Source organism: Hippoglossus stenolepis, chromosome 7 (assembly GCF_022539355.2).
Source record: "Hippoglossus stenolepis isolate QCI-W04-F060 chromosome 7, HSTE1.2, whole genome shotgun sequence".
In the NCBI taxonomy this organism is placed as follows: domain Eukaryota; kingdom Metazoa; phylum Chordata; class Actinopteri; order Pleuronectiformes; family Pleuronectidae; genus Hippoglossus; species Hippoglossus stenolepis.
This window is the reverse complement of record NC_061489.1, coordinates 16,583,508-16,725,137: the sequence shown is the minus strand read 5'-3', so window position 1 is coordinate 16,725,137 and position 141,630 is coordinate 16,583,508. Positions and strand designations below refer to the sequence as shown.

The 141,630-nt window shown below is 43.2% G+C and overlaps 11 protein-coding genes across 19 annotated transcripts in view; 7 read left to right on the top strand and 4 right to left on the bottom strand.

Moving 5' to 3' along the window:
* Positions 1-2,342, bottom strand: part of slc25a51b (solute carrier family 25 member 51b) — a 4,744-nt gene extending 2,402 nt beyond the window's left edge. Inside the window, exons 1-2 of the mRNA XM_035160796.2 lie at positions 2,202-2,342; positions 1-180 (exon numbers count right to left, since the gene is read on the bottom strand). The exon at positions 1-180 is cut by the window's left edge and continues 2,402 nt beyond it. Of these exons, the coding sequence (XP_035016687.1) occupies positions 1-110 (110 nt within the window). The 5' untranslated portion in view covers positions 111-180; positions 2,202-2,342. The remainder of the gene's footprint in view (positions 181-2,201) is intronic.
* Positions 2,343-2,368: 26 nt separating this feature from the next.
* On the top strand, positions 2,369-12,088 carry ints10 (integrator complex subunit 10). Of its 3 annotated transcripts, none has more exons than XM_035160793.2 (18): positions 2,369-3,100; positions 3,230-3,297; positions 3,378-3,481; positions 4,240-4,379; positions 4,476-4,557; positions 4,648-4,788; positions 4,914-5,088; positions 7,186-7,355; positions 7,481-7,620; positions 7,762-7,915; positions 8,309-8,391; positions 8,577-8,732; positions 9,518-9,626; positions 9,975-10,054; positions 10,183-10,345; positions 10,467-10,560; positions 10,853-10,921; positions 11,457-12,088. In XM_035160793.2, exons 1-18 carry the CDS (start codon positions 2,972-2,974, stop codon positions 11,611-11,613), a joined length of 2,214 nt encoding a protein of 737 aa, XP_035016684.1. In that variant the 5' UTR covers positions 2,369-2,971; the 3' UTR covers positions 11,614-12,088. The 3 variants fall into 3 exon arrangements, with proteins under 3 accessions (XP_035016684.1, XP_035016683.1, XP_035016685.1); XM_035160792.2 differs by having other exon boundaries at positions 10,853-11,021; XM_035160794.2 differs by lacking the exon at positions 10,853-10,921.
* Positions 11,984-16,257, bottom strand: tlr1 (toll-like receptor 1). Of its 2 annotated transcripts, none has more exons than XM_035160790.2 (2): positions 16,138-16,257; positions 11,984-14,727 (listed from the first exon to the last, which is right to left on the bottom strand). In XM_035160790.2, the coding sequence occupies exon 2, from the start codon at positions 14,718-14,720 to the stop codon at positions 12,306-12,308; it is 2,415 nt and encodes an 804-aa protein (XP_035016681.2). In that variant the 5' UTR covers positions 14,721-14,727; positions 16,138-16,257; the 3' UTR covers positions 11,984-12,305. The 2 variants fall into 2 exon arrangements, with proteins under 2 accessions (XP_035016681.2, XP_035016682.2); XM_035160791.2 differs by lacking the exon at positions 16,138-16,257 and adding an exon at positions 15,960-16,130.
* Positions 16,258-17,162: 905 nt separating this feature from the next.
* Positions 17,163-23,731, top strand: klb (klotho beta). Its single transcript, XM_035160659.1, has 6 exons — positions 17,163-18,754; positions 19,680-20,193; positions 20,293-20,561; positions 20,648-20,904; positions 21,069-22,003; positions 22,754-23,731. Exons 1-6 carry the CDS (start codon positions 17,993-17,995, stop codon positions 23,185-23,187), a joined length of 3,171 nt encoding a protein of 1,056 aa, XP_035016550.1. The 5' UTR covers positions 17,163-17,992; the 3' UTR covers positions 23,188-23,731.
* Positions 23,732-24,925: 1,194 nt separating this feature from the next.
* ube2ka (ubiquitin-conjugating enzyme E2Ka (UBC1 homolog, yeast)) lies at positions 24,926-32,147 on the top strand. The gene is made up of 7 exons (XM_035161594.2): positions 24,926-25,293; positions 25,919-26,012; positions 26,229-26,287; positions 26,405-26,487; positions 27,021-27,120; positions 30,465-30,593; positions 30,703-32,147. Exons 1-7 carry the CDS (start codon positions 25,231-25,233, stop codon positions 30,775-30,777), a joined length of 603 nt encoding a protein of 200 aa, XP_035017485.1. The 5' UTR covers positions 24,926-25,230; the 3' UTR covers positions 30,778-32,147.
* Positions 32,148-49,322: 17,175 nt separating this feature from the next.
* Positions 49,323-54,712, top strand: LOC118112416 (neuronal acetylcholine receptor subunit alpha-9-II). The gene is made up of 6 exons (XM_035161705.2): positions 49,323-49,568; positions 50,663-50,808; positions 51,661-51,815; positions 52,098-52,278; positions 52,589-52,940; positions 53,949-54,712. Exons 1-6 carry the CDS (start codon positions 49,448-49,450, stop codon positions 54,710-54,712), a joined length of 1,719 nt encoding a protein of 572 aa, XP_035017596.1. The 5' UTR covers positions 49,323-49,447.
* A 3,397-nt stretch (positions 54,713-58,109) lies between these two features.
* On the top strand, positions 58,110-83,927 carry LOC118112442 (putative methyltransferase NSUN7). The gene is made up of 13 exons (XM_035161759.2): positions 58,110-58,415; positions 59,127-59,508; positions 70,459-70,517; positions 73,688-73,815; positions 73,947-74,099; positions 74,845-75,028; positions 75,963-76,200; positions 76,649-76,792; positions 76,877-76,978; positions 78,362-78,497; positions 79,154-79,277; positions 82,422-82,689; positions 83,262-83,927. The coding sequence occupies exons 2-13, from the start codon at positions 59,157-59,159 to the stop codon at positions 83,672-83,674; spliced, it is 2,301 nt and encodes a 766-aa protein (XP_035017650.2). The 5' UTR covers positions 58,110-58,415; positions 59,127-59,156; the 3' UTR covers positions 83,675-83,927.
* LOC124852088 (stress response protein NST1-like) lies at positions 67,365-68,144 on the top strand. Its single transcript, XM_047340594.1, has 2 exons — positions 67,365-67,752; positions 67,872-68,144. The coding sequence occupies exons 1-2, from the start codon at positions 67,375-67,377 to the stop codon at positions 68,067-68,069; spliced, it is 576 nt and encodes a 191-aa protein (XP_047196550.1). The 5' UTR covers positions 67,365-67,374; the 3' UTR covers positions 68,070-68,144.
* Positions 83,928-83,940: 13 nt separating the features above from the next.
* Positions 83,941-117,412, bottom strand: LOC118112441 (amyloid beta precursor protein binding family B member 2). 6 transcript variants are annotated; one of them, XM_035161754.2, is made up of 16 exons: positions 117,165-117,412; positions 116,686-116,732; positions 112,781-114,024; positions 111,569-111,774; positions 110,767-110,910; positions 110,266-110,351; positions 110,064-110,124; positions 107,422-107,568; positions 106,927-107,054; positions 92,892-92,897; positions 90,553-90,667; positions 88,778-88,853; positions 86,905-86,985; positions 86,701-86,816; positions 86,409-86,591; positions 83,941-85,805 (listed from the first exon to the last, which is right to left on the bottom strand). In XM_035161754.2, exons 3-16 carry the CDS (start codon positions 113,991-113,993, stop codon positions 85,635-85,637), a joined length of 2,733 nt encoding a protein of 910 aa, XP_035017645.1. In that variant the 5' UTR covers positions 113,994-114,024; positions 116,686-116,732; positions 117,165-117,412; the 3' UTR covers positions 83,941-85,634. The 6 variants fall into 6 exon arrangements, with proteins under 6 accessions (XP_035017645.1, XP_035017643.1, XP_035017646.1 ...); XM_035161752.2 differs by having other exon boundaries at positions 111,569-111,777; positions 117,165-117,410; XM_035161755.2 differs by lacking the exon at positions 92,892-92,897 and having other exon boundaries at positions 111,569-111,777; positions 117,165-117,411.
* A 2,140-nt stretch (positions 117,413-119,552) lies between these two features.
* On the bottom strand, positions 119,553-126,034 carry dele1 (DAP3 binding cell death enhancer 1). Its single transcript, XM_035162105.2, has 12 exons — positions 125,843-126,034; positions 124,189-124,306; positions 123,663-123,765; positions 122,203-122,347; positions 121,815-122,042; positions 121,629-121,717; positions 121,402-121,495; positions 121,076-121,218; positions 120,821-120,979; positions 120,548-120,640; positions 120,249-120,408; positions 119,553-120,111 (listed from the first exon to the last, which is right to left on the bottom strand). The coding sequence occupies exons 1-12, from the start codon at positions 125,871-125,873 to the stop codon at positions 119,855-119,857; spliced, it is 1,620 nt and encodes a 539-aa protein (XP_035017996.2). The 5' UTR covers positions 125,874-126,034; the 3' UTR covers positions 119,553-119,854.
* A 2,719-nt stretch (positions 126,035-128,753) lies between these two features.
* On the top strand, positions 128,754-139,586 carry bicc2 (bicaudal C homolog 2). Its single transcript, XM_035161696.1, has 19 exons — positions 128,754-129,053; positions 130,144-130,190; positions 130,600-130,669; positions 130,812-130,891; positions 131,047-131,208; positions 131,313-131,366; positions 131,574-131,789; positions 131,880-132,128; positions 132,251-132,382; positions 132,640-132,829; positions 133,483-133,616; positions 133,718-133,923; positions 134,543-134,648; positions 135,096-135,135; positions 136,968-137,137; positions 137,954-138,173; positions 138,273-138,442; positions 138,988-139,087; positions 139,206-139,586. Exons 1-19 carry the CDS (start codon positions 128,780-128,782, stop codon positions 139,334-139,336), a joined length of 2,751 nt encoding a protein of 916 aa, XP_035017587.1. The 5' UTR covers positions 128,754-128,779; the 3' UTR covers positions 139,337-139,586.
* The last annotated feature ends 2,044 nt before the right edge of the window (positions 139,587-141,630 follow it).

Below are 141,630 nucleotides of genomic sequence, written 5' to 3'. Positions count from 1 at the left end.
AGCGTAGCACTCAGAGCCCCAGTAGGCAGCAGGGAGCGGCCTCCTTTAGAAAGGGCCGTCTGGGGCTGAGGTGTCCGGGCTGACTCCGAGTCCATGGTGCTAACAGCCATGGGAGGCTCAGTCCACCACAGCCTGATTCTCCAGCATCACGTCAACAGCACACTCTGTAAAATGTGCACCCTGTGTGTGTGAGAGAGAGAAAATATCAGATACATACACTCATTTCCATTGTTTTTTAAAAAATGTATTTTACCTCCACCAAGGTGGTTATGTTTTCATCTGTGTTTGATTTTCAGCAGAATTATGCAAAAACTGCAGGACGGATTACCACCAAGCTTGGTGAAAGGATGCATTATGGGTCAGGAAAGAACACATTCAATTTTGGTGCAGATCTGAACTTTCTTTAACAATGTGATTTTCAACATTTTCATAGGATTCTCAGAGAATAATTAATGGTTCTTCATAGAAAAAATCTGAAATGTTAAGGGGACGATATTATAGAGCAAAGAGCATCAATGGTTAGAAGCTTTACATTTTGAAAAAGACCTGCCTGATTTGTTTTCCTTTTCACCTAAATCGTACACACTGAACCTTTAACTTCACTGGACAATTACATTATATCTGTCAATATTTGTGCTGATATGATTAATTTGTGAAAATACTTATACTTATATATATAATATGCAATATATTGGATTCAGTCCAGATTAAATATATTGCACAAGCAGATTGAACCGTTTAACTTCCTGCCTTATACTTGTACAACCAGACTGCCCCCACTGGCAACAGATAAGAGCTGTTACACAACTCAATGTGTTGACAAGTGTCAGCCATGTCATGGTGTGGTAGAGCACAGCTACAAGTGACGGGAGACACCAGCTTTAACCATTTAATGTACATCACTAAACAATGCAAATTGAGTTGATGGTGTTTTATGAAAATGTTCTTTTTGAGGTAACAAAAAACCTAGTAGCAAAGACTGATGCATACAACAGCAATAATTAATCTTTGCTCAGATTAAAGCAAGACTATTCCGAAATCAAACACAAGTGTGTAAATAACCCAAGTAAATAAAGCAAGTTCTCGAGCAGTTGTCTTAATATAGAGCGAGGAGGAGACAGTGGGGTCAAATCTGTGAGGTTATTAAAAGGTTGCAGGACGTCAACCAAAATATCTCTTCAAGAATTCTTACACAAAGTTTCAAGTGAGTACCACCAAACCTGAATGAATGACTTCTGATGTGTAGGAGCCTGTTGTGGAATTTACAAGTGGCAACGTTTAAATAATAAGGTACTTTGGAGGTACTGGTATTTTAGTTACATGTTGTCAGACTCGAGTGAGGAAATTGCTTAACCACACTACATTTGCCAGATTACATTCACAGTTACTTTGCAGAAGAAGTGTTTTAAGAGAACATACAAGTCAATAAAACATTACTGAACTGGTACAACTCCTCAGTACACAAGTAATCTGATGATCACTTGCATAATTGAAACTTACAAGTTAATACAAACGTTGTATGTATACTACAGTTGTTCCTTTAGATAGTAGAGTCTGGATAAGGATTTCACCACAGTTTGAATGAAATCAAGTTTTCCCATCGTGGAAAATGGGCACATTATGATACTGACACCTTAAATAACTGGTTAGATCAGAAAACAGCTTCCTGATTATGAAATTCGATCATTTCAAATAAATACTTGACAGAACACGCCCTCTGTGTGAAGCTTCCTGGTCTCTCGGTATTTGGCGTGTCACACATTCTGTCAGTGGGTTCATACACAGAAAAGCCCTGATCTCACTTACAACAAGGACACGAAGACACACAAAAAGTCATTGAATGTACGAGTAGTTAAAGATCCAACCTGGCACCTCGGGCTAGCATGTTTAGCTCACTAGCGACACACAAGAATGCTGGGTTAGTTAGCCAACATAGCTAGCTCGACAGTGCTGGGGCCTGCTAGGTTGTGATAGCACCACTCGAGTCAGATGTGTGTTTAGGTGAATGAAAGAGGTGCTGACGTGAGACGTAATGCCAACATGCTAGAGAGAAAGAACACATTAGCATGCTAAGTGGCTAACATTCGAAACGGGACCAGCCCTGGTTGCTGATTGATGGTCGAAGACGACTCTGAAAGCAAAACAGCGTCTCGCGGTGTCTTTTGGTCAAACAAGCGACAGACCCGTAAAGTGGTGTTTACCTGCCGTGTGTACCAGTCGCTGTCCCGGCCCCGGGAGTGTGTTATTGTGTGGGAATCGAACCACAACTGTCTGTAGGTCGTGTCTGTGGATCCAACGACAGGTGACCGCAGCGGTTAAGCGTTGGCGCATGCGCAGATCTCACGGTACATGGACGAGGGTGGTAGCCGGATTCATCTGAGGTCGTTTCACATGTAAATACTCAGTCAGCTGTAATTTACGAGGCGAGCAGTGGACGGTGTGAGCTGCTAAATCGCATCAGAAGTTGTAGACGCACGATGTGGATCAAGTGAAACGGCCAGAAACGAGCAGTTCCGCGTTGTTTTGATGCTACCAGCTAAACACTAGCCGTAAAGCAGGACGTGGTATATTTTACGACTCCGGTGTGACATTATCACAGCGCTAGGAAATGTGTCGGTAAATGAAGATGTTTGTGTGAATACGCACATCGTCAGGTCGGTTAGCCTCTCTGGTTTGTTCTATATTTTTGTTATACGCGAATAAGATAATTGTGTAAAAGATTGAGAGCGCGGGTTGGTTGAACGTTTTTAGCAAAGATGTCAACAGACACAGACTTATGCAGAGCTAACTAGCTAGCCTCTGCTAGTTAGCCGTATTGTTGCACTTTTGGCACAGAGACGCTGTGCAAGCGCAACGAAAAACACGTCCACCCTGGTTTAAGTACACAGCCGTATGTATTAAACTACAGCCTGAGCTGCGTGTGTGAGGTTCGTCTGACGTCTCTGGCTGTGAAGGCTCGATTCATGTAAACATGTCAGCGCAAAAAGACTGCGACTTTCTGGTGAGAAGAGCCCGGGAGCTGGTGTCTGATGATCCCTGTGCGGCCAAAGCCTGGCTCATCACAGCCAGGACCCTGTACCCTGCAGACTTCAACATACAGGTAACACTGAGCTTCTGCTTTATTCCTTACTGATCATACTACCAGCTCAGCTGCACGTATTCCTCTGGGTGTCTCCTGTCACATGTTCAAATTATGAGGATCCTCTGTTTGGTTGACGTGTTTTCACAGTATGAAATGTACAACATTGAACGCAATGCAGAGAGGACCGCCTCTGCAGGGAGACTCCTGTATGACATGTGAGTTCCGGTGTGATTTCTCTATGTAAGTGTCCCTTCCATGCCTGTGCTCAGTGGCCAATGTCCTCTCCATCCTTCAGGTTTATCAACTTTCCAGATCAACCCACTGTGTGGCGGGAGATCAGTGTCATCACAGCTGCCCTACGCGGTGACTCTCAGGACAAGCATGCACAGTTTCTCCGAGGTGAGTGGAGTTCAACTCCGTCAGACCACATGAATACATTGTATATCCTCACTGTGAGGGGTCTGATAATGACCCCGTTCACTCCGGGTATTAACATCCGTCCTGAGTGATTGGATCACAAGTGGCCGGCGCCAAGTACAGGTCTGAATGCCCCCAAATGAGTCCTGAGCACACCCTGAGATCTGATCACTCAAATCACATTCGGAGGTGGTCTGTGACGTATGTGGCCACATTCTTTTCACTGTGTGACCATAAATGCTACCTGAGCCAAATATGAAGGTGAACTAACTCAGCTGACAGCCTCTGACCTGCTACAGTTTCAATGAATGAAATGTTTTGTCATGCTTCTCAGTGTCCACAAGTTGATTTGTTTATGGCCACCATCTCAGAATCAACACAGATCACCACATTGATCAATACCTTTGTTAAATTGGTATAGTTTGTCTTCATGGTAGAGTTGCACAAGATTCATTCAGCCCCTCCTGTCTCTTCACTCTCTCCATCTTGCACGCTGGCGCCAACGCAAAAATGACATTGGACACATCTGTAAACACATGTATACATGTTTATTTGCATATAGAACGGGGAAGTGAGAGCCAATCACAGGAGTAGTCACAAGAGACACGTTCAGAAAGCATTTTGACCAGGTGTGAACAGGGTCAGTCAAGTGTGGGAGGCCGTGTCGGGTGGAGCAGTGTTTGCTTTGAAAATCACAAGATCGTCCATTTTTATCTCTATTCGTGTGTGTGTTGTCCCAGGACTTTTTGAGACACTTCCTGGCCGTGTGCAGTGTGAAATGCTTCTGAAAGCCACCGAGCAGTGTTTCAACACTTTGGAGAAGGCAGAAATGCTGCTGCTTCTTCTGAAGCGCTTTCCTGAGTCTGTGGTCCAACACGGGGTAGATATAAATATGGAAACTCTTCAATTTTGACGTTTGAACTGAGATTAAATCAACATTGAACAGTCAATACTAACTATCTGCTGTATTTTTTAGGTCAATTTAGGAGAGACGCTACTGGAGGCGGAGGTGTCAGAGAATGTGGAGACTCCCGTCAACTGCTTCAGAAAACTGTTTGGTCAGTGAAACACATGTTTAAAACCGGTTGTTTCTGATTCATTTGAAAATGAAAATACTCATGCTATATGCATTTGTTTTACTATTACAGTGTGTGATGTCCTTCCTTTGGTCATTAACAACATGGACATGCGCTTGCCGGCCAGCCTGATGCAGAAATACATGCTGAAAGCAGCTGAATTCTATATTGGTTATGTTACCCGTGGGCCCTCACCTGATGTACAGATACAGGGTAAGGCTGCGCTTAGACATTTTCTTTGTGATAACCCAGTGTGATCATTTTGAACATCAAGATTCATGCTTGAAAGTTTTGTAAAATTTTTGTTCATTCTTCCGTTCTCTGTTCTTTCTTTTCAGGCTCTCAAGAAGCTGGATCGCTGAAGTCACCCAACATGTCCCGTGGCTCCCAGCGCTATGTGATTGACGGCCTGTCTGAAAAGTCTTCAGTGGTAGCAGAGCCTTGGGAGCGGCTGTTGGATATCCTCGCTGTGGTTGGAGCTCGCTGCGAGTGGCAGGGAGACAAGGGACAGAGGTGCTTTTTCACTCTGTCAGTCACTCACTTCTGTACTTTAGGGTTGTTTAGCCAACATGAATGCAGCCTAATACAGCAGCTCTGGAATTCATTCTATATTCACTACTGGTATAATAATCAGTTTTTGTTTTAAAGAGGTGTTGATTTTCGAGGCTTTAGTCTGTGGTCCTGTTGAACTCTATTGTGTATATGTGGATAAATCATTTAACCAGTCCATTATTGAGAAGCAGAGCACCCCAGAATATATAATTAGGAAATATATTTAAAAGGCAGTGCATATGTTTCAGTATAGTAGTATAATCGATAGTAGTGTAGGAATATAGAAAATGTCCAAATAGTAATAAATCCAATTAAAACTAGGGCTACGTTGTAGCTCAGAACGGGCCCGAGCACACGCAACTCGGGACCTGTTGTGGTTGGTGGAGAGAGCGATCGGCAACCGGGCACACGGCTCTGCGTTGCATGCGCTTTGCGCACTGCGGGAAGGATAAACGCTTCACTTCCTGCGTCTGTAATGCGACGTCGATCCTTGCCTGCTAATTGCTCATTACGGTCCACGCAATCAATTGCAGATCACACGGTGAAAATGTTATGTAAATTGAATGATAGTTGTAAAACAAAGCTTACCTCCTGTTGCCAATAGGTGGCGCCATCACTATTATTACATACAGACTAATAGATCCGTTCAAGTAGGGGCTCTGATGTAGCGTGAGCAATTTTGTGTCAATTGGACAATGTTACAACAACTTAATTTTCACACTGATCAGTAGGTGGCGCTATGACCCTGAGGAAATATTGACACATAGAGCTGTTCAGGCTTGGACCCTGATCATGTGACAGAAGTTTCGTGGTGATAGGACAATGCACAGTGGCGTTATGACAACATCGTCTCCTTTGGCGAAGGATGAACCTTCGCCGCACCTCAATGTTTACACGGTTTGAGGAAATGTCACAATTCTGACCATGGTCCTATGACTTGACTCAGCTCACTTGAGCTGTATGTTGTAAAGCAACCAGGAGCAGTGCATCAAAGTATGAAACATGTCACTTCCTGTCGCCAGCAGGGGGGGGTTTGATGATGAGTCAATATGGACACATGGATCTGATCAGGGTGGGACTGAATGTGTGAATGAGGTTTGAGGCTGATAGAACAATGCACAGAGGAGTGTGGTCAGACCGTGTAACGTACACTTAAAAAATTCTCTTTTTACTCTTAATCATGAACTAAAGTTGTCTCAACATTAATTGACACATCAGTAAGTTTAATTTAGTTTCCAACATATTAACAATTTGAAAATCTGTGTGAACAAATTCTTCAGCCCTGGGGAAGAAGATTTGTGCCTTGGGCAAACCATGGTCTTACACTGCCCTCTAGTGACCAATATTGCAGGTGCAGCTCAATCATCTTGATTTGACTCATCAAACGTTAATGCCACGCCACGGTCAGACTGTGTGATGAAATCATATATACACCTCTGTCCCAGTTTTAGTGAAGATCGGTGAAAGCTAACTGAGGGGCTTTTCCTTAGATGGCGCTGTTGAGCCATTTTGCCACGCCCATTTCAAATTACTCCAGAATACAATTACTTTTTAGGGTTTTGAATTTCCTGCAAACTTTGGTGAGAATTTGATACATGTCTAGGCCCTGAAAAAGCCCCAAAAGGGAAATACAAATCCTTCGAAATACAATAGGGCCTCCCACCGGAGGTGCTTGGGCCCTAATAAACATTTATAACGTTGATGTTATGAAAAAAAAAACTAGAGACCATCTTGTAATGGGTAGTAGTTCATGGGTCGGTTCACACATCTTTCAACTCAAGCCTTCATTTTGATCTTAATTACACATATAAAGTTTATCTTCACTATATCTTGTATGTGATGCTGTCATGATGACAGAATCTGTCCACAGACACACACAAGCACACACACTTAGTAGAAGAACTTCAAACTGCCTCCACAGTAGCTGTCTCCAGGACGACATTTTGCCTTGATCACACACACCAACCTTCATGGTAAAAATAACACTAGTATGCTATGGCGGCAAATAATTACAGTATTTGTTGTATCTTTGTTTTTGCGTGTATGTGTGCGTACTAGGACTTATGTGGACATGCTGCTGAGGGTGAAGGAGTTGTGTCGCTACCTCCCTGGTCTGGAAGGAGAGACTCGGTCCCGCTGCTGCAGCCAAGTGGTCATCTGTGCGGCACTCGTCCTCTTCCGCAGCGCCTTTCTCTATGTCTCATCTGTTCAGCCTGCACTGTTCCAGGGTCAGCTTCTGCAAGCACACACATTTCCCTGTGTGTTCATTTCACTCTAGTTCCTCTGGTTATGCCCCTCTGTTATGTTTTCAATCAAAGGTTCAATAATCAAATGATGTGCTTATGTTTGGCAGCCGTGAATGCGCTGAGTTCGGGGCCATGGATCCTTGTAGAGGATTTGAGTTCGGTGTATAATGATCTGGAGCTGGAGAGGGGAGCTGTGAAACATGCACACAAGAAACGCAAACTGGCTGATGGGAGAGAGAAGACTATGGTGAGATTAGATCAGAGATCATTTAGATGTATTTTTGTGAAAAGCCAAAGATGGATCACTTTCACAAAGAGGTTATAGTATGTATCTATTTTCATGTCATTTACATTTTGTTACTATGCATATGTCTGTGTGTCATATTAGAGCTCCGATGACGAGGAAGGGTTGGGAAAAGGCCGTGGTCGACACATCATCGTAAACAAGACTGAGATGCCCAGCTGGTCAGAGACTCTGGAGAGCTTCCGCACGGCGAGGGAGAGCTGGGATCTGCTTCACTCCCATGACGGCCTGGAAACTGGTAAACACCTCTAATGTGTGTTTTTTGTTTGTGTTTACACATCCATGCAGGGTCCAGTCAACCTGTCACAGTGTCATAAGGTGGCAACCACAACAAATTCATCAACAGATGCAGACGTTTTCTCTTTGTCTTTAGATGTTTACTACTGTTACAACTTTTTTTTTTTTATAATTCTCTGATATATTCTCTCTCAGCAATTCTCTCTCTAAAATTTCTCTTTACATAACGGCCCCTTTTTAAAATACAAAAACCAGGAAAACACACACAAAACAGCACAAAATGCAAATGCTCTGCAGTGTTGTAATTAAATATCATAAAATGAAGCGCACCAGAACATTCATGACTACATGACAACAAAATGAATAATTTAACTGTTTTGTGTAATTTTGACAGAGTTCAAGAAGATCTGTGCCTCTTGGAAGACAGACAGCTGGTTATGGTTCAGAATATTCCTCACTGACATGATCATATATCAGGCAAGAAAATCATACTCTTTTTTCTGTTTGGGACAAAACTACATCTACTTTATCTGTAATATATTTTTTATCATTTTACATTGATCACCTTATTGATCACCTTATTTATCACTGCGTGGAAAAGCAGCAACATATTTTTGCAATCATTTAGTCTAAAAATGATTTCCCTCTCCCTCCCTCTTCAGGGACAGTACCGTAAGGCCCTCTCCAGCCTGCACCAGATGGCTGCAGTGCTGCAGCCTCAGCCAGGGCAGCAGAGCCCCTCAGGTCAGGTCAGTCTGGAGCAACACAGGGCCCTCATACAGCAGGCCTCCTGCCACTACGCACTGGGAGAGTACAGGGTAAAAACAAACACACACAAACACACACACACACACACACACACACACACACACACACACACACACACACACACGGTTGGAAGGATTCCATTTTTATTTCTTTTTTCATTTTATATCTATTAAATGCACAGGTTACCCAAAATACATTATATTACTCTTAAAATTGCACAGAAATTCTGATAATATAGCATCTCAATGAAAATGATTTAAATTCACTTCATCACTTTCATCCACTTCATCACTGAGCTGTTGTTCTTATAATGTTTATACTGTTTCTCATACTGTATTGTTATGTGTATATTTGGGAACATATTTTAGGTTCAGTATTTTCTAACATCTGCTGAATATAGCACAAAAACCTGATGCTCTTTGGACCATGCCTGAAAAATGGATGCATAACACTAACTGGCCTGCAGGTGGCCTTATAGTCACGATATTTACAATGAACTTGTCATTGTAAACATTGTGACTAACTGATATTTCATTAATCTAGTGTTTTACCAGATTTGTAACATAGGTGCAACTATGAAGTCTTTAAAAATGTTATTATAAATTTTACCTGAAATGTGCACATACCTGGTCATCCATGATTTCCAGAGAAGTTTTTGGTCCAGTAAAGTGATACCATAACACACGGACAATACATATAACGTGCTTACAACGGGATTTAAGATTAAATATGACAAAATAATAGCAGACAGTTTAGATTGAATATGAAGGTTTATGTGATATTCCTGCCCTGTTTACAGTTGAGATGTAGATTTTGTACCATATCTGTTGATCAGATGGCCTGTGAGAAGCTGCTCGATGTTGTAAGTGGGCTGAATCCCCCAAACCAAGAACCATCAAAGACCCCAGAAGATCAGGGAAGAGTCAAGGCCAAAATGAGGAAAGGTAAACACTTACTGGTTTTGTAAAGCAATGGTCATGTGACAATTCTAACTTATGAACAGCTTTTAAAAACTGATGTCTAATTAAGTTTTTGTTTTGAGTGCAAAATGGATACATATTTTCATTTTTTGTATTTTACATTTGTATGATAATACATTTTTGTGATTCAATACTACTATAAAACAATGCTTCAGTTGAACTGTGTGTTCTTGGCGGCAATCTGCATATTCGTAGTAACCACCTTTAATCCCTCAATGATTCAAGATACAGAAGTCAAAATAGTGACACTGATTATCGAGTGACACAATTATGTGTTGTCAGATAATTATATTATTTTTTTCTCTTAACTAGGCAATGACCTGCGATTGCTGCCCTGCACCAGCAAAGCTGTGTTACCTTTCTGTCTCCAGCTCATGCTCGCCTGCTTCAAGGTACCTACTCTACATCTGTGCAGTCTATGATTTCTATAGTTTTACTGTGATAACATATGCACTATTTTTGCTTGTGAATTTTTCGATACTATGTACATTTAAATCTTTGTCTCTTTTTGGCCAATCAGCTCCGTGCCTTCACAGACAATCGTGACGACCTGTCCCTCGGTCATGTGGTGGTGCTTCTGCAGCACGACTGGCCACACGGGGAGATGCTGTTTTTAAAGGCGGTGGATAAAATCTGTCAGCAAGGCGGTTTGCAGTACGAGAATTTCTTCAACTATGTCACCAGTATCCTTTAATTGTAACTACTCTACAACGACTAGAATGGATTTATAAATACTACATATAGACTAATAATATGTGGTCTCATCTTGGATGTTAGTTTCCATGAGCTCATGACTCTTGCCAGATATTGACATGCTGGAGGAGTTTGCATATCTGCGTACTCCAGAGGGAGGTCGAATTCAGCTGGAGCTGCTGCCCAATCAGGGAATGCTGATCAAGTAAGCGCCTCGCAGACACATTCCAGCTGGCATCGTGACTCTGCACACTCCCGTTCTGTTGTGTTTTTATACAAAACAGTGCTATTGACTGATGATCTAAGTAGACATGGCCTGTGGGGAAATTTTTTACTTTGAAATGAAACTGTTGGTAACGGAGCGGGCATTTTTAACAAGGAGGGGTTAACAGTTAAATAAAGCTTCTTTCAAACTCCTTCATTCAATGCTGTAGAAAGTTAAGACTCTTGAATGCACCCTCACTGACTGAGAGTTGTTGAATGTTGCTCTCCCTCAGGAACCCTAGTCCCGCCTTGGGGGTGGAGTTAAACACCCTACTACTACAAGGGGTGCAGGCGATGGACAGGTACCCCAGGCCCCTCCTCCCAGAGTCCCTCATTCTTCCCCCACACCAGTCACCCTTCCTTCATTTCCCAACCTCAAGGCTTGTCATCCCCCCAGTTTTGGTTTGGGCCTGTCATTTTACATCAAGAGTTAGACGTTCTTTGATTTCCTGTCGGCGTTTGTTTATTTGAGCCATTGCTCGTCTTTCTGTGGTCATTACTGTTGTCGATGTTGTTATAGTTGTTATTCGAGGATTATGTTGGTCTTGTTGTACAGCTGATTTAGTTTTTTTTGCTTTTCATGACACTTGATAACATTTCATTTGTGGACATGTTTTATGTGGTTTTTATTTATGACTATGAAAGTTTTGTTGTATAATAATCTTGACTGGTTGATGAGCGTGAAAGAAAAAATGTAGCATTTTGTCTTCATGACTTTGTCTTTACTGCATAGGTCACATTTCTGTGTCTTTGACAAATCAGCTCATAAGAATACATTTCTGACCATGTGTATGATTGTGTTCATCTTTTTTCTTTTCATCATTTTCACTTTTACAGACACCACACGGTGACGCGGGGAATCACCAAAGGAGTGAAAGAGGATTTCCGTCTGGCCATGGAGAGGCAGGTGTCGCGTTGTGGGGAGAACCTCCTGAGCGTGCTTCACCGTTTCTGCATCAATGAAAAAATCATCATCATCCAGTCTCTTCCTTGACACCAGGACTGTGACATTTGAATCTGTTCGTAACAGATATTCAAGACACAGATTTAACGCAGCTGGACTGACCTCATGACCTTAACAGCTGCGGTTGCTGTCTCAACAAAAGGACACATCACTTTTAGCTCTCGTCTCTTTTTCCTCTTTAATTGTACTCGAAAAGTTGTCTTGCCTTTAAAAGTGGATCTATCTTTTCAAAAAGTTGGAGAAAAGACTGGTTTTGCAAACATACAATGCTCTTGCAGTTTTCGCAGAATGTGCATCGTTTTCCTTTTTACCACAATATGTGCTTTTAACCACATTTGAAGTGGTTTAATCATATTGTGATATTTTGTGGAAGTCAGTGTTGATAAAAGAATCAAGTGCGTTTTTGATATTCTCTGGTAATGTTTATTGTTTTTGTTACAAACCTGATCAACTTGTTAGTTTATGTAAATGTCAACATTAAATGTCATTTGAATTGTTTCAAGAAGTTAGCATGTGATGTGATTTAAATAGTACAAACTTAAAACAACTCGCAGCACAAGAAAGCAGACTCATGTTAAAGGAATACAAAAAAAAGCGATACACTCAAGTGTCCCCTGTGCTCCTACGATTTTACTCCTATGTTCCCTTTTGCAAACTTCCTCTGCCACTTTCCTACTTCGTCTTCCAACTTCCTTTTCCTCTTTTAAGCCTGCCCTGTGCAGTCACTCTATCTCTGTGACCGGTGCGTTGGGCAGGTCTGCCTGTAGAGCAGCTCTGAGGTTCACCCAGAACAGCCTGTGCTTGGCCATGTCCTGTGGCCACTCCAAGTAGGTGTGCCGGCCCATCATGGCCTTCAGCTGATAGTACTTGGATGGGATCGTGTATTGAGGCAGAGGCTCTAGCAGAACCAGCACGATGCTGTCGGAGCCCCGGGAAAGGCGCTGGTGGCTGGCGAAGTACAGCTCGTAGTGACACCAGTCGCTCTTGACAAAGTGAGCCGAGAGCACAAACAGGGAGCGCCTGCTTTTCTCCACGCAGCCGATGATGTTCTCTACAACTGTCTTTCCCGGCACAAAGTGTTTCTCATGAAGGCAGATTCGGAGGCCTCCTGCAGGACCTTCAAGGTTGGGAAGGAGGGAGTCGTGCACCCAGTCGGTGTCGTGCTGGCTGTAAGACACAAAAGCATGAAACTCGACACCGATCAGGTCCTCAGGTCGGACTTGTCTTGTTCTGGCACGATGTTTGGCTCTGGTCCACTTCCAGATCATCCCCATGTACCAGGGAATGTCTAAACGGTGGCACAGGGTCACAACTGCCAAAATCACTACCACTGCTGGGCACAAGATGGTGGCTGCCAGGATGCCAACATTGCAGGTGACCTCTGGAATCCAGATGTCTTTCAAGATGGTGTCTCGAGCGTCCTCTGGGTAGGTGCAGTAATACTCCACTGGCCAGCTCAATAATTCAATTCCTGTGTGACTGTTGTTCCTTTCAGATTCGATGCCAAGTCGTATGAAACCCCTCAGAGCGCAGGTGCAGGTGAAGGGGTTGTAGCTGACGTCCAGGGTTCTCAGCTCGGGGCAGGTATCCAGCCTCCTCACAGATGGGGCGTGGAGGGAATTTGACCTGAGCAGAAGCTCGTTCAGTTTAGGGAAACCGTGACACACAGGCAGGTCCCGCAGCCTGTTGGCGATCAGATTCAGAGATTTCAGGTTTTCCATTTTAAAGATGGATGACGACACCACAGAAACCTGGTTGTTCTGGAGGTCCAGCGTCTCTGTTCCTTCTGGTAGACATTTAAAAACGGAGTCCGTGAGACGGTTGGAGGACAGAGTCATATTGGTGATGTTTGGTGGCCACACACACTCATCTGTACCCTCGTAATAGAGGGAGTTGAGGCTGAGGTCAAGATGCTGCAGTGATTTCATGTGTTGCATGCGTTGGCTCAGCAACTGGAGACTCTTGAGATTGTTGCTGACCAGAATCAGTTTTCTCACGTTACTGAGAGTCTGACACTCAACAGTTTGCTGTTTCTCCACCATGGAGAAGATGGTGTCCGATAAAGCACAGTAGGAGAAATCCAGCTGGAGCATTGGACTCAGTGACTTTGGGCAGGTCATGTGTATGATTGGAGTCTCTGTGACTGAGAAACTCTTCACAGGTATATTGATGAAGAAGTTGTATACGGCCTCCTGTGAGAAAAAGAAAGACTTCACCACAATCCTTCTACTCGAAAAGGATTTCATTCTAGACTTCTGGGTCACCTTAGTGTCTACATAAGGCAAATCATACAGGGCCACATCAGAGCTGCTCAAATGGGTGATAGATGTTTGCAGAATCACATTGACAAAGTGAGTTAAGTCGTGCCATTTGACTGATATGTTGGTGAGATGAAGATGAGAAGTGCGGATTTCTACCCTCTGGCTAAGCTGCTCACTAAGTTCCCTGTAGCCACCTGTCAAATTCATCAACTCCACTTCGTCAAAGAATGACAGAGCATCAGAATACAGGCCACGGTCCACAATCTTACTACTGGTGGAGGCTATCTGAAGCCTTTGAGCGTGAATGTCCTTCAGGCTGCCAGCCTCATAACCCAACTCATCCCCCAGACAAAGTGTCAGCGTTTGCAGTTTCTTTTCAGCGATGCTCTTGAAATCACCCACACTGATGTTTTCTGCCGCAAGTGCCAATCTCTCCAGTTTCGCCAGGGAACTGAAAGAATCCCCCAGTGTCATTGTGACGAACGAGTTCCAGGTCAGATTCAACGACAGGAGATTTCCTGTGTGCAGGAGGTACTGCTGACCCGCCAGGTTCCTCAGCCTGTTGTGGGACAGGTCCAGATCCTCCAGGAGTGGAGTGTCGAGGAACGTCCCTGGATCTATCCCCTCCAAACTGTTGCACGACACATTCAGGCGCCTCAGGAGGGTGGTGTTTTTAAAGTCTCCTTGGTGAAGTTGCTGTATGTGGTTGTGTGACAGATCTAAAAACTCAACCCCCTGAGGCAGGTCTCTGGGGACTGAGGAGAGGTTCTGGGACGAGAGGTCCACGCTGCTGTCAGGTGATGAGGCGAGTGAGGTGAGCTGCTGGAGTCCCGCCAACATGAGTGCCGCCCAGAGGGCCTCAGTCGTCGGCCTCATTTTTTTCCTGGACAACAGTAAGGAGATAAATCAGTGTTATCATTGTTCATCTCACAGACTTTATGTAAAGTTATTATAATTTTTTCTTCCCTCATGTGACCTGCGGCGTCTTCTGCTTGGACATAACAGGAAGTGTTTTCTTTGAGAATAAACTGTCAGAGATAAATTTAGTATTATGCATCCCCCCGTTAAACACATATCACAAATGTAAGTATCCCTTGTAGGCTATGGGTTTCATTTTATATAGATTCATATGGTCAGTAGGTGGATGAAGGGGGATTCCAATCCCTATAAACCAAAATGATCAATAATTCATCCCCTTTGAAAACCTGTCTATTCAGCCATGTCCTCCCAGACAGACATTCAGCCTGGATCACAGGTCTTTCACTTAGGGACCATCAATAAATTCCTGTTTGAATTGGGGGGGATCAGCATTGGTTTTGATAACGGACTCCAACTTATATTTATATCATATATATATATTTCATAATATATTTGGATATTATTGCTATCCTCATATTGATAATTCAAAAAAAACTGACATTTCTATCAATAGCTTCCATGTCATGTGACCCAATGACTCCAAACTAATGCAAAATTGTATTGCTACCCTAGACAAACAGGACACACCTATTTTTCTTTTTAGATTTTATTGCTTCTGATATGTGAACCACTAACTGCAAACTAATACTGGATTATATTATTACCCTGGACAAAGAGGACACACCTCTCTATATTGGATTAAAGTGCTTCTGATATAATTTTTTAAATTTTGATCTACTTAGGTGATATGGAAACGTAGTAAGTTATGTCACCCCACCTTCGTTACACAGTTTCTGTTGGAAAACTACCAATAACTATCTCTCGTGCGACATTTGGTGTAAAAGTATGTTATTTTTACTATGGCTCTGTTCTGTCAAAGGAAGAATTGTTGCTGTTTTTAAATATGACCAACAGGGAGCAGCACTGCGTTTATTACTATTTTTGGCCCCTTGCTCACTTGGTTTCAAACTTTTCAAACAAGTCACAGTTTGAACCATTATGATTTAAAAACCTCACCTGTCGTCTGCATGTTGGGTTTTTAATACTCTGCTATATATGACAAGATGACATGTCAGTTGTAAGAGACTATATGCTGGTAAAATGAAAATGTATTTATCGATTATTATTATTAATAAAGAATAATAAAAACTATATTTTCAACAGTTTAATACAGAGACAAACCAAAAGGGCACTAACCTGTACTGAGGTCAGATGGATTTTCCGGCAGTGTTTATAGTTTGTTGAGAGTTTAATTAGTTGCTATAGTTTCAGCAGGTGCAAATCTGTGCTCATGTTTTCAAGTCCAGAGAAATGTCAGTTGCAGAGGTTTGAAATCTCAGAGGGTGGAAAATGAAAACTGAGTAAAAAAACTTACTGCAGTCGGAGGATGTGCCTCTGCTCGTCTCTTCTCTTCGCTCTCTGCTGCCGTTACAGTGCATATCAACGCTGAGGGGAACAGACACAGACACGAAAGCTATTCTCAGACCAATCACACATTTCTCTCTTCTACATCCTCTATTTACTTCCCTAAATCTGCCCTCAGGGAGAGGATTTACTGTTCTCGTGATGAGATACATGTTGAACGAGATTATATCATCACGTGCAGAAAGTGAGACGAAGTTTTAAGAATTAATGTAATTAAATCTGAATAACTTGACAAACAGGGCAATCGTACTTTACTGCAAAACACCGGTTTGTCTCCTTTGTACTTTTTCTTTTATGTCTTTTATGAAACAATGTATATATACTGATGCAAACATACTGTTATCCAGTCACAATGCTGCTCAGTATATCTGGATCATAATCTCTGAACCACAGTGACCACACTGAGGTCAGTCTGGGTGGGAAATGACTATGTCCTAACACAACAGATTTATCCTACTGATGCCTCGTCGCAGAGCGTAACCTGGGTAACTACGCTGTTTACTCTGGACAGCTGCACACACTGCCCTGATGAACGAGCACAGGGACAGGAGCTTTTTGATGCAGTTTTCTAGTGACCGGGAGGCTTAATCACAGAGTGTGTACAGACAGATGTACACGCACACTTCCCATCAATGTTTTTAGTCTGGTCCCTCTGCTTTTCGCTTGGTCCAGTTACTCACATAAGTGGAGCTAAATTGAATAAGGTCATATGAGCTGGTGTGACTGTTCTCACCTGGCGAGGTTTGATCAAATCTTGGAAGAAGCGTGTGGACATGCTTCACTGCTCCAGGCCATAAGACAACAAGATAATAGCCTTTGTGCGCATCTGTATTTTTTTATCAGGCTGCTCTTGTTTATATTGTCATCCCCATCAAGGAGGTTGTGTTCTCATCTGGGTTTGACTGTCTGTTAGTCAGCAGGATTACACAAAAACTACAGGGTGGAGTGGTGGACAGATGTGTTATAAGTCAGGAAATCTGTTTTTCAACATTCAATTATTGGTTGATTTCTCCTCACAGAATAATTCATCATTCATTTCTTGATGGAAAGAAACACACATATTTAGGAGACTGATATTTACCAGTGTGTGCAATTTGGTGCAGATCCACATTAAAATGAAATAAAAAAGGATCTAGTGAATTTAAATGTGGTTTCATATGGGGACTGTATGTCGGTATGCACCTAATACATCTGGAGTGTGAACTTGTAGTGGAAAAAATGTAATCCCTTGAATGAAATGTGAGCAGAAAAAAAATCTGTATGTGTTTGTGGGACCGAAATGTGAACTCTGTTATCGGGCTAAGATCAGAGTACAAGGTAATTATTGACTGAAGAGCCTTCTTTACAGCAATGTTTACAGTGTGTGTGTCTGTGTGTGTGTCTTCACAAGTGTCATTCCTCTCCTTAAACATTCTTTTTGATTTGATGATATAACCGAGGGATGCCTGCGTTTTTTGTTTTGAATTACAGGTGAAAATAATTCACCTGAAACCCACCCAGAAGTGTAGTAATAAGAGCTTGTGTGTGTGTGATGTAAGTCAGCCGCTGTATGTGTGGACATGATGTGGTCGGGAGGGGCTGAGGGAGCGATAAGGAAGTGTGACCAGGTTGTCAGATGGATACTGCAGCACCTTTAGAGCCTCACTTGTCCCTCTCTCCTGGCTGTGATCATTCCTCTCCCTTCCTTCAACACCATTATGGATCTTCTGTCAATCACAGGAGGGGTTTTGAACAGAGCAGCTGCTCTGACTGACACCAGTTATCTCCTTCAAGTGGAACTCTGAAACAAGGTGGACTCCCTCAGCATGCTGAACCATCCTCCTCCTCACACACTTCAGTGGCTCTCGCTGTGCACCCTGCTGTCGGTGTGTTGCTGGAACAAGGCCGCCTGTTCTCCTGGGGAGGGCAGGGAGATTTGGCAGCAGCCCAAGCCAGACCCCATCAAAGCCCAGTCTTTCCTTCATGACACCTTCCCCTCAGGATTCCTCTGGGGCTCAGGGACGTCTGCCTTCCAGACAGAAGGAGCCTGGGACCAGGAGGGGAAGGGAGCCTCCATTTGGGACCATTTCACCCACTCATCTGTCAGTGGTGATTTGGCAACCGAGGCTCCCAATGTGGCCAGTGATGGCTACACTCACTGGGAAGAAGATGTCAAGGCTCTGGAGTTGCTGGGTGTGAGATCATACTCCTTCTCTCTCTCATGGCCCAGGTTGTTTCCTGATGGGAACGCCAGGAGCCAGCCCAACAGGGCCGCTGTGGAGCATTACAGCCGCCTCATAGAGAGGCTTCTGGAGAAGAAAATCGAGCCCATCGTCACTCTGCATCACTGGGACCTGCCACAGGCCCTGCAGGAGCGATATGGAGGCTGGAAGAATGACACACTGGTGGGACTGTTCGAGGAGTATGCTGCCTTTTGTTTCCACACATTTGGGAGTCGTGTAAGATACTGGCTCACGATGCATAACCCCTACCTGGTGGCTGTGCAGGGGTACGGGACAGGTGTGCACGCCCCTGGAGAGACAGGGGGTCCCTCTGCTTCTCTTATCGTGGCCCACAACCTGATCAGGGTAAGTTAGACTGGAGCCTGTTCTGCTGCTGGGCTGTATAAGAAAATGTATCTCATAGTGCAGGCCGTCTGTAAACTTTGAACTTGTGCAACTTTTATCAGTTTATGACATTGAATATTTGCATCGTCCAATTGATTTTGAGGTCATAAGACAGTGATTCTAACACAGACGAGACCCTTGCTCTCATATTTTGTTCAAGCAATCAAGTTAAATCAATGACACGTTTTATTGCATTGTAACATACACTGATGCAAAGCTTACCTCTAATACAACTTTTAAAAGATCAGCTTGTCATATTTCGTTTCAACAGGTTTGTGATCGGTAAACAGGAAAGATTAATTGGTGTCAAAGTCCACCACATCAGCACTTCTGTGCTGGAGAGAAGCAGCATGTGACAGGAAGTCATGGAGATATGCTTCATTAATAATCACTTATGATTGTGCAGTCGAGTGTTGAGCACAGAAGAAAGCACAAGCAAAAAACAATTCTATGAGTCTAATAGATTTGTTTTCATAATGACTCCACCGAGGAAGTCATGACTCTGGTCCCACTTGTTGGTTTGCATGACATCTAAAGAATGAGGGTAGAAAGTTAGGTCAGTTTATGGAGGAGGAATAAATCATTTGCAGAGCTACAATGATTCTGGGCTGGATCCAAATGTTTGTTTTTTCTAATTTATTCAATATAGAAGATTGAAGATTGTGCAGCCTTTGATACAAGAATGCACTTTTTAAAAAAAAATTAAAATTCCTGTCCTGTCAATAAATGCAAAATGCCCCTAAAAACATCTTTAAGAAACAGATCTACACCTGTGCTTTTTTACTGCTACATGCAATGTTGTCAAAGAAAATCTACTATTATATAATGGTGATTTTGCTTTAGATCACTGTGCAGTGCATCATAATATGTCTTCTATGATTTTCAGGCACATGCCAAAGCATGGCACACCTACAACACCCACTTTCGCCCAACTCAGAGGGGTAAAGTATCCATTGTTCTGGGATCCCACTGGATCGAACCTCAGAGCGGCCAGGCCACAGCTGCCAACGTTGAGCTGTGCCAGGAGTCAATAGAGGCTGTGCTCGGCTGGTTTTCCAACCCCATCTTTGGAGACGGGGACTATCCGGTGTCTTTCAGATCCAAGCATGGGGCCCTCCTGCCCACGTTCACCCCTGAGGAGAAGCTCTGGGTGCAGAAAACAGCCGACTTTTTCGCTCTCTCCTTCGGGCCTTACAACCTCCGTCTGGGTCGGACCCTGATCCAGTATGGGCAGACTGTGACCCCAGACCTGAGGCGCATGTTGAGCTGGATAAAGCTGGAGTATGGGGACCTGAGTGTGCTGGTGGCTGAGGGAGGCTGGTTCTCTGAAGCAGGGGTGGGAAGGGAGGACACAGTGTCCATTTATCTGATGAAGAGTTTTATCAACCAGGTCCTGCAAGGTAATCGAAGAACTGGAAAGATCAAAATAATGTAATGAAATCATAACATAAATATGTTAAATCCGTTTGTCTCTATTATTGCTGTCTTTTCTGTTACAGCGATTAAGTTCGATGGTGTGCAGGTGTTTGGCTACGTCGCCTGGTCTTTGGTGGATGGATTTGAGTGGAATTATGGCTACACTGTCAGAAGAGGCCTTTTCTACATTGACTTCAGCCAATCAAACCCAACCAGGACCCCCAAGACGTCTGCTCTGTACTACAAACGTGTTGTCGCTGACAACGGCTTCCTCAAAGGTGAAACCTCCAGTGAGGTCAAGGGTCGTTTCCCGTGTGACTTTCACTGGGGTATTGCTGACTCCACTTTACAGGTGAGAGGACAAGAGGGGGATTTTGCTGAAGAAAATGCTTAATAATGGTTCCTACCACTTTGACTTTGTCTTTTATGTTGTGGCAGGTCCACTTCAACCCTTTCTCACCACAGTTTACTGACCCACATCTGTACAGCTGGAACCTGACGGGAGACGGATCATTGCGTCCCGTCCCAGGGGTGAAGCTCCGCATTAGACCAGCCCAGTGCACTGACTATTTGGCGATTCGTGGTCACCTTCGCTTGTTCGCATCCACTGGGGCATCTCACTACCGCTTCGCCCTAAACTGGTCTCTGATTTTACCCCATGGTGACCTCTCTCAGGTGAACTCCGAGGCTTTGAGGTAAATAATAAATACATGCACGTCAACATGATCTGTCACAGTTTCAGTCATCCCAACATCCAGCGCCAATTTGGATTTAAAGATGAGCCCCACTGTCTTTATCTGAGTCAGTCTTTAATTCATAATTCTAAATTTTGTTTCCCCTTTGTTATTACATCTGAAAGGTACTACCGCTGTGTCCTGACCGAGCTCAAGAAGCTAAACCTGGAGGCAGTCGTGATCCTCTACTACCCCACACACAGAGCTCCAAATCTGGGTTTGCCAGTTCAAATCCATGCCTCTGGGGGTTGGCTCAACCACAGCACAGTAGAAGCTTTTCAGGAATATGCAGCTCTGTGCTACGAGCAGCTGGGGCCCTGGGTTGGATACTGGATCACCATCAATGAGCCGAACAGACTCGTAGATGTTTATTCTGATGGGAAAGAAAAGCATCAAGCAGCTCACAATCTTCTTCTGGCTCATGCGAAAGCGTGGAGGTCATATGAGAAGGGACAATACAGAGAGCAGAGAGGAATGGTATCACTCGCACTACATGCGGACTGGGCTGAGCCGGCCAACCCCTTCCTGGACTCGCATACGGCAGCAGCACAGAGATTCCTCTTGTTTGAACTCGGTCGCTTTTTAGACCCGTTACTGGGAACAAGATATGAGGAGAAGCATAGCGAGGGGGGGTACCCACAAGAAATGAAGGCTTACCTGGAGGCGAGAGCTCGAGTGATGGGCCTCCCTGAATCTCCTCTACCTAGTTTTACTGACACGGAGAAGGAGGAGCTGAGAGGGGCTTTGAATTTTATAGCACTGAACCATTTTACCACCCGGTTGGTGTCTCCTTATCCTCACACACAGGCTGGTTCTCAGCAGAAGAAACAACCCCCTGATCACGACTGTCTGACCCTCTCTGATCCCACCTGGCCTTCATCCAGCCTGGGGCAGGCTATCGTACCCTGGGGCCTGAGGAGTATCCTGAACTGGGTGAGCCACAGATATGGAGACGCTCTACCCATCATTGTGACAGCCAGCGGGGTCGATGATCAGGCTCCCGGAGAGGACAAACTCAGGCAACACTACCTCAGGAGTTACCTGCAAGAGTCTCTGAAAGGTGGGACATGGATTTCACATATATCATGTTGTTGTTGTCTGATCCAAAATGTGTAGAGAAATCATGTTTCAGTAGGAACTAATATGGCTGTCAGCAGAGCACATACCTCCGCCAAAGCCCAACAGTTTCCTTTAAATTCAGTCAAGCTGCACCAAAGTACACATCCTCATAGATATCAGTTCCCTGAATGTACGAATTATTCTCTGACAAAATGGTGAACATTTAAAAAAACGCTCCATTTTGCAATGTTAAAGAAAGTGAAAAAAACTAATCTGGATCTGCACCAAAATGTAACCAAATGTTATTCTCTGACCCTATCCACATCCTTTCACCAATTTTCATGGTAATCCGTTCAGTAATCCATTCAAACTAACAAACACAGGGATAGAAATAAAAACATAACCTCCTTGGTGCAGGGAACAAAATGGAGATCTGCAGCATTCAGGAGGTTGAGACATAGATACAGCTCCACGGCCATTAGGGATTTTATGGCCACATTGCTTTATACTATAAAACTTAATGAGGAACCATAAATATCATAAAAACATAGAAGGCGGAGAAACACTGTACAGCAGCAATGCATATCAGTGTTGACTTCATACTTTGCCCTTTATGGCTCTCTTGCACATATGTGTCTTTTTCTCAGAGGTTAACCATTGTGTATCTGATTCAAAACAACATTTAGGTTATTCATTGAAAAGGAGGAGAAAGTAGAGGAATGATTCTAATCCTGATTGTCTTTCTTTGCAGCTCGACAGTTAGATGGGGTCAACCTGCAGGGCTTCTACATGTGGAAACTGCAAGATCGACACGTCCCCCAGTTCGGCCTTTTCACTTCGACCCATCACCAGTCCAAAGCCAAGGCCTCTGTCGCCGTCTACAGAGAAATCATCACTCACAGCGGTTTCCCAGAGGACGACACTGCTCTGACCTGCAGGTTCAGCGAGCTGCACGAACGCTGCTCTGTGTGTGCATGGATGCTCAAGAACAAAACCATGTTGTTTTTCGGAGGCTGCCTCCTGATAACAGCTGTGATGTTGGCAGCGCTCGTCATCTCTGTCATCGTCGCCAAGAGAAACCAAGCGAGGGGTGGAGGGAGGAGGACGGACAGGATGCACAGGAGGAGGAGAAGGGAAGGAGTTCCTGTATTCTTATGTCCGCCTGTCGTTAAGTGCAAACGGTAGAAAAGGTCGACTCTGTACAAACTGTGTGCAACTCACTGGATCTGTTATTGTGCCTGCTCCATTAATACTTGGGTGATCAGTTTACCCACAATCACAATCATTTATTTTGCTGTAATAACAAGTTATTTAATGGAGGGCAATGACTTAGGGGGATTTTAAAAGCTAATATATCTGTATATTAAAAGACCCTGGGATGGTAACATTCATATGTTAAACTTATTCAAAACTTGATTATGTGAGCTCTGTAGTTCACAGTAAAGAAATTAACTTTTCATAAATATTGACCCTATTTTTGACCTTCACTGGGTGGAGAAAATATGCCAATGTCAATGATTCTAATATTGTAAAAAAGTTAGTCAGAGAAGACTGTATTGTATATATCAGACTAAATGTGACTTTAATATTGTATTTTACATCATATAATATAAGTTTAGCTCAGATTGTATTAATTTTGTAAGAAAGACGACATGGTGTCCACTTCATTCAAACAGGAGGAGTGATGTGGGCCCCAGTAAACACAGTAAACAGTGTCTATTTCCATGGTTCCATTGTACTTTCTTGATTCTTGTTGTTCTGGGTTTGTACCCTCATGGTTGAATGCACTTATTGTAAGTCGCTTTGGATAAAAGCCGTCAGCTAAATGAAATGTAATGTAATGTAATGATGGTAAAATGATGCCCCCTAGTGTTGCTTTTTTTCAGCCTTTTCACTGTAAAATGCAGGTCTGTCCTTTCTTAACAGAGGTAGAAGAATACCAAAAGTGCATGAAATGCTCTTGTTTCCAGAGAGGAAGCATCATGGCTACAGAAGTTGGGGATCCATTTGCGTTTTGAAAGATGTCATGATTGTGGCTTTTTAAAGTTTGTGTGGCAAAACATATGGATGCATCACTTGAATAATATAATATTCACTTGAATAATAAGTCTTTTTAATTGCTCTTCAGAAGTGCAATGTGCTTCACTGAGGATTTTCTGCTCACTGAAAATATTTGCTTTTAAATTAATCGGTTTCTATATCTGTCTTAAAACATATATTCCATTTTATATTTGTATGAGAGACAGACACACTGATTTAATTCCAATTATTAGACAAAATGGCTGCATACTGATTTTAAAACCAACTCACCATGCTTGCACAATGCATAAGAAATATATATATATATGAATTAATATACTTCAATATTTCATTTATAACATTAATAAAGAATGCTGCAGATGATAACAAAAACTTTTGCATTGTCATTTATTTAATGGATGGCTGAGCCTCTTTCTAACCCATTTTAGCTGTTTTGTTATCTATCTCTTTATTGATTACTTCTATATTTTATCATAATTTAGCATATCAAAATTATATTGACATAACACAATCCATTGTAAAAAATAAAATAGAGTAGAAAGTGCAGATATTAACTGATATATGAAGTGCTGGAAGAGTGAAAAGTACCTGGAAATAAATCTGATTAAATCAAGTACAGGTACATGAAAAATGGGTAACTGCAGTAAATGTACTCAGTTACATCCCACTACTGTGAATAGTGATGTAGAATCTTTGTTTTTCTGTGGCATCCTTATGGACATCACATGGTTTTAAATATTTAATTATTAATATTACTGGGATAATAATGAAGATGATTATCATTATCATCATTATAATAACACAGTCCATTATTCCTCACGAACACAGCAGCCAATGGCAGGAGGCGCTCAGGATGGCAATACAGATCACATGACCCCCTCTCATCCAGACTGCATGCAGTTTGGTATTAAAATGTTTCCAGTACCACGAACCATTGTGTTGTTACACATTTGAGATGACAGATCCGCGCTGAGCTGCTCGAACCGGCCGGAACCTCCCGTCGATCACCTGGACTGACGCCACAGACCGCTGACGACCTCACAGCTGTTATTGTCCAGGTTGTGTGTCCCCCCCCCCTCCTCCTCAAAAAAAAAGTGCAGCGCTCCGGTGGGCTAGAGACGCCAGCTAACGTTTCAGGCAGGTCGGACGGCGGCGAGGCCCCAACCGGGACGGGAGCGCGGGGGAACCATGGCCAACATCGCGGTTCAGAGGATAAAACGGGAATTCAAAGAGGTCCTCAAAAGCGAAGAGGTTAGAAGAAGTCGCCGCTTCTGTTTTTCTGCTTTTCTCTCCGCGACTGCGAGCTGAACGCGAGTGACGCGTCGCTGGCTCAGCTGTCAGCTTGCTAAGCACCGAGCCGCGGCTAGCCTTAGCTAACTGTGTCCGACACGGCTACACAAACGGCGAGCTAACGGTGCCTCTGCGGCGGTGCTACAGACACACGCACAAGCCGCCGCTGCTCGAAAGCACTGGGGCAGATGTTGAAATTCAACCGAGCCTCGAGTTGATGTTGCTAAGTCTGTGGCTAGCTCACCATGCCTTCATTGTATGCTCGCCGAGCTAGCTGTGTTAGCCCCTAGCTAAGATAGTTTGGTGTGGTCCGCCTGTAGCGCTGAAGGTGTGCAGCTTCACGTGTGTCCTCCTCCGGGTGTGGACAACCTCCATCAACACAACCGCGACGTGTTAAAGTCCTAAGATGTGTGCAACAAGTTGAGGTCGACTTTGGCTAATGTTGGGTAGAGGGGGGTGTGTGTGTGTGTGTGTGGGGGGGTCAACTTGTGCTTGCATGGGCAGGTTCGAAGTTCTGATACGGAGCTAAGCTAACTACCTGTCCGCTGAAGTGTAACGTGTTTCCCCCCCTTTTCACCCACTCCAGACGAGCAAAAACCAGATAAAGGTGGATCTGGTGGATGAGAACTTCACAGAACTCAAAGGGGAAATAGCAGGACCACCTGACACACCATATGAAGGTGAGGGGCTCATTCACACTGCCGGCTCACCTGGATGCATGCTTGCACAATGCTATACTGACAACCTGTCTGTTTTTGAGGGCCTCACCGACTATGTCAAGAGGTTTTTCCATAGTAATGTGATCTAGAATAGTATTAACTTCCCTGTTCATTGCATGCTTCAAACAGCCTTAACGTGACTCCCTAAACAATGGTGATACCTGTCATTTCTTCCAGGGGGTAGATATCAACTAGAAATTAAAATTCCAGAGACGTATCCATTCAATCCACCCAAGGTAGGGATTCTTTGCTGCTGTTGTTGCTGATTGTAATCACTTTCTTTGTGTACGATGGCTTCGGAAATGTGCTGTTAGTAATGGTTTTCTCCGTCTCGCTCTTATGTCATCTCTCAGGTGCGGTTTATCACAAAGATCTGGCATCCAAACATCAGCTCAGTCACCGGTGCAATATGTCTGGACATTCTCAAAGACCAGTGGTGAGTGAGTGTGTGCTGGCATTCTTTAAATTCTTCATCCACCATGCATCCTCACAAAATACTTTTCTAGTCATGTGAGACAGTATTTCTCCATGTCAGACAGTATATCTCCTACCAAAATCCATAAGTCATATCCAAGTTACTTTTAATTCAGTGCCCTGTAACGGCTGGATAACACAAGCCTTTTGTCAATAATTACAGCTTGAGAATGATGCAGCTCCAATATGCATTGAACCAAGCTCCCACTTCTTCTAATAAATAATAGGGGCACAGCAGAGTTTAAAAAGGTGAGTGAGCCTAATGTGCCTGAAGTTTAATCTTTGGTGTTCTAAGTATTCAGGTACACAGATCAAATCAAAAACTAGTTTGTCAACAATCTTCAGTATTGAAAATCTTCATGATCTACTCTCATACAATTCCAGGAACTCTTGGGGAACCAAGTCACAAGTCAGAGGCTGTGAGCAGAGATCACTCTTGTATTGTTGTTGCACTAAACAGTGACATGTACTGTATTGTACTTTATGTCCTTTCAGGGCGGCAGCTATGACTCTGAGGACAGTTCTCTTGTCACTACAAGCCTTATTGGCAGCTGCAGAACCAGATGACCCACAGGACGCAGTAGTAGCCAATCAGGTGGGTGTGCATGTATTTAGGATTTGACTTTTGTATGCAATATTATACTATTGCATGACATAATAAAACATTATATTTATTATTGTATTATCCTTAATGCAGTAGCGTGTATAAACGGAATGCTCATCAGTTTTGTGGTTGTAAAGGCTTGGAATTGGATGAATTACATTTCTGAACCAGTTATGAAGAGGGAGTAACAAAGTCTCATCACTGGATTAAAGGAGAGTTGATCGACAAGGTTGACGAGGATTAGGTGTTAAAAGATGGTAAAAACGTTATGGCTGTTTTAAAGGTCCACTGGCTCACCAAGAGACGGGTGAACGTTTCAGAGAGAGAAGCATTGAGTTAGTGACTGTGGTGCAGAGCGCTATACTCTCTACAATGAAACAGCAGCGTAAACATTTTAAAGATCTTTAATGTGATTTATGAGAAGTGGGCCACCATAGTCTGGGTAATTAAACACTGCACACAACTTCAAGAGCAGCAGAAGATTAAAGCTTCCTGCAGCCAAGTCTAACGCACTCTTTTCTTGTGAAATGTTCGATGTAATCCGTTACTCCGGTGTTGTCATGAGTTTATTACCCAGTGAGAAAATTACCACACTGCAGCATCCCTCTTACTGATAATCTTGGGAATCTGTATATTGGACCGTTATAGCTGAGTAAAATGCACAATCAATTCCTCCACCTGCTTAAACATCATCCCCACTATTACTAATATTGATTTTTACTCAGAAGGGATGAAACTGTAAATACATTCTGTGAGCAGCACCACTCACAGCCAAGAAACTGTCACATCATTGGAACTATTTGTCAGAAACATTGTGATATTTATTTACGTCGGTGTAATTAAAACCTACTGTTGCACCTGCCAAGGCAGAGAACTTTGTCTTTCTGGGTAGTGGATGGGGATTTGTTGATGAATTGCTGTAGAGATGCAAACAATCAGTCCATCAATAGATTCGTTCATTGACAAGAAATAAGAGACAAATTATTTAAATAATTTCAAACGTTCTCGGCACCAAAACATTTTCCTGGTTTTACATTTAAGTAAATCGAATATTTTTGGATTTCAACTGTAGCACAGACAAAAAGACATTTAATTAGATCATTTCAAATATCAAATTATTATGATTATGAAAAGTAGCTGGATATTTAAAGCCAATTCCAAGGGACAACTATTATTTTTATTTCTTTGCGGATCCTATCATCTATTTGACACTCCGTTACATATTCTAAACCTTTTTAATATTAAAGCCTTAACTATGAATATAAATATGATGTCCCTGGGAACATTAGCTCAGTGAAAGATGAAATGGCTCTTAAATCTATCATATTTAATAGTTACACCTTCAGGCCCTTTCTTCTTTACATATTATCACTGGAGAGAGGGGACAGGTAGTGTCACATAATATTATTCTGTTAACAAGATACATTTTCGACACCTCCAAGTTTTGCTCTAGAGGAATGCACCTCTGAAAATATCTTTTATGTCAAGTTCATTTGTTTGATTCAGATATTTGTCAGTTCGACAGCCCTGGATTGTTTCCTTTAATGCTTTTACACAGTGTGAATTGATGCTTTATTCATCATTTTTGCACTGCACAAATATCACATATAGGCAGTGACATGTTTGCCCATAATCTGCTCTTCTTATTGAAAAGATTTCTACTAAAACCATAACACCTACATACAATCACCAATCCAGTGTAGAGCAACAGACATCTGTCAATTACCAGCCCTTATCCCAATGAAACGTGCACACAGGAATTAAATAAGATATAGCGTTGTATAGGATTTGTTTTTGTTAAGTTACATTAATGTTTTTAAACCCAAATTCTATTACTGAATGTTAGACATTTGGACAGAGGTCCAGTATGGAGTAGAAACCTGAAGCTGGGCTCATACTACAGGAATTTGGGGCTGATTTAACCCTGATTCAAAGAGCCATAGTTTAACCTCTCAAACTACCTGCAGAGTCATCGCCCGGATAATTATCAAACGTGTTTGAGATTTAGGATTTAAAATTGGGATGATTACATCAATACTTTACCAGTGGAACCAATGAGAGAGACAAGTTGAGTGTTTGAAAAAGCTTCTTCGAAACCAGCTACTGTACGAGTGCGGTGGACATTTGAGTTGGAGTAAAAAGATAACTGCATATAAGTGTTGACACAATACACTGACAATTAAAAAATAGAAGGGCCTTGTTGACTGCGTCTCCTCAACCGTCTTCTCAACTAGAGTCATATCTTCTGCTTTCGTTTTATTACACTGCAAATCATTACTACAAATGGAGCCAGTTGTGGCACTATGCCAGTCTTCATTGTGTTGGTTTTGTTTGCACCTTCTTCCTCACGAGATCATGTAAAAGAGGTGACGTGAGGTGATGTATCGCTGCCTGTGGAGTGATAATCTTAATAATAACCTGCAGTGTGTGATGTGCCATTATTTTCAAATCTCACTGTGTGCAAGCATGTTTGAGATTAGAGAGAAGAATATCTGCAAAGACTCTCCTCGAGTGGGTGATGCAACCTGATTTCAGAATCGGTCCGGATGTTAAAGTAGTCTGAGCTTAATGCTGTTCAGGTGGTTTAGAATATCTTCAGTGAAAATGCTGCTTGAACGTTTGACATTAATAATATTTAGTAAGTCATTACTGTATTAGATAATGGGCTTTTAAAATAAAGTGTGTCGAGTCTGAATATGAAGCTGTAAATCATTTGTTTTATGTAGATAGTCTAATGACTAATATTTTATGATGATGGGAAATCTACACCTGCATTACATGCCAACTATACAAACACAGCGTGAAAACATAAAGCGGAAATGATTGCAGCGCTGCCAGTTCTTCTGGCTCTGACCCGGTGAGCAGCTTTAAAATCTTGCAGAGAATTATGTTATTGGCAACCTGCTGTTGAGCCCAATATACACAATCGTATGGATGGACCATAATTGCACCACTCTTCTCGTATATACTGAGGGATATTCAAAGCAGTAGCTTTATATATATATATATTTCATATGTTGTATAGTCTTAGAACTTTGTATAACTGCAGATTAGAGCTGCAGCTGAAGAGTATTTTCATTCTTTATTAATCTAATTTCTTGGTGAACTGATCAGCCATTTGTCTTATTACCAAGCCAACATATTGCAAAAATGCAATATCCAAAATGTTTATTGAAAATGAATTGATCAAAATAAGCGGTTAAACGGTTAAAGATGAACATTCCTGGTGAAAGCCATTCTCTCCAACTTGATCTAAACTGCGTAGAAAAGTAGAAAGCGTTGACTGTGGTATGTTGCCACAACCCCACTAATGTTTTTCACATTTGTTCACGCAGTACAAGCAGAACCCGGAGATGTTCAAACAGACAGCGAGGCTCTGGTCTCATGTCTATGCAGGAGCTCCCGTCTCTAGTGCAGAGTACACACGCAAAATAGACAAACTCTGTGCCATGGGCTTTGAAAGAGTAAGTATCTATGAATTTTTTTTCACTCCACTATGTTGCATTGCACGGCTGAATCATGCTGCAGAATCAGACCATGGTGCTGACTATTTTTTTTTGTCTTTCTCCCTAGAATGCAGTAATAGTGGCGTTGTCGTCGAAATCCTGGGATGTGGGGACAGCAACAGAGCTACTGCTCAGTAACTGAATCTCACACCCCCTCCATCTTCCTCTTGATCCCTCTCTTCCCCACTTCACACATACACACCCTCTTCTCCTCCAAATCCCAGCTGTCTGAAGGCCCGTCTCTTCCACCTCTGTTTCACAGTGGAATCCTCACCTTCACACACCCCCCCCTCTCCTCCATCCCTCTCTCTCTCTCTCCCCCCTCTGTGTGGCATCCCTCCTCCCTCCTCGTCACCTCTGCTGTAACTCACACACTCCAGTCGGTCGCTCTGTGAGCTCTTATCTCTGGTTTCTTTAAGTCCATTCAACATTCCACTCAGCACTACAATCAAAAGTCCAACCACATCTCCACCCCCTTTGAATTAAATGCCAGACTTAAGACCCCACCCACACCTGTTAGTCTCCCGGCTTTTCTGGCTGTGTCCAAGAAGCGGCTGTCAGCAGCTTATCTTTGCCTATGCAGTGCATTTTATTTTCATTTGTGGGAACCTTTTGTAGGAGAAAGTCAAGCCATTCAGGGAGGCTCTTCTGGACCTGGACCTGATTTTTACACACTTTGGTCTTGCTTTCTAAACAGGGGATTAGCCGAGTCCTAGACTTTTAAACTGGTACCAGAGCTACCATCACTCACACATTAATAACCACGCACTTTGGGCTACTCTATGGTGGCATAGGGTTCTCTAAACTTAGTAGTAAGTTTAAATTTTACCATCATTGGTTTTTTTTGCGGCACGGTGGTGCAGTGGTTCACTCTGTCGCCTCACAGCATGAAGGTTCGTGAATGAGTGTAAATGGTTGTTGTTCTCCAGGGTTTACCTGCCTCTCACCCAATGTCCGCTGGGATTGGAATAGATGAGTTTTTGAGGGCAGTATAACAATATTTTTCTCATAACATTTGGACATTAAACAAAAAAATGGTGTTAAAGTAAATCTAGCGCACCTAGTAGCAAATATGAAATATGATTTTATGACAGAGTCGGACGAAGCTTGTTCCCTGTTCTGTAAACCAGATCATAAAGTGGTACTGAGGTGTAGACATACTCATTTTCATGCCACGTTTTCCCCACTTCAGCCGTCTGATGAACCCAAAGCCCCCCCACTCCCTCCACCTGTACCTTTCCCCACAATTTTTTTTAAAGGAAATGATTTGGTTTTGGTCGCCTCCCACAGGAATTCATTTGGATTCTTGTTTTTAAACCAAGAGAAAACTAAACAAACAGAGAAAAATAATCATGTTCAGCAGCAACACAACCCTACACAACCTGTCTGGATGGGAATCGTTCCAAACGAGTTTGAAAAATATTGCATCATCTAAACTACGGCAACAGATAAATATGTCAAAAATGATTCATCTGTAAATAAAGATATTAAAGTCTGTGTAAATTAAATCCACACGCTGTCCTGTCTGTGTTGCCGCTTCAAGACACATCTCTGTTGTGTGATAGTTGACAGATGGAATATCCAACCCCACCTCAAGGAAATGCAACAAATCTACACATCATGTAAAAACTACCTAGAAACAACCTTCAGTTCAGTCAGTATTTGATCGTCAATCTCAGTTTCATTTCAGCCACATCATGATCTATCGAGGGACCTTGAGTGCGTGATGCTGTTTGGAATCCGGCATGTGTTTATGAGCTTGTTTGGCTGTGCATACATTTGAATAAAAAGTAGTGCAAGGCGCTAAATTTCCAAGACCATCGGAAATTCAACCTACAGGGAATTAGATCGCTAGTGAAAATGGAGCAAGGAAGCCAATTTAGATGAAGAATGAGCTTGCAGAAGAACTGGAGAATGGATTATGCATATTGGAATTTGGACTTTGGACTTTTACAGTAGTGCACTGCTGTGTCCTTAAGTTCCTGGTTGTGGAAAGTGAATTTAAATCCTCAACAAGAAAGCGATTGCCCGGCTGCTTCTCATAATGTTCGGATAACCTTGCTGAGGTAAACAGGATGAGTACAGTAACAGATGGCCTGCCTGGTAACATGTTGTGTTATGCTGAATCTCTCCAGGACAGCCTGGCAGAATACTGAACGTTGGTTTTCAGCATGCATGCTTGCGCCTCACAGGAGAGAAGCTGCCACATGGATGTGTGTGCGTCTGCTAATCAACAGCCGGTGTCGTGTCGATCTGTGAGTGTGCCGCGCTGCACCTGCTACACAACCAATCCAGCCTCAGGTTTACCAAAGTCCCCTAATGACAAACTCTCATTTTCTATCCTTTGGCATATGTCTCTCGTGTATCTGACATATCTGGAACTCCTCCAAGCATCCCAGAGCAGAGGGCTGTACAACAGAGAGCTGAATATGAGATTTGGGGGGAGAAAAAAAGAGCAAAATAACAGCCCTGAGATAATCACTGTGCTATTAAAATGCACTCAAAATAAATTAACTTGTTGCATTATTACAGTGTTGAAGCCTCCATAGGACTGATGTCCCCTCAGCGCACCTCGTTGGCTACAGTTTGTTCCCGCCATGCTATAATAAATGAGGCACAGTAACTAAGTTTCTTCAAGGAATTTCACTTTTGTGTAGATTAACATTTATATAGCTTTGTTTAACGGCTTATTATTTGTAGTGTAAAACAATAATGTCTGTGTTCCGCTGTTTATTTCATAAAGCTTTCCTGCCAGCCTCTGTTTGACCTTCACATTTCTGCAAAAAGGATTTTACTGAGGTGGTTATGTTTGAGTTCACAGGCAGAAAAACCTTGTGTGAGGGATGTGGTGGGGGGGGTCATGTATAATGTATACAACTTCTCTGCGGAGCCCAATGAGCTCTTAGCATTTTTGTTACTAGTAACATTTTACATGGCCATGGTCACAGTGGCGAATTCTAACTCATCCTGAAGAATGGCACTGGGGTGTAAACCTTCGCCGAGGTCAAACGGTCCTCCACATGATTGTCTGTAGTTTTTTGCTACACTATGCAACTTTTATAAATCTTAAAATAGCAGCATCAAAATTAGTTTGATGTTTGACTGACTTGGAATAGGGAGAACGGTTCGTCTTTCATTCCCACTCTTCACCCTGAACGTCTGATCTTTCTCTTTGTAATTTTGGACGCAGCTTGGACCAAGCCCTGCATGTTCAAGAGCAATGCCGAACTGTAGATGAGTAAAAAAAAATTAGAAGTCATTAATAATCAGCATTTGTCCCTAATATTCAGCAAGGAAACTTGCTTGAAACAGAGATCTGTGTATTTATTACAGTAGTAGTTCTTTGGGTTCAGGAAGCTGGGGATCATGGGAAATATCCAGAGTCCAGTTGTGTTTCACTTCAGTGAGTGAGACTACGTAGTTGTAGATTGAAAGGCTTGTTTTGTATGTCAAAACCATTTGATCACTGGGACGTGGAGCCCAACAGAATAAATCACTAGGTGTGCCTGCAGAGGGCGCTGTTGCTCAGTAAACGTCACATTGTGTTGCTTTCAAGAAAGTGAAAAAGAAATCCTGCATCTGCCCTTAAATATAAAATGTAATGGTTTCCTCTCTGTTCCAGGCCCCATCCCTCCACCAAGTTTGGTGTAAATAGATTTTGTAGTTTTTACATAATCCAACAATACACCAACAATTAAACCAAAAAACTGACACGAGTGAACACATAATCTTCTGATAATGGTTTATGTAAGATTTTAAGATTAATATAAGATATAAAATACCAAAAAATAAAGTGTCTGTCACAAGTTAAAAAGCTAATTATCGCTGATCAATATTTAAAATTTCTAAGGTGCAGGCATTTTCATGTTTTATTCTGAATTAATGTCACTTTACTGTTGATTATTGATGAATAACTTGTTTTCTGTGCCTGGCCCTAATGGACCCTTACTGTCTTTGATTCATGAGTATATTGAACAAAAACAAGATCCTCAGACTTTTATTTGCAACTTTGATACTTTCAACATGCTAAGTGGTTTCAAGTTGGCTGAAGTTGAACTCCAACTATAGCACTAGGGCTACGTTGTAGATTCAAGATTCAAGATTCAAGAGTTTATTGTCAAATACACAACAATTACATTAAGCAATCGCTGGCAATGAAATGCAATAGTGCAAATATGCTAAGGTGCTGGTTTAGTGGAGTTATTGCAGATTGGAGGAGTTTAAAAGTCTACCTTCCTTCTTCCCCACTTATTGTCAAAAAGGTTGCCGACCCCTGGTCTACACAGTTCAGTAAAGATCTCTTTAAAGCAACACTATGTAACTGTTACTGAAGAACAGTGCCCCCTGCAGCCACATGTGATGATTAACTCTTTTTGACATGTTCACACTCAAACATCACTCACAATCATGCTGCTGCTTTAAGGTAAAGAAAATTGCATAATGTTGCTTTAACAGATGAGAAATCACTCTCCCTGGTCTCAAGCCCCTTTTCCACTGGTTAGACTGTTTTTTAAAACCCACCAACATAATGACAACAGCAGCGAAACAATGTCCTCATGTCGGTAAAAGCTAATTTGCAGCAGACAATAAGTTCTCGACTGATTTATTGGTTGATAAGAATTGGCAGATATCAGCCATTCACTGACGTGTTGCATCAGTGTTTATTTGCTGATCCACACAGAAAAAAAACATTTATTTTAAAGAATAAGCAGAACATATTCATTCATGTTCTATATATTTGGCTGCATTTGTGTTTTATTTTCATTTATAGCTGTTTATGATAAAGTTTCTGGTTAAACGCCCCAATTACATTTCTTTTTCATCAGGGTTTGATGTGATTATTGCAAAAGATAATTGATAGATAAAATCAAAAGCTGCAGCGCCACCATGTGGCCGATGTAGACTTGCAGGTGGGAGAAAAGTATTCCCACTGACACAAAGGTTTAAATGTACAACAGAAGAGTTTCCTGCCACAATAAAACACAAACCTTCTTGTCTTCACTTGAAAGCCGGAGTCATCGGTCAGAACAGAGACGTCATGTGGAGGAAAAATCCAGCAGCTGCAGAGCTTCACTGTGCAAAGACCAGCTGACAACTGCAGACATGAGTAACTGGCTGATGAGACACTGGTGGGACCAAAAGAAAACAAGCTCCCACACAGACAGGAAGTCAAACTGAGGACACTTAAGGTGAGGGATTTCAAAATAAAACAGGACATATCTACAGAGTCCAGGTGGGATTTCACAGTTTAATAAAGACAAAAGAAAGAACACATTCAATTATGTATTTGAATTATAATCTGTTACAGTTCATCACATTTCAAAACAAAAAGCTAAACTGTCTGCAGACGAGTGTATTCATCAAACAGAGAATTACGAGCCATGGAAATAATCACACATAACCACAGACTGTATATGGAACATAACACACAGCCAGACGATGTCCTTTCTGACATCGTCCTCCATTGAGTCATTGGTGAATAATAACAAAGACATATATATACGTACGAATGGAAAACATCACAGGTTGAATTCAAACTTTTGTTGCATGACCGGCAAAAATATACAGAACAAGCTTTTTTGAGAGGCCAGTAGATATCAGGGTAAAAAACTTCCTCATATATATAAAATTAGCCAATAATGCTGAAGTAAAACAATATTTTAAAGGAAATAAAGATAAATTGAAAAAACCTAAATATGACAGAAGATATATGAAACTTGAATTAAGACAAAAAATGTTCAATGTAAAATGTAATGTAATGCCACATTGTTTATCTGTAAAATAAACCTTTTCATATGCAGTGTATCTTAAAGGCCCAAATCAATAATTGAAATATTGAACGTAAACACAAGAAAGCAAAATATCACAGCATTTCTTTTTCATTTTATAAAAATTCAATCGGAATCATGTCATTCTTTCATTAAACTTATTTACAAACTGGTGAGTCTAATGTGAAGGTGTTTAAGGATGAATGTTGATTTTCATATTATTTCTTTCTTGTTTTCTGAAATTTTTCTCATTCATAGTGGTCTGAAACAAGTGACAATAACTACAAATTTCTGAAATACACATAATGTACTTCAACCCTACAACATGATCAGACAGTTCATGATTTTCAAAGTTGTTGAGACCACCAATTGAACTGTTTTTACATACTTATCATTGCAAGAACTTATTTAATAATGATGAGATTTCAGTTGAGAGTTGCTTTCAAATACATGAGCAGTAGCTTAACAGCCAGTTGTTAATATTTGTACCTGAGAAGCTGAATGTGGATTTTCATTAACATGAGTCAGACCTCTCACTCACCTGGATCCCTCAGGTTCCTGTAAAGATCAGACGAAAACTGACGAGAAGGTTGAGAACCTGCTGTTTTATTAATTTAGTTGATTTCGTTGCCACTCTATTATCTCTATCACAACCAGCACATCACCAGCTTCCAGGTGCTCCCCTGCGTGTTCCAAATACCTGATGAACGTGCGACATTCCGAAGCATTATATGGTGAGCTGCAACTAGTGATCCTGGTTCAGTTTGATCTGGGTCTGACTACATTCAGTGCATTGGTCTGGAGCTGGTCTGGCTTTGCTGCCTGTAGCTCTGCTGGGCTCAGCTGAAAGTCCAAATGTCTGTCTTTGGGACCATGTGACTAAAACGAGATGTTTGGGGAAACCCGTGTGTGTATTGATGTCATGACATCGTGTTGTAGACATTTCTGTACTCATCTGCCGTCCACCACCTGAAATCAGAGAGGTTTTCATTTAGGACTTCTCTGCAGGAGGGATGATGTTTATGCAATTGCACCTTCCTCCGTGTTTCCTCGGATTGATTCATAGATATGAGATTTGGCTCACTTTCGAGTCAGCAAAAATCAGGTGTATGAAATGTAATTGAAACTTTGTTAGGTTTATTTACTTAAAAGCAACAACTTAGAAATAGCTGTGAAGGCATTCAGTACGAGAAGGAAGGCTGGCCGTGGAGAAGAGGCAGTACACTTGCGGTTGGTTTTCATCGTGGTGGACAGTTGGGTCTGAGCTCTGATTGGTTCTCAGAGACTGGCTGAGCCTGAAACAGTCAAACTAATCAGAAGTGAATGAAAGAGAAAAAGTAAAAGTATTGCTTTTTTTATTTGAAGATGAAACAAAGGGAGTGGAACAACCTGTCAAAATACAGATCTGTGAAAAAGACAATAATGATCGTTACATGATTTTATTTTTCCAACCTCTGCTCCATGACTATCGTGACAATAGTTAGAATAAGTTTGATTTAAATGAAATGAACAGGCAATCTCACTCTTAAGTTATATTTTCCAACACAACAATGGCAGCGGGAGAAGAGAATCAGTGTGATGCCACCAGCCAGCCCAATGACCAGCGGCTTTGCAGGGAGGCGTGCAGGGGGTGCTGCAGGATTAACGGATCAGGCGAGGAGCAGTGAGAGCAGAGGTAACTGAATCCATAATGCGTGGAAAAATATGGGAGCAAAACTTCAGCAGACATTTTGACAATGAAACAAAATTATGTTTGTATGTGCAAAAAAGGTTTGTAGTTGTAGAAGTACTTTGTGTGTAAGGTTTCAGTGTGTAAAAGCGAGAACGTTTTTATAAGTGTATTGACCAGTGAGCCTGGTGTTTAGAAGCGTCTCAGTTGAAAATACTGAGTAGAAAGTTTTTGATCCTTCTCCAGCCTGGAGACTCCTTTTCTACTCATATTGATCGCTCACATTTGCTGACATCCCAACTCTCGGTGAGAAGACTCCTGAATGTTCACACCCAGCAAGAAACCTTCATCGGCTTTATTTAGCTAAGTTTCCAGGGTTTCCCTCTAAGAGCATCCCTTACATGAGAGTTCACCATTTTTGTGAAGGAGGAAGTTGGAATAGAGGTTTTCTCTGAACCATAAGCAGCTGAGAGTATGGACTGACTCCCTCAGTCACAGGACAGACAGCAGAGCTCTTCAGGATAACAGGACACTCGAACTGTAAACAGTTAAAAATCATCAACAATGTGAACAACTTAGTAATTCAGCTCGTATCATATAAACCAGCATAAGTCTAATGTTAGATATTGAAGGTAAGAGTCATTCAATGCCTTTGTCAAATTCTGCTCTCACGTGGGCTGTACGTTGTGTGCCTTTGGAAAAACATCTCGTTTAAATACACAGCCCTGGCTTCAAGAGCAGAACATCTGGAAGGCTCAGCTTGGGGGTGCAGGTTGAGTGTGATTGCGGGGTTTTGAGTGAAGAGAGCATCACGCAAAAATCTGAGTGTGACATCAATACGTCCTGCTCTCAAACCGTGGTTGAAATAGTTTGATTTAAGTAAATGAACGACGACTCTCACTCTTTGAATTCCTGCCAACAACAGTAGCAGCGAGAGGAAGAGAATCAGTGTGATACCTGTATTGTGACCAGCGTTTGGGGAGGCGACTGGGGAGGGAGTGCTGCAGGTCTGGGATCAGGCGAGGCAGTGAGGAGCAAGGCAGATCCATGGCGTGGAAAAACATGACAAAACTTCAGCAGACATTTTGGCCGTGAAAAAAAAAATAACTGAATAAGTTTTGTACTTGAAGAAATATTTTTAATATGTGCAAAAAAGTTTCCCAGCTGTAAAAATATGTGGAGAAGAAGTTTTATAAGTGTATTGACCAAGTGGACCTGGTGTTGAAGCCGTCTCAGTGAAAATCTACTGCACATGGTGAAAAGTTTTAATCTGCTTCCCTCTGCAACCTAGGAGACTCGCTTGCACTACACCGTATTGATCACTCATTTTGACATCCAACTCTCTGAGGTGAAGTATCCTGAATGTTACTTGTTAGAAACCATATCAGCTTTGACTGGCCAAGTTTACCAGTTCCCTCTGACATCACTTGGAGGAGTTCACCATTTTGTAGAAAGAGCCTGGAATAGGGTTTCTTCCCAACCATGAGCAGTTGAGAGGTAGCGGACTTTTGTCCCCTCCCAGTCACAGGATGGGCAGAGCTCTTCAGGATAACAGGACCTTGAACTTTGTAAACAGTTAAACCATCAACAATGTGAACAACCTGATAATTCAGCTCACTATAAACAGCATAAGTCTAAATGTTAGATGTTAAGGGGAACCACTTTGTCAAATTCTGCTCCTCACGTCCATGGGCTATGCGTTGTGGCTGGAAAAACATCTGGTTAAATACAGCCAGATGTTGAGTGCCAGGTCTCAAATTTGAGTGAAATCACAAAATCTGGAATGTGACATAATAGGTCTGCTCTCAAACCGAAAAGACCACCTCTTGGTAAAGAGAAGCAACCTGGATGGCGCTGCAGGCTGTGGCGTCACACAGATACGTGATGTCTGCTTGTTTAACGGCAGACGGACACACCTCTCGCAGCTGATTCTGGTCGTTGAGCGTGTGGTTGTGTAAATAAAGAGGGTGAATTTCATCAGGGAGATCATGTTTGAAGTGTGATCTTTGCACCTTGGTAAGTAAGGGGGTGCAGCTCCTGGAAGGGAGCAGTAGAGAGAACAGTGTTCCCAATTTCAGTTACTCTACCTTTAAATCACATTTATGGAATGTTGAAACATGCGCAGTGTGAATAAGATTCAATAAAAATTTAAACCTGGTATTATGTGACTCGTTGCACGAGCTCTGAGTCGAATTCACACCAGACAACTCAGAGAGAGGAAGATCCTCCATGGACCATGTGGACTGGCAGGATTGTCTCCTGAGAGGCGCACTTTCTGACAATGTTACTTCGTCTCTAGTAAACATCCACAATCTCAGTTATTTACAAGGTTTCCCTGCATGAGTCCAGATGGATCTTGTCACGTTTTGAAGTGCTGCACTCTGTCTGGAGTCACTGTGACAGACACGCTTGTAGTAAGTTAAGCATTGCTGAAATATTTTATTGCCTTTGTGAGCATTAAGCGTTAAGCCATCAGCAGAGACTTCATCTCAGTCACAGTCTTGTTTTGGGAATAAGGTCATATTCTGAAAGAATACATTTGTAATGTTTCAGATTAAAGAGAGTGTCATTTGTCGTCATTTTACGAAGCGCCGGGAGAAGGAAGACGACATCGTTTGTTATTTATCGCAGTGACTTCGGTCAGTCTATGGATGCACTTGCAAAAATAATTTCATGTGACAGCATTGGAGTTTGGGGAATGATTCTCTGATCAATATCATAACTTAGATTATCCTCTCTAACCTAACCACATTTTATCTTGACCTTTGACCTATCCTCTGGGTTGTCCTGGAGAGGAACAGCCAGTAATGTTCCAGTAGCACTTTGACCGACTGAAGCGATAACATCCTGCCTTCAGGAACAAGCACCTCAGACCAGACCCACTCTGGCTCCTGTAGTCAGTGGCTCACACGGGGTCTCCTCTCTTCAGCTCGACAGCCGCTTAACCTGCACACGACTTAGATGCAGCCTTGGATGAAAGCGAGGAGGAGTTTGTTCAGTCCCTCGTTGCTTCCTGGGAGCAGCTCGCAACGGTACTCGTCAGAATGTCCATAGACTCTGCCTCTATACTTGCAGCAGATATGACTGTGGACATCACAGGGGCTTGAAGCGAACCTAATCAGGTAAACTCTGACACCAGTAGAACCTCCATCCTGCACCACAGGATGTGGAACCCCCTGGAGGTGAAGTCACTGAGCTCAGGGAGTCAGTCGCAGCGGAGATACAGTGGCGACAGGTATTGGTGCAGCCGCCTGAGCTTTGGTGTCGTCCAGAGCCTGGGCAACGTCTTCATGTTTTGTCTGGGAATATTTCATTTTGGAACTCAATGCAATTTCTGGATGCTACACATTCAGCCATCAGCATGACGCACTTTAAGTGAAGCCAAATTACTTAACAATCGCCCCTGGTATGTACTGCGGTATATGTCAACCATGGTTCTTTTTCATTTGATTTTGTTCACGCGTGTTCATGTTTCACGATCAGTTTGGTTTTAATTGGTTATTTGATGCTATAGAAACGGTGAAACGTCACCCAGTTGGCAGGCGCTGACTCCCGGCTCGCGATTGGTCAAATTGCAGCCTTATCCCGGCCCGAGGACACCGATACCAGCTCCACGCACCTCCATCGCGGTTTCTGTGACTCGGCTCTGGAAATGACGAGCGTGAAAATGCAAGATATGGCTGAGTATCCGGGATATTTTGGCTTCTCTTTTGTACATATGCATTTAACAGATAAGCATACCTTAATATTTTAAACTTGCAAACACCTGTATTTTTAATATAGAGTGGAAACTTTGGAAAAACTATCTTAAATTTGTAGACAAGTCCAACGTGAAGAACTCTCCATCTGTTGAATTCTGCATTTTTTAGCAGACCCCTGACACAGTAACTGCTGCTGCTCAAATGTGACCCCAGACTTAATCCTAGTCATATTTGTTGGGAGGTGTATGTGAGCTAGTTTGCTGTCCATTCTGCTCCCACTCAGAGTCTCTCCTGGATCTACACTAAGTGTGACGGTTTCTCCACGCTGTATCTGTTCGGCCAGTTGGTTTGAAAGAGTCATAGCAACTCTGTTGTGGACTATTCGTATTCACCAATAAGAATAGAATAACAACTTGCTATCAGCAGCATCAACCTTTACGTGGCCTCTCAACACACAGCCCGTCAGATAAGATAGTTTTTCACTTTTCCTGGTGAGAATTTCATGAATACTGGCTGAGTTACTGTGCTCTGTGTAGTAAACTGGATCTCCTCTTCCTCCTTTGCACCAGTAGTCCTTCACGGTGAACTGCTTGCTGTCCATTTGACTTGAAATCCTCGGCCTCGTCAGGGCTCAGGAGTTTTCTCACCTCTGCCCACCAGCCAACAGTTCTGCCCAGGTGATGATGTTGCAGACAAGTCAGAACACCTCTTTTGGAAGGCTCTGTGTGTGGTCAGCACTCGGGTTAGCCGCTGAATGCTTTCTGTTAATATTAAAGCTGCTTTAGCACATTTAGTCCATTTCATAGCGGGTTGGGTAATTAGGTAGAGACATGTATCTCTTTGGTCTTCTGCAGTCGTAAAGAAGCTAAACAGCAGTAAAGAAAGCAAAAGTATAAATGTTTGGCCAGTGCCTTACCTGTTTGCCATATTGGAGCCACAAAGTTATACACAGCAGTACCGTACACATTAACCAATTTTTAGCAGAACCACTGGCCCAGATGATTTTCTAATTCTATTTGGACCACATTCTGCATGGACCCTTTGGGTCCACATCCAGATCTGCCCACTTGCCTAGGCTTTGCATGTTTTTACCATAAAGACCCAGGTTTGTTTTGGGATAGTTGGGCCACTTTAGCTCTTTAACAAGTGAGGCCAGGTTTGTTTGGATCCATTCTGTCACAGGAAGCTAGGAGCCCATCACTGCCTGAAGGTAGCCACATCAATCTGGTCTAAAGGTGCTGAGCATGAACACGCCTCCTCAAGATAGACTGACATCACAGCATCCCTAAGTGATTGCCCCCCTGGTGTGTAGCTGCAATGTAGATCAAATTATCTCTGAAAAGAAAGTTATATTACCTCTGATGTACTGTATGTTCAAGTTTTGGGTTGAATTGAATTAGTTTTTAAAATAATAAAAACAGGAGTGAAGCATCATGACCCCATTAACTGAGCAGCTCGATTGGTATGTATCGGCGGGTGTAGTCCCAGATCGTTTTACCTCCGGGATATTTTGACCAGTTCAGGCTTGGCGCTTAATTGTTTCGTAGATGAGAATAACATCTAAGCAATAAGGTGAAACGTCAACACCCGCCATGTCGGCTGTTAGTACGCAAGATAAATATCGGTAAGATGTTCAAGCTTTTGAATCGGTGCATCCCTGGTGCTGCCTTTTTGTTAACAAACTGTCGGCGCATATGAGGTATAAATTTTGAAAGAGACATTTACCAAGTTTCTCAGCTGTTCTTTCTCACCAGAAACTGTTAATGTGGCGACATCGCTCCATCGATTTGTGAAATTCAAGTTCTTCTTATCTTTAATGACACCTGCTTGCTTCCACTGTCGGATAAGGGTAAAAATTTGACAAATACCTTCATTAATAATGTTGGAACCGTAGTCAGGTGGGTTGAGTCATTCATACCCTCAGTGGCCATCACGAGGACACACCGGACAGTGATCATCACCGCTGAATATCAAAATTGAGCGTTTGCCCAGGGCCACAGAGACGCCTTGTGGGAAGCTGATCACAAATGAAACAGAGAACTTGAAAGTAGAATGGCATGTACTCAATTACAAACTCTTTCTCACCCAAACACCACAGATACAGTGCCTCATAAAATGCTTTCATCAGGAAAATAACAAAAGGAATCACACAATCTTAAAAACTTAAGACATTACCACAACTTTTGCCTTAAAACAGCAGCTTCCAAAGTTAATGCGTGATTCTCTGCACGCTAATAGGAAAAGTTTCTTATCTTCACTCTGAAGCAATCTTGACTCATATTGGCAGGTAGGTTCCATCTCACAGCAGGAAGAGCGGCTGAGTCACAGCTAACTGTATGCAGATAAGCTGCAGTTGAAGAGTGAAGGCTGATTTAAAGATCCAGTTAAAAGACTCTAGAAGATTCCATTCAAAAATAACAGTGGCACAGAGGAAACTCTTGTCTAAGTATTCTAAAAATTACACAAATAATATTAAAGAAAGTCCAGGATGTTTAGTTCCTATTCCCATTGGTTCTATTACCTAGTTGTGGAAATCCATCTCTGTAGTTTTAAAAATAATCCTGCTGACCAACAAATAAGAAAAGAAATGTACAGGACAAAAATATAACCTCCACAGCGGGTAGCTAATGTTTTAGTTTCTCAAAGCTTCAAGCTCCCACCTCTGTTCTCTGTTGTGACTAGGTTGCTGTCCTCTGTGTGAAAAGATGTATCCCCCTCTCCTTCCTCTGCAGTTGTGGTAGTGCCTTCCTCCCAGGATGCTGATTTCATCATCTGTTTCATTATCTTATGATCCCAAGGCTTCCACACATAAGGAAGCTGAGGTTCTTCTCTCTGAACCAGTCATGTCTCCTCAGCGCGTTATCCCCAGAGCGACAGATCAATTCCCGCTATCTGTGCATAGTTTGTGTTATATCTGACGTCAGCCTGTAGGCCTGGGTTTATTGGCTTTCCAAAAAAAAGTGTGATGAGGAAAATGAAAGACAAATTAAATGGGAAAAAAATTAAGTACATGGGAATTTCCTCAGTAGGGCAAGTTGATAGTAAAACTGTATAAAGACGAAAAAAGGTCCTATATATACAATGAATCTCAAAATGCTAAAGTTCATTAGTCCCATGAAAACTAAATACTTTTGGCCCAGATGGCAACACCACTGTCACACTGTCATCCAGCCACCACCTCTCATGGGTGATGGCACTTAGGCAGTCCATGCTGTTGCAGGCCGGGCTGAATGGCCATGTGTGTAGCCAGTTTGTCACCAAGAGACTAAGTGGCCCTATTTATTATGTGTGAGGCCATGTTCACCATTCATGGATATAGAGGTCTGTCCAGATCACACTTTGCTGGCATGATGTGCCAAACTGAAGACAGGTTTGTTTTAGGAGTATTTGGGCTTACATTTGCTGTTTACCCCATGTGGATGGAACTTCAATTCCACCCCAGATGCTATCTGAAGTTCTGGGCACAGTGGTTTTGTGTAGTTTTTACGTAATCCCACAGAAAACAAATGAAGAGGTGAAAATAGCGTCCTCGGTGGAGGCGTGAAAGATGATTGGACTTACGTGTTACTCTCTGACTGGGCGTCACTCCACTCTGAGGAATACAAGTCGCTCTGTGCCCACCCAGTACTCTCCACTGCTGGAAAACAGAGGCAGTGCCGAGCCTGTATTCATTGTGTGTGGGAGCTACAATATTTATGCAATGACACAATTGGTGGGAACATTTGTCCCTCCATTCATATTCCCGCAGGTGTCTCTCCTCTGGATCACATATGACAGAATCTTCTCACACTGAATATCTAGTCAGTTGTGTTACAGCATGAAATAAACTACCTGGCGTAGTGCTAGACATTCAAACACAAATATACAGCAACAGAGAGAACTGAACAAGCTCCACATGCTGATTGGTTCTGTTTTCATCATGTAGCCAGTCATGAAAGCATACTGCTCACAGGTTTGTTTTTATATTATACTGTAACAAACATAAACTACTTCCAAGTGAGTGAATGATCTGATTGACTTTCTGTCAGTGTGAAGGTCGTGAGAACTGAGATCAGGTATTTCAGCTGACTGTGGGGAACTGAAGCGACTAGCATTTTATTTAGGAAAAGTGGTTATCATGACTGTCGACATGATGTGGAAAATAAGCTTCATGTTTCTACTGTCCATTTGTATGAACTGCTTTACTTAGTCAGCTCAGCATCTTGCCCCCTTTAAACAGAACATAGTAGTTAGGTAAATACCAACCCAAGTTTGTTCTATAGGATTTGCAGTTCATTCAGCATACTCATAATCTCTTAGTAACAACATACACAAGAAAATGGGATGAAATATACATATTAATAAAGATAGATCAATAAAGAAAAGTTGACTCTCACATTCAGTGTGTGTCCACACAGGAGAGAATAATATTCAACACTGAAAGAAACATTGGTATCTCATCAGACATTATTGAAACTGTTAATAATCAAACAGTACGAACTCTGGTAATAAGTCTATTAGTAGGTACTGTTGTTATATTGTAAGCAGTATGAGCAGTAGTATTAAAACTATATACTAAAAATTGACCTGCCCAAAGTATATGAAATGGCTTAAAGAGATCAATAACTCAATGAATACAAGAAGTTAAATATCGGTAATCTAGTGTCTTTGATCCATTTTTATTGGAATTCATGTGTGGACCTAGTGATTGTTTCTCTGATAATCCTTCGGGACAATATTCACAGCACCTGTAACTTTAAAGTCTATAATTCCCATTCGACATACAATGTTTGATTGTTCTAAATCAACTTTTCTTATATATTCTTTAATAAATAAATCAATGAATCAGGTACAAAATTGGTCTTTTTCGTGTAGCCGGTCGTCAAATAATAATTTAAAAGAAAATATAATTTCCATTTCAACGGTTCTCCAGCAATCACAATTTAGTCTCAAATAAAATTGTTAGTCATGCTGGCTCAAGATACATACGGCAATTTGATTGCTTTGCAAATAGATAAAAACGCATTCTCAGTTTCCAGCAGCATGGCTTCTGTTGCTGTGGTTGGACAAACATCTAATAACCACTTTGAATTGTGAGAATGAAGTTACTTTGAGTGTACTCACAGAACGACCTTTGCAAGAAGCAGAGAGGTGCCCCCAGCGGTCACATCCCTTTGGCACTCACTCAGGAAAGCACACTTCAGGACAGGTAAGGGAGTCAGTGAGACTCATCAATGTGAAGGAGAAGAGTGTTAGGTACTTCTGTTTTCTGAGTCAGTTTCCTTCTTCACAGGAACACACCCCAACTCTGAGGTTGCTTGTGCCTTATCTAGTTAGCTGTCGAGCCACCATGATAGAAATCACCACACGTCCCTGCACGAGACAGAACTGTCGTCCTTATAGTTACTGAACATTTTTAATTATATGATATCTGAAATAATGGGGATAGCAATGATGGAAATTTAATACAGTAAAAAAGAAAATGTAGTATTCCCTCAAATATGTCTTCAGTGTAAAATATCTTTGTAGATTATGATAATTTCATGTTGTGGAAGATGTCTTTGACTTTTTGATGACAGGAAACAATGTTGCCTGACGGGAAACATGCAATCAGTTGTTAAAACTACAGCACGCAACATGTTTCCTTTAATTAGGGCCCGAGCACCTCCGGTGGGAGGCCCTATTGTATTTCGAAGGATTTGTATTTGTAAAAGTACAAAAGTAACTAAAAAGTAACTAAAAGTACAAAAGTAACTAAAAGTACAAAAGTAACTAAAAAGTAACTAAAAGTACAAAAGTAACTAAAAAGTAACTAAAAGTACGAAAGTAACTAAAAAGTAAGAAAAAATATTAAAGTAACTAAAAAGTAACTTAAGTACGAAAGTAACTAAAAAGCAACTAAAAGTACGAAAGTAACTAAAAAGTACGAAAGTAACGAAAAGTAACAAAGTAACGAAAAGTAACAAAAAGTTACAAAGTAACGAAAAGTAACGAAAAGTAACGAAAAGTAACTAAAGTAACTAAAAGTAAGTAAAAGTAATGCAAAGTTACGTAAAATAACGTAAAGTAACGTAACGTAACGTAGGTGGCGCTATGACCCTGAACTAATATTAATATATGGATGTGTTCAGGTCAGGATTGTGATCATAGGTCAGTAGTTCGGAGCTGGTTGGATAATGCAGAGTGGATTTACAAAGTACTTCCTCAAAAGTCAAAATGGCGGGCTTCCTGTTTGGTCTAGCATATCTATCCAAGAGACTTATTTGTTTGTTATGAGAAGACACATGTCCCTAATGGTTTTTTGTACATGTCCGCAACTCGTGGTTGCCCTTTAGGGGGCGCTAGTCAGTTATTTTGCCACGCCCATTCCTTAAAACCATATGAATGTCTGCAGGGGGGGGGGGGCTGTTGCTACACAAATGTAGTTTGAGGGAGATAGACCCATGAACACGGAAGTTACAGCAATTTCGTGTGTCACAGCGAGTCAATGACGCCACGCCATTAATATGGCGTTTGACGAAAAGTCACAGTAATCTTATGCCTACATTATCAATGTCTTGAGACCCTTTTGACATGGCTTGGTTTGACATGGCTGCGGCCAGTAGATGAGGAGGAATACTTCCAAGTGTAAGACATGCAAAAAACAAGACATTTCCTGTTGCCACCAGGGGGCGCTTTGTTTTTAAGTCATGATTTCTGTGTAGATGTCATCAGGCCGGGACTTTTGTCTTACATGTCTAGTTTGGACTCGATTCGACCAAATATGTCCGAGATACAGAACCTCGTGTTTTGATGGCGTGTAATCAATCTTTGACGCCACGGTCACACCGTGTGATGAAAATTCGATCTTTGAGGTAGTTTTCATCTCCATCTTGTTGTGATGACACGCATCTCCATATGAAGTTGATCTGATGAAAGCCCTGGGACAAGTACATCAAAGTAAAAATGTGGAAAATGGCCAATATGGCCACTACAGTCAAAATGGCGGGCTTCCTGTTGCTTTTTTCCCATTGCACCTCTGACCTTTTTTGTTTGTCTTGTCATGATACACCTGGGCTATGATTTTTGTGAAGATCGGTGAAAGCTAACTGAGGGGCTTTTCCTTAGATGGCCCTGTTGAGCCATTTTTCCACGCCCATTTCAAATTACTCCAGAATACAATTACTTTTTGGGGTTTTGAATTCCCTGCAAACTTTGGTAACAATTTGAGCATGTCTAGGCCCTGAAAAAGCCCCAAAAGGGAAATACAAATCCTTCGAAATACAATAGGGCCTTCCACCGGAGGTGCTCGGGCCCTAATAATCCTTACAATTTCAATAGGGCCTCCCACCGTCGGTGCTCGGGCCCTAATTAGTATTTGATTAAGTGAGTAACTGATCATGAAGTTCCCATCTTCTCTCCTATCCCCTCCTGTTATTGGCCTTACTTGCAGACCACCTGGCAGCCGGCCTTTGACTGACGGGTGAATAGCCCAGTGTGTGGTGAGACGGTGATTAGTGGGCATCCTGTTACTCCAGGTCTGCTGCTGCTACTTGATAGCCAGAGTTTTATTCCATGTCTCAGTCGGCAGACATGCTTCCTCCCCTGCCAAGCAGCAGGAGCTGGCCCACGTTCACGTCCAGAGGAAACAGTGCCCTGCTATCTGCTACTGAGTTCAATTGGGGTTGAACGGGCATCATGTAGGTGTGTGAGGGGATGAGATCCAGAGCAGGACCGTTGGATTTCTGGTCCCAGTCACTTCTTGTTTCTCCTCTGAGGTGTTCAGAAATGCTCAGGATGATCCCAATAATGTGGCTGGCGATGCTGCTTCCTGAAGGTGAGTCAGACTCCAGGTGAAAAGATTGTGGTGTTTTAATTTTAATACACGTCTCATCCAAGGTTTATGATTGTTAAATGCATTGTTGTGGGTTTAATTACGCACAAACCACGTGTGTGTGTTTCCTGTATGTGTGTGTGAATTTGTGTATATATGTATGTATATATTTATATTCACACATTCAAACCTAATGTAAAGCTTATTTTAAAAACATACTTATGGCTTTTAGATGGTCCCACAACAAGATCATTCTAATAGCTTCCAAATAAAATATATATATATTTAAGTATAACTTTACATTATTATATAACATTCAGGGTTTAAAAAGTTGCATTTATAGAGTAACTAAGAAACTAGAATGGCACTCAGTGGAAAGCGTACATACTTTATGAAACCACATTTAAATTCACTAGATCCAGACTGGTATTCAGATCTGCACCAACTTGTACACCCTCGTGTATGAATGACAGGCAGACCTCCTACTGTACAGGCCGGGCCTGCTGTCACTTGGCCGTCTTAGGTTTCCGATCAGGTGTCAGCAGCAGCATGGATTGTGTGGTCAAAGAGAGAAAATCAGCTTTTCCAGTGAATGTATCATCTCTGGTGGACCAGGTCATCTGTTGTCCGTCTGTCTGTCTCCTAAATATACATGTTTTTTGTATCGTTTTTTAAAATCAAGCTCCATGAATTATTTTCTGAGAAATCAGTGAAAATGTTGATAAACACAGAATCTCACAATGTTGAAGAAAGTGAAAAAAAGTTTTTATCCTGGATCTGCGCCACAAGTTTATGTGCTCTTCTTCAGGTCATCTACCACCCTTCCACAACAAACAAACACATGTACATGAAAACATAACCTCCTTGGTAGAGATACAAAATACGACCCATAATATGATAACACAACATTTTGTTTAATCTTAGTTTTCCTTTTATATATATGATTTGAGAGGCACAATTAAAGTTCTGAACAGGAAAATACAGTTCACACTGTGTGAGCTTCATGTTTGTGTCACTGCACGTCAACAGAAGGATCATAGAAGTGATGGCACAAACCTGAAAATGACTGATGACCACCACCATGTTTCTCTCTGCAGTGGTTCACTCAGCTCAGGGTCACTACGCCCACAAGCTTCTGAATGACCTGATGGAGAATTATTCCAGCGCCCTGCGGCCGGTGGAGGACACGGACAGAGCCCTCAACGTCACCTTACAGATCACCCTGTCTCAGATCAAAGACATGGTGAGGTTTCACTTATCAACATGATATTTCTTGATAAAAGACTATCCACAACTAAAAAAAAGAAATCTAGTTCCTCTGCAGATGAATCCGTCAAGTTTACAAAGTTGTTATAAAGGACCATGGTGCATTTGTGAATATTTGATTTGTGATTAATTTGGCAGAGAGCCTGCAAACGAGAGATGAAATGAAAGATGAAATTAAATCTCTGTATTAAATTTAAACTGGGTTTCTGTCATTGCGAAAATGGGATAGATTTGTGGATGGTGATACTATAAGTGTATGAATGACAGGCAGACCTCCTACTGTACGGGCCGGGCCTACTGTTACTTGGCCGTCTCGGGTTTCCGATCAGGTTCAGTGCTGTGTCAGCAGCAGCATGGAGAGAAAAAACAGCTTTCCCACTGGATGCATCATCTGTGGGGGACCAGGTCATCTGTTGTTGCCGGCCTGTCATGTTTGAGATGACAGCGGCGAGGGGCCAGGTGGGAAAACTGATGTGTGTGTATGTTTGTGTGCGTTTGTTGCGGTGTCCTATTACCCAAAGCAGTTATGTTTACTTCAGTTCGCTGCCTCAGTGAAGCTCTGGCAGCGATACCAAGGGCTCCTCCGCCATTCACCCCCGTCCTGCAGTCGCTCTGCTCATCCATTTGATATGGATGGACAGGTCTGGATTTCAGCTGTTGCGATAATCTGAGGCGTATCTGTGCACCTCATGCTCATAGAGAGTTAATGAGCAACAGAGAAATGAGAAGGATCTCTCTCTCTTCAAGCTTCTTTTAGTATGCATCCATTGTCTGTAGGTAGGTGTGTGTATTTTCTCATTTGTGTGACTGTGTGTGTGTGTGTGTGAAGGATGAGAGGAACCAGGTGCTGATCGCCTACCTGTGGATTAGGCAGACGTGGTATGATGCTTATCTGCGATGGAACAAAGAGGACTACGATGGACTGGAAGTCATCCACATCCCCAGCAGCCTGGTGTGGAGGCCCGACCTCGTCCTCTATAACAAGTACGCCCGTACGTCACACACATGCACACATGCACAAATTCTTGCCAAACCCTTTATTGTATTGCAACTGTCTTTGCTTTAAAAGACTAATTCCAGCAAAAGGCAGAATATGACACATATTTGTGGTTTGTTTTTTGTTGTTTACGTGAATCTAATACTTTACAACATACAGCATAGGGTGACACAAAGCAAAAGCCGCTTTTTAGCCAAAAAAACACACTTGCCAAGACACGACCAGCTCTTTTGATCGTGTGTCTCTAACTGAAGTCTCTTCTCCTCCAGAGCTGACGATGACTTCTCAGGGCCGATGGACACCAACGTGAGGCTGCGCTACAATGGAGAGATAACCTGGGATGCTCCCGCCATCACCAAGAGCTCCTGTGTGGTGGACGTCTCCTACTTCCCCTTCGACAGCCAGGAATGTAACCTGACTTTCGGTTCCTGGACGTACAACGGTAACCAGGTATGGAGAAAGTCACTCACTCACAACCACGGGATGTTGCAGAGGACAAACCCACCTGAGTTTATTTGCCTTTTCAGGTCAGTTGACTTATTTAAACAACACAAGACTCACTCAGGTCTGTGTGGTGAGGCCATGACCTCTGTGATAGACCAGGCTAGATAAAGACATCAGCCACACACCTACCTTGAGACTCCTTCCATACGGCATTGCATGCATTTGCTGAATTTGTGTTTTCTTGGAAAATGTCAGTGGGTTGAGCTGCTTGTTTTGCCTCCTGAACGCCCCCACTCAGCCCTTATGCTAATTCCAGGTAGACATCATTATGGGCATGGACAGCGGGGACCTGTCGGACTTTGTGGAAAACGTGGAATGGGAGTGCCACGGGATGCCGGCCACCAAGAGTGTCATCATGTACGGCTGCTGCTCCGACCCATATCCGGACATCACGTACACCGTGCTCCTGCAGCGCCGCTCCTCCTTCTACATCTTCAACCTCCTCCTCCCCTGCTTCCTCATCTCCTTCTTGGCTCCTCTGGGGTTCTACCTGCCCGCCGACTCTGGGGAGAAGGTCTCCCTCGGAGTGACGGTTCTCTTGGCTCTCACTGTGTTTCAGCTGATGGTGGCTGAGAGCATGCCTCCATCAGAGAGTGTGCCGCTTATCGGTAAGAACGTGTTTGTCGAAACCACTGTCTTGATTTCTATGTAACTGTAACGTCTTTATAACTGTCTTAGTGTCTTTTTATCCATGCTAGATACTTAGCAGTCAGTTGGTTGGTCGGTGTCTTACTTCGGTCCAGGCTGAAATCTCGCAGTGAATGAATACACAGACTTGACATTCATTCAGGGGATGTACTCAAATGATCTCCTGACATTTCCTCCATCACCATCATCTTTGGTTATTATTAGCTTTCCATATATCATCATAATCAGGTCAAATTGATAATTTGTTGAGCACTTGTGTCCAAATCCATCCATTATCTATACCGCTTATCATTTTGAGGGTTGCGTGGGGAGCTGGAGCCAATCCCAGCTGACACTGGGCGAGAGGCAGGGTACACCTTGGACAAGAGGCCTGCGTATCGCAGTGCCAACAGACAAAGACAAACAATCATTCATTCCCTAACACAATTTAGTGTCCCCAATTAACCTAACCAAATTCAGTAGAGTGCATTCCTCTGTCAAGGCCCAATAGTCCTCTTAAATTTAATCAATCTGCACTAAATTGCAAAATCTAATAGATAACAGTTCCCTAAACATGTCCGTTTTTTTTTTTATCAAGCTCCATGAATTATTTCCTGGGAAACTGTGAAAATGTCAAATAACGTGATAAACCCCCTGACCCAGTTCCACACCATAATCGAATGTGCTCTTCCTTGGGTCAGGCCCCACCCCTTGTTCATGCAAGTTGTTTCAGGAGTTTTTGTGTAATCTCTAAACCAACAAACAAACAAAGGGACGGGGGTAATAACACAACCTTTTTGATTCAGATAATCATTCCCATCAGCCTCTGTATATCTGTGTTACATTTTAATTAGCGAATGTTTAACTTAGTAAACGTTAGACGTGCTGAACATCGGCATTGTCATTATGATCTTAGTTTGGCTTTATATTGAAATCTCAGTTGTTCAGTGAAGTTCTAACAGAAACCCCCCCTCCTGTCTGTTACACAGGGAAGTACTATATTGCCACAATGACCATGGTCACAGCCTCCACAGCTCTCACCATCTTCATCATGAACATACACTTCTGTGGTGCAGAGGCCAAACCAGTCCCCCACTGGGCAAAAGTCCTTATCATTGACTACATGTCCAAGATTTTCTGTGTTTACGAGGTGGGTGAGAACTGTGCCTCCGCCTCCACCTCCTCTTCCTCTTCGTCTTTTCACTCGCCGCAGGAGGACATCCGTCACCAGCACCTCAGCTCCCACGCTCATGCAAACGGAAAACCGGGGAGCCACAATCACAGAGAGGACCGACAGAATCAGAAATACCCGAGGCCCCAGACCCCGAAACCACAGCACCACCCCAGAGTGAAAGCTCAGCACCACATCACTAGAGACGAGAGGAGCAAACTCTCTGGATTTGCACCTGGGAAGTACGATGGCTCCAATGGTAAAATCCCCACAGGAGACTGCTGCAAAGACGACCAGACTGTGCCCTGCTGCCCCGAGGACAAAAAGCCTCTGCCTCAAGGCCCCACTGTAACTTTCGGCCCCTGCGTGTTCTGCAGCCATGGCAGTGGCATCCCTGGTGTGGACACCAAACTGGTGCGTAATGTTGAATATATCGCCAACTGTTTCCGCGAGCAGAGGGCCACCTGTGCCAAGGGGGCGGAATGGAAGAAGATCGCTAAGGTGATGGATAGGTTCTTCATGTGGATCTTCTTCATCATGGTTTTCCTCATGAGCATCCTTATCATCGGCAAGGCACCATGACCAAGCAGTGACACAATATTATATTTCATAAAAAGATTCATGTAGAAAAATAAATCTTTATGGTGATATGAAAATAAATATAATTGACTTGCATTCAGTGTTTCTTCCCAGTGCACAGCCTGCATTCCTTAATAGTAACAAAAAATTATATCCCATCATTTTAAAAAACAGTAATTTTGGGTCCAACATCGAAAACAAAGCAAAAATGTGCCAGACTATAATAGAATATGCAGGGAATGCCAAGAACCTACAATAAATATATTCACTCCTCCACTACAACAAATGATTTTTCACGTATCTCTGTTTTCAGTTATCCGAATTGTTGTTATAGCATCTGTTTTGCCTGCTTCGCTACCTAAACAGTACAAACCATCTCCATTGACAGAATGTAACCTTATCCCCATCCATCCTTGCTCTGATGTGAAGGTACTTTATCATCTATGTACCATTAAACGAAGGGGATCTGCTGTCAAGTTAAATTATGACCAGTGGAGACAACACATGTCTTATTCACCACCGTGAAATCAGATGCCCGTGGTCGCCGCACATGGTGCAGCTGCACACTCCCGATTGGATAGACTGTAGAAATGAATTGCCCTTCTGGGATCAATAAAGTATTCTGAATCTGAATCCATCCGCAGAATCATTTCTTTCTGTTAAAAATCATCCAGTGAATAGCAAATGAGGGAGCTTTGTTTGTAGGGCAGCCAGGGCGGATGTAAGGTAATATGGAGCATCAATTATGTAGCACAATGTGCACACCCACCTCCTCTGAAAACCACTATACCTTGAACTTGAAAAGTCAGGTGTTTGTGTGTGTGGTGGGATGAAGAGGGAGGGATGAAGAACAATAAGAAAGGAAAGAAAAGCTATTATTAACAGACGCAAAGTAAACTAATGTGAACTCATTCAAGTACTTTACAGTTTTTAGGCACTTGAGCTTCATTTCAGTGCTTCCACTGAAATATTGAACTTTTTACTAATCATATGAAGCATTTTAATCATGATGTTTTCTTCGAGATTTATCAGACTGACTGAATGTAAAATAGATAGATGCAACATCTCCTGAACCAGCAACATTAAAATACTGTTATCCATTTAACTTCCTTCAACATTGCGAGATAGGACGTTTCAACATTTTCAATGATTTCTCAGAGAATTATTCTTTGATCCTGATGAAAATAAATGTCTAGAGAACTGATATTTATGAGTTTGTGCAATTTATATCAAGATAAAAATCTGGATCTAATGAAGTAGAATATGGATTTACCGGGGGACTGTTGAGCCTTGGTGTATGTATGCCCTCCATTCTATATCTTACTGATATCTTTAAAGTAAAAACTGATCTTATTTTTATACCAATGTGTTTTTTTTAAGCAAAGCAATTTACCTTTTCACACCTTTACACAGTCGGGATCAGTGTATTTGTTGGGGCCTATTTTCCGCCGTGGATTTGGTGCAGGATGGTTAATGTGGGATCAAACCAAAAAAACTACACTGTCCATAATCATTGTATTGAAGGATTAAGTCACCTCCTGCAGTGGTGTTTCAGATAGCTATGCAGTACAGTCCTTTCATAGGATTTGTTATTAATATGGTAAATAAAAACTATCATCAGACTTATTTGAAGCTTAGAATATTTACATTTTTGTTTTATTTAAGAAAGGAATCCTTTTTCCACCACTGACCTATACGCTGTACTTTCCTGAACTGCTTTCATAATGACCCCTGCAGTAAAGTTCACTAAACAAAACAGATGTCTCTCCCAGATCGCTCATTACAACACCTCAATCTGACAGTAGAGGGCGCTGATCTCCCACATTCTGGGGGCGGATGCCCCAAAGTTCAGAGTTTGAAGCTGCATGTGACAACACAGGGTTGAAGCTTTGCACCACAAAGTTATTCTTGCTGTCTTTTTTTTTTATCATCTGCAGTGATCCACTTACAAATGTCACTACCAAGAGGAGAATTAAGATTTACCAGCTATTTTTAGGCCACCTTATCATATGGCAAGAGCCTGTATGTCTTGTTTGCTGCAAATCCATGATTAAATGGAGGCTATTAAACAAAGTGAGTTAGTGAAAATGTAGTTGCAGCATTGAGCAATCAAATGTGCAGAGGAATCTTTTTATTTTAAATCCTCCTCTTCACAGCGATTGTCATGCCGAAGCACGATGCATCTGACATTAAGTGAGAATATCTCACATTTTCTGTCTGAGCGAAGCCATTGTGTTCCATTAGTGCTCAGAGAGCCGCAGGGGCCACAGCAGCCCATAATCACCATGGGAGACCAGCACAAGTGCACACCGTGCAATGTGAACAGGCGCTGCAGCTCAGCCACTGAGGGAAGAAGACTGCTGGGAAAATTACCAACTGCTTTGGAAAATTTCACTTTGAGAAGTCTTATCTGTCTCCACTTAGATTTACACACACACAAGGGGCGTGGGGCGGCGGGGGGGAATCACTGTGATGATATAATGTATTAATCAGTGACTGAGTGCTGGTTAGAAGGAGCCAAGTTCCTCCAACACAATGTCAGGGAATCTGTGACTTATACATCATTAGAGACCTTAAATGTTGTTATTTTGTTCTGTCTATTGTATTTCTGTCCATCTTGAAGGAGGGATCCATCAGTTGTGTCCCTCTCAGAGGTTACTGGGTGTTAAAAGGGTTTTTTGTTTTTGCTGTTCTTTCTCCGTCTTGTTGAGGGAAAGGATGTTGTACCTTGTTAAGCCCTATGAGGCACATTGAGCTTTGTTAATATAGGGCTATATAATAAAATTTGATTTATGAGTTGTGCCGTGAGACAGTGTCCATTCTTAAGAAAATAATCACAATCTTGACATGACTTCTTGTGACCTAGACTGTCATGATCCTGTCATTTAGTGTAATCCTCTGTTGTTTCCATTGGACCAAGAATCCCCTCTTTCTAGAGATTTACTTTGCATTAAACTCATATATTCAAGTAAGGCAAACTGAGGCTCTTACAGTTAATTATTTTATTCACACTTAGAGATCCAACCATCTTTCATCAAACATCTGTGCAGGAGAATTTTCACCCAATTACCAGACAATTTTAGAGGCACTTTACACAAGTGATTGAATTTCAGGCCAATTTCAGTTTGTAACCCACAACATTTAAATTGAAATATTGTTCTTTGGGCCTATAACCACTTCTTTATGACAGTTTCTTTGCATTTTAAGATTCTACATAAAAAAAAACCCATCATTTTAAAATGCCCACCTCAACCATCTGCAACAATAAAATGCACCTTCCATGTTGATTCATTTCAAATTATAGTTATAGTTAAGTTAATTACACAAGCTGTTCCAGACGCATGATTCATCCTTTGATCCGTGTCGAGCAGGACCTCGATGTTGCCATGCGGTTGCCATGGTGACCGGAGCACGCTGACCCGGAGTGTTCAGTCACGTCGACACATCCACAAAGTTTGTGTAGAAGCGGCAGAGCAGCCGTGGGTGTTTTTACAAGTGTCTGAGAGCCGATGTGTAAAACCCACATAGGCAGAGTTAAAGATGAGAGGAACATCCGGGGAGACGCCCTCCATTTTTATAACGGACCTGCTGAGATTTATTGTAACTTCCGTTAAAACTACACGTTACATGTGAGAATAGATGATAAAAACTCTCGGATAACAGTTCGTTTTTTCTGGGAGAGAAAACAGCAAACTCCTCCAATAAGGTAAGATTTGTTTCACCGGTATATTCTCAAGCTAACGGACACTAACGTGGAATCATTGTTTAGTTCGTTTTCTTTTCGTTTCAATCCCGAAAACGGGGCGTTGCTAGCTTAGTTTAGCTCACGTTACCTGTATCAGAAGAGAATATGTAGCTAAGCTAGTTATGTGCCTCACTGTAACCAGCACTTACACTGTGGTAATAAGTTTTAAAGTTATATTTTTATATATATTATGACATTTATCCACAAATTCAAATTAGGGCTGGACGATATAGCCGGAAATTACACCATACATCAGTCTGTGGATAATTATCACCATAAATGTCACATTATTATTTATTTTAAGTTTAAAGGCCGATTTTTGCTCCTGAGTGAAGGTTGTGGTTTTAAATTCTCCTTTATGAGCAGAGAATGACAAACACTTCAATTACGTGTTATAGCCTCTCACCGTGCACAAAGTATAAGCAATATATTGATATATATCGGACTTGTTTTATCGCTATTGAGGAAAATTATATTGTGATCATTATTTTTATTGTTTTATTGCCCAGCCCTAATTGAATTTAAATTGATTATGTCTTTACATTATCTCACAAAGTCAGTTTTATTTACATTGCCCCAAAACACACATTTATCTGACTGTTAATCTAATGTCGGGGTGGTTTCTGCCTTATTTAAGTCCTCAAGGTAGAGATTTTACGGTCTGTTTTCCAGGTGTCACAGAGAAAAACAATCTCTGAAAAGATGGTGAAAAAAAAACAAAACAGTGGTCGTTCCAGTCGCTCTTCCACATGCAAGACAAAAAGAGCTGACTCCCAGATCGCGAGCAGCAAAGACCCGGCTCCTCTGGATGCCCCGGCCCACTGTGACCTCCCTGCCGTTCCTCCAGAGCTCCAGACCCCTGGCCAAGGTCAGCTGGGATTCTCTGACCGAGTCTACCTGCTGGCATCAGCCATCTTCCAGAATCACCACCTGGAAAAGTCTGCAGCTCAGCGGCTGGTGAGTTATGGCAAAGAGAGAGGGATCCCTCTACCTGAAGTCAAAGATGGGGAGATCCAACATTCTGCTTATGAACTCGCCTTCAATACGCTCAAATGTAAGTTCGTCACTTGAGGTTGTTTCGGTTTGTTGAACCAGTTGTGTCATTAGGACGTTTCCCTCTTTTCTTCGTCACACATCCACACCTTTAATACAAATGCAACGAGTGTTGAGCAACACCAGTTTTGATTCATTTCAAGTACATTCAATTGCAGGTAAAACAAGTAAGACATTTGTATCCAGCTAAGCACACAGCCATTTCAATTGATAGCTCTGCTGAAGCTAATTGACGGATGGAATTGGATACAGCTACAATAGACTGATGAAGGCCGAGTAGAGAGAAGGAGAAAAAAAAATGCTTGAGTGACCAGGGGGGATTCTGTGTGATGCTATAAATCAATTTGGGCCATAATCTCTTATCTGGGACTTGGGTGAGGTCTGGGTGGCGGAAGTCACAGGGCTGTGTAATCACCATGGTGATAAGGGAGGAGAGGTGAGCCGACTGTCAGTGCAGGAAGCTTCCTGGAATCGATTCGATGCGTTCTTAGTGGATGGAGCAGTCAGGAAGCAGAAAGACCCTCGTAGCCATGAATGATTTTGTTCATTCTCACCATCCATCCGCTGAACCTGGATAAGCCCTGGGCCCACATGTCTCACAATTCAATCTTTAAACCTTATATTAGTTTTACAGCTGTAGGTCATAGTGCTTTATATCAGCAGCTCGAATCAACTAGATTGCTGCGGATATCAAGAGAACACTAAGAGATCTCATTACCCGGACATTGTCATCATCCATCACCTTTTATTTCTTCCTACAAGAGGATGTCAGGATGCTCTAACCAGGATGAGGAATTTGCTTTGACTGAGGCACTTGAAAACAAATTAATTTGCACAAGAGCGTGAGCTTGAGCTCTACTCAAAGGGAAAAATGGGCTCCCTGAGCTTAGAATAATTATAGCATACTGCACTACTTGTTAACTTTAATCCCCTTCTTTTGTTCAGAGCTTATTTCAAAGACAAATATTCCTCCGTTTTATCAGTGCTGTTAGTTCAGTTCCTCTGCTTTTCCCCTCCCTCAAGGCTGATATTTGTGGAGTTGGTTCCTCTGTAGAGTTCGGATTATACATTTAAGATAACTTAAGAGAACGAGGAGCTTAGAAGCCACTGGGTATAATTCAGGATAATAAACAAATGAACGTTTCTTTCATTTAGTAGTTTATGATATAGACCATGGTAATCACAAAGGATGGATTAATTAAATGCTATTTGCCCTGTTTAGGTGAGGCTGAATCAGTGATTCAGTACAAAACTAGAATGGCACTGTAGTTTTGTACAGATTTTTACTTGGATCTGCACCAAATTACACATGCACACACTCATAGATATCAGTCCCCTAAACATACTTCATTTTTATCAAGATTTATGAACTATTCTGTGTCAAATCAACGGAAATGTTAGAAAACTCACTATCTCGCAATGTTATAGAAAGTGAAAAAATAAATTCCTGGATCTGCCCCCTTCTCCGGGTCCTCACCGAGATTAATGTAATCCTGTGAACTAACAGAGAATCGCAGATGAAAACATGACCCCCCCGGGTGGAGGTAGATATCTGAGTACATCAATGTGAACACAGAACAAGTGGAGCAGCATGTGCTGATTTCTCCTGTAGTGTTCACAATGTGCGGTGACATTGGGTGCAGATGAAATGGCACAGCCTGGAAGCCAATGTTAATCGCTCCTCTTCCTCCTCCTACGAGCCATGTGACTTTTGGTGCAGAAATTGATTTGCTAGTGACATACACCCGTGCTGGCAGCTACGTGCACTCACTCACTCACACACACACACACACACACACACACACACACACACACACACACACACACACACACACACACACACACACACACACACACACACACACACAGACACAGACACACCCCAAGACGCAGCGTTCGTGCAGTGCCTTTGCAATGACTGATCCAAAATTGAGCTGAGGTCAGTTGTAACCTGAAGCGGAAAATGCCTCAGCAGCAGAAAAATGCACAGAGCAAAATGCCAATGAGTTCTGGTATTGATCTTGTGATTATAACTCTTATCTGCTCAAAACAAAAAAGTCACTCAGTATAAGCTCCGTGTCGGTGGCTGAGGACACAGACTTGTCTGTTGCTGTGATTTTCAGTCACTTAAATAAATATGGATTGAGACTTGGTGAGGATGTGGCGTAGATTTGACATTTGATAAACAAAGATGAGGCTGAAGTCGTTAAAATGACAAATATCAGCAGTCGTGTCCTTTCTGCCTTCTTTTCTCTTCTTTGTCTTTTTCCTAAACTTTATTCTCTCTCTTTCTCTTCTATCTTCGGGGCTTTTCTGTTTCTTTGACCTCCACCATCTCTTTGAAAAAAATCCTTTTCACATCTGAACAACTTTCTGCTCGATCACTGAACTAGAGACAGTTACAGTAGGTTGTCAAGGTTTCATTTCTCTTTAACCGGTCATGCCATGTCCTCACTGTTCTCTCTGCTTGAGCTATATGTTCAGATATGTAAAGTCATTTTGGTGTGAATTTTTACTGGTAGAAAATTGTTGACCTTGTCTCTGTAGCCATGAGAGCCTCCCCCTCCTCTTCCCCTCCTCTTCCCCTCCTCTTCCCCTCTTCCTCTCCAGCTTCCCCTCTTTCTTTCCACTGGCTGCTCCTCTGAGTATTTCTGCCTCATTGTCTGTGCTGTCCAACTGGGCTGTTAGACGCCCTTGTCAGATGACTGTGGCTGCTGTGTTCTCTCTGTGTGACTCGATGGTTCTTTGCACCGCTTTGTATGCGGCTAAACTTAGAGCGTTGGAGAGAGGCAGATCATCTTTTTTGTCCTTGACCACAGTCAGAGCCGATATTAAACAGTGAAGCTGCGTCATATATAAAATTACTTTGCTATTTAGCAGTTGTGTAACTTCCCTCTTTTTAGTTCGTCCTTTGTGAGATTAATGTGCAATCTGGTGCACTGATGTGAAACATTGTGGGACAAAGACGTGCATTCAGGTCTGGCTCTTTCACTAAGGATTTGTTGACCACAGTCACCATCAGTCACTGTTTGTTGCCTAACACCTGGATGGAAGCCACAGAAAAACACAACCCCAACACAAGCCCTGTGATAACTGGTGCCTCCTGCTTGCGTGCAACTGATTTCATGTTCGATTGATTAATGACAACTTGTAAAATCGGGAGCTCTGATGAGAGAATATGTCTTGTCCCGCAGGTAAAATCCGACTCTGTGTCTGCGCTGTAAAGACGTCTACTGTATGTGATCTATTGCTGAATTTTGTCTGAGTTTTACTCAACCTGCTGTGTGTGATTTACAGCAGGCGGAAGATTGACCTCTATAGACCCAACCATCAAGGCCCCCACTGGGGTCTTTTCTGCATTGTGTGCAGTGAGTGGTTATCTCTGCGGGGCTTATCTTTAGGACCCTCTGCAGTAATGGCCACTATTGGAAACCTCATTGACCTACATCAGCTATAAATTGGAGCAGTGCTGATGATATGCCATTGTTTCTGCAATTAAAGATAAGCTCTATTACGTACAAACCTTCATTTGTGTTACTGGCTGCTTGTGTGTGTGTGTTTATGCACATACCTGGATGCAGATATGTTTGTGTAGCTCTACATGCAATTTAGCCGGTGTGCATGTGACCGAGACCCAGAGTACAGTCTGGCGTGATTTGCGACATTGTTAAAAGTTAACAGCATTGTCTGTGGTTTCCATGGCGTCTCGGTGAATGGTTTCTGTCCTGGTATTACCTCCCATGTGCTTCTCAGGATGTGTGTCTGCCAAGTATGAGTGGGCACGGTGCACATTTATGTTAAAACTATGGTTGTTACGCTTAAACAAACACATGCATCTTATTTCCACCTTGTATTTCTTCTTCTGTGACATAGGGAGGTGAATTCCAGCCTCACTCCACATTACGGTTTATCCTTTTTGCACATTTCAGCTATGTAAAGAGCAAACACTGTGCCTGCAGAGTGGCTTTGGAAGCAGCTGTTCTTCAATCCTAACACGATAACCTGGATAGTGTGACTGTCTCTCCATCTCCCTCACATTGAAATGGAGATCCTGCCGTTAACAGATGGGAGTGCACGTGAAGTCTCTTTGTGTTTTTGTGTATATTTCAGGGAGAAAGCTTCCTGTTGGCTACAGTGAAGACAGTTGGTGCTTTCATGATATGACAGCCAGGGGGATGAAACAACACCATTAACCCACACATAGGCAGCTCTCACCAGTTTACAGTTTAGCTTTTTTCAGACTGCTGATAAAGAAGGTCAGGCAAAGTTTAATTGTCGAGCCTGACACTGGGCTGTGCAGTGTTATACAGTTCTCTAATGGTGGCAGCAAAACAAATGATGGGCGGTGATGGGATTTCCCCCCAGGTTTTCTGAGGGTAAATGTAGGTGTGTTTTGCACACTGCGGGAAGGATAAACGCTTCACTTCCTGCGTCTGTCACGCGACGTCGATCCTTGTCTACTAATTGCGCATTACGGTCCACGCAATCAATTGCAGATCACACGGTGAGAATTACATGTAAATCGAATGATAGTTGTAAAACAAAGCTTACTTCCTGTTGCCAGTAGGTGGCTTACACTTACATTACATACAGACATATAGATCTGTTAAAAAAAAAAAAAAAATACGGACAGACAGACCGACGAAAAAAAATAAAAATAAAAGTCCGTCCGTCTGTCCGTCAAAAAAAAATTAAAAATACGGACAGACAGACAGACGTCCGTCCGCCTTTCCATCCAGGCAACAAAGGCAACAGCAACACAGTAAAACACAGACTCCTTTGTTGTTGAATAGTGACATTAAAGCCAACTTTAATCAGCAGGCTACTTAACTGACAACTGAAAAGACACTTATCAGTTGGATCAAAGAGTGCAACAGAACAAAAGATCAAGACTGGTCTACAAGTCCGACACCGAGACCACAACGAAAACTCGATCAGTCAACAGCTGAGAGAATCAGAAGTCTACAAGACAACTGCTCCAACAGCAACACAGAGCCAAACTCAGAGAAAACAATGGAAGGCCTCATGCAACAACTGGAAGTCTCAGAGTTAAAGAATATGAAGCTGTCGCTGGAGAACAAAGCTCTCAACGTGCTGATGAACAGCAATAACAGCAAATGGAATAAGGACAAGACACGGATGCAGGCTGGGATTGCATCATTGGAGAGTAAATTGAAGAATGCCAAGGTGGTACAGAGAGGACTAGAGTCCAAGCTGAGGGAAATGAACAAGAGGTTGATCGTGAAGGACAAGCAGAAGGTTGAGGATGCAGATGAAGTAATTGCCACTTTCCAAAGTGAAACTGTTGACTTTGACTGTAACCTCAAAGTCAACGCTTTGGAGAATCAGCTAGGGAGTGAGCAGTTGGAGAAAGACATCTGCATTCAAAGAATCAAGGAGCTGGAGGGTCTGGTAGAAACCACAGAGAAGAAGTGGCTCAACATGCAGGAGGACTTGCAAAAGAATGTTGAGCTCACGGAAAAACTGTCGGCCATGCAGACTCAGATCCATCAGCTTAAGTCTGGCTGGGACCTTAAAGTCAACACTCTGGAGGATCAGCTCAGGAGGGAGCAGGTGGAGCAAGAGACCTGCCTTCAACAAATCAAGGAGCTGAAGAGTGTGGTTAAAGCCACGGAGAAGAAGTGGCTCAATTTGCAGGAAGACGTGCATAGGAATGTTGAGCTCATGGAAAAACTGACGGCCATGCCGACTCAGATCCATCAGAGTGATACTGACTGGGACGTTAGAGTCAACAATCTGGTTAAAGCCACGGAGAAGACGTTGCTCAAGTTGCAGGAAGACTCCCAAATAAAATCTGAGAAGATGGATGAGGATATCAAGTTCCTAATTGTGAAATCTATTAAGCTTCAGGTAAGTGACCTGATTAGCTCAGTTTTATTTGAACAATAACTTGTTGGATTGTGAGTTTGTTTCAGATTTAGACTTTGAGAGTGAAAATAATGAAACACGTGTCATCTCTGTCTTTTCAGGAGCTGGCCCTCATGTCAGACAGCGACAAGGCCAGAAGAAGGAGGGATGAAAGAAAGCTAGCTCAAAGGAGGAAGAAAAGACACAAAAGAAGGAGCTGAAAGAGAAGAAGGAGCAGGAGAAGAGAGATAAAGCAAAGAGAGAAGGAGGCGAAGAAGGAGAAGAGAAAGACGACTTCTCACCTCCCTTCACCCTGTTAACCCTTCACCTCTCCCATCCTTCCACGCCCTAATCCTGTCTCCCATCCCCTCATCCCAACTGCCCTCCTCCACTTCCCTACTCCCCCTCCACACAAACTTGTATGTATCCTCACTTAAAAAAATATATATATATATTAAAATTATTGAAAAACGATTCACACGTCAGCCTGATGTCCATTTTGTCATTTACGGTTCCATTAAGAGTTAAATGGACATCGAAGCACCATATGCATTGGGGCATGAATTCTGTGTGATTGACAGCTAGTATCGTCCAATGGGTGCAGGTCACAGGTGTAGGTAAAGCCAAAATTCCTTCACACACACACACACACACACACACACACACACACACACACACACACACACACACACACACACACACACACACACACACACACACAAATCTTCATGACTTCAGAGGCCATTACATTGTAGATTTAGGTCCCTATAACACATATCCGTTAAACTAGGACCACACACAAACTTAAAGGTGGAAAACGGACGGTCTTCTTCTTCAAAGTTCATCCACCCATCAAGGGCTTCATTTTGGTGAAGCCCTTGATGGGTGGATGAACCCAGTTTCAGTGTTGTTTGGTAACGCACAATGCACAAAGTTGTTGTCGTGCTCATGTTTCATGCATGAGATTCGGTGCATTTAGAGCAACATTACAAAAGTGATCTGCCAAGTTTCCAGAACATCGTTATGTTAAGGAGGAGGAGGAGGTTATAAGGTTAATTTCAGGTTTCCCCAAAACCAAGTCACAAATGTACAAAAATGTCCCAGTTTCTTCTTCTGCTGTCTGTTGAAGGCAACGGTAAAAGTACAAAATCCACGTTACCACAACGTGCGACATTTACGTCTGTCCGTCAAAAAAAATTAAAAATACGGACAGACAGACAGACGTCCGTCCGCCTTTCCATCCAGGCAACAAAGGCAACAGCAACACAGTAAAACACAGACTCCTTTGTTGTTGAATAGTGACATTAAAGCCAACTTTAATCAGCAGGCTACTTAACTGACAACTGAAAAGACACTTATCAGTTGGATCAAAGAGTGCAACAGAACAAAAGATCAAGACTGGTCTACAAGTCCGACACCGAGACCACAACGAAAACTCGATCAGTCAACAGCTGAGAGAATCAGAAGTCTACAAGACAACTGCTCCAACAGCAACACAGAGCCAAACTCAGAGAAAACAATGGAAGGCCTCATGCAACAACTGGAAGTCTCAGAGTTAAAGAATATGAAGCTGTCGCTGGAGAACAAAGCTCTCAACGTGCTGATGAACAGCAATAACAGCAAATGGAATAAGGACAAGACACGGATGCAGGCTGGGATTGCATCATTGGAGAGTAAATTGAAGAATGCCAAGGTGGTACAGAGAGGACTAGAGTCCAAGCTGAGGGAAATGAACAAGAGGTTGATCGTGAAGGACAAGCAGAAGGTTGAGGATGCAGATGAAGTAATTGCCACTTTCCAAAGTGAAACTGTTGACTTTGACTGTAACCTCAAAGTCAACGCTTTGGAGAATCAGCTAGGGAGTGAGCAGTTGGAGAAAGACATCTGCATTCAAAGAATCAAGGAGCTGGAGGGTCTGGTAGAAACCACAGAGAAGAAGTGGCTCAACATGCAGGAGGACTTGCAAAAGAATGTTGAGCTCACGGAAAAACTGTCGGCCATGCAGACTCAGATCCATCAGCTTAAGTCTGGCTGGGACCTTAAAGTCAACACTCTGGAGGATCAGCTCAGGAGGGAGCAGGTGGAGCAAGAGACCTGCCTTCAACAAATCAAGGAGCTGAAGAGTGTGGTTAAAGCCACGGAGAAGAAGTGGCTCAATTTGCAGGAAGACGTGCATAGGAATGTTGAGCTCATGGAAAAACTGACGGCCATGCCGACTCAGATCCATCAGAGTGATACTGACTGGGACGTTAGAGTCAACAATCTGGTTAAAGCCACGGAGAAGACGTTGCTCAAGTTGCAGGAAGACTCCCAAATAAAATCTGAGAAGATGGATGAGGATATCAAGTTCCTAATTGTGAAATCTATTAAGCTTCAGGTAAGTGACCTGATTAGCTCAGTTTTATTTGAACAATAACTTGTTGGATTGTGAGTTTGTTTCAGATTTAGACTTTGAGAGTGAAAATAATGAAACACGTGTCATCTCTGTCTTTTCAGGAGCTGGCCCTCATGTCAGACAGCGACAAGGCCAGAAGAAGGAGGGATGAAAGAAAAGCTCAGAAGGAGGAAGAAAAGAGACTAAAGAAGGAGCTGAAAGAGAAGAAGGAGCAGGAGAAGAGAGAGATAAAGCAAAGAGAGAAGGAGGCGAAGAAGGAGAAGAGAAAGACGACTTCTCACCTCCCTTCACCCTGTTAACCCCCTTCACCTCTCCCATCCTTCCACGCCCCTAATCCTGTCTCCCATCCCCTCATCCCAACTGCCCTCCTCCACTTCCCTACTCCCCCACACACAAACTTGTATGTATCCTCACTTAAAAAAAAAATATATATATATATTAAAATTATTGAAAAACGATTCACACGTCAGCCTGATGTCCATTTTGTCATTTACGGTTCCATTAAGAGTTAAATGGACATCGAAGCACCATATGCATTGGGGCATGAATTCTGTGTGATTGACAGCTAGTATCGTCCAATGGGTTGCAGGTCACAGGTGTAGGTAAAGCCAAAATTCCTTCACACACCCACACACACACACACACACACACACACACACACACACACACACACACACACACACACACACACACACACACACAAATCTTCATGACTTCAGAGGCCATTACATTGTAGATTTAGGTCCCTATAACACATATCCGTTAAACTAGGACCACACACACAAACTTAAAGGTGGAAAATGGACGGTCTTCTTCTTCAAAGTTCATCCACCCATCAAGGGCTTCATTTTGGTGAAGCCCTTGATGGGTGGATGAACCCAGTTTCAGTGTTGTTTGGTAACGCACAATGCACAAAGTTGTTGTCGTGCTCATGTTTCATGCATGAGATTCGGTGCATTTAGAGCAACATTACAAAAGTGATCTGCAAAGTTTCCAGAACATTGTTATGTTAAGGAGGAGGAGGAGGTTATAAGGTTAATTTCAGGTTTCCCCAAAACCAAGTCACAAATGATAAATAAAATAAAATCCGTCTGTCTGTCCGTCCAAAAAAATAAATAAGAATAATCCTTACAATTTCAATAGGGCCTCCCACCGTTCGGTGCTCGGGCCCTAATGAGTAAATTAGAATGAAATAAAACATCGAACAACATGGAAGCAGTTATATGGATTGGGTGCTTTGGATATGAAGGAGCCTTTCCCTCCGGAGCCTAGACACTGGTGGTGATGATGATAAGTCAGGTTGTGATTGGATGAAAAGGGAGAGTGAGATAATGGAGCATGGAGATAGCGGGAGCTGTGCATGCACCTGCTCACTTCCTGACCGCACTGTAGCATATAGCTTCATATCATCTCACGAAACCAGATTTGGTGGGAGGCAAAGGGAAACATGGCTTCAGCAACAGCAAGAACCAAAATGTTAATCAAAATAAACGTGTGCAGCTACATTCACAGTTTATCCTGCTCACCCAGCCCTGCACTGATCAGCACAGCTCTGTCCACTCCGACAGCAGTCACACTCACATACCCATTTTTTATAGCGTATTCTTTTATTGATGGAAAGCACTTTGTAAATGGACTGCGTTTATAGCCTTAACGACCACTCAAATTGCTTCACATGACCATTCACACACACATTCACACGGCACCTCTATATGTCATGCTTTTCTATCACACACATCAAGCACACAGAATTCAGGGTTCAGTGTCTTGCTCAAGGACACTTGGACTTCTGGACCGATGGTGATCGAACCACCAACCTTCTGGTTGGTGGCCGACCCTCTCTACCTCATTCCGACCTCTGTGATTTGGGATGTTGTTGCTATTGATATAAACTTCACATTACTTACCTATTACTTTTGCTCATTCATTCACTCATCCTGTTAGTTTACTGTTAGCCGTTAGTTAAAACACTTTGGTTCCTACATGAACGCCCAAAAGGTTTGCCCTTCAATTCAATTGCTAACTAAACAATTTGTACCTAACTTACAGATACTTAAGGGTCAAATAAGACTGTCCAAGTCACCACATCATATGCCAGTAAAGTGTAAAGAAAATGGTGAAATTCATACAAACTCTAGTCTGGAATAAATGCATTCTCCTTGCATTTGTTTTTTACAGATCCTATTTAGTTGTAACATGTCTATTATTTCAGATGTCATTAATTCATTAGTGGATTTCACACAGCCACTCACCACAGACACAATAAATGAAAGAAATGAGGCAAATGAAGAATCGGATTAAGTCTAATTAAGCACCAAATAAGCATTTAATCATGGGAAATGAACCCCCATCTAATTGAATTATCTTTTCAAATTAAATCACGATCATTTGGGGCGCCTCTCGGAGCCTCTCTTAATCTATTTTCCCTCTTCTAGACATGTTCCCATCATTAGATGTGGATTTGTCCTTTGCAGCATATATTTTACCAATTAATGGATAGTAGGTAATTTATTGTGCCTCTATCTACTGCCCCAAATGAAGGAGTAGGGATTGGTAACTGGGGATAATTAGACACTGATTTAAAAGATGGAACTAATATGCATGATGAATACTCAGATGCATAATTAGTAATGGAAATCCTTGTTGCCATCCTTCTACCTAATCTTGCTTTACTTTGTCTCTGCACAGATCAAGAACTGCTGGAGGACATCATGATTGACAGCTGCTTTCATCTCACTCAGCTAATAGTACGTGAGTTCCATAGGAGCAGTGTTTCTAAAACAGAGACTGCAGAGAAAGATGAACGAAAAGATGGACGACATGACTGCTCCCCAAAAGTGAAGCCAAAGTGTCAAAATTCCCAGAATGCTACTGTGCAGACTCTGGTTCCAAATTTGTAAGATGGCAGCGTTTGTATCGGCGATATTGTGGCTTCATTTCTGGGTAGTGGGAGGAAATGGAAACACGGTGTCCATCTTTATATACAGTCTATGTAAATTAAGAGTGAACATGTTTGATCACGTTTGATCATATGGTGTATGTGACAGAGGCACATGACATGTTTTTTGTTTTCATCTTTTGCCAAAGATCAAAGTTCTTTTGAATCCGAGAAAGGCGAGATGTAACTTTATTAAGCAGTTTCTTTGCGTATATATATTTACATACTACCGTACTTTCAGGCTGTTTTCCTAAATTCTTCCATTCCTGATGCTTTGGTGGTGCCTCACTCAGTTGTCTTCTGTATCGATGTCCTGCTGTTTCCTCCGTTCTCAAGACCTCTATCAGTACATGTTGTCTTTGACATATTACACTGATACACTCCTATCAGCACCTTGTGGCTTTTATATTCTCTACCCCAATCAATGGCAATCACTCCTTTAGGAGTAGCACATGGGTGCTGTGTGGCGGACTGTGCCAGGATTTGTCTTTTCCATTATTGCCCTCCTCAAACAAAACATCCCATTAATTAGTGATGAAATCAAAATGCCAGACCAGGGGCAGTGTGTTTGGACATGGTATCTCCACGGTGTCTACCCAGCATCTGTCCTAGAACCGGTGTGCTTGTTGTTATAAATGATACTAAGGCAAATGCTACACTATAGTTGTAAAAGGACGATTCCCAACACAGCTGTTAGACAGCAGAAGAAAGCCCAGCTCCTTTAAACGGAGAGGTATCCTCTGGAGGAGATCGGCATGTACCCGCCCTACTTTTAGCATTCCTCATAAAAAAATCCAGGCTGCGTCTCTAGCAGCCTGGATGGTGATAAAACATGCAAAGAGCACAGAGCTGGTCCGTGTGCAGCTGGTGGAGGAGAAGAGTGATGAAAGCACGAGGTGGTGAATGTGTAAACGGAAAACAGAGCAGTCACAGTGTGGACAGATCGCAGACAACCAATGTCTACTTCAGTGAGGACGTGAACATATACAGGCACATTAATACACCCCCCCGTGCACATACTGTGTAGCCTCGTGAAATATGACCCTGGGTAAAATGAATGTGTCTCCCTATGTGTTTGTGGCAGGTCGTTACTCTGCATCCCTCCAGTGAGACAATAAAGCCCAGATACAATGAGACGGTCTTTAGAACCTGCGCTCACAATGTTTTACACTGCTGGCTCCTATAAAGTTCAACCTTGATAGAGCGGGGAGGAAGAGGAGGGCTGGAAATAGGTGGATACACCCTCACTGGGAAAAAAAATGGGCGGAATGAAAAATGAAGATGCATGCTGAAAGAGCCTGAGGCACATTTGATCACAATGTTGGAGAGAGAAAATTAAGCCTCAATGGAGGATGTGGAAATGGAGTGACAATGTGGTATCTGAAGAGGCAGACACATGAGGTTCAGTGGCACATTTAACATGAAATAGATCTCATCTAATGGAGAAATTTACATCCAGAGTCCTCTTGAAAATACCTGATGGTTAGTTGTACCATTTAACCTTTAATTAATGTTATTACCATGATTTCTAAGACGCAGGCGCAGCACGCAACACATTTGTTGTGTGTTGTAAAAACATGGCAGAAGGAGTGGGAGGCAGGAGGAGACTTTAACACCAGGAGAACTGCTAGTTCTTTGGCCATGGCGAGCAAATGCTAACATACACTGTAGCCAAATTGCATGCGTTTAACAAACTCTGACAGCCTCTGACCTTTGGGGGTCGACGTCTGAGTCAACCTTCTCTCCTCCACCATGATTAATTATTAAAATATTATCATTTTTATTTATATCAAATGTATTATTTAGATATAAAACGTACAAAACAGCACATTTTAACAATACTGCAATAATAATGTGATGAATTTGGTCACTATAATCAAAACTGTTACATCTCTATCTGTCCTACATATTTATACTATGAATTCCAGTTGCCTATCTTTATCTATAAAACTCCCCTGTCTCATAATACCTAATTAAATGTAACCATTGGCTGCAGTGATTAATTGAACTTTATTTTGAAATCCCTATGGTCATGTTATAAAAGTGAAAAATGTGTGCAAATGCGTCCAAGTAAATCTTTCATGCCGTGGACGTGAATCTAAAATTACATCAGAGCTGCAGTGTTTCTTGTGGGAAAGTTTCCCCTCAATGGGACGCTGTTGCCAGGCAAATCTCCGACTGGGAATTTTCTCACAGCCGAGGGTTTAACCATGGTAAAGGGCAAACAGAACTTGAGCGGGGGAGTGCCACAACCTGTTTCAGAAACCAGCCCTTCCAAAAATGAAATTTCGGAGCCTCTGGAATGAATAATAAGCGCCGGCTAATTCCTGCGCTGCAACTGAAACCCTTGCAGTGATCTTGCCTCTCGGACGTGAGGATGTGGCAAGCTGTTGCTGCTGTGGAACACCATCTGCCACAAATTCAGCTGGTGCCCTCCCACCCTCAGGGACAGAGAGGTGGAGAGAGAGATATGGAAGCATGAACTTGGAAAGAAGGAGAGAGAGAGGTCGAGAGCTGAAGGAGAGAAATAATTGTAACGGGGGAGAGGTAGACACATAACTCCTCCTATGTTTAATTAGGTAGCAGGGGTGGGGTCATGAGAGGACACCCTTGAGCTTCTATGCGCATGTACGTTAGTTTATGAAAAATGAATAATTTAGTCTCTAAGTCAATACAATAAATACCATCTCTGCACTGTACTCCTCATTAGGAAACCAAAACACAGCTCTCTCCAGCAGACTATTATCAAATATTGGTGTGTGTTGGATTTATGCTCATTTAAATATCTGCATCATGTGCAGCTGACTTTGCAGATGTATCCGCTGAATAAATAAAAGCTTGATCTTCAGCCTTGTTATTGAAAATTAGACATTCTTCTATTAGGCGTGCAGTCTCCGTCCTTGTTCCTCATTTTTTCCAATGTTGTCTTATTAAAACAGAAGTCACCAATTAACTGTGGGTTTTGTTCCTTTGCTCCAGCCAGATGATCAGATGGGCCTCGTTGCCGTCATGCTGTACGACTTCCAGGACAGGAAGTTCCTCCCACGAGAACGGCAGAGGGAGGAGGTCATACAGGAAGTAAGAGTTGTGGAGAACTACCTCCTCAGGTGAGGAAAGCATAAAAAACTAGAAGCACAAGATGAAAGAAGAAAGAATTCAAGCCTGGACAAATTGTTGGACAAATTGAGAAAGAAATGGAGAAGAGGTTAAAAAACGTTTTTTGTATGTGTTGACGTAGGTTGAAAACCAAGCTGGCCGCCTCTCTGGCCCGATGCAGGATCAAACACAATCTCTTGTCCATTGAGTGTTTCCTACCGGAGAGCGTGAAGATGAAGCAGCAGAGATCAAGCAGCCTTCCACTTTATACATGGGTCAACACGCTGAAGAGCAGGTCAGCCGAGAACGCACAGACTGTACACACACTCTGTACACATTCACCCCCTCAGAAGTACATTACGTACATGTACATACCTGTACATAAACACAGGAATGTGCTGCAGGGGAAGAATACCTCCACCTACATTCACACGCAGACCTTAAACTTGGGCTGCACCCCAATGTTTTATGGGGTAGGTGCCCAACTGACATCCAATTAAACCACCAGACTATACTTGTGTGTGTGTGTGTGTGTGTGTGTGTGTGTGTGTGTGTGTGTGTGTGTGTGTGTGTGTGTGTGTGTGTGTGTGTGTGTGTGTGTGTGTGTGTGTCTCTATATGTCGCTGTGTTTGTGTGCTAATGTGAGTTCTTGCACAGGCTGATTCGGTTAGGTGTAAATCCTGCTGCTGTGGACAGATTCAATCAGCAACAACCCTCAGCGAGCTCTGGGACTGTAAAGGTCACCTATTGGGATGAGTGCTGTGTGTGTGTAGAGAGAGAGAGAGAGAGAGAGAGAGAGAGAGAGAGAGAGAGAGAGAGAGAGAGAAATAGGAATAGAATAGAAGTGTGCATCTTAATGGTTTTTACTGCAATATTACTATTAAAGTCTTTTAAAAGGCCACATAGCACTTCTACACAGTTCTTATCTATGATTAGTCATCTTCTTTCTCCCAACTCTAACATTCTTTTTCTCATCCATTCATCATTTCTCTCTTCAAGTAATCTGATCTCTGCTCACTTCGTCTCCTTGGCTTCTCTAGTCTTGACGAAGTCCAAACTGAGCTGGAGAGTTTAGGCCTCTCGCAGGTGAAGTCGATTGGACAGCTGGAGGGCCAGACCTTCTGCAGGGATCCCCACTGTGCCGATGGGCTGGTATTCCCTGCTCAGCTGAAACCTCAGCTGTATTCCACCGAGCTGCGTCGTGACCACAAACTCGTCATCCAGGTACAAGATGCACGGAGAGAGGAGGTGTCTGACAAGGCCAGTCTCCTCTCTGTAAACTTAAATTACGGGTGTGAATAATCTGCCCCATCCATCCCCGTCTCTGATATTTACGATTTCACTGCGGTAATAGACTTGCTCAAATTGCTTATAAGACTTTTTGTCCTTTATGCCAACTAAGATTAGTTTGCTGAGATACAAATATTTCACATCACTTCCTCTCATCTGGCCATACTTCACCTTGAGCCATAAATAATTCCCCAGTGTAGGAGCGGGTGATAGGTTTAATCATTTAATTTCGACTCCATTAAAGTCAAGATGCCGTACAAATCGTAGGCAGCACACGGCACCGCAACACAATTAAATCCGATTTTGCAGCCAAATTCAATCAAATATTCAGAACCATGGCCTAATTCATCACCTCCCCGTTTCTCCACTGCTCCTCTCTCTAGATTTTATGGGTTTCCATCACACTATCTCTCTCCTGCTCTTTCTAAATGTCATTGTTCTTCTCTCCATCCTCCCTGGTTTGTCTTTCCTGACAAACTTTGTGATCTGGAGGATAACTACAGAAACTCGACCCGACCCTGTGTCTCCACAGGGACACGTTCAGTACTATTTCTAGAGGACGTCTGATTGAAGGACATCTCTGTTGTAATGTGACTGCACTCTTATTCTCACTCGTTTTCTACTTCTCCTATATCTCCGCTTGCCTCCCATCAGCACCTGCTTTTAAATAGCTGCTCCTCTCTCATCTATTTCCACCTCAGTTCTATTTACCACTATCACAGTGGAACTCTTCTTCCTACCTCCTCTTATCTCAGTTTGTGTCTCATTAGTTTCCAGAGTGTTGCTGAAAACCTGGATCTTGAAGTCTTAGGTTGAAATCTGTTGGACTCTTCTTCCAACCTAATGCTTTTACTCAATGTGTCTGTAGGATAAGTCCTGCTGCCTGGGCCCAAATGCAGCGTGCTCCGTGTTACCAGAGGAAGGGGATGTTCTCATGGCCGGCTGCTTCTCGGGCCTCACTGTCTCCCACACTGCTTCCCTTGTTGCTGAGAAACACAAAGCCAACAACAGCAACAACCAGCCAACAGTTTACGTTTGTGTCAGCGATTGCACTGACGCTCAGAGGGAGGATCTGCAGCAGATCGTCTCCGCCATGGGCTGCAAAAGTAGGCGGAGGCTCCATCCACTCTAATACCTTTTTGTTTTAAATCGCATCACTCTGACTGTGTTTACGCCTGACGTCCACACTACTTTGGAGTTTTCAAACACCTAAGATGGAAACTTTGGAAATGCTGCTGGCACGGTTTTACAATGAAAACTGCGATTTAGTGTGGTAAGGCAGAAACTGAGATCTTTGGAAATGAATGACGCTGTCACCCACGTTCGCTTCCTGTTTGGAATCAGTCGTGGCTCATAAGTAACATTTCCACCTTGTCATCAGTCCAAGAAAACTAATTCCTGCTTTTAAATTTCACCTTTGCTGTTTTTTGTTTGGAGGATTTTATGTGAGCATGGATGAAGATTGCTTCTGATAGGGAACTATATGCTTAAATGTAGTAAATGTGTGTTATTGATTATGTGGTTATCATTCCACTGTGTCTGCATGTTTCTCAGACGTGAAGCTGATACCAGTGGTCTTCCAGTCTGTGGACGGTGCCAACAAGCTACTGCAGAAGGTGCGCATCATCCTGTTGACTCCCAGGTGTTCTGTGTCTGCAGTCAACAACCCCATTGAAATCATACTACAAGAGAATAGAGGTATATCGTGATCAATGCTTTAAATCCACATTTACATGCAGCACACTCTTCTCAACCTTCTGAAATGCTTCTCTGTTTTCTCAGACACAGACCTGCTGCAGGACTTGTCCCACGGCTCCATTGCCCCAAGCAAACTCAAAGCTCTGGTAGCAAAGCAGAGGGAGGATATTGGTCATGCCCTGAAGTGTGGGTGTTGAACCACCTGCACACACACACACACACACACATACTCAGACACACGCCCCATGTGATGTCTCGAGCATGTAGCTTCCCCTAACCTCTGTGACACAAAGAAGCTCATACCTAATGATCTAATCTCGTATGCCATCAGTCTGAAGCCTGTGGTATTCCTGGGAGATCGTCCGAGGCTTAATTAAGGATGCTAATGTTGCTCCGCGCTGGTCATTTCACAGTCTACTGCAGCATTCCTTGCATATCTTAAACAACTGATTAGTATTTCTGCTTTGTACTACATTTATCATGTTGAATGGACCTCGGCAGAAGGACCCAGTTTGTTAGGTCACCTGACATGTCGAGCAATTCTATTGTATTACAGACGTTACAGTTCACAGCCTTTCTGCTCATTTGTATTCCGGATATTTTATTTCATTCCTGTCAGTGGCTTGTTAATCAGAGTCCACGAGCCACAATCATTAGCTCCAGTCGGTCTTTTGTTGTCCTGTGCCTCTCTCCCTGTGTGCTGGTCTGCTTCATGTTCATCAAGCAGGTGGAGTATTTCTGTTCAGAGCAATGAAATCCAGCACCTTCAAATTGCACTGTCATCGATTGGGCCGCTCTACATTTTTGCTTGTGTAGATACTTTCCAATAGGACTGTTAATTAATGGCGGGTGTGTATCGAGTGCTTTGGCTTGGTTGAGTCGATGGTCTCACACACGCACGCACGCACGCACGCACACACACACACACACACACACACACACACACACACACACACACACACACACACACACACACACACACACAAAGAGACACCTCGGTAGCCCTTAATTTCCCAGCTGTGAGGTGGCTGTGTTGTGCAGCAGGACACCTGAATGACAAATCCCCTTGCCTTATCGACTCAGTCCCGCCTCCTTACAAGCCAGATTTCACATGGGAGCCGATCTGCCACATTTGAGCCGGTTTTATTTGTTATCAGCTCGGTGCTTAATGTTTCTGTCTGAACTATAATTACTGAGCAAGAGAGAAATCAAAGAAAGGAAATCAAACGGCCGACAGTCTCACAAATCTACAGCCTCGCAAATCAACAAGCTAGCAGCAGTTGAATAATAATTAGCAGTGTACGGAGGCAAACAGCAGAAATTAATATCCAATATTCCCATTCCTTCAAAGGGAAGGAGCTCAGTTTGAATATTCAAAGTTAATTGTCATGAAATGAGAGGATGACACATTAGAACTGATTGTGTACGAGCTTATTTACTCCTCATGGTGTAATTGAAAATGAAATGTGTTCGTTGTTTCAAGATGTGGTGACAGCTCTATTTGTATGTATTATATCATGTCACATGTTTTCTGATTCCAACGTTAAAGTGCAATATGTTTGTCTACAGTCCCCAAGGTTTTAGCAGTGGTATACTCTACCTGTTCTTCGTACCCAGCGGAAAATGAGGAGGTGGTGAGTGGAGCCCTCGAAGAAGCCTTGGCCCACTCTGAGCAGGCGGGGAAACCAAAACAAGTAAACTTCAGGTCAGCCTCAGTCTCTGCACCCCCGCGCCCTGGTGCACTCTGTGCATCTGACTCTTTCTTTGTCTTTCTCAATCTGTTTGCCTCGCTGTCAGTCAGCCTGCTGAGTTGTTTGTCCGTCTCCTTTTAGACAGGCTTCTGTCAAAGTCTCAGCACACCTGAGACTGGCGCTGAAGGAGATTCTGTGAAAATATAATCAAAGGTGCCACTTTATGTCTGTAAATGCTGTGAAAAGGGCCGGCATTTCTTTTTCCAACAGGTTGCCTTCACACAAACATACTTTCTTGTTTTTCACTAGTTTTTCTTTGTGTGTTTGTGTGTTGATGTATTAGTCAATCGACACAAAATTATCTGTAACTCATTTATAAAGCAAAGGTTGCAGAATCTATCTTCTTCAATGTGACAGTTTGATGCTCAGATTTGTTATTTTAATTGTGGGTCAAAAACCACATTTACAGACATGACAACATAATTAAACACTTAACTAAGTAAAATAATCATCCAAATGTTAATCAGTAATGAAAATAATTATTATTCTCAGCTCTAATGCATTGTCTTAGTTTATGTGTTTATTTTTGTATTTGTAGCGGCTGTTCCCATGTGTAGTTTCATACGGTTGAATGCGTTTTTCTGTATGTGTTTGTGTGTGTTTGATCCAGACTCAGTCCAACCCCGTTCAGCTCTCCTGACAATCCCGACAGTCCAGAGAAGAAAGATCCCTTCTTCATGCTGGAGGTGTCTGATCAGAGTAACGGCTGCTTCCTGGCTCTTCTCACCAGAGAGGTAAACATCACCAAGTCAAAAAGAAACTTCACAGACAGTTGTTAACACTGGTAAAATGTCAAAGAAAGGACGATCTGGTGATCCCCAGTGTTCACTCTATTATTTATCTGGACACTAGATATCTACCATGGGATGCTGTTTCTCCATTGGCCTCCAGGTTTCTACTTGAAAAATGCAATAATTATTAATCTACATGATGTTGGAGGTCTACGAGATTGTTTTTCCTTTTTAAACTGAATTTGTTGTTGATTTTAAAATCCTAAAAAAACCTTCAGTCCACTGCTGCTGCTGCTGCTTTCAGTCAGTGCAGCCAAAGAGACAAGCAGGGACAAATTTAGCTCATTTAGCATCCGGCCCTGGCAAGCTGCCTGCTCTCCAGCGGCAGCAAAGTTCTGACACTAGCGCTGGACCCAGCCGAGGGCTTAACCAGTGTGATACCAGGGTGTTATTCAGTTGACTGTTGACTGTTGAGCTTACAAAGTGCTGTGTGCAGAGAGAAGATAGTGAATGTGAGTATAGTTTCTCACACTCACAGAGTATACTCTTAGTTGAAACACTGATCATTTATTTAATGTCTGCTGGGACATAAACGCTCATGTGCTTCACACGCTCGCTTCTGAGTCCTGAAGAACCATCAAAGAGTTGGCTCTCGCACAAACACAAACAGATACAAGGTGAAATAAGTTTTAATTGGTGAACTGTGAGGCGATTTTTACGAGGCAGATATGCTGTCGGTCAAAAAGCAAAAGTATTCACTGGGAAACTGAGGCAAGTGTAGAAGCAGAAACCTTTGAATGGTACGCACTGAAGTTTACATCGGGTGAAAGGGAGCATCACAGACTGTGACGGGAACTTGGTCACACCCTTGAGAGGGAAAAGAATAAGAGGAGGAAAGAGGTTTAGAAGAAACCTAAATGTTGGGTCATAGACGGAGGTGTTTCAGCCGAGAAGAAGGTGGTGGGATGAGTGTGAATGAAAACTGAAATCTAGTAAAAATCTGAGAGGATAGAGGAGAACGTTATCTGGGTCAAATTTAGAAATAGAAAGAAGCCAAGTTAGAAAGGATGAGGGGATGGGAGGAGCAGGAGAGGGAGATTGAAAGTATGCAGTTAAAGATCTAGATGTCGGCCTCTTTTGTTTGTGTTTATGTCGGCGGAGGTGTTTAGGAAATTACACGTGAATATTAGACACGGCAGAAAGTCCTATGTCGTCTTTGGAGGGATTTGAGTTTGTTGCAGCAAATTCAGAAATGTCAGTGTCTGAGAGGAGCCTTCAGATCCCACGCTGATAATTGGGACGCACGCTGTCTTTGACTCCACTGTGTTGTCTAGTAAAAGGCTTTCATTGCTCTCTCTCTCTCTCAGTCCTCCTTTTCAGCCAAACTCGTTTCATCTCGCCTCCACTTTAACCGTCCTCTCGCTGTCTCTCCCTCTCTCATTACTCACAGTGGACTGTTACAGGCAATGAGTCTAGATGAAGATCTACAGGGTTGGTAAATGTGCTTCAGCAAATCTCATCATCATCCGGTCCGTGCGGCTGGGCTTCCCCACGTCCCCCATAATCCACAACAACGTAGCCATCTTTACGACGTTCTCCCTCCCATTACGAAATCTGTGCAGGGTTATTAAGCCATCTTACCCCCACTGGGTGTGTCGGCGCTCCCTCTCGCTGTATGTGTCTGTTTGTCTCTGGCCATTCATCAGGTTTTATACCTCCACAGACAGGAATGAAAAGACAATCAAACTGCTGTAATGGGGCCTCAAACAGGGTTTTTTTTTCTCCTTACCTCCAATAAACTAAGCTAATCAAAAGTTATTGTGGCACTGTGAAAGGTGCCATAAAAATAGCAATTATATAAGTGTTTGAATGCTGTCTGCCTTCCATCGACTGTCGTAGCGGCGGGCGTCTTTATGAGCCTTCCATACACGAACAGCTGGGCACAATAAAGACGCTCGAGTGGCGTTCAAGTCCTTTTTTTCATTGGTTAAGCAGATTTTCGAAAATCTGAATAAAGTTGCCAAGATATATCGGGCATAATGATTTTAGACAAACTGAAACAAGAATGGGTTTGCGACGGGGTAAGGTGTGACGGATTAGTTTGGCAGAGTGCTGTAGGAAATGAAAGATTTACAAAGTATGGCATCGTTGGTTAGTGGAGATGGAGAGGGAGCAAGATATACAGGGGTGGAGTGGAGAAAGGGAGGAAACGGAGTGCGCCTGTTGAATAATTCAACGTCCCCTGTCTGTATGAGTAAGCATCAATGAAGTTCAAGGCATCCACCAAAGACTGCATTACAGTGGTGCTTCTGAAACATGTTTACCTGTGTGTGCCAGAGTGAACCGACAAACCTACGCGCACACACATATGCAAAATACACACTCCTTGTATGCAAAGACACATTTCATATATGCAGATGCACCTGTGTACACAGAATTACAGATTGCCCATACACACATATAAGTTGTTTGCCATAAAACGTGCAGGCAAACACAAAAACACAAAAGACACACATAGATCCACACAAGCTGCTTGTCCCTGTTGTGTACACTGCACTTGTGAATAATTCAGACATTGAGGGGAGCAGTTGGCTGCTGTGTGGGCTGGTGCTGAGACAGCAGGTGACCCTGCAGCCAGCAGCAAGGACATGGTGGCTCTCCTCTCTCCACTGTCCCCTCATCCTATCCTCAAATGAATATGTTGGTATCTCTATTAAATATGAATAATATGATTTTCCTTAACATACAAATAATGTGATCAGGATTCCCATGCATCCTGGAAAACCTGGAAATTTAGAGAGTACTTTTCCAGTCACTGAATTAAAATGACTAAATATGCTGGCAATATTTTTAAATTAAATTTTAGCCCTACACCCTGATGATTCAGTTAGTTTTAGAGCAGATAGCATTTTCATACATGTGTGGTGCCAAGACATTTTTAATTTGCAATAATAATGTACAGTATTTTCTCACATTTGACTCTGTGTCTGTGCAGCCTGTTGATAAGTGAAGTTGTCTGTCAGCTGGAAGGCTGCCACATGCTTCAGTGCAATATTTACATTCATAACCCTAACAGTTATTATACCATGTTGACCATGTACCAGTTATTTGACCACGTACCAGTTATTTGAACATGTCTTGTAACAGCCCGAGCCGGTGGTCAAGGAGGCACCGCAGGAAGTGCTGGCCAGGGCAAAAGCCAAAGGCATATTGGACAGGATCGGCTCCAACCAGCCAACCAGTAAAGAGCATCGCAGAAACACCGGCAGGACGACAAAAGCAGTCCAAGCTCCCACCTGTCAGCCCCGCCCCCTTTCTGTCAGTGTCCCGTCCAAAAACCAGGAGACCAAGGGAATCAACCGCACGGTACTGAGTGGACCTCAGGCATTTACGAACAGACGGCAGGCATCACAAGGTGGGAATAAGTCGTATGTAGTAACAGGAACATGATGCTTATTAAAGGAGTAGTTTGACATTTTGGTAAATATGCATATTTGCTCTCTTGCTAAGACTTTGATGAACAGATCGATACAACTCTCATGTACCGTAAACGTGAAGCTACAGCCAGTCTATGCCTTCAGCCAGTTAGCTTAGCATAAAGACTAGAAACAGGCAAAACAGCTTGTCTGAACAAAAACTGGATTCTGGTTCGCCTTTGGACAGAGCCAGGTTTAGCTGTTTCCAGTCTTTGTGCATCTCCTGGCTGCAGCTTCACATTACTTATTCATATTCACACAGTAGCTTTTATCGCCTCATCTTACTCCAATGCAAGAAAGGTAATAAGCATATATCTTCTAAAATGTCAAAAGAGTCCTTAATGCTTTTGCCGAGGAGGAGTAGTAATACAGTTTGGTTTCAAGTAGATCTGCATGTAAAGTCCTGCATTATCATATCTCATTCTCTTTTCACAGTGATTTCTGTAACTTTAAAAAAAGAATAAATCCAGTCCCATCCCTCTAACCTCTGTCCCATTGTTTCGTCTTTCAGTAAAACCCAAAGCTCTGCGCCTGCAAACCCTGAAGAACACTGTGTCCAGCCCGTTCTCTTCCTCAAAACAAGACGGCTCCAGCTCGTCCTCCATCAAACCAGAGGACAGGAAACCCACTAAAATCACCAACTCTGCATTCAACACTACAACCACCACCCTGCATCCCGCCCCTCCTCCTTCCACCCCTGTTGTCCGTCCTCGCAGGGCTCATCAGGAGGTTCTGAAGCCCGTGGTGTTCGTTCTGCCACCCGTTCACTTCCCCAACTTTGACCCGCACCAGAACAGCCGAACAGGATTAAGCCCCAGCTTCAGCTACAACAGGTGGAGGACGCCGGCTCAAATTCTGCCCCTCTCCCGCTCTAATGGGGGCTTCTCAAAGGACACAATGGCGAAATCGCGACCTTTGTTTTAAGCTTAGAAAGTCCAACACGACTGTGACAGAAACATTAACGTTTGCGCCAAGTGCCTCCTTCAAAAAAGTAAAATGCATACAGTGTTCTTCAACTGCAAAATGTCCGTGAGCACCATGCCATTATTACAAAGTCATTATTAGTGTCCGTCATTCACGGATGAAAAACCTCGCCAATGTCATTTCAATGTCGCCACACGATGAATCGCTGTATCGTCGGCTTCCAGTGGCCTGAAAGATTAAAAGACATATTGAAGAAGCTGCTCCTGTTTTCTTTTGGTTATGCATTTATTGTCACAACAGATGACATTTACATGGTGAAGAGATGAGTGAAGAACAGAATGGAAATGATTTACAGCATCTCTCTTTTGTTTTGTGTGTGTTTGGATTAGACTGCATTCACAGAGTTCACGTGGAGTGCAGGTGGTGGCTCCGAGCCGTAGGAGCAGTGTAAAGGTTTCGACAGCAGTGATACGAGACGTTGTTTTGTTCCCCCCCTCTGCTGTATGTGCATATTCGTGGGTGTGTGTTTGTGAATGGGAGTAGAATGACTGGATTTACTGAGGAGGAGCTAGTTAACCTTTACTTTTTCTTTTTCCGTGCTATCCAAGCCGGGCTAACACTATTTCATACCACTGTTCATATCGCCACAAGCATGTCACATCGGCCCAAAGTCAAAAACCTGTGTCTGGAATTTCTTGCAATCACATCATATCTTGCGTGAGCATAAAGATTCCTGAGGATATTGTTAAGTTTGAACATTCTTGAGCTTTTAAACTTTTTTTTCCCTCATGTATGTAAAATCCAACAATCAGAACTGACTTAAAGCTTCAAAATACATTAAAAACCGATGAACAAGCCATTTACCAAGGAACAGCAAATAAAAAAGGATAAAATTACATTTCCTTGTTGGGGGCAGAGAGTAACCATCTATTTAGGTATTGTTTAGAAAGAGGTCTGATTTAATTCTTTTTTTTTGTGCCAGTGTAAATCCAGTTATGGTCAAGATGACTTGTGCTGAGAGCATCTGTTTCTTGTGTGTTCAACACTCTTTACTACCGAGACCCTTAATCCCCCATAAACATAAAAAAAAAATCATATTCTATCGAAGAAAACATGCAAAATCAAAAAACCCACATCGATCACAACTCTGTCACCGACAGCACATCTCGCCCTCATATCTACAAGATCAGAGCCCTGAATTCCTCTCGTCCTACATACAATCATTTACATACACGTCATTATTACAATCACTTCATTCATCCTCGGAGGAGATGTTACGCTTTTTTTCTGTTTCACGTTTGTTGCACAAAACATCGGGATGCCATTTGGTGGGCAGCTGGAGGCCCTTGGGTTTTTCTCGTTCACCTCTCAGATTCCCTCGACAGCAAGACGACACCTTTTTTCTGTCCTGGAAGGCTTCCGTAGTTTAGCATCTCCGCCATCTAGTCCAGCTGCTCTCACTGTGCTGATGAATATATTTTTTACAGAAGGGGCTCCGGGCACGAAAGAAAACTTGACTTAACCAATGAGCGGTTACACAAACCAGTCTGTAGATAGAAATGTGATCTTCTCTCTTCAGGGTAATCCTGTGTCCTGTCTGCGTGATGGTGTAATCCATCCAGCTCATGAGAAATCCACATCCAGCCGGTCGAGCCTTCAGACGGTTTCCACTTGTGCACAGTAGTGTTCAAAGGTCAAAGTTCAACCAGTGACACCAAGTGACGTCAGCAAACACACTGCAGCTTTTCTTCATGAAACACATCTGTTTTTTCTTTTTCTTTTTATAATCAGGCATTCTTGAAGATTGCTCTTCTTTCCTTCCTCTGCGGTGGTGTCTTTTAACATGTATGTACATCATTGGTTACCATTTCTGGAACTGAAAAGGTGTTGTCGTGGCGATAGTGTGAGTGGCATCCAGACATGGGCTGGGTGGTGCTGTGGTCACTGGTGGCGGTCGTTGCTAGGGGAGTTCTGACGGCTGTTTCTTGGTTTTCAGAGTGTCTATGAGAGACTGGACGCCGCGTTTCACGCTGGTGGTCACCCGCCGGGACACGGAATCTGCGGAGGGCGAGGAGGACGAACCAGCGCGTTGGGAGGGCGGCCGTGCCACCAGACACTTCTGATACCGCAGCTGAAGAAGAAGATGAGATGGTTAGTAGTGTATATGATGTGGGATTTAGTTAAATTGTAAAAACATTAGTCCAAATGTTTTTTTTTTATACATTTATAAAAAAAAAAAAGAGAAGACGTGTGCACCAACAAGAAAAGAAAAATCCAAAAATGAAATGATCGCATACGAAGTGACTTGATAAAGAGCTTGTTTTACTCTTCTCCCAGGGTTTCTGCAGATACCAGGCGGATTTACACAGACAAGTCAGTCTTTGCACATCATCCACATTTACAAAATAAAAGATATATTTTTTTATCTTACACAACAGAATATGACGCTGTTCGTGATAAAAAGGAGCAGAAAATAAAAACAGACTCGTTCTCGACTTCATTTAGAAAGCACACAGGACAGATCCTCTCTTCGTCCTTTAAATGTATCCGTCATCCAGTCTCCACAGTGCGAGCTTCCAAAACACTTTAAAGAGAATATGAACAGTCTTCAAATCTAACTTGGCAAGAAAACACAAAAAGTGTATTTTCCAAAATGTAGAACTGAAATACAAAGTCTTCTTTGAGCCTCTTATATATTTTTTCTCTCGTGTGAAATAAACAAATATGAGCTTACCACACATGCTGCCTGCACGGCCTCAGACACTAAGCCTGCATTGGGGTCGCACCAAAAAATGTGACACGCAAAGTGCTGACTCCCCGTGTCCATGATGAAGGCAAACGTATGCACGTCCCGCCCGACGCCCATGAAGGACAAGAAACGGACGCGACACTCCACCAGCACCTCCTCGTCCTCCTCCTGCACAGCCGTCAGAGAGGAGAAATCAGAGCTCTGTTAGATCGTCCTCTCCCAATGAAAGGCAAATTCACATCTTTTATTAACTGGATAGCATGGTAAGGCCTCTTGCCTTCTCTTTGATCACAGCCACAGTGGTGTCAGCGATGCTCAGTATGACAGGAGTCCAGTCGTCTTTGCATGAGGACGACAGGAGGCCCTCGATGGCCCCGTTTATGATGTCCATACCTGAGAACCAAACACAACGGTGTGAAATGTGAGACGATGTGTGATCTCTAAAGGACGTGTATGGGTTTCACTCTGGGTTTTGTTTTACCTATAGGTCGAGACACAGATGTCATACCCAGATACAGAACATGGAACTTCTGCACCAACTCAGTCTTTGGCAAAGGAAACTCTGTAGAGGGAAAACACACAGAAACGCACACAGATCAATAACTTTCTCACACGGCAACATCTAACGCAAATTTCCCAAAAGAGTCTAAACACAATAATTGGCTTAAACTAGAGAAATAAACAAACCCTGGTGAATATTTTAATACTTTATGTTGCTGTTGACATGATTAGTGCAGGAAGAAATTAGTTTTCACACAAGCATGCAGGATTTCAGAGAGCTGGGTATTTTCAGCATGAAAAACCCTTTCTTTTTTTACAAAATGCCCCGTAGGCAGAGAAGATTTTTACACACAGTAAAGGGGAACAGTTAAAAGATGTTGATGTCACCTGCATCTCAATCAGTAAACACCTTTTACCCTCAGGACCTCGCTATTAACGCACCAGACAGTCGACTATACGAGCTTGAGACGATTTCTGTCAAGGTAAAATGCAAAACACCAAAACTGCATAAATGTTTAACTATGCAATTAAAGAATGTGCATCTCGGAGGGTGCTTAAGGAAAATAGAATAAAACCTCAACCAAACCCTGATCAATTATTAACTTCTCAATCACTTATCATCATAAATTTAAAAAAATCGGCCAACGGTCAAAATAAACTGATTTATAATGACTTTATGAAAAATAACCAAATACCAACATTTTCCCTGACTGTCCAAATAGTGTTCCGACACAAAGAAGCGTTCACATGAATTCTCCCAGTTGCAAACACTTTTTTCCGATATTCCGACACCACGTGAACGCACAATAACTCCAACATTCATGTCTTTGGACTGTGGGAGGAAGCCGGAGGACCCAGGAAAGACTATTCCATTAAAAAAGTTCAAAATATCTCTGACATTCAGAACATGTTAAGACTCTTTAAAGAGTAGTAACATGAACGATGAACAGTGAGGGGGGGGTTTTCACACATGAATTCTATGTTTAAAGCAGAGCTCAGAGAAGGACAGATTTGATGAGGACAGCATTATCCTGGTGTTGGTTCTCATCCCAAATCATTTGGTGCTAATCTCCTCAAACGAGTCCCAACACAGAAGCCCTGTCGAAAATCTAATCCAGGTGAGAGAGAACTGTTCTAAATTCTGTGTAAAGTGGAAAAAAAACCTCCCACTGGATTCCAACTCTTTTTTCCCCCCAAGTTATAGCTTTACCAGATATGAGGGATGTTTCACCAATGGGTTGTTTGATCCGGGGGTTGGGATGGACGCTGTGGAGCAGCAGGCCTCGCCTCAAAGAAACACTAAGCAGGTTTTAATGAGGTCCAGTGCCTCCGTAAGTGAAGAGCCGATACGGTTCTTTTACATTCTGATGCTGGAGCTCCTCTCCTCAGCGCTCGGCAGATGCACACAAGCGCCAAAGTCACGGTGGATGAATTGCGCTGCCACTTTTTCCCCATTCTTCCGATAATTACTCGAGACTGAGAGGAGCAAGCGGAGGGGTTAAGCGAAATCGGAACCTGTGAATAGAATTAGCGCGGTGAGGATAACGCTCGGTGACCGGGGAGTGAGGAGTTGTTGGAGAGTCAGCGTTATCGTGTGTGTAATTGAACCAAAACACTGCTATCTTTTCTATTAAAAATGTTCAAGGTTGCTCCTCAGGCGATAAGGTAAATTTTGTTTTAAAACATACATAGTTTCAGATGTGGAGGAGAGCTGTTATGTGAGACAAGGAACCACGGCAGGGAAGACAGCACACGGCTGACAAATCTAATTCTCTCACAGGGGAACTACAAAAGAACACGACTCAAGTTAAAAGAGAAAGTGTGTGAGCGTGTGTGTGTGAGCGTGTGTGCACCTTGTAGGGGCACATCAGAGCTGGTTTGGGAGGAGCTGCCCGCTGCAGCCTTGGCACTTTTCCTTTCAGCCATAATCTAAACAAGGGGAGAGGAGGAAAGAAGAAGAGACAGGGAGATAAACCACAGAGGGATGAAGAATGGGACAAAGTGAAGGAGAGAAACAGATAAAGGGCAAGAGAGGTGAGAACAAAAGGAAAGAAGAGGAAAGGGATCAGAACAGAGAACAAAGAATAATCGACTTAGTAGATTTGACCTTAGACTTGTCTTTGAAATGAGCAGTAAAAAATGAAGCACACAAATAATAACATTGAAATGATAAGGCTGTGACATCCCATAATGTTTGCTTTTGTTAATAACCCACATAAAAAAATCACCAACGTCCTGTTACCTTGAATAAAATTAGGGATTTCTCTGCATTTGAACATTGTTGGAAACATTCTGCATCATGTACGTCTAAAAGTCAACAAATATATAACGTAGGTGCAGTCGTTTGCAGAATTGTTACATATTATATCTCCAACTGTAGAAACAGACAGTGTCTTCCTGTCTTTTCTTTGCTGCAGCTCTCTTGCTGCAGAGCACGCACTCTTCACACTGTGTTGAATAGTCTGCACGGCCCCTGCACTGAGCCGCTGCTCTCTCTTCTACAGATACTTGATTAATTGCCGGTGTCATTAATCAGAGTCTGTGGTGATTCTGCAACTCCGCTCACAAGGGAACATGTAGGAGGACGCACGCACACGCACGCACACACACGCACACACACGGCACACACACACTCTTTCACACACACACAAGGGAAAGCCGCTCAGCGTGCTTTGCAGCTGCAAGACTCAGGTCACCAAGTTTCTCCGCTGCAGTGATAGAGAAAACTACAAGTGTGTTCAAAATAGGCCGTGTGAAGAGCCTCACACACACACACACACACACACACACACACACACACACACACACACACACACACACACACACACACACACACACACACACACACACACACACACACACACACACACACACACACACACAAACATAAACCAGTAGCCTTTTTTTAATGTGACCAAACTTTTGGAGATGGTTGAATCATACAAAGGTTCTTGATTTGAGCATAAAGAACAAAACAGCTATGAACATATGTTGAAACGTAAATTGACCTGCTTCAACTATTTCCATGGTTTTATTTTAAATCTAACCATTGATTTTACCTTTTGTAACAATTCAAAATAAAATATGCTATTACTAACGGTTTTAAAATGTTCACTAACTTTTAATAGAATGATCAAGTCAGTGACATCAGTCTTCCCTTTGTTTCCTTGCCATTTAAATCTGTCTGTCAGTGAATCTCTACTTTTCTTTACATGAGGCTCATTCAAGAGGCCTCCAGCATGTAGCTGAGTGTGGGGAGATTCAGACTGGCTGTAATCTGAACAGTCAACAGAGTGAGGAGGGGAGGGTACCACTGATTCGTGTGTGAGAGAGAGGGAGAGAGAGAGGGAGAGAGAGAGGGAGAGAATCAAGAGAGTGACTTTGCTTTATGCTGCAGCTTTGCACTGTTAAGAGTCTGTGATTCCATGTTCCTGAGAGGGTTAACACGCTCTCTCTCTTCTCTCTCTCTCTCTCTCTTTGTCGGAGTGTGCGCTAAGTTACAGTCTCAGAAAAGTAACTCTAGTTGACTGCATCAGCAGAAAAAGATTGACTTCTCCCTCCTCAATGGATTAAAGCTTGATGGCTTGTTTCAGAGGAGCTTGTCGAACGGTGACGTGATGACACCCACCTTGGAGCAGATTTCGTGGAGACTTGTGGCGATGGCTGCGGCAGGAGTATCACATCGGAACACGTGGCACTTCAGCACCCGCGTGTTCTTGTCTCTCGCCACGTAGGCAAAGTCCCTGAAGCACGGACAGAGGACAGGTGTCATCACACATGAATTTCTGATGAAATGTAAGAGACAAACATTGACCTGGATGCACATCAACAGCAGATTACAAAGATATTTGCACTGTTAAAGGGGCAGTAAACAATCTCTGTCAGCCTGTGCACTTATTTATCAAAATTTTCACGTTTCTTGACATATTTCTTAGATGCCCAACTTTGATATATCATATGTGATAAGAAAACAAAAAGATAAAACCACCTTTGAAAAAAAAATGTGTTTTGACTTTTTAGTTTGGTCCATCTCCCATCCATTAACATGGAGGAGCCATACTGCAGACAGCCACCAGGAGGAGATTGAGAATCTTTGGCTTCACTTTTCGGAAGCAAACCTATCGTCCATCTTTACACACAGTCTGTGGTGTATATGTGTAAGAGGGACAGGACAGAATGATGGTGGGTTGTTTAGGGTTAAGACAACACGGATACAAATTAATTTGAACTTTTCATAAATGTGCGTTTTTGCCATAACGATAGGCCGTTTGTTCTGTCTCATTAAACTTCTTCATTCAATATATTTTATGAGGGAGAAGTTTTATCCACCTAATTCCAGTGCACTGACTGGGAGCCACCTTTCGGAATATTCTGGTGCAACACTTATTAACGGGCCTCAAACTCCTTTTCCCAGAGTGCAACTGGCTTAGGGGCCAATATCTGGATTTGATTGCCAATTTGTATTTCTAAATTCCCTTCAGCGGTTTTCACTTGAGTTTGTTTGGTTCACGTTTGGCTTCATCAGCAGAGTCGGGATATTTCCATCTGAAATCCCTCCCAGTGTTTTCAGCCTTTTCATTTTTATTTTCATCTTCTACAGCAGTAACAGTTATATTAAAGTGAGTGTTGCATCTCGTCTCCGTTCTGTCTGTTGTCAGGAGGTGACTGATCGCAGAAATAAAAAAAAGAAGTTTGCCAGAACTCTGCTCGGAAATGAAAGAAAAAAATCCAATCCTCTCCCTGCACTTTGCATTTGCATTGTAATCTCTGCAAACATGGGAAAAAGCGGCAGAAAATCATGTTGCAAAACATTTCCTGCATAAGTAAAAAAAAAAACTAAATGAAAGCAATGAATATCATCAGGGTAAATCAACTTGCTCTGCATGCATATAGCTCTATTTGACACATAGATTACTTAGAGCCCCTTTAACAGCATGTTTCTGTCAGTAATTGCTTCACTGAAAGCGGGTGCCAAATTTGGCTACAACAGATGCGTGCCCCAGAGCCTGAGGAAACTACGTGCCTCAAGCTCCACAATGGTGCCACATGGCAGAGAAAGATGAGGAGGAGGAGGAGGATGAGGGTAAGACTGAGAGAGGAAGCTCCACCGAGATATGAAAGTGTATGCAGCGGGTGGGCGATGATGACACACAGCAACGTGTGGGTGATACCACGCACACACACACACAGACACACGCACGCACGAAAACGCAAGTTTTCCAGCCTGGACTGAAATGATTGAGTAAACAGACAACGCAGAGTGAAAGATTGGGAGGGGGACGTGCAGAGGAGCCAGCTGGACAGCGGTGTCACCAGATGCAACAGCTTCAGTGCACACACACACACACACACACACACACACACACACACACACACCTATACAGTGCATGCTTCACATTAACCACAGACACAAACAGAAATATGCCAAACACAGCCAGCATTTATCACAACAGGCTCTTTATGTTTATGAGACATCCGGTCTGTCTCCTCTGCTTAACTGTGTGCTCACACACTTTGGGTCAATACTGCTCACCGCCTGTGGCCAGGAAGGAAAGTACAATGCAATGTGTGTGCGTGTGTGTGTGTGTATGTTGTAAGATAGGTGTGTGTATGCATCCAGTGCACTTTGTTCAGGGACGTTTGAGCAGTGTGTCACCAAAGCAGCATGAGTGGCCTTGCCTCGCACACTACAAATGGGTCTTTTATGACTCGTGTTCCCTCTCTGGGGGATCAAAATGCTATAAAACCGCACGCAACTCTGAATAGGAAATAGCCCGTGGCCAGTCTGGCATCATTGATGATTTAACACTTGCAATTTAGACCTTCAATGGTTGCTGATGGACTCCTGCAAAGAGCAACAGTGACTCCGGGCGAAGCAAAGCCACTGGTTTGATGCCTGAAAGTGATTACACTGTATGGGTGGGTGAGTGGGTGGGTGGGTGGGCTCAACCCTCGAAGAGCAGTTACCTTTCTCTGGGTCCCAGGAAGCAGGGCCAGGGAAGCGAGGAGGATGAGAGCAGGGAGGTAAGGGATACAAGGAAAGAGATCAATGATGGGAAATTAAGAGACAGGGAAAAATGGAGAGATTAGACAATTGTATCATAGCAAAAAGGTGAAAAGGGAAAAGAAAACGAGATCAGAGGGTGAGATAGAAAAAAACAACAAGAGGAACATTAATACACACAGAGTCACAGAGCTCTGTCACCTCATTCCACGTCCTCCATGCTCTGTGTACTTTTCAATTCAGTGGCTTACGTTCCGCTACATTATGACACAACACACCTTTCCTGTTAGATGGGACACACGCATACGCATACACACACACACACACACACACACACACACACACACACACACACACACACACACACACACACACACACACACACACACACACACACACACACACACACACACACACACACACACACACACACACACCTTCTTGTTACCACCTCCCCCTTACTCCCTATTTCTCTACCTCTTTCTGCCTCCCAGTCTCTTTCATCCTCCTCTTTGCTCTGGCTCTTTAATCTTCCTTTTCGCTCCCCAGCTTTCTCGTTCTCTCACTCCCGAACTCACTATTTTTCCCCCCTCAACACAAGAACACACACACACACACACACACACAGAAAAGAATGCAGCATGAAGTGATTCCGAACAATTCAAATCAACAGTGCATCTCATCAGTGCCGCACTCTTCGAGGAGAGCTACAAAGGCAGGTTGAATAAAGATCAGAAGGCTAATTCAAACATGGCCTCGCTTTGATTCTCTGATTAGCCACTTAGTGTGCAGCAGTGTGTGTGTGTGTGTGTGTGTGTATGTGTGTGGTAGCTGGCAGATCATTTCAAACAGGGAATCTTTAGAGTCAGAGCATCAAAACTGCTGCTTCAACGCAGCCAGTGGTCGCCACTGCCTTGCGCGCACACACACACACACAAAGCTTAAATCAACACATGTATAAACTGACTTTAAGCTGTCACTTGCATGTATGTGTGTGTGTGTCAACACATGCAGTGTTGAAATTCATCTCTTCCTATGTTTCTCTATATTTGAATTGCATTCCTGATTTTTCTTTGCTCTGACTTCATTTACTTTCTTTTCTACTTCCCTCTGCTCCGTTTCCAATTTAAACTCAAAAACCTATTCCACAGTCAAGTCACTTTGGTAGAATTGGATTAAAGTCTCAAAAAGCTGCTCTCCTCTTTCTCAGACATTGCCCTGCATTGTTCTCCATACAATCAATTTGCATGTGGCAGACTGAAAGTGCTGCAGAAGCTTTATCATTGATGGTGACTACAACACAGGGGATTCAAACCCAGCACAGATCCTAAAGAAACAACAGTGTAGACAGAGCAGAGTATGTGGTCCTTCATATGTGGCCCAGGACAGGTTTGTGTTCACACAGAAAAAAACAATGTGGCCACACGTGTGCTAGACCACCTCCAAATGTGGTCTGAGTGATCCGATCTCAGGAGGCATGGAAGATGCATTTAGGAACTTGAACCTGAACTTGGCGCTGAGCACTTGTGATCGGATCAAGACGTCTGAACAGGGTCTAAGCTTCATCTGGAAATGCATATTTTTCTCAGTGAGTGGTTTTTGTAAACACTCACTTTTAATTTTGCTTTTTTACCAATGAAGAAGGAAACTTGGAGGGCTGGATGGCCGAGGAAGAGATGGAAAAGAAGACGGGAGTCAGAAATAAATGAAAGCAGCAAAGCAGAGAGATGAGTAGAAGCAAGTGTTTTTTCTCTCTCTCTCTCTCTCTCTCTCTCTCTCTCTCTCTCTCTCTCTCTCTCTCTCTCTCTCTCTCTCTCTCTCTCTCTCTCTCTCTCTCTCTCTCTCTCTCTCTCTCTCTTCTCTCTCCTCTCCTCCTCTCTCTCTCTGCCTCACATATTTCCACGGCTGAATAAAGGATGACTGACTCAGAACTACCAATCTCTCTTTGATCCCGCGGCTGTGAGGAAGGCTCGGCTGGAGAGGATGCGTAGAACTCGGAGATTAAATGAGGTCACCGCTGCAGATGGATGGCGAGCAGGGTTTGAGAACGCCGCACAGAACCATCATCATCTGCAGCTCTGACATCAGTCTCCCAGCATCAGTAGTACTAACAGACTAGTGCGTAGTAGTGTTAACATTAGCATACAGTACGTAGCGCTATGGGAAAATCGCAACTCTGATTTCTTGCAAAGTTGGCAAGTTCGACTCAGCAGTCGAGACTCCAGAGGAAGTGAGAACTATTTGCAGCTGGAACAGTGTTTTTAATGATAACAGCAGCTCAGCTCGGCTCTGGTGATCACACATCAACACAACTGTACCTGAAGGAAATAAAATAATCTCACCTCTGAGGTTCACAGATTTTCCGGGGGGGAGTAAAATGGAATTGACTGTGAGTGTAGTAAAATGTACACTTGATATCATATCTCTACAAATCAAATAAATGAATGGCCACTCACTGAACTAAAACACAACTGAGCGGTGAATATTACCCCAACCAGAAAAGCTGCCACTGTAACAAATACACCAAACTCTGTTAAGATTCTTGAAATTTAAAAGTTTCCACACTGATTATTGGAGATAAACGCTGTTTTTATAATGACTCCTAAATCTTTTTTTTAAACTGATCTACAGCTCAGCATTAGTCTTGAACTTTCTGGACCTGATTTTGGCAGATTCAATTCCACACTTCTCACAGGAGATCGTACCCACTCTCCAAAGTAACATAGAGCAAGAGCAGACATTCGGGGTGAGCAGTGGGAATGAAAGTGTCTCTATCGTCCATATTCCAAGTCAGTGAAACATCAAGCTAATTTTGAGGCTGCTATTTTAACGTAAAAAGTTGCATAGTTTGCAAACGAGAATAGGACATAGTAGAGCGTACGCCTCCGCCAAGGCCCAGCACTCCCCTTATGAAACGGGGCTGCTTCCTTGGGTCGTGCCCCACCCCTACACAAAAGGTCATTGAAATCCATCCTGCAAACTAAAAAGTAACAAAGATATGGAGTCAATAACATAACGACCTTGGCGGAGGTAAATCTAACTTTTGTAAAACATGATGTTAAATTGTTTATATATTGTCAAGTACTTAAGCAACACTTGCTTGTAAGTGTTTGGCTTTTTGCCAGAGTTTGCAAATGTAACTCTCGATATTTCAGACAAAAGACCACTTTCACTGATAATACTACCTTATTTAAATTCAAGAAGTTTCAAAAACCTGATAGAGAATAACGCCAACGTGCATCTTCAGGTACTAAAACGCTGTAATAAATCTAAAGTGTGCAATGAGCGGCAGAGAAAACCACCTGCACTGCAGTGCGTTCTTCTGCAGTGCAGCCTCCATCACTCAGCAGAGACTCGTGTCTTCTCCAAACCATCTGTCACACGTACATGCAAACACACACTTGACACAGACTTCAATTATCGAGCAGCTCGGAGAGGATCTGGGTAGTGTCGGCCGCTATATGCTAATGCTCGTACATATGCTAATTGCACGGCCCAACGCTGTTTTTAGAAATGTCTGAGGAGGAAGTGGCTGGAGACTCTCCCGTCAGCAGAAAGTGCGTTGAACGTATTGATCGCTGCTGGACTGGCGACTCTGGCTCCAGTCCAACATGGATCAGATCCAGTTCCATGGCAACATGTGAGAGTGGAGACTACCGCTGGATGGTGATTGAGAGGAAAGCCCTTTCATCACACTGCAAAGAGAATAACATAACAACTGACAGGTAGATTTATGTTTACCAGCTGTTTCTTCTGCTTTTTTGTGCAGCATTTGTGTGAAGACTGTGTGTTAGAAGCTTCACTTAAAACTTTGCTGCAGCATGAAATTATCCCATGAAAGCAAAAAGCTGGGATTGCTTGAGTTTAGATAACATTATCAGATGGTGGGGTCAGGGCCACGCCTCAACCACACCTCTAATCACCTGCCTTCTAATCACCAGTCAACACATCACTCTCTGTTGGACTCAGATTCTTTAACCCATCCTTTCCCTTCTCCGCAAGAGAAAAGGTGAAAAAGAAGAGAGAAGAAGAAAGGGGAAAAAGTCCTACCCTCATCCCTTCATCCTCCTTCTGACATCCTTACATCCTCCTTCCCTCATTCCTTCATCCTTCTTCCTTCTTCATCCTCTTCCTTCATCCCTTCATCCTCCGTCCTTCATTCCTTCTTCCTCCTTCCCTCATCCCTACACTCCTCGCTTCATCCTCCGTCCTTCATTCTCCTTCCCTCATCCCTACCCTCATCCCTTCATCCTTCATTTTTTCTCAACATCCAATATATCTATATATCTATTTCCATTCAAACCTATAGATCGCATACAGTTGGAGGTCCTTGCTAGTGAATATGAGGCTAGCATCAGTACTTGTTTTATAATTGTCATAAATAACATTTAGGCTCATACTAATCTGTATGAGCCTAAATGACATTCATGACAATTATACAACAAGTACTGATACGAATAGAAAAAGATAAATCCACCCTAAAACACAACATAATAGCACATAAACATTTTTTTGGAACATTTCTTCTTTTGAAAAACTCTCCATTTCCATTGGTCCTAACAATAAACGTTGCAATACACTGCGGCAAAGATACTGTTTTTTAAATTTTATTGGACCCCTGCTGATAGTTTGCAGGAAACCGTGAGTGTTGCTCCTGACTGAAGTTAATTGTAATTTATTGTAATGGAAAGTAGAATATGGTGATAAAAAAAGGTAATAAAACACACAGATAAAACCAGAAAGAAGAAACCACACTACTTTAGAGCTGCTGACAGAAATGGGCTTAGTTTTACAGCTCTGTTGACGCTATGTGAGTGTCCACCACCTGTTTATATACATCTGTGCCTCTATAACATTTGCTTAAAATGATCAGTATTTAAATTAGAACCAGACCAAAACTGATATTTTAGCCCGTGTTGTTATTGATATTTGAGAGTCAAAAAAATATAATTCGGGTATATTGTGAATATTCATTTTTCAAGGATCTGTGACGTGTTATTATCATAAATTTACATCTGAACAATGGAAAATAATATTTGGGCCATATTTCATATATATATAGGAATAAAATCTTAATATTATGTAAGTAAAGTCATACTTTAAAATCATAGTATTACTAGAAAAAATGTATTGTTATTACTGTCTCTGTCTATTCAAACTGAAGTTTTTCCCATTTTATGTGAGGAATCTTTCTAGGTTTAGGAGTGAGATACAGTAGATATTAAATAGATCATACTGTAATTCCCCTCTGGAATGAATTTAGGATTTGTGCCTTTGAGCAACAATTGAACTGACTTGACTGGCTCTCTGGTGGATAAACTACATTTAGTTTATATGTAATGGTGAGACTGTAGAGAGGCAGTATCCTGTACAGCAACAACACAGCGATATATCAACTCGATATAGATCTATCAGTCGGTGGTCATTGATCTGTATCACCAACTCGCTGGAAACACGTAAGCACAGTCCCTGTGGGGAAGGTTAGCATGAGAGAGAGGTGATCATTATAGATTGTATTTAAAGAGGGATAATGCCATCTTGCACTGTTGATGTCATTTGGAACCAGAGCCTGCGTAGTAGTGATTGTGGTGCGGAGTCCTGGTATCAAGGTCCTGCCTTTACACATGCTCGACCAATTATGACGTTTCATCCAGTTTTATAGCATCAAATAAGTACTTCAAACCAAACTTATAAATGAACTCAACATACATTAGTCACAAGAATCCCATCCACTAACATGGAGGGAAGGGATCAATGGACTATACTGCAGCCAGCCACCAGGGGGGTGATTAAGATGATTTGGCTTCACTTTTGGAAGGCTATCCTGTTGTCCATCTTTAGAAGCCACTTTCATATCTGTACATGCAGCTGTCTTAGAAATTCACCAACCTAAACAAAAACTCACTAAGTCGAATGATGACGAATGATGAAATGTAAAAATGACAGTTTATGGTTTTAGTTTAAGCAGTAGTGTTCACGAAGAAGCAGTAACACAAAGAGTAGCTGAACCCAGTCTTTATGCTAAGCTAAGCCAATCACCCCCTGGCTCCAGTTCCATGTTAACACAGAGATTTGAATGATATTGATCTTCTCGTCAAACTGCATATTTTTCCCAAAATGTTGAACTATTCATTTTAATGACGTTGAACAGAAAAATAGGCGTGCCTGAAAAAAAGGATGTTTGGGGCTAATTTGTACCGAACTAAAGGCAACAGCAGTCGAAGCTCTTCCAGCCTCAGTGACACTGAGTACTTCCAGGCTGTGTGACAACAGAACAGGGTAAACCCCTCTGCGACCTGGTGAATTAGTCATGGCCCACAGCCATTAGACCTAATGCAAAATGTCTGAGCGTAATTACCTCTCGCCATCGTAAACCTGTTTACTGCACCAAGATGAGCAGCAAAATGAGCACCCAGGGCCAGGGGCAGCAAAGGTACCAGATGACACATACTCCCTTTCTCTGTACACACAAACAAACACACACACACACACACACACACACACACACACACACACACACACACACACACACACACACACACACACACACACACACACACACACACACACACACACACACACACACACACACTCGCAGGCAGACTGGCAGAAACACACACACAATCATCAATATTGCCCGAGGCAGCAAAGAAGTAGGACAAATCAAGCTGAAAATAAAAATAAAACTGTTGTCTACAATGTATTAAGCAGCGTACGCAGCACAGAGGGCTGCCTGTGTGATCTGAGCAGACATTTGATGTTGTTTACAGCGGCAGCTCTGCCTCGGTTTGATTCATACTCAGTACTTGTGCATCATTTCTGCGAAAACGCAGCGATTTACAACACTGATGGTGAAGATGGTGTTTTGCTTAAAAGGTGGGAGTAAAACGCACTTTACCCCGGGCCTGTCTACACACAGGTTTGTGACTGAGTGTGGCACACAGGCAAATGAGAGAGGGAGGGGCAACAAGCCGAGGAGGCACACACACACAGCACCCATGTGTCAACACTCGTTGTATTTCATTACATATTAAAAAGCAGAGAGAGGTGGGTGGGAGAGATGGAAAGACAGAGTGTGTGTGTGTGTGTGTGTGAGGGGGAGAAAGAGGGATTCTGGGTGGGCGAGAGAGGGGGAAAGATGATGTCCTGCTGTTCTCTCTGCTCTTGATCATTTATACATCACACTGCTAGAGAGAGAGAGAGAGAGAGAGAGAGAGAGATTCTCTGTATGTGTCATTTGTGTGTTTTAGCACACGAGCACAGTTATTCTCTATTGAATCAAAGCTTCAGTGAGATGTCACTTCAGTCTGACGCTCCCAGAGAGAGAGAGAGAGAGAGAGAGAGAGAGAGAGAGAGAGAGAGAGTGTAGGGGAGCGCAGGAATTTGGTGTCGAGTTAGAACAAAGTTCAAGCTGTATACATGCACAGTTCAGTTTGGACCACACTGTGCATGTAACCTCATTTGGTGCATGTGCCATAAATCATTGTTTCATGCACATACAGTACAGTGAAGTACAGTCTGTCATTGGACTTACAATGCATACGCTGAAAGAACAGCAGCATCGGGACGAAGATACTTTTAGTTTCAACTCTTCATGTTTCTGCTGTGATATTTATGTTTTTTTTTAATATTTCTTCAAGAGAGAAATGTTGTTTTTCCATTTCAATTTTGTCCCAGAGTGTCCCAGTCTTTGGCTGCAGGCAGAAATCTCAGAGACAAATAGTTTCTAGGCATATATCTAAACTATAAAAGCTACCAGTGAGGCTAGATACCACTAGAGGCACGTAAGAAAACATTTTAAAGTAAAATTTAAAGCTCAAAGGATTAAACTATGATTCTGTTACCTTTTCTAAAGATTTCACTAATACCGACCGGACAGTATAAAGTTGAAATGGGAAAGACACGCAGCAAAGGGCCGGGTCGGAACCGAACCCAAACCTCTAAATGCAGAATGCCTGATTCTGTAACTTGATCAGATAGATTATCTGTTTATAGTCAGATACGTAATATCATCAATATATCCTTGTTTTTGTCTTGTGCTAACAACATGAATATCTGTGTTATTGTCCAAAAAAAACAGCGATCTGAGGGAAGAGTGGTGATTTTTTACCATTGACCTGCCCTTTACAAATGAAATGATTAAATGATTCATGGGGAAAATACCCAGCCGATGAACAGAAAATAAAAACAGTTATTAATTATAAACTCCAGCCCCTAGGACAAGCGGTATAGAAGTAGGTGGGTGGGTGGGTGGGTGGGTGGGTGGATGGATGGATGGATGGATGGATGGATGCATGGTTGGGTGGATGCATGGTTGGGTGGGTGGATGGATGGAGGTTGGTGTTATTTGCCAATCAGGGTTTTAGCTATTGTCTGGGTTTAAGATGCATTCAGCACATTTGCAATCTATCGATTTATGAGAAAAAATATTCTACTCATGAATGAGCTGAAGAGATTTAAAAAAAATCATAATCAAAAAAAGTGATAGATGAGTTCCTCTAATTACAATCTGTCAATGTACATTATTTGAATAAATGCGATATTGATCCTGAGATAACAAAGACCAGATTAATTCACCACCTAATACATTTATTCTGCTCCACACGCCGACAGACAGCTGCCCCAGAGGAAAACAATCCAAAAAACCTACATCAAACACGTTGAGTATTCAAATATATTCAACCTAAAAACTGTGTGTGGCCACTTCTGCTGTCTGGATGCTGTGGATAGACGAGCTTCAGGCAGACCCCGACTCTCCCGCTGCGTTCAGCCCTGTATGATCAGCGAACATCAGCATCGCCACGGCCGAGGACCAGAGTGGTTTTTATCGGGAGGAGATTTATCGGCTGGTTGGGGAAAGGGAGGCGATCTATAGGGGGAACGGGAGGAGTAATCCGTCAGGAGGGCAGGGATTACAGCAGGTGTGCCTAACAATGCTAATGTAAAAGAGAGATGAAATGCAAGAGAGAGGGAAGACTTTTTTTTCTTTGTACCATTGTGTGTAATTCTCTCTGTGTGTGTCTGACATATGACTCTGAGTGGAGCCACCGCTCCTGCCATGATGACCCTGCAGAGGATTGGGTTTTCTGCGAGGCTGGGTGGACATATCCTGACCTGTCAAGACGTGTGCGTGTATGTGTGCGGAGAAGTGGGAGTGATGGATTGTGGGTAGATGATGGGGGAGCTGACGTGGAGGAGCGATGACTCCGCGAGGAAAGAGATGGGGCTCAAATCGGAGCAGGGGGAGCAGCGAGAGGAGGCCATCAATCACCCTGGCGTCTATCGAGTGGATCTAGGTGTTCAGGCCCGGTCCCGGCGGGCCATCAGAGGTCCCTCGCATGTTAATTAAGGCGACAGGGGCCTCGACATCAGCAAATAAGCTGCGGTTCAAGCGGGACATCGTGACTGAAAGGGGTCGAGGAGCAGCTGCCACAACCCAAACATGCACATACAAACTCACTTCATTGACATAAATGGAGGTGATCGCTGGAGTGTGTTCAGCATTAAAATATTAATGATAGTGGAGGCTTGCGTGTTTCTTCCTCTCCTCTCCTTCCCTCTCCTCCTCTCCTTTCCTCTTCCTTCCTCTCCTCTCCTCTCTCCTCCATCCCATCCCTCCTCTCTCTCCTCTCCTCTCCTCTCCTCTCCTCTCCCCTCTCCTCTCCTCTCCTCTCCTCTTCCTTCCTCTCCTTTCCTCTGTCCTCCTCTCTTCTCCACTCCTCTCCTTTCCTCTCCTCCTCTCCCTTTCTTCTCTACATGCCACAGCTGTCCACAGAAGGTCAGCAGTGGCGAGAAATAAGTGAGAGCTGGAGGGAATAAGAAAGCAGAGCCCCAGTGCTGCCCACTAATGAATATGAATGAAGTGGGACTTGGTCCATGTTAGCAAGAGTTATGCTTGTTGCATATGTGCTGCACGTCTGCTGATGATGCCATTAGCGAAGAAAATTGTTCACTTTAACAGCAGGAAAAAACACACGCAGACATTTTAAACAGTGACCTAATCAGTGTCACACGTCAAGGACGAGAAAACAAGCAGGACCTGCCCCCCCGATATCGAAAATCTTTTCGCTTCTTTTTGTTCTTCGCTTAGTGTTTCCCTGCTCATCCCTCATCCTCCTCACTCCTCCTGCTCTGCTTGTAATGAGCGAGAGAGGGAAACTCCACATATCAGGTACACACACACACACACACACACACACACACACACACACACACACACACACACACACACACACACACACACACACACACACACACACACACACACACACACACACACACACACACACACACACACACACACACACACACACACTCCCTGCAGCACATTCAGACTCTTTAATCCTGCCTTCCTCAATCCCCACTTTGCTTACTTCATCTCTCTTTCTTTTCTTTCTCTCACCCTTTCTTATCGGAGCTCCCTGAACATCTTGCTCATGTCTCAGTGACTCTGGCTGCGAACCCCGCTGCTGAAAACCAGCACCTCTAGCCCTGATGGCTATCCAGAGAGAGAGGGAGAGACGGGAGGGAGAGAGAGGGGGGGAGGCAGAGAAAGTACACAGCTTGAAGTCAAACACTCAGCGGGAGGCTGAGAAGATTTTAAAGGGAAAGCTAATAAATGAAAGTGGGGCTCGGAGCTTGGTGTAGTGTCGACTGCACAAACTGAGCAATTAAAAGTCAGAAAAAGGAGAGAGACAGGGGTGCTGGGACGAAGAGTGATGGATGGATGGATGGAGGGATGGAGGGATGGGCAGAGCTAGAGGAGTGAATGAACAAGAGGCAGGTGTACTCACACAGGCAGGCATCCTCGCCCTGTTACCACGACTACCTCCCTGCCTCGTTAGCTCCTCCGCCACGGTGACATTGCTACAGCCCCTTCTCCATGGTACTCGAGGGGGTCCAATCTCTACCCGTCTGCCTCCACTCTTTTTCCTCTTCCTCTTCTTTTTTTCAATTCCTCTTGAGCTTCTTTCCTTCCCCTCCCCCCTTTTGCTTCTCCCTCTCCCTCTCCTCCTTCCTCTGCTGCCCCTTTCCTCTCCCTTATCGTCCTCCTCTGCTTCGCTTGTCCCGGTCCAGAGAGTCTCCGGTAAGGTCCTGCCGCGTCCTGCTCAGCGCACGCAGACAAGCACGCCTCTCTCCTCCTCTCTCACTTGCTCTCCAGCGGTCTGTTTACACCCACTCTCTCTCCCCCTGCACTCTTCCTGTTTCTCTTCACTATCTTCTCCTCTTCCTCAGTTGCTGCTATCTTTGTCTCTCCCCCTCATGTCTCACTGGAGCTGGGGAAAAAAAACCAGGGGGCGGCTTACACTCTGCTGAAGTGCAACAGCGGGACCAACAAAAGGATGGCAGTAAAAGAAGAAGAAGAAGAAGAAGAAGAAGAAGAAGAAGAAGAAGAAGAAGAAGAAGAAGAAGAAGAAGAAGAAGAAGAGGCAAAGCTGTGCAGCCAATGGAACGATAGGGAGGCAGAAAAGCAGCGCTGGAGACAAAGAGTCGAAATTGTGTGCGAGAGCACTGCAGACAAGAAAGAGGAGATGGAGAAGTGAGGGAAACGCGCCATCCCCCCCCCCCCACTCATTCACCCTCACCCAAGTACAACAGAGTGCTCCAGATTTAGACCTATGACTTCATCAATTCAAACCCACGTGCAGACACACACACACACACACACACACACACTATCTCTCTCTCAGGGAAACGTGCACGCGCAACTCATGGGCGTTCACGTAGACAGACTTGCTGAGTGCTCCAGATATAGCATCATGACTTCATCGGGGGAGCAACGCACCCCCCCAACCCCAGCCGTACCTGCTGAAAGGACGAGGGGGCTCATTCATATTGAATCAAGCTGAAGGAGAGAGAGAGAGAGCGAGAGAGCAAGAACATTCAGGACAAGGGGATGGGGAATATTCCTCAGATAGATGGCGAGAGAAAGAGGCAGCAGACGGAGAGAGAGAGACAGAGAGAGAGAGAAAGGGATGGAGAGACTAAAGGGATCTCTACTTTGCAGGATCCTCCATGTGAGCATTCATGCATGCATTAGCTCACTATTCCAAATCCTGCGCTCCCTGTTTCCTTTTCCTCGTTTTCCTTGTCTTCATTTTGCCTTTCCTCATTTACCAGCATCAGTCAAGTAGATTAACAGGCGCTTCAAAAGGAAGGCGAAAGACTCATAATCAGAAGAAACTGTCAACACAGACCAACTAAGATGACAGCAGCATCTCACCAGTCTCCCCAGAGGAGAGCTTCTCCCAAATTGTTGCCACAAAGCTGGAAGTACACTGTTGTCAGAAGTATCATTATCTTGAATAAAACCCTTTTAATGCCATCAAATTTAACTTGTTATCAAAATCCAGAGGCCAAACCATGAAACAGACCAAAAGTACACTTAAGTATGTATACACCACCATCTGGTACCCGGTTGCATTATATCAGCTCTTTTGGATGTATAGTGCACTCTAGTGGCAGGTCTGAATAATTCCAACCTCTTATCTCGAATACACACATGCACAATCCTGACGGACGGACGGACGGGGGGGGGAGGCTACTGTGAAACAATTTGCTGCATACATGAAAAGTGCATTGTGATCCCAGAGCACCACAACATCCTCTGGATCACTGGGTAATATCGCCGCACATAAAGAGTCATGAGCCTGCAACCAAACACAGGCGATAAGACAGCAGGCTGCAGATTTTAAAGTGCTGATGGGAGGAGAGGATGTCGTAAAAGAGGGAGAGGGAGAGAGGGATGGAGTGAGAGGGAAAGAAAAGGGGATAAGTGGAAGGGAGTTATCCTGGCCCGACCCTCCCCTCGTCTTTCCACTACACGCTTTATGCATTACTGCTGAGAGAGAGAGAGAGAGAGAGAGAGAGAGAGCGCTGAAAGTTTCTCAAACCTCTGAGATGGACGAGGGTGGGGGGACTCTTTCTTCCTCTCCCTCAATTTGTCTCACACACACACACACACACACACACACACACACACACACACACACACACACACACACACACACACACACACACACACACACACACACACACACACACACACACACACACACACACACACACACACACACAGTTGACGGAGGGGGAGGGAGAGAGCGTAAGAGGGTGTGAGGGAGACTATATCAGCACTGAGGAGATAAAGAGGAAGAGACAAAGAGATTGAAAAAAGACATGGGCACAGAGAGAGAGAAATAAGACTTGGCGAGCACGACCAAGTGAGATCAAGCCTTTTTGCACAGATGCTATTTTAAAATCCATTTCCACCCAGTCCTTTAAAGGCTGATTACACTCGTCACGACCAGACAACTGCAAACCTCGTCTCATTTGTGTCTTTGCATCTTGTGACACATCTCCACATCTCCTTTCCTGTGTATTTTAAGCATATGCATACATGCAAATATGCATACATGTTTCATGCATGTTAAATTTTACATCAGCACTTATGTTTTCCAGATGCGCTTTGTGCGTGTGCCTGAAGTGCTCGCTCCACGGGTTGATGAAAACCCAGAGGGGTCCTTATCAATGAAGGCTTAGCTTGTCCCCTCCATTAGCAGCCGTGCTAGCCTCAGCACACTGTCAGCTCACAACCAGAAGAGGTTACGACCACGGGCGTCTGCCAAATGACTCGAAGCCCCGCAGGACCTCTGTGTGGAGCAGAACCACCGAGCAATGAGCATAATTATTGTGCTTTGAATGCAGTTTGTGCAAATATGCATCACATAATAATGAGGCCGATTCCATTCTCTGGTGATTAGGTAAAACTCCTGATTCAGCTTCCAACAGCAAGAACGTTCCACATGTGCAGTTCACAGTGTGTTACTAAATATGTGGTGTGTCTGTATCTTTGTAGTATGGTTTTAATGCTTTTTCCTTTTTTGCATCTCATTCAAATCCAAGAAACGACATTTGAGAGTTGATAAAACAGTTGGATCTGCCCATAAATCACAAAAATGCTATCGTGAAAGAATAAAGATGTTTGTGATCTCCACCTACCTGTCGTGGTCGCGGCCGACGCCCCACACGCGGATGCTGCTGATTGGCTGAGAGTGAAGCAGGCTGTGATCGTCAGGGTCCACCAGGGTCAACATGCGGTCCTGAAGCACCAGCAGCATCCCTTTACCCTGTAGCACCACAAACAGACACTAAAGCTGGTGGGGCAGGACCACGTGAGGGACCAGAAGGTGATTCAAAACAGGAAATTAGAAAAAAAACGGCACTACTACTAGTCATGTAGTATGACGCTAATTATAATTATTTTTTTCAGATTTCTCTTTAACTTTAGTTTTTTTACGTGACATTATAAATACTTTTAACTTTTCAGGCCTCTAAAAACAACAAGCCAAAGAAAAGAAATAAAAAATGTATTAGTTTGCGTCCTGCCAGGAGAAAAATTCCATTAAATATATATATATAAGAATAAAACAAATGTTGTTCTTATGATTTTCTTTTCTACTAAAACATTAGCTACACTCCATGTTACCCACTGACCTCTCCCCAGACCCCGGCTGAGTCCCGGATGTCCCTCCTGCAGTACGACAGCTGTCTGATACAGTGGTGCACGGCCACACTGCTTCTCCCCTCGGACAGGTCCTGCTCAGCCATCTCCACCCAGCCCAGAGATCGCACTGGAAACGACTGGGAGGAAGACACAGAATCGTTTTGTTACACTAGAGAATTCAAGAAGTTGGAGTTGTGAATGATAACAGTGACTTTGGTAAAATAATTTCAAAATAGAGGCTATGATAAACTCTGACACGGTAAATAATTCAAGCAGTTGGATGATTAGACAGGTTGTGAATAAGTCTGATTATCCAAAACCACTTTGTAATAAATAACAACCTTCACAATGAACTATAAGGGAGGGAGCGTACCCCTGCCATGCTGATTGGCCTCTTTATAACCATATTGCATACACATCAGATACATATACCACCCACAGTTTTCTTCCAACTGCTCAGATTAAACTCAGGAAAAATATCGTCTCTTGTAGAGTTGAAAGGATTTTTTGTTACTTCACAGTAACTGAATGAAGATCAACCTATCAACTATTTTGATTCACTCATAGATATTAGCACTCTACTAAGTAATAGTAACTAATACTTACTCAGCAGTTACAATAAACAAAACTAACAATGACCAAATACACAAAAACAAGATCCAAACTGATGCATATTATTATATATTAATTACAATTTTAACCTCACTATACAATGCATTTTCAACTCATTACCAAACAAGATACAAATATCTGAAGCCCCACATATTTACCTACTAACACATACAAAGCACAGAAAGTTCCTCTTAGATTCTAATGCTAATTGTATTGTGAGTGACAGAAACAGGAGCATCACAAGCTCACTACCACAGCAATAATGACTGGTTTGACTGGGAAAGACAACACATGAATATGACACTCTCACTATTGTGTGTGTGTGTGTGTGTGTGTGTGTGTGTGTGTGTGTGTGTGTGTGTGTGTGTGTGTGTGTGTGTGTGTGTGTGTGTGTGTGTGTGTGTGTGTGTGTGTGTGTGTGTGTGTGTGTGTGTGTGTGTGTGTGTGTGTGTGGTCTGCCTCTAGCCAGCAGCTTTAACCACACTCTCTGCACTTTCTCTCTCTTTCTCTGCCACAACAAGGCGCTCCTCTCTGCTGGGGAAACTCTCGGGATAAACTCCTCCAGCTCTATATCCGTGTCAAACAAACACACAACTCCACCACATGCAAACACCCAATCACACACTTCACCACCTCCTTCTGTCTTCCACTGACCATAATATTCTGTTTGTGTTCCTTCCTCATTAAACTTTCACACGTGCTAAGATCGGAGCTGAATTCTCACACTTCTCCCTCGTGTTTCTTCGTTCCTCGGAGGCTTTGGAATTTCTCAAGCTTTTCTTCCACTTGAATTTTTACAGTAAAACATCTCCAAGTCTCATTTCATGTCCTGTGAGATTTAGGTTAGTTTTGCTCAGCGTAGATAAAGTTAAAAATCGGACTAAACAGGATACGTGTATGTTGTACTTTTAGTTTGGGCATCAAAAACATGGTGATTAATTAAATAATGTCATTAATTAAAGATGTCATTTACAAAACATGGTGGAACTTGTTTGTATTCAAAAGGGTCCAAAATATGATGCCATTGAAATCCCCAATTCCATAAATGAATTATGTACATGCATCATTGTCAGAGAAAATATTTCTCCTTCTTTCATTTTCAAGCTGAATCTAACAAAAGATGCATTTTTATCTTTCTATTATTCACATCTTTCCACTTTGACTTTCCCTGTGAGCTCTGGTCAAGCATTCCTATACCTTCCACATGGGGGCAGCAAAAAATAGTTTGCCTGAAAACACATTCACCACAAGTCACCTCCCACAGTCACCACTGAGTGGCACTGCAATGAATGGAGAGAAAATGAGGGAGGAGCAGATGCTAGTGAGCAGGTTCATTGTCTCAGTGCATATAAATATAAATAAATCCTGGTGACCTCCTTTCTTTAACAAATACATGATCTAACACACATTAGATGTTATACATAGCAACAAAGGGTTATTGGCAGTATAGCATGTTACTGATTCTGAGAAACATTTGAATTTATGCAGAGTTTGCAAAAACAGCTGATTACTGAAGTGGTAGTAGCTGAAACATCACAGAAAAAAGGTTATTCCTTCATCCTGCAGGATTTCCCTCACATTGTAAAATCGTGGGCCTTGTCTGTGATTGTAGCTGCTTCTAACTTATTAGCAAACTTTAAAGGTCCAGTGTGTAAGATTTAGGTGAAAGGGATCTATTGTCAGACATTTTATATTGAGTAATCATAGTGATGTTTCCACTTGTTTCATCTAAATTGTACAAATTGTTGTTTTCTTAACCCTAGAACTGGCCCCTTATATTTATATACTGCCGCCAAGTTTTTTACAGTAGCCCAGACTGGACAAACTAAACACCTTTTGAGTTTTTATGACAACTGTGGTAGCCTTAGCACAGGTTCTCTTTCATGCTTGGAAGGGAGGGTGAGGTGAGGGGTATTCAGCTGCAACATGCAACTTACCCAATTAATAATGATGACTTAGTTATTTCAGGCAGAAATATTTGTATGTATGCCCGTGTTATTTATTGTTGTATTGATCTTACCATTGCCTCTTCATTGGGGAAAGTACTGTTGAGGTCCACTGTCTCCAATTGGGCTGGAGGGCTGCAGGGTAACATCAGACATAACAAATAGTTACTGTAAAGTCAAATTTCACAACAGCTAGACATATATCACTACATGAAAAAGCATCATGGCTCAGGAAAAACTAGAATGACACTCTGCTGTAGAGTATGTGTGTATTACTTGAGTTTAAGTGAAGCATAGCGGAGGGTGGCTCCCTCGAACGCCTTCAGACTGGGATCTGGATAGACTGGATAGTCCTTCAGCTCCTGGAGTAAAACCGACAGATGTTCAGAGAGACATATTAAAAACTTCAGATCCTGATTAAACCAACGTATCTGATCTCATTTGCATTGTTATAACCACAGAGCGGACAGCTCATATGTGAGATATTCATCTATGTTGAATATTCAACTGAGACTGTACAGAGACACTGTGGGGAGCAAATTTCAATTTAATAAGTGCAGCAGTGAAAGCAGAGATAGATCAAGATCACCATCAAGCTTTTAGAGGGAAATGGAGTCTGAAATGTTACTCAGATGAAGCAACGCTAATAAGATTTTGTAGCTTTCATAGTAAAAACCTCAGCATCAAAATAAAGGACCCCATAAACAAAATCTATTTCAACCTTCACGGAGAGAGAGACTATTTCAACATGTGGATACATTTGGCTGAGTGTCGTACTTTGGCTGTGCAGGTGGCGGCGTTGAGCTTCGGTCCAGAAGAGGTGACATCATATGAGGGGGTGGAGGAGGAGGAGGAGGGGCAGGAGCCGGAGGGGGAGGGGACGGGCTCCACCGAGCTGTCAGATATCAGACTGCTGGGGCGCTGTGGGAGAGACGGAGGCATACATTTAGAGGAACAGAGAGATGCAGCATGAGAGAACCAGAGACGGAGAGAGAGAGGATGGAGGGTACTTCATTGATCACCAGCTGCCTCCAATATATTGGGCTGAGATTGTGTATTTGTAAGTCAAACCATCAACATTTGAAATTAGGGAGGTTCATTTGGCTTCACTTTTTGGGGACCTGTCATGTCGTCCATCTTTATATACAGTTCATGTTTTATCTACATAGGGAGCAGGACAGATTCCCATGGTTATAATTTTATACATAAGAGTGGAAGCAGATGTTACAGAGAGTCACTCAAGTCACTCAACTTCAAATGTTTTATAACAACATGTGTAGAGCAGCTCTGAGAGAAATTAAAGAACATGTCCACAGTGTGTTTCCTCAAAGGCTGGTGAGCTGAGATGTGCAGGAATTCTACTTTCTTACACAACCCTGAGCATTTAGTATTATAAATAATAGACTTCTGCCTGATCAAAAACATATTCTCTTAAAGTTCCTGTATTTAAAGTGACCATGTGACTTTATCTTCATTAATGTTGCATATTGCATGAGACAAAACAAGCTTCAGCTTTACTAAAAAACAAACCTGAACCTATGTAGCCTACAAAGTGTGTTAGATCTGCGGGTCTTCTCACCTCGATGGGTGGCTTGAGGGAGTCCTGTGATTCCTGTTGTGGGTCACGCTCAGTGTCAGGCTCGTCGTCAGGAGAGGTATGTTGGTTGCCAGAGGCAACGGGTCGGTGGTACTGCGTGGTGCCGGTGGGGATGTGCCAGAAATAGACCTCTGATGAGTCCGAGATCTCCCGCCAGCCTGGGGGCAGGTCACCCTCGCTCCATACATCTGCTGATGGATGACAGCGGTACACAAACACATATTGAGCCTGAGTCTTTCACACAAACACAGACATATGCATGTCATATGCACAGGCGGGTTCTGCTGAGACACATTTAACCATAACATATGCACATACAAAAGGCTCTTTACACACACACACACACACACACACACACACACACACACACACACACACACACACACACACACACACACACACACACACACACACACACACACAGGGAGAACACGGTCATTTTCAGAGATGGTCAGTCTGTCCCTACTTAGTTTCTGTTGTAATAACAACTCATCCTCTGTATTAAGATCCAATGGGCTTCAGACCCCCCTCCTCTCTCTGCTGGTTTATTTGTTCCCTGTCTGATTTCTAATATTTGGTCTCCACACACACTCTCTAACTAATGCTTTGTCGTTCATCCTTGCCAGTGTGTGAAATACGCAGTGGCAATTGGGGGGTCCCCCCTACCTAGTTCTCCAGTGTTATGCTGAAGTACCCTCCCCGCATCGTAATCTGACCCCTCCCCCAAAAAGAAATAAATAGAATATGTTCAATATTGATTATTATATTTTGATTATTTTGACGATCTCCACATCAATGCACTAAGGCTTGTGTGGTAAAAAAAAACCTCTGATTATAGCCTTTACAGTATCCTGGGGGATAAATAATCTTAAAAATATTTTTTCCAGAGACCACTCAGAATTTCACCACTAACAAATTCCAGCTCTGGTTATTTTCTCTTTCCACTTTCACTTCCTTTTCCACACCATTCTGTCTGCAGTATCCTATCCCTCTGTCCCTGCTTCTCACTCCCTGCATCATAAGGGGGCCTTAAAGGTTCCTGCAGTGTAACTGGCTTTTGGTAAATTTCCAGATCAGACAGTGTGTCTGCAGTAGAGAGGGGGAGAGGGAAAGAGGGGAATGAAAGGAGGTGTGCGATAAAGGATGATTAAAGGCTGTCGAGCAGACGAAAAGACAAACACACTCATATCCAACCTGTCTCCTTGGGAGTCTGAGGAGACGGCGTCTCCTGGGACAGGGTGGTCCAGCTGGAGTCTTCATCCCCTGATGGAGTTTCAGGAGTCAGGTCCATTCTTAAGCCCACTTTGGGGAGTCCAGTCTCATGTTCAGGATCCGGCAGAGGAGGGGGCGCTCGGCTCCTGGCAGGGGGGCTCCTCTCTGCAGCTCGGGCCTGTTTAGGGGAGGAAGGTGGGTACTGTTGCAGGAACTGGTTCTCATTGTTGGGGTGCAACTCCACCTTGATCACCCGGGGCTGGGAACTGCGGGGGGGTTTTGCAGGACTGCGTGCGACAGTCTGAACCTGACCACAGAGCTCCCCTCTGACCTGGGCTGGAGCCTGGTTCTGGAGGGGGTTGAGGTTGTCTGGGATCCACTCTGGGCTGCTGGTGGAAGAGGAGGAAGTGGAGGAAAGCGGGGCCTCCACCACCACTGGTAGCAAGGGCTGTCTTATGGTAGGTGTGGGGTCATCTTCCTCTTCCTCCTCCTCCACCACTGGCTCCACTTCTTCCCTCTCTTCCGGGCAGGTCTGCTTGCTGCTCGGCTTCTCCTCCTTCTGACTCTCCCTCTCTTTGGCAGGACTAACCTGCTCCTTCTCTGGAGACGGCTGTTGCTTCTTCTCCTCCTGCTCCTCCTTGTTTCCCCAGTTGAAGTCTAGATCCAAGCCCTTCCCATGGTACTCCAAGAAGCTCTTGGTGCGTCTACGGATCAATGACTGCTGTGAGTTCTCTTTCTCCAATTCTAGCCAATCAGAAGTTGGGTTATTAAGGAGATCATTGTGTATTTTGCCCTCTGTATTAGCCCTGCTGAGTTCCAGCTGCTGGGTCTCAGCTCGTCTCTGCATGTTGGCTCCGTTCTTGGCCAGCTTGGGGTTGGTTGCATTAAACAGCGAGGAGGAGGAAGAGGAGGAATAGAGGGCTGAGCTGGAGGAGGACTTGGTGGGGAGGCCCCTCCCCCTGGTCGCGGGTTGGTTTTTAGACGACAAGTTGTCGCTGATCCCCATGGCGCTCCGCACGCTGGTCATTGCGTACCTCTGACGGCTCTTCGGCAAAGTGGACGAACTTCCGGTCTCCATGGACTCCTTAATGACATCACGCCCATGCAACTGGTTGTACGACGAACGATTGGCCAGACCCACGTTGGAAGGAGAGGAGCCGGAGCGGGAGAGCGGAGGGGTTTGAACGGACATCATGGCCGATTGGGAACACACTGCTGTGATACAGCTGAAGGGAGAAGAGAAATCAGAAACCATTTCACCGTGTTTAACCTGATGTAGCTGCAACACATTATAGCCAGATCCTATTTTATATTAGTGTCATGGTCAAAATTATTGTTGAATTCATCCAAATTAACCAATTTATGTACAAACAAAACTGTTTAATGAAATGTCCATGGTGAACAAATGGGATGAAAATGAAACAAAAGGAAACAAAAGTTGAATAATAAAACACAGAATGCACAACAGACACACTTATTTGATGATGAATACAAATTTGTTAAAAAAAACGATTCGCTAATGAATGATGGTTTTACGGCATAAAGACCAGAGAGCTGCCAGAAGCTAAAGAGCTATTAACAAAATACATAACAACACCAACGGCTGCAAAGCATTCGCCAAAGATCTCTCTTGTTTAACAGTTGGTAAAGTTATTAAGAAGGTTCACAGTCAGGAACTCAAAGTTGTAACGCAGCCCTGTTTATAGGTAACTAAATTATTGAAATAAGGAAAAGATGATGGTAACTACAGTAAAAGATGGAGGAGGTTCCATCGTGCAGTAATTCAGTTTTTCTGCCTCTGAAACTGGAGGCACTGAAAGATTAGCGAACTCAATATGTTGCCCCGTGTCAGAACACTAGGTTGGACATGAAGGTCTTGGGTCTTGGGACAATGGCCCCAAGGTGCAGCATATGGCTGAAGAGGAAAATCTAAAGTCCTGATTTAAATCCTGGTTGTGTAAAGTAACCCCTGTTACCTAAAATGCTCCCCTGACATCACTGTAGCCTGAGCTGCCTGGAAAAATCCACTGATCCATTTCCTGACTGTCTGTTTTGCTGAGTCAGAGTGGAATCATACACTTCCTCCTTGTGGTTGAGCTTCTTTTAAGCCCACTTATCTCTGTAGCTGGCTAATGGTTGGTCACTGTGTTATTCACAGGGAGGGTTAGAATACTCCCTCAGTATATCGCATATCAGAAAATGTAATATAATACAGTGTTGTTTTGGGGGTTTTACAGCCACACATGAAGCTGATGAAACACCTTGCAGGGTCGATGCAGATTCTTTTCCAGCCTCTCACCCTCACACCATACATAAGGTGTCGGTGTTGAAGTGTTCAAATAAAAAACACTCCACCAGGGTCCTGGAGCTGGAATGCATTTGCACGATGTTGGTTGTGAGTCAGAGCCTGGATGTATTCACCCAGGACTGACGTTCACAGCTGGGGCTGAGCAGCACAGCCTGGTCTGAGGGGAGGAGAGGTGGCAGCCTGCTCCCGCTGACTGGAGCTGCACCGCGTCTCTTTTATCTCTGGGTGGATTCACTTTTGAGATGTTGAACACAAACAGAGGAAGAGAAACTAAAACAGCGGCAGAGACCCATTTCGATCGTAACACCAGGCAGGCACATGTTTGGGTTGCATTACTTCTGTTTTTGACCGATTTAATTTAGGCTACGACCCTGTGGAAAGCTGGCAGACCAGAAATGCAGGTAGAAGAACACGCCCAGGCCGCAAGCACATAATGTATAAACATTCTTTCACCCAGTCACGCAAACCTCAAACAATGCTGCAGTCATCATCAGAACCTTTTCTTAGAAATATGGAAAACACACACGCAGCAGATTTCAAAGCACGACAAGGTCTTGGGAACAGACGGTGGTGGGATTTGTGGCAAGAGCAGAATCCCTGGGCAGTGCACTTTGCCTGTGCGGGGCCCCTATCCGCCCTCCGCTCCCCAGGTGGCAGTCATGTTGTCCCTCCGTCACTGAGCCAGACAACCACAACAACCTGTTTGTGCTGAATCTGCGCTCACGCTCTCCAGGCCTGCGACTCGCAACACAAACACGGGGTCAACAGGTACAAACTATACCTGCACAGAACCGCACTGACGACCAGCACACCAGCCCTCCTCGAGCCCTCAATGGCACTATTGTCCGTTTTCAAAAAAATATTTTCCGTTTCATTGGCTTTTACCATCCTCTGCAGGGTCAAACTGATTTTTGCATTAGAATTAGTCTGATCGTGCCAAAAGATGCCTTGGCACAAAGCTAAAAATCCTCAAAAACAGACACAAGCCTCACAACAACAAACTGTGCCTGGAGCCACTGAATCTGAAAATCACAGCACGTTTCATGACTCAGAGGATGAATAACACGTCCTGGTACAACCCCCCCCAAAAAAACTGTGATAAACAAACAGCACTTCATCTCATCTCCCCATCGTCTCCTTCTTCTATTTACCTCGGTGTACACGGCGGCCTTTCCTTTCTTTTCCCCCCCAACCAGGTCTCAGCATGGTTAAGGTGGGGGGGCGAAGAGAGGATGCGAGGGAGAGAGGGGAGGAGGAAGGATGGTCATTCGATGGGCGAAAGCGAGGAGAATGACACAGCAGTTTGCAGGACAGTCGCTCCAGGATTAAACGGTTGTCCTGAATACTACAATAAATCTGTTGTGCTCCGATACAGCAGAGGTCATTCATGAGATGCAGATTTCAGCAGCATGGCCACAGGACGACAGCGACACAATGAAACAGTTAGTGTTAGGATTTCTGTTGCCAGTTTTGCTATAGAAAACTACAGATGTATACTTGCATGGTGATACAGGATGAGACTTACAGTTCTCTCGCTATTTCCTGAAGCAAAGGTGTCAAAACACGATCCATGTCTCACCTTGTTTACAGGGTTCACAGATGGGGCCGTTTTCAGCTGAAGGTCGCCTGAAAAGGAAACAAGAGACTCTTGTCACTTCACAGCTTCCACTGAGGCATCATCACAACCACGTCCAGGTCTTGACAGAGTGAGATCTGAGGCCTGTCCGGAGGAAACCACCCTTCACATCCACACACCCCTCCGACCCGCTGCTTCACCGGAATGAAATGCAACAGATGAAAGCTCGGGCAGAGCAGGAGGATGAACTTGAAAGAAGTGGATGATGTCATGGGTGGAGTAGCCCCCTCGCCTCCTGCTGCCTCCTGACGGAGCTGAACTCCCTCAGCGGAGCATCTGGCTGTGAGATCATCTTTTTTTTACATCTCTACCGTGACGCCCAGTTGCCTCCTCCACAGACAGCGGCAGCATCCAGACACCTCTCCGGCTCCATCAGCACCGCGGCACTGGGAGGGGAGCTCCATCTATTTACATCCACTCACCGCTTCGCTCAGCCTCCGGGCGTCTGCGCCTCCGCGACGGCAAACACACCCGCACGCACACGCACGCTAGTGGAGCAGGAGCGACGTCGACAGCCGCTTTTCAAGAGGCGGTGCGCCCGTAGCTGCAGCCGGGCCAACCCGCATCGGTTCACATCACAGCACGACGCCCCGGCTCGGTGCTCGCTGTGCGGCCAAGCTGCGCGTCCTCTCTGCGCCACAGGATCCCGGAGCTCCTCACCGCCGAGCCCCGCTCAGCCAATCACAGGCGCGGACGCAGCACGCTCGGCGCACGAAGAAGACGCAACCATAATAAATCTGCCGGTGTTGTTTTTTTCCAACTCAGGTAATGAAGTCACACATCATCGGGGTCTTACGTCATGCAGGGGGGTCTGCAGAAGCATGAATGGTTTGCAGTGATACACGTGTGTGTTAAATGCATATGACTTTGTATTTGTTATGTTGATGTGTAATCATTTGTGGAATTGTTTTAATTGGTAACACGTTTATAGTCTTCTACTAATTAGAATGATTGCTGTTGTGAATAAAGAGAGATACTGCTCATCAATGAATTTTAATATTCATTACAAAGTAAACAGTCATTTTAGTTTTGTTTTTTTTTAACTCAACATGTGCGTTTAACAGTAGAACATCTTCCTCACAGTGCATTTGGTTTACAGGTTGGACACATTTATTTTTCCATCCTCTTCAGGTCCTCCTCCGTGGCTTTGACAGCACTGACCCACAAACTATCACTGAAGGTTCAAATATGACATTAATGTAAAGCACTAGAATCCAGCTGAAGGCACCGAGAAAGCTTTTGACCCACTGCAGGTTAGATTACAGGGAAGCTTATTCATTATCATTGGACACATACAGTGCCTTGCATAAGTATTCACCCCCTTTGGACTTTTCTACATTTTGTCATGGTATAACCACAGATTAAAATTTATTTCATCGTGAGTTTATGTAATGGACCAACACAAAATAGTGCATCATTTGGAAGTGGGGGGAAATATTACATGGATTTCACAATTATTTACAAATAAAAATCTGAAAAGTGTTGAGTGCATATGTATTCACCCCCTTTACTGTGAAACCCCTAACAAAGATCTGGTGCGACCAATTGCATTCACAAGTCACATTTGCAAGTCACATAATTAGTAAATAGGGTCCACCTGTCTGCAATTTAATCTCAGTATAAATACACCTGTTCTGTGACGGACTCAGAGTTTGTTGGAGATCATTACTGAACAAACAGCATCATGAAGACCAAGGAGCTCACCAAACAGGTCAGGGATAAAGTTGTGGAGAAATATGAAGCAGGGTTAGGTTATAAAAAAATATCCAGAGCTTTGAACATCTCTCTGAGCACCATAAAATCCATCATAAGAAAATGGAAAGAATATGGCACAACCGCAAACCTACCAAGAGGAGGCCGTCCACCCAAACTGAAGAGTCGGACAAGGAGAAAATTAATCAGAGAAGCAACCAGGAGGCCCATGGTTACTCTGGAGGAGTTGCAGAGATCCACAGCTGAGGTGGGAGAATCTGTCCACAGGACAACTATTAGTCGTCTACTCCACAAATCTGGCCTTTATGGAAGAGTGGCAAGAAGAAAGCCATTGTTGAAAGGGATCCATAAAAAATCCCGTTTGGAGTTTGCCAGAAGCCATGTGGGAGACACAGCAAACATGTGGAAGAAGGTGTTTGGTCAGATGAGACCAAAATTGAACTTTTTGGCCTCAATGCAAAACGCTATGTGTGGCGGAAACCCAACACTGCCCATCACCCTGAGCACACCATCCCAACAGTGAAACATGGTGGTGGTAGCATCATGCTGTGGGGATGCTTCTCTTCAGCAGGTACAGGGAAACTGGTCAGAATAGAGGGAAAGATGGATGGAGCCAAATACAGGGAAATCCTTGAAGAAAATCTGATGCAGTCTGCAAAAGACTTGAGACTGGGGCAGAGGTTCATCTTCCAGCAGGACAATGACCATAAACATACAGCCAGAGCTACAAAGGAATGGTTTGGATTAAAGAATGTTAATGTCTTAAAATGGCCCAGTCAAAGCCCAGACCTCAATCCAATAGAGAATCTATGGCAAGACTTGAAGATTGCGGTTCACAGACGGTCTCCATCCAATCTGACTGAGCTTCATCTTTTTTGCCAAGAAGAATGGACAAACCTTTCCATCTCTAGATGTGCAAAGCTGGTAGAGACATACCCCAAAAGACTTGCAGCTGTAATTGCAGCGAAAGGGGGTTCTACCAAGTATTGACACAGGGGGGTGAATACTTATGCACCCAACAGATGTCAACTTTTTTGTTCTCATTATTGTTTGTGTCACAATAAAATTTATTTTGCACCTCCAAAGTACTATGCATGTTTTGTTGATCAAACGGGAAAAAGTTTATTTAAGTCTATTTGAATTCTAGTTAGTAACAGTACATAATGGGAAAAAGTCCAAGGGGGGTGAATACTTATGCAAGGCACTGTATGTTGTCACACGTATCCATACATAACCCACAATACATTAACATGTCAACACTTGCATACTTAAAAAAGGTATAAAATCTTTTCACTCAAATCCAGACTTCACATTATTTACAAATCTAAACACCTTGACCTTTCCCCTCTGTGAAGTAACAGTACATTCCTCAGTTTGGCCTGCGCTGGCTCAGGGGCAACTATCCAATCCCCACAGTCCACTGGCAGATTCCTCCCTCTGTGCTTTGGGGATGGAAGTGAAGAGGTGTGGACGAAAGTAGCGGCGGGACACACAGGCTCCCGGTGCTCCAGGAGTGAGGCAGGAGGGGAAGGGTGGCGTGGTGACTGGTGGCGGGGGGGCCACGAGCGGCCAGAGCGGCCAACGGCTGCTGGAGCAGACGATCGGCCACAGAGAAGACGGGAGCTGAACGGATGGAGCGTAACACTGCATCTTCAGCTGAAGAGGAGAGGGACACAAGGGAAATCTATTGCTCAGTCTCAGAGATATTATCACTGCTGTCTGGGCTCATTAGAAGCTTCAGTGTCAGTGACTAATGCAAATGCTTTTCTTTCTAACAGAGAATGTGTGCTTACATTTTATGTATCTGTCTTTAGGAGGCGTCAGTAAGGCCTCAGCCTGCTTGTTGCCTGCCTGAGCGGCTCGTTTGTAGAATTCAATCGCTGCCCCCAGGTTCTGCTGCACCCCGAAGCCGCTCTCGTGACACTGACCCAGGAACAGCAGGGCGGTGTCATCCTGAGCACAAAACAACACATAGGACTTAAGCTATTTGATCTTCGAGAATGAGGATGACTGATATATTACATAGGGAGGTTCTTTGTCTCAGAGATAAAGCCATTGATAAAACCCGAGAAGGATCTAGAAGTGAACTCACCCCGTTCTCTGCTGCCATCTGCAGGTATTGGACAGACTTGCTCTCGTCTCTCACTGGCTCCTGACTGTAGACTGATGCGAGGCAGAGCTGAGCCTGAAGAGGGACGGAAATAGAAAAAGGAGGGAGGTGGTTTTCAATAAAAGGTGAATTAACATTTTCTTAACTCTGGATTCCTTATTTACACTAACAGCAACCCAGGATGGATAATGGCAATAAATAACTTACTTTATTATTTTAAAGACTGCATAAGAACTTTCCTTTCATGACTTCTACCTTAGTGAGTCCAGCTCCAGCAGCTTGTTCCAGCAGGTCAATGGCTGTGTTCAACTCCTCTGAACCCTGATGCCCCCTGCTGGTCAGGAGCAGCTTTGCATAGCGGTACTGAGCCTGTGTGTGACCGCCGGCTGCTGCCTGCCTGTAGTAATACAGAGCCTGGAAAAAAGAAAACATTGTCTCAAGATTTATGAAGAGAAAAGAAGAGTAGGATTAAGCACTAAAGAAAATAAAGTGTGCTGTCTGGATCCTCACCTTCTCTTTGTCCTTGCTGACTCCTCTTCCTTTCTCATAGCACACACCGACGTTAAACTGGGCTTTGTTGTAACCCTGCTCAGCTGCAGCTAGAAAGCAGCTAAACGCTTGGTCGTAGTTCCCACTTTTGGCACTTTCCAGACCTGATACAAACGCAGAGATGAACATATTAGCTTAGGCAAGAAAATCATTTGAAAAAAGAATGTAATGAAATAAACAGCACAGTAACAACAGAGTTAATGGGACATGTGGTTGGTTTTAAATAGTTTATCTTGAGTAGGATTCAATGTGTAAAAATTATTTGGTGTTTGACTGTCAGTAATTACCTATGATGTTGAGGGTGACGGAGACGCTGCTGTCTCCAACATGTCTGAGGTTCTGTGTTGCTCCTGCCAGCCTCTCCTCGTCAGACAGCACGTCCTGCAAACAGAAGGAGATAAAATCAACAATAAAGATTAAATGACAAGCCGGTCAATCCTTTGCAAGAAAAAACAAAATGCTGTTGATTTATTTGAAATATCCCCTGGACAAGGTAAAGGAAGCGGACTCTCACCTTCTCATTAGCATCTTTAGCCTCTGTGTTGTCTTGACTGGCATCATTCTGCAGAAGATGGGATGCTGACAGATGTGATTCCTCTAAATCTGGAAAGAAAATCACATTATATATAATATGATAACAAGAAAAATACTACTTTTTAATAATCTTTCAACTATGACAAGCAAAGACAACAGAACAAACCAGGTATGGGTGAATCGTGGTTGAGGACTGCCCTCTGGTGGTCAGAGATGGAGCTGTGATCAGTCAGATTGTCACTGCTGCTGTGAAGTCTAGCGTCACCTGAACTGCTGCTGCTGCTGCTGCTGCTGCTGCTCTGAGCTGCAGCCTGATCTTGGCTCTGTCTCTCTGGCAACACCTCCAGGCACAACAAACTGTTGCTCCCCCTGGGCAGGACATCACTCCGGGATACTGTACAACCCAGAGACAAGCAACAAAACAGAGTCAGGATTCAAATTCAAAAGAAAAATAATAGTGATAGATGGGCAAATGCCTCATATGTTCATTTATTCAGTGGGTAAATCCATCAGAGAGGTTACACATTTGTAAAAAGGAAACCATCAGCACTCACAGATCTCCAAAAGGATGCGGTAGCCAAACTTATTCAGCGAGGAGGGGGCTGTCAGGGCTCCAGGCGCTGGACTGGGTTCTGTGCCTGAAGAGAACTTAGAGTGGATCCTCCTGCAGATCTGCACAAACAGAGCCGCTGCTGCACCCTGCACAGAAACATCAGTTTCAACGTCTAGTCGTGGCAATAAGGATGTGCATTGGTGCTCCAGTGTACGAACAGGTAATCCTCAGTTTATAGTGTTAACATGGACACAAAAAAACAAAAAACAAAAAAACAAAAAAAACCTAACCCCTAGCTTTTCTATTTATCTATGAGTGTTGACAGTTTTTCTATTTATATCAATTTAATAAAAATAGCTTTCAAATTGTGACTCTACGCAAGTCCATCATGCAATATGTGTTTGATCAGTCTGGACTGTTAAAAGAGAGTAGCTCCCAATATGTTTCTAACAATAACAATTGTGATAAACCGATGCCATCCAAAATATAATACTGGACATTAGTGTTGGGCGACTGGACAAATATCGTGTATCTGCGATCGCCCCAACTATTGCTGTTGCACAGTTATACGTTATTTTTTAAATCTAGGTCCGCCTCCTTGAGAATTTAACTTGGTGAATAAATAACCAGTTAAGTTCAATTCAAACCCTGGATGAGCCTCCGTCCCCAAAGTTGCAGGATATATCAATTTGAGCCAGAATGATGCTATAAATAACCTTACTGAGGCATTCATGCTAGTAGGATTAGCAACGTGACCTCTGCTCAGGCTCATATTGAGTCATCACAGGCCATGTGATCTAGGCTGTGGACGAACAAGAAGAAGAGACTTGAAAACTTGCATTTAACCATTCAACCGAGCAACGTGTAAGCACACTCAGCACAGGCAGGTGGACGGTAACCAGCATCAAGAGGGCTGCTGGCGCAAGCACAGATGTCATTAGCCACAGTCGGCAAACCAACATGACTTTGTTTATTCCAGTTTTTCGGATTAATTACCTCGACTGTGTAATGAGCTGAAAATATTTTCACATTTCTGAAAATAACAAAGATGTCTAACGTAGTATTTTGTTCTCTTGCTTTGCACAGTCCCAGCCACAACCAGAGCAGTGACTAATTGACAATGAAGCCGTCTTTAGTGGTTCCTGTCTGATTGATTGGTACTGAAAAGCAACAAGACTAAAATCTGTGTGTGTGGTTGTGCAGACAAATCATTTAATAGCAGATCTTATCACCATCTGTTTGTTTATCTGGAAGCTTCAAGTGGAGGCGTCCTTCATCTGACCCCATCAGGCTCTTTTTCAAATATCTGTGTCTGACAGATGTTCAGTCTGTTTTTACATCTTAGTGCTTATTAAAGATCACACACGTTCACATATATCAGCCACCCACCCCCTGCTGAACAGATGGGTAATTATGTTGGTTGTGTATTTAGATTTCAAGATGTAACTACAACAGACGTACCCATCCCACAGCATCCAGCACAGTGTAATGTGGAAGCTCAGTGTAGCCAAACTGGAAGGTCCTCTGTTTCTTCCTCCTCTCTCCATCCTGCTCGTTCTGAGAGCTGAGAGAAAAAACAGCTTAAATTACATCTAACAATGTCATTTCTGTTCCCATCTCCAGTCTCTTATCTAAAAGCATCAAAGAAATACTGTTTTAAGGCAGATGTCTTTGTTTCCGTTCTTTCGACGAACCCTGTTCATACACACTGCAGATGCTGCTGGATGATGCAACCAGCTGAAAATGTTGCCGAGAGTGTATAACAAGGAGAGCAAGGGTTCAAAGAAGGGGTAAAGGAACGAGAAATCATGAGGACAGAGTAGGAGGTTTGACCTTAATTCTAAGGGCCTCTTTTCATCAGCTGATTATATGGCTGGTGGTTTGACAGCAGAGAAGGCAAGAGATCAAAGTGACGCTCAAAAACCTTTGTTTTCAGACATGGGCATTATCTGCACAGCAAAAACTAAAAGGAAAAAGATGAAATCACCTGCTGTCAGAGGAGTGTCGAGAGGTGGAGAGGACAGTGGAGTTGTTGAAGACCTCATCCTCCACGTGGTGGTTCTGCGGCAGTCGCAGGGAGGTGCTGCCATGGCATCGATGCAGCACTGAACAGAGAAGCGGTGGGATGATAAACACAAAAGAGATTAGAATTTAATGAGGGAGGGAGACATTTGACGGCTTTTGCAGAGGTGGTAAGAACATAGGTAATGTGATTTGACTGTGGAACAACACACTGGAATGCATTAAAATAAATGTCATTGTCACTATAACAAAGACTGTCTGGGTAGCTATTGTAAAGACAAAGGTAGTTTTACAGAGAGATACTAATTTCATATACAGTGGGGTCCAAAAGTGACCACTTTTCCATAAGTTAATTAAGTTTCCATCTAAATTGATAAGTAAATCCAAGCCAATAAGTAATAAAAGACATCCATCCAGACAGGTGTATAAGAATTGGTCGATGATAAATTAAGAAATGAAGTTCAGACAGATTGATTTGAAATCCCAAATACTACCTATACAATGTCTTGCAAGTCCTGATATTAATATTCTTATTATTAAAACAGATACCAACAAAAAGTAATCTATCACGTTGAACAATCTTCTTTGGGCTGTGCAGGAATGACCTCTTCAGAGAATCCACATAATGAACCTAGTAATGAACAATAAAAGCTGTCTGGTGTTTAAGCATGCCTGTAAATAAAGAGTTGTCTAAAAGATATGCTGCATGTTTGGCAATTATTTGGTTGTAACTATAATGTATTCAATAATAGTCATTCATAAATCATGACACATTGCTTTCTGTAAGATGTTGGTAAAAACTACTTTTAACAATTTCCAGTATTAATATCTGTATTGACATTGGAGATCCAGACCCAGGTATTACTTGCTATTGGATTAAAAATACATTTTATGTAATGGCCTATTATCTGACAAATAATGGTGCTGAGACTGGGCGATAAGGCCAAACATTACATTAAGGTAAAATGTTCAGTCTTTATTGATAATTATCATGATAAATGAATAATAAAATAATAAAACAATAATACCGTCAAATTATATATTGAACCTTTGTTTTATTGCTTGTGATGGAAATTTGATTGTATACATTTTCGATACGATAATTTGAATAAGAACAATAACTTTATTTGTATAGCACTTTTCAAAACAAGTGTCAAAGGGCTTTACAACAATCGATAATAAATTCACAAACAATCCGAGTAAAAATTTAAATAAGATAATAAAGTCATATCACAATAAAATAATCTTACTCACTATATCACAAGTTAGTGTTTATAATCCCTAATGATATATATATAGATATCTATATATATAGATATATATATATATCTATATATAGATATCTATCTATATATAGATATCTATCTATATATAGATATGTGTGTAATAATAACGTCTTTATATCGAATTTAAAAGTTTTCACCAGCTCTATTTTAGTCGAGGAAAGCAAATTCAATGGTTTTAAAGTCATGTGAATAGTGGCAGGTGTGTGCAGTTATGTGTGTGTGCGTGTGTGTGTAAGCGTGTGTAAGTGTGTGTGTGTGTGTGTGGACTCCATTCACTACCAAACAACTACCACCAGAAACAACATGGCAGCCTGTACAACACTCTTCTCTCACCTCTGCCAACCAAACTCTGGACTCTCCACATGCTTCTTCTTCCTCAGCGGGTGTAACTAGCGACTTATGTCCGAGGACGAGGAGGCATGTTCGGGGTCGTCTGACGGGTCGTCCCGCCGCAGCGGCCGGTTCCGGTGCTGCGGTCACTTCACAAACATGAAACCAGTCACGAGTTTGTGTCCGAACAGAACCGGAAGTGATGCAAACGAGAATGTTTGAAAAAGGTGGTGTGCAAACTCAGAGCGCCACTGTGCGGCATGTGGGGGGATTACAACTCAATAACTGCTCAGTGTGGGTAGAGGTTAAATTTCAGTGGAAAAATAGGATGTTGGATTAAGAAAAGAAAATACTATGTTTTATGTTTTTATATTTTATGAAGAGTGTAGAGATAATACTTTTTGTGTATAAAAGTGTAGCTTCTGTTATGTTTAGGTTTGGTTGGTTTATATTTACCTCTGACCTCAGAAAAACGCCTAACAAGGACATTCTCCTTATTTGTACTACGGGACTGTCAGACTTTAAATATCATCAACAATGTTAAGAGACAGCAAATTTGATGTTATGTTACATTACAAAAAAATAACCCAAAACCCAGTAAATGTAACAGTATTAACTCACTGATGGAGCTCCACACCACACTACCCTATTTCATTGGAGATAGACTACTGCATAAATATGAAACTGTATTTTGAAAATGACATTTCATATCCAGGACACACTTTGCAATTTGGTATCTCCATTTTGCAGAAATGCTAAGAAATGAATACCTGAAGGAATACGTTTCCGAATTTCTGAAATACGTCCATCATTTCAAAAATCAATAATTTGTGGAGGTTCAGCTTACCTGAGGAATCATGTGTTTTATTTTTCAAATAAAGATTCTGCATAGTCATGAATTAAATATTGGGACCACCAGTATTTATGATGCTGTCTAATAAAAAATTTACCACATATCTGCCATTAATTCTTTGACTTCTTACATCTGTAGCATTTCACTCATCCAGAGTTTCTCTGAGGACACGTGAATATTTGTGAAGGTGTTTTCAGCTCTGGTCTGACTGTAAATGTGTAATGTGCAGAGAGGTAGTGGAGAGAATTAGTAGACTGTGTTTTATCCAAGAGGGATGACTCTGTTAAATGATTTCTCACTGTATTCGTGAACTCTATGTATTTATCAGTCCACATGAATAAAGGATTCAATCACAGGTTCAGGGGTTGATTCAGTAAACCGTCCAGAAATCATCAGTCACTCAGCAGGACAGCTTGGCTTTTCTCTGCGGGGCCGGTGGGTCAAACAGTGACGCACGCCCTGGCACTTTTACTGGAAACATGCACTCTTCTAGTCAGACGGGTCCAAAACAACGGGTAGAAGGGAGGAGCTCTGCAGTCGTGAAGTTAGATTTAACTTGGAATAACTCACTTCTTGACCAGTTTCCATGGTGACACAGTCATCATGACTCTGGTGACTCTCGTTTAGCATCCTCCCCGAGCAAATAAGTCTAGCCTGCAGTAATTTGTAATGCTAGCGAGATCTTTGCAGGGCAAAATAATGTTTGCCAACTCGCCCGGGGCCAAATTTGTCTGTGCAATATGGAAAACACAGAGTTGAGCTAGATACTGGGTCCCACTGGACCTGACTAATTGAGCAGTTTGTTTTTTACCCATGTTTCAGTTTGTACTCAAGGTTTTATGTTTGAGAAATTTAAAGCAAAGACGGGACTTTTTTGCTTCTTTTAAACCTCTTCTCCTATGTCACTAAAGTTTATGACTCTCAGGCTGCCTGTGTGATTGCAGACTGTAGGTTTCAAGGCAGTAGCCTACAGGTGCCAACACTCATTTATTTATTTTCTTAATTTCAGTGTAATCCAAAAAAACATTTTACAAAACAAAACAATAAACACATTCTGTTTTACTTTTACTCATTCCATGAACCAAAAAAGGGCACGAAGAAGAAAATCATCATCAATACACCATGTTGTATGTATAAGTACTTCACTTAAGTGCATAAGTTCTTTATTTAAGTATGTAAGTACTTTACTTAAGTGTATAGGTGCTTCTTGCACATTAATATATTAGTAATATGTCTAATAATGTAATTAATGATTGAGTCATAAGGTCATTTTTCAGAGGAGTGAGTCCTTTCCCTATGATTTTAAAGGAAACACTTTTACTTTTGGTTTACATTGTCGTATTGACACCTAAGTAAAGTTTGGACTTTTTGGAGTTTTTCTTCTTTTTGTAAATCTCGTGCGTTGTTGCAGGCTGCCCTTCCAAACAAACACTGCACACTCACCGCTGTGATACAATCCTCTTCACCCCGACCTCTGGAATCCCAAACCCACGTAGGTCTCATTCAGAGGAAGGGGAGGGAGGGCAGCCATGGAAGGACATGCAGTGGAACCCAACTGGATGACCCCTTTATTTTGTTAGCTGTGTGGGCCGGTGTGAGGATGGGTTGCAGGATGTGTGTGTGTGTGAAGGGTGAGATGTGAATCTTGTCTTCTCATAGGTTTTGGCTCTATCCACATAGTCTGTGGATATTGAACTGGGGATATCAGAGGATTTGCTCGGAGCAGAGTGAGCCTGAGTTGAAGTTGTAGATTTTGTTTGTCCGCCTGGGGCCTTTCAGACAGTGAAGACATGGCCGGTGTGGAAGTAAAGAAGTGGCTTTCCTTCTCTGCAATGCAAGGCCACGGCAGCAAATCCTTCAAGCTTCAAATAGCTTGGAGGGAGAGAGAGAGAGAAAGACTTAGATTTGAGTACTAAATTAAGTGAAGGGGGCGGGGGATTTAAAGAAAAGGCACTGGGGGGTGGGGGGTGGGGGGTGTTTCTTGCCCCTCGCTCCCCCTGTTTTCTCTCCCCTGCCGGTCTCCTTGGTCACACATGCACACATACCACTCGCACACACACCAACATTGACGAGGGCTCAGTCCTGCTATGGCCACCACCACCACGGAGGAGAGCTCTCCGGTCCCGGCCTCCGTAGCACCCCAGCAGCCTGACTTGGAAACTAGCGTAGAACCCGGCTCAGCGGTGAAGCCTGAGCCCAGCGAGGCCCAAAGTGACAGAGAGGGAAGAGAGGATGAGGAGGATGCTGGAGGAAGAAGCTCTGTGCCGGGGCAGGAGAATGCAAGAGGGCAGAGTCTGGACCCGGACTGGCTGGAGGAGAGGTTCAGGATTGACAGGAAGAAGCTGGAGAACATGTTGTACGGTGAGGTGAAATGTTGAATGTTGGTAAAAATCCTACAACTGAGGGGTTGTCACACGTAATCGTTTTCATCCTCACAGTTGCTTTTTGTGAAACTTTCTCTGTTTCTGACGCCTCTGAAGGCCTCCCTGCGTGCTCCTCCCCGCCGCTCCTTGTTATCTACCTGACCTTGTGTGTCTGTCAGCGCCTCCAGCTGGCTGCTCCCTTGTTGTCACCATCATTCTACCTGTCATTCCCTAAACTCCTGTTGCTGTATCACCGTGATTTACGACCTGTAATTGTTTATGCATTCAGGAGTCTTTTTCCCCCTATTATCATTCCTGTCTGGGAAGCAGGGGTAACTGCCTCTGTTAGTTATCACCGCTCGGCAGGTTTATGACAAATGCCTCCCCTGTGTTAGTGGGGGAAAATATTTCTGACAGTGCGCCACTGCTGCAGATAAGGGCTGATGTTTGTCTGTTTGTCCTTGCACGGCCTCTCGATGGGAAGGCGCTCGAGCAGGTGGAGCTGTGATAACTGGGTGGCTGTTTTAACGTGTGTGTGTGCAGCTGGGGCCGTGCTTTTATGGGCGTTTGCGTGATTATTGCACAGCTCATCCTTTCAGGTGTAAATCTGTCACACTGCACTCGAGATGTCAGTCTGATGGGCTGCGGAGCTGCTTTTTGTTGTTGCAGATTTCTTCTCGATATTGGAGTCGTTCTTTAATCTGTTTGGGCGAGTGGGAGGTCTTTGCGTCACCAAATGCCATCAATGTCTCTGGCTAATTTGTGGTAGCCCCCACCACCACCCGCCAACGTCTCTATCCACCCCACACTGTTCTCTTACCATTCCTCAGCTCCGGCCAGCGTAACCCAGAGCGATGATGAGGGGTGAGGGCGTTCCTTGGGCTGCCCCCCCCTCGCCGTACCCTGTAAATGTCACCCTGGAACGATGGCCTTTTGTTCCAGTCGCTTGGCCGAGTAAACATTTAAATGTTGACTTTGCACACATGTTTGATTTTGAACATTATTGTGCAGTAAACAGAAGAATGCGGCGCAGGAACTTTAAAATACCGATATACCTTCTTCATGGTTTCTCTCCTTGTGTCTTTCAGCTCCAAAGCACGGAGATGCTGAGACAGGCGAGGAGTTTTTTGAGAGAGTAAGTAAATCTCCACATGCACTTTATTCATGAACCAGAGGACGAAATAGCATAGAGAGAAAATTCATCTTTGTTCCCCAGTAATCGTCCGAGCATGAAACCTCCCACCTAAATGCAGCCTGGAGATCAACGAGAGCATCCCTGCCAACATTTTTAACATTTGTTTCATACCCTGCATCCAGTGATGACTGGTTTTATGGAGGTGGTAATTGCAGTCTTTGAAATGCAAATGAGGCTTTGTATTCTTAGAGCGACGAGATCTGCTGCGTGTCTGCATGAGTCGGCTCAGATTGAACGTGCTGTGATTTGTGTGTGTGTGTGTGTGTGTGTGTGTGTGTGTGTCTACGCCGCATACAATGACTGCCCCGTCTCTCTTTGTCACTCTCTCTCATTGTGTGCACTTCCTCAGGTGATGAGAGAAACCAACACTCAGGTGAAATGGCCGTCCAAGCTGAAGATTGGAGCCAAGTCAAAGAAAGGTGACGGTCACGCGGTTCTGTGTTTCCTGTGTTTCTGTGCTTGTGTTTTTTCTTTTATTCTTTGCACAATTTGTCTTTTACACCTTAAACACAGTTCATGAACCCTGTGGGACTTTAAAACCAAACTGCTATTTTCATCCAGATCCACATGTGAAGGTGGAAGGGAAAAGGCCCAATGTATTGGAAGCAAAAAAGAAGATCCTAGAAGTGCTGGAAACCAGGGTGAGGCTGGTACTTGATTATCACGCAGGCACACTTTTACATTTTCCCTGTTACTGTTACACCCCCAAAAGATTTTATACTGAATACCCTTTTGCACTTTTGTAAAAGTATCTTACAATCTGCTCAAATGACACCGTGGTTTATATAACATCCAGGTGAACAAGGTGACTCTGAAGATGGACGTGGCCTACACCGAGCACTCCCACGTCATTGGGAAAGGCGGTGGAAACATAAAAAAAGTGATGGAGGTCACATCCTGTCACATCCACTTCCCCGACTCCAACCGCCACAATGCTACGGGAGAGAAAAGCAATCAGGTTAAAAGTCTCTCAAGTGGCTTTTTAATGAGCTTCCAACGGCTGCTTTAAGAGGAATATAAATGTCATTTAATACCATTTATTTTTATTCCAACGTCCTCCAGGTCTCCATCGCCGGGCCCATAGAGGGAGTGGAGGAAGCCAGGAGGAAGATAAGGGTGAGTGGTCAGTGTGTAATTTGAGAAGAGGCTCCACAGGATAGAATGTTTGTCCCAAAACACAATTTCATCGCTCGTGTCAAAGTCATAGTCAAAAAGCGATTGTCTGTCTTTGTCTCTCTTCATTTCTTTACCCCATCCTTCTCACTTCTTCTTCCTCTCTATCTCATCTTCCTCTGGCTTTCCGCAAAATCTTCGCTGTCCCAGGACCTGCAGCCACTGTCCTTGACCTTTGACCTCCCAGTCACTCTGGTGCCCCAGTCTCTACCAGAGGCGGGTTCACCACTCATCCAGCAGGTGATGCAGACTTTGGGGGTCAGTGTGAGCTTCAGGGCCGTGCCCCCCCAGCCTCAGGCACAGCCCCCCTTCTATGGAAGCTGCTGCACCGTCTGGGGCCTGCAGGGAAATGCAGCTGCAGTCAAGGTTAGTAAAGAGAAACTGAATCCTCTCTAGAGACGATGCATTTGAGAAAAAGACAATTACATTAATATCATATAAATCATCAACTGGCAGAAGGGGACGTGCATCCTGATGGACCTGCTGCTGGGGTCAGAGGTCACAGGTATAGTGAGCAGCCAGCTGGACGTCACCTCTCAGCAGCATCTGTTCCTGTTGGGTCAGAACGGAGCTCACTTCCTGAGCGTCATGCACCAGACCCAGACCCAGATCATCTTACCAGACCTCAGTGCTCCGCAGAGCCCCCCCTCACTGCTCATCCAGGGCAGCCCTGATGGAGTGTGTCTGGCACGGCAGCAGCTCATGGTACAGTAGGGTGTTTTCTTTACGTTCAGGCAGAATTATGCTTTGAGAACATCCATGAGCTTTAGAACGGGATGTTTTTGTTGCTGCTGTAATAACAAAAGTTCTGTTGTGTGCTCGTCCAGGACTGTTTGCCGGTGTGTCTGATGTTTGACATGCGTGAAGATGGAGAGGCAGATCCTTGTAAGCTGGCTCAGATGATGCAAGACCTGGGAGTCTTCATCAGTGTCAAGCCCAAAGTAAAACAGACCAGCAAGGTGCAGTTTTACCCACGTAGCTTTGCTGCTTTCTTGTTTTGTTCACCCTCTGAAAAGGGATGTCAATTTTTCTTTTTTAGTTTTGTTGGCTGCCAGTCCCCATCCTTTGCTTATTTCATGCACACTCCATTAAATAAGAAATGTCTGCTGAAATATTTGTGGAATGTTTACTTTAATAATGAATGTAAAACGTCTCGCCCTCGCTGCGGTGAGCTGAATAACGATGTAAAACTCTGGTGCTGGTGTGTGTTTATCAGTCAGTGGTGGTCAAAGGGCTGGAGCGGAACATCTCCTGTCTGTTTGAGGCCCGTCGTCTGCTCCTGGGGCTGGAGTCCTGTGAGACTGCTAAGCTAATTGAGGCGACCCCTGACCCCATGCTCTCCGGCAGCGGGCTGACCAACTACTGGCTCAACATGTTGTTGCAGCAGCTTCGACTGTCTGAGCAAGGTGAGGATTCATTCGCATACTATTTTTCCATCAAAATGTATGTTCAGAATTATTTTTTTTATGTGGCTAAAAAAGACATTGTAACAGACAGCAGTGCAAATGGAAACGTGCCCTTCCCTCCCACATATCTAACCTGGTGGACACTGAGGTGAATGAGCTGAAAACAGCAAACAGGCAATTCTTCTGCAGTCACACTCACAGATTCACTGATTAGATTTGGGTGGGTTTGATTTCTTCAACCATAAAAGACAAATTGTCACTCAAACTCAAATATTGATTGATTAGATTTCAGTGGTCAAAGATCAAAAGGCAGAGTGACCTCACATGAGTCTGGAATAAAATGCAAAAAATGCAACAGATGCACGTGGCATTCAACTGCAAGCTTATATGGATTTCAAATTTCTAGTACGGAGACGGAATCTGGCTGGTAACATAATAATTATAGATTCTGTTTCTATCACTTTGGTGCACTCTACGTTTATCAATATTTCTACATGTCTCAGCTAATTGTTTAATTCATACAGTTCTTTCTCCATTTGTGGTTATTTCTATCTAGAGGGGGGACTTATTGTCACTTTGTGATTTTGTTTGTTCTAATTTAGTTCAGACTAATGTAGCCTTTCTACTCTCTGTCAAAATGTGCCCTTCTTTAGGTTTTGTTTCTGCTCCCACTCCAGAGGTGCTGACTGGTACCAAGCTCCGCCCCTCAGCTCCACCGGGCCTTACCTCTCACGCTGAGGAGGGGAGGACAGGACTGAAGGGAGCAGACAGCCGGCCACTGGAGAAGGTTTGTCCCTGTTTATAGTCACTGTATATATATATACAAGAACTTCCTGACGGACAAACCTCTTTGAGAAACAAACAACCATATTCTTTTGTTCTCCTCAGATCCTGGAAAATGAGGACCAGTCCGGCCAATCCGAGGATGAGAGCTCTGAGGTCATAATGTCATCATCTGAGGTGCGTGATGCAATCAACAGCAGCATCGGCAGGATGGGGTTGATGGCTCGGAGGGGGAGTCTCCAGGGCCCCGAAATTGTCAAGGTTTTTGGCCAGGGCCGACGACATTCAACAGGACAGGCCCTAACCTACAGGTGAGCACTCATGGACGCACCTCTTCCATTAGTGTTGGGGATTGTTGTTGCCTTTACATCAACTACCTCAGCATTTATCCTAATATTAATCTAAGAACCAAAAGTCATAACACAAACATATGTGATTAACCCAATAATGTTTCAATGAAGAGAAAAGCTCCTTGTTGTGGTAGAGAGAAGGAAAGAGGGGAGTGTATGGTAATAGCTGCTGACCTGAGGTGGTCCACACACACACACACACACACACACACACACACACACACACACACACACACACACACACACACACACACACACACAGAAACACAGAAACACACACACCTGCGTGCACTACATCTGTCGAGAATCCGAGATCCCATAAATTTTGTTAACACAGAAAACAGAGTAATGCTTGTTGACCTCATCTATATTTTGTTTTTCGCTGAGTCACTTATTCTGTTCCTGTGCAAAGTTTGCAGTGCTGTGCAGTTTTAATGGAGCAGCTCTGCCCTAACGCACTACGTCATTTTCACACTGAATCTCTCCTGTATTATTGCTGTTGCTGGTCTGATCACAGTTTAACCCTATACGTGTGTGTGTGTGTGTGTGTGTGTGTGTGTGTGTGTCCTGAATGTGCCAGATTGCTGAACACAGAGATGGAGGGAGCAAGGAATGAATGGAGGAACAGCCTGAGGAGAGACATGATGCTGGCTCTGGATGTTCACACTGACTCATCCAAGGCTGAGGTGAGGAATAACAGGAACTGAAGGTCCCCTGTACTCTCACAAACTGATGTATAAACCATAGACTGTATATAAGGTATGGGAAGGCCTTTTTATGACTACAACTTATTCTAAGTCAACACTCAATCCAATTTCTGTGACCCTGTTTTAAAGGTAGGTACGACAAACGGATTAAAAAGAGAGGGAACTTTTTATTTGTGGTCTCTTGTTACCTGCTGATTTGCATGTCCGTGACCACGCTAAGATTTGATTCTGAGAAACGATTTTGGTGTTTTGCTTCGCCTCTAATCTGTCATCTCTCCCTCTCAAAGGTTACTGCATGGTGGATTAACAAGTTTACTGCCACAGCAGCAGGAAATGTTGTTTCCTGCAAGTGATTGTTCCCTGCCTCAATTTTCAACCATTTTCATGCATTATTTATCTACTCTATATCCTGTTTGTGCTTTATAGGATTATGACTATGAGAAGAAGAAACTACTGGCAACCAGAGGTTAGTGCTGCTAAATGTTTCATATGTCTTCCCGTCTTTACAGGAGCTCTGCACAGGTTTCTGCAGCAACAATTAGGGCACTGCTGAGCAAGTATTTATTTTATTATTGATCCAGTCGCAGATGATTGTAGTTTAAACCACCGTACATTGCTGTTTTGCTCATCAAAAATCAATTCGTATACAAGCAAGCTGTTGATTTTGAAGTTTGAGATGGGAAAACTTTGTAACTTTACTCCTTAGACACCACTAGATCAACAGAAAGTTAGTTTCGGTAATATTGGTGTTAAAATAGGGATTTAATATCAAATATTTAGGCTGGACGAAGTAGCCTTTGAGTATGTAACACATTAATATCCTGAGCTGAGGCAGGGGTTTCGATCGATGGGGGGGGCATTTCAGTGCTGCTCCCTGCCAAGACAGCTGATTAAAGGGACCTGTTTATGGGCTGCACTGTGCCAAAGTTATAATAGAGTAGCATTGGCACCCCGGCTGAATTCACACAGGGCAGAACACAATGCAGACAGCACACACATGCATGCCGACAGACGTGTGAGGGAGTCCATACATGTGGGGGGGGGGGGACACACATACACACAGGATACCAGCTCATCCATCATGAAGAATGAGAGCCACTGGGAAGATCTGGAGCCAAATGGTACTAAACTCCCTCAGTGTTGCTTTATGGGAATATGAATTAGCAGTTTGAATGGGCCATCTGCCTGGCTGTCATTAAGACACCCATATGCCAGTGTATGAGTGGGACATTTACTCAAAACACACACACACACACACACACACACACGTCCACACCCATACGACAGCCGAGCAGTTATAATCCTGTTGATATTTCACTCTTTGTGGAGTGCTGCTACAGTTTTTTATCACACATTCACACATGGATCCTGTTTCGGGGGCCAGAGGAGGCCCAGGGTCTCTTTTAATTGTCATGTGTGCAGTGAGTGTGTGCATCAGTCTCACTCTCAGCAAACTGAGTATTATTAATTGTCTTGCCCCATGTTGGCAAGAAGAAGAAGAAGAAGAAGAAGAAGAAGAAGAAGAAGAAGAAGCTCTGTTTGAGATTCATTATTTATCAGCTGAAGCGCAGCTCGTTCGATTTAGAATATCAGAGAAGACGTGGAAAACCTGCGATGCATTTTCACGATAGGCCGACTGCAGATAGGAGCAGATTTGCATGCTACAGACAGTATCAATGAGAAGATGAAAGTGATGTACAGTGAAAGTGAATATTTCTGTGCAGCTGAAAGGTTTTCTACAAGTGTCTGCACGCTCAAATCTTTCACCTCGGTGCTGCCACTATCGATGTTCTTACAATAGCAATGGGAAGAATCACAGTGGTAATGATGATGCCACAGATATTATCACAAACTCTACAGTTCCCCTCAGTTCTGCAGAGCTTTTCAGCATCATTTACCCTATTGTTTGGTTTTATTTGTATTTTTCTCTTATTACTCTCATTAGCATTGTTTGCAGCACTTGGCTTGTTTGTGCAGCTAAAGACACAGATATTTACCAAGGAATCAGTGGAGAACAAAACAGTGTTAAAAAGAAAAGTGGATATTAGACCCACATTTGTCAGGTGCCCGGAAACATGGCTCACAGTTTTCATGTTGCTCTGAATCTAAAAGCTAAATGCGTCAGCACCTAGCGGCCGCTGATCATTGAATCATTTTTATAAATAGCCTATATATGTTCATAATATGTCAGTTAAGAACACAGCTTGCGTTTACTGCCCCGATTGGACTAAAAAACCCATTAAGACAGGTTGAATTCTGCATTTTCCCTCTATATGTCTGCTGCATATCTTACATCAGCCATGCAGAGGAAACCTGTGGTCACTGAGGTCCAGACGCCCACAGACACCTGGAGTGGCCTTGGCTTCTCCAAGTCGATGCCAGCCGAGGCCATAAAAGAGCTCCGCAACATCGGCCGCCGCTGCTACAAGCCCTACCTGAGCACCAGCACCAGCACCAGCCAGCAACAGGTACACACGCCTTTAATGCGGAATTCTGCAACAAAAGGAAATGGACCTTTGGCTCTCTTTGTTGATTTTATCTTGAGCTGGCTTGGCTTACATATATTTGCTGAACTTGCCAAATTCTTTTGAGCCGCCAAAGCTGTCTTTTGTTGCAATACAGTGAAACTAGGACCCCCTGTTGTGGCCGACTAACACGGCCTCATTTATTGGCGTTGCCCTCCAACAGCGTGAAGCATTTATCTCACTGTGTGGTAAGCACAGCCAATTTGTACGCTCAATTTCCCGGGGTCTGATACCGTCGCCTCGGTCAACACAACCACTCCACTGCAACCTGTTTACTTCTCCCCGGCTCTTTAAAATCCTCCTGAACGGGCGCTCTCTCTCACCGCTCACTATCGAGTGATGGAGAAGCTGACTCACTCAGGTTAATAAGAGCAAGAGGTATCCCTCGCTGGCAGACCGAGGGAGCTCTGAGGTAGCACCCGCCATGCCACCAGCATCGATAATTTGAAAGAGTGCTACGATCACAGGTCAGCCACCAGAGGGAAAATGAACTGGATTACAGACATGATTAATAGCTTCTCTGATTGAATCTCTGGACCGATGGATATTATGTCCACTCAAACCTGCGGCACACCAGAGAATTTGTAATCACTTGAAGATATTTGTCCGGTGACCTCGAGCACGGAAGATGGATGAAAGACGGAGGTAGCGACAGAAGAACAAAGTGCTGCGAAATGTTTGAGGATGAAAGTAACAGTGATAAATGTACCGTACACTGTAAAAAAAAAAAAAGCTGTCACAATTTCTCTCTCTTTGTAGCCATGGGCTGCACAGACAGGGAAGGTGTTTAACGGGAGCAACTCGGAGAACTGGAGGGACAGACGTGCATCTGCATCTTCATTCCTGCCTGTCTCTTCCTCTTCTTCCTCCTCCTCTCCTTCCTCCTCCCCCTCCTCACCTGCCTCCACTCTCTCCTCGTCTACCTCCTCCTTCCCTGATTTCGTGTCGTCAATGAAAAGAGGCAGAATTGAGAAACCTCGTAAGTTTTATTGTTGTGCTTTGGGTTTGTAGGCTTACGAGCCAACTGCTTATTTCAAATTTTGGCCTTCACCTCTGAACTTTGACCTTTGACTACTAGCGGAGAGCTTCCTGAGCAGCAGCGGCAGCTACTTTGAAGGCATGTGTTCATCGAGGAGGGCGTCGACCTGCAGTCAGCGGAGCCCCTCCCCCCAAATCACAGACGACCTACCTGAGCTGCTCCATCAACTCGGCCTGATCAAGTACATTGATGTGTTTGAACAACAAGAGGTAAACAAATACAGAGCGTAGACTGTACATAAAGATAGACGGCATGACAGCTCCCCAAAAGTGGAGCCAAATCATCTTGATTGCCCCCCTGGTGGCTGGTTGCAGTATAGGTCACAAACACTGTCCCCTACATGTTAGTGGATGGGACATGGACCAACCTAAAAAGTCAAAGCTTAATAACTTTTTCTCAAAGATTGTTTCTGTCACTTGAGTTAGTTCCTATCACACTAATGCTTGTTCAAGTGTTCATGTATCTGGTAAGTTTGGTTTTAATTAGATATTTGATACCGTAAAAATGTGGCGAAACATCATGATTGACAGCCGTGTCTGACTCGTGATTGGTTTAGCATGTGAACAGATGGGACCACAATGCTGTGGCTCCACACCACGATCACTCCTGCACAGACTCTGGCTCCAAGTGATGTCAAAAGCATGAGATTCAGGATATTTTAGCTTCAGTGTGAAAATCCATTCACTGTGTCACTTCCATATGTTTGCATTATGAACAAGCATCATGAGGCAGTTTGCTCTCTGTACTCATCCAGATTGACTACCAGACCTTCCTCACTCTGTCTGATGAGGATCTGAAGGAAGTGGGCGTCTCCACCTTTGGCGCCAGACGCAAGATGTTATTGGCCATCTCAGGTGAGAATCTGATGTCCTATAGTTCTTGATTCAGACGTGCTTCTCCATCTTTATTTTTTTCCCGGTGTCACTTTCCTCATCTTGTGTTACTAATTTAATTGTTTATCCATCAATCGAGACCTCACCAAGAGCAAGAGGAGGCTCTCGGACACACCTGCGGTGAAACCTGGATACCTGGAGGGCGGTGCGAGCGGTCGACTGCCACGAATCATGGATCTAGAAGTTGCTGCTCAGAGTAACCACTGGTGAGCGGAGACGCCGTTCTGAGCTCTATCTGACCAGCAGGGAGCTGTTTAACATCTGAAAGTGTGCAGGGACGCTGTTGCCAGAGGAAAAGTCTCATCTGCTTTTTTATGAATGATTAAATGAGCAATCATTATGTAAACATTTAAATCCAGTGCCTCTCACCTACAGCCATACCCCAAAGCTTTTTTTTATACAAAATCGAGACAAGGAGGTCTTTCCTTTCAGTCCTCTGACTCTGCAAGAAACAAACATATGACGATGAAGATTATTTTTTTCTTTTGCGGCATCTTTTTTTTTGTGCCTATATTATGCAAACGTATCATGGTAACCACTACATTTATGCAACTGTACATAGATATTTACCAAAAATCACTCGTAATAATGTAATGTATTGTGATATGATAGTGATGATAAATAAAGTTTTGCTTTTAAGTTTTATCCAAGAAAACTGTGGTTTGGGAATGTGTGTTTTCATTGGGGCTAAAAAAAAAAGTGGCAAATTGCACAAACCCCGATAAGCGTCTGAAACGCCTGAGCCACCCGGGCATCCCTGAAGACGGTATTTGTCATTTGAAATCCCAGGGAAGTAGCTGTAGTTTCATCAACTCAGAGCTGGTATCACACCACCAGAGGGCACTGGTGTCACGCACTCTGTTTAATAAATTCAGTTGTGTTGCATGAAAAATAATGGATTTGTCTCCGGGGGGGAAGACAATAGCATTACAGAATTAAAATATACAATCACAACAATCAGTCAATAACAAAAGTCATTCAAAGACCTAAATATGTAAATACATTTGTTAGAGTGAAGGTAATGTGACACTCCTTCTAATGAGGCTGGTCTTGCCTGACTGCTCACCTGAAAGTTCCAATTTATTTTATCGCTGTTGCCGGGAGTGAGTCCACTGGAACTGCTTATGAATTGTTTCCTGTTTCATTTATGTAGCAGAGGGCTACACCCAGCAATTGGGTGCTATTGGACGGACTTCGCTGGCAGAGAGTTGACGAAGACCTCGGCCTAAATTTGTTTGTTACCACGTCGAGAGTGACTGATCCTGTAAAACCTCCACCTGGGGGCACGCAGGGTCTGATCAGCTCCAGAAGCTGCTGGCGGGTACAGTGGCAGCCACGCATGAACGGGAGCGCGAGTGGAAGTGCTGGGCCGTGACAGATTAGGCAGAGATGATCCCTATTTATTACAATGTCTCTGCTAATTACAAAGACAGGCTTTAGACCCATGATCCTCAAAATCTGGTCCTCGGGCCTCGGTGCAGCGTTGGATTTTTTATTCTGTCAGGTAGTTAATTGCACTCCCTTGCAGTGGCAGGTCTAAGTCGGTCCTTGATCACACAGCTAGAATGAAAACTACCTGAAAGAACCAGCAGTGCTCTACACCCTGAGGACTATGGAGAGCCACTTGGACTTTTCACCTGCTAAAGTGGCAATCATGGCACATGGCCCAGATACATGGTGGGTGTGCAGAATGAGGCTATGAGCGGACTCCATCTGCAGCCTGTCCTGTGGTCGAAACTTGATATCAAGATGATGCAGTGCAAGTTAACCCTTTATTGTAATAGGATGTGAAAGCGTGGCTGCTTTATGATTCATCAGCTTGATCATGGTGGTGTCTCCAATGTTTCTTGTTTGCTTATTGATCAGTCCTGTGATTGACAATCACCATAGATACAAGGTATAGTTACAGAATAGCTTGACAAACCCAGAATTACATGAGAAGGTCAACATACACACTTTAATGTTTATGTGGTAAACGGGAAGCTGGTGCCCTGTGATACTTTTGCGACATGCCTAGGGTTTACCACTCAGTTCTGTACCTCACTGTGTGTGTGTTGTTAAAGTTACAGATTGTATGATTCGGTGGTTTACCAGTGATCTGTATTAACACAAGAAAGATGCTTGAAAAGCACATACCTCCCCCAAGGCTATCACCCTATCTCAAAATTTTAGACAGAGTGAAAAGAAATAGCTGAATCCGCCTGTTTATCCAGATCCGCTCCAAAATGTAACTCCTGATTCTTCTGGAGGTCATGCCCCAGCCCTCCAAAAAATGTCATTGAAATGGGCGAAGTAGTTTTTGCATAATCCTGCAAACTAACAAACAAACAAACGCAGATGAAACACTAACCTCCTTGGTGGAGTTAATTAGACGACTAACAACTAAGACCTAAAACTACATAATAACTAAAACATCATGGCAAAAGACAAACTACATAACCCCCTCAATCACCAACTGCTTAAAGACCCCCTCTCAGAGCAGTGGAGGGATTTACATGACAGAG

Bases quoted from the DNA above. Each gene is read 5' to 3' on its own strand.
- LOC118112441 (XM_035161752.2), bottom strand. From the start codon at position 113,993: ATGATGTCCGTTCAAACCCCTCCGCTCTCCCGCTCCGGCTCCTCTCCT. The intron at 111,778-112,780 runs GTTGGATATGAG...GTCATCCATCAG, and splicing joins TCAGACTCCCAAGGAGACAG to CAGATGTATGGAGCGAGGGT. The intron at 107,055-107,421 runs GTCAGTGGGTAA...GTGGTGCTACAG, and splicing joins CAGCCGGGGTCTGGGGAGAG to GGTAAAGGGATGCTGCTGGT.
- ube2ka (XM_035161594.2), top strand. From the start codon at position 25,231: ATGGCCAACATCGCGGTTCAGAGGATAAAACGGGAATTCAAAGAGGTC. The intron at 25,294-25,918 runs GTTAGAAGAAGT...CACCCACTCCAG, and splicing joins AGGTCCTCAAAAGCGAAGAG to ACGAGCAAAAACCAGATAAA. The intron at 26,288-26,404 runs GTAGGGATTCTT...GTCATCTCTCAG, and splicing joins ATCCATTCAATCCACCCAAG to GTGCGGTTTATCACAAAGAT.
- LOC124852088 (XM_047340594.1), top strand. From the start codon at position 67,375: ATGCAGACTCAGATCCATCAGCTTAAGTCTGGCTGGGACCTTAAAGTC. The intron at 67,753-67,871 runs GTAAGTGACCTG...CTGTCTTTTCAG, and splicing joins TGAAATCTATTAAGCTTCAG to GAGCTGGCCCTCATGTCAGA.
- ints10 (XM_035160792.2), top strand. From the start codon at position 2,972: ATGTCAGCGCAAAAAGACTGCGACTTTCTGGTGAGAAGAGCCCGGGAG. The intron at 3,298-3,377 runs GTGAGTTCCGGT...TCCATCCTTCAG, and splicing joins GGGAGACTCCTGTATGACAT to GTTTATCAACTTTCCAGATC. The intron at 8,392-8,576 runs GCAAGAAAATCA...CTCCCTCTTCAG, and splicing joins CTGACATGATCATATATCAG to GGACAGTACCGTAAGGCCCT.
- dele1 (XM_035162105.2), bottom strand. From the start codon at position 125,873: ATGTGGAGAGTCCAGAGTTTGGTTGGCAGAG. The intron at 121,219-121,401 runs GTAATTACTGAC...CGTTTGTATCAG, and splicing joins CGTCACCCTCAACATCATAG to GTCTGGAAAGTGCCAAAAGT. The intron at 120,409-120,547 runs GTGAGTTCACTT...TTTTGTGCTCAG, and splicing joins AGATGGCAGCAGAGAACGGG to GATGACACCGCCCTGCTGTT.
- klb (XM_035160659.1), top strand. From the start codon at position 17,993: ATGCTGAACCATCCTCCTCCTCACACACTTCAGTGGCTCTCGCTGTGC. The intron at 20,194-20,292 runs GTAATCGAAGAA...TTTCTGTTACAG, and splicing joins TATCAACCAGGTCCTGCAAG to CGATTAAGTTCGATGGTGTG. The intron at 22,004-22,753 runs GTGGGACATGGA...CTTTCTTTGCAG, and splicing joins CCTGCAAGAGTCTCTGAAAG to CTCGACAGTTAGATGGGGTC.
- bicc2 (XM_035161696.1), top strand. From the start codon at position 128,780: ATGGCCACCACCACCACGGAGGAGAGCTCTCCGGTCCCGGCCTCCGTA. The intron at 131,209-131,312 runs GTTAAAAGTCTC...AACGTCCTCCAG, and splicing joins CGGGAGAGAAAAGCAATCAG to GTCTCCATCGCCGGGCCCAT. The intron at 139,088-139,205 runs GTGAGAATCTGA...CCATCAATCGAG, and splicing joins GATGTTATTGGCCATCTCAG to ACCTCACCAAGAGCAAGAGG.
- LOC118112442 (XM_035161759.2), top strand. From the start codon at position 59,157: ATGGTGAAAAAAAAACAAAACAGTGGTCGTTCCAGTCGCTCTTCCACA. The intron at 59,509-70,458 runs GTAAGTTCGTCA...GTCTCTGCACAG, and splicing joins CGCCTTCAATACGCTCAAAT to ATCAAGAACTGCTGGAGGAC. The intron at 82,690-83,261 runs GTGGGAATAAGT...TTCGTCTTTCAG, and splicing joins CAGACGGCAGGCATCACAAG to TAAAACCCAAAGCTCTGCGC.
- tlr1 (XM_035160790.2), bottom strand. From the start codon at position 14,720: ATGAGGCCGACGACTGAGGCCCTCTGGGCGGCACTCATGTTGGCGGGA.
- LOC118112416 (XM_035161705.2), top strand. From the start codon at position 49,448: ATGAGATCCAGAGCAGGACCGTTGGATTTCTGGTCCCAGTCACTTCTT. The intron at 51,816-52,097 runs GTACGCCCGTAC...CTTCTCCTCCAG, and splicing joins GACCTCGTCCTCTATAACAA to AGCTGACGATGACTTCTCAG. The intron at 52,941-53,948 runs GTAAGAACGTGT...TCTGTTACACAG, and splicing joins AGAGAGTGTGCCGCTTATCG to GGAAGTACTATATTGCCACA.